General features: G+C 33.3%; 2 protein-coding genes and 1 long non-coding RNA gene across 3 annotated transcripts in view; 1 reads left to right on the forward strand and 2 right to left on the reverse strand.

Annotated features, from left to right (window-relative positions):
• The window catches only part of LOC146998207 (uncharacterized), a 6,913-nt gene extending 3,994 nt beyond the window's left edge, over positions 1–2,919 (forward strand). Inside the window, exons 2-3 of the long non-coding RNA XR_015040035.1 lie at positions 2,449–2,548; positions 2,699–2,919. This is a non-coding gene — a long non-coding RNA (uncharacterized LOC146998207). The remainder of the gene's footprint in view (positions 1–2,448; positions 2,549–2,698) is intronic.
• A 55,704-nt stretch (positions 2,920–58,623) lies between these two features.
• Positions 58,624–108,242, reverse strand: LOC118204401 (immunoglobulin domain-containing protein oig-4-like). Its single transcript, XM_085813636.1, has 4 exons — positions 107,954–108,242; positions 77,645–77,847; positions 64,051–64,200; positions 58,624–62,901 (listed from the first exon to the last, which is right to left on the reverse strand). The coding sequence occupies exons 2-4, from the start codon at positions 77,810–77,812 to the stop codon at positions 62,743–62,745; spliced, it is 477 nt and encodes a 158-aa protein (XP_085669762.1). The 5' UTR covers positions 77,813–77,847; positions 107,954–108,242; the 3' UTR covers positions 58,624–62,742.
• On the reverse strand, positions 101,257–102,453 carry LOC118204400 (zinc finger BED domain-containing protein 4-like). The gene has a single exon (XM_035376727.2). The coding sequence runs from the start codon at positions 102,451–102,453 to the stop codon at positions 101,257–101,259; it is 1,197 nt and encodes a 398-aa protein (XP_035232618.2).
• Positions 108,243–122,472: the final 14,230 nt, after the last annotated feature.

Genomic DNA, 122,472 nt, shown 5'->3' on the forward strand with positions numbered 1-122,472 from the left:
AAATAAAATATATACTGTGCAGCATCTTTTTGAAATTTGTCCGTGTCAGGATTTTTGCTTTTATAGATGCCCTTAAGTATTGTGTCTCATTGTGTAGTCACTTGTATCATGGCAATTGCTTAGATAAATTGCTGTGCAAACATATACATAAAGTGCATTCATTTCTTAATAGACAAAATGATTGTATGTTTAATCCCTCAGAGATTTATCTTAAATTGAATCAGAAATTCAATGGAAATATGAAAGCAATAAATGTGTATTCTGTTAATCATTACATTCCACAAAGTATTGAACAGAGTAAATCCATGTGAAAAGTTTGTAGAAGAATTACTGCGATTAATAAGACAACCAAAAGTCCAAAATGTCATGTTAAAGTGAGTTCATATAACATTAAATTCATTAGTTTCAGAATGTAGGGGAATTTTAAACTCGAATGAAAATTCAAGAGCAGTTTCAAGTGCATCATGTCCAATTTCACCAAATCAAAAACTTAACCCACAATTGTTTAAAACTTCTAAAAAAAGAAAATTACAGAAACATCAGCAGAACAAGAATCGAAGATTTTAATGATAGTGCAGATGACCCAGAAATAAATGAATGTGTGGAAAAGAAAATTAAATTTAAAGCCATAGCATTTGATTTAAATAACATTGATCAATATCTGTGTGATTTAACCAGAATTGATCAAAATACTCGTAAATCTATAATTGATGCTTTTTTGTTTAAAATACAGTCAAAAGTCGTTAATCCGGACCCGTCAGGACTTCGGCGATTCCGGATTATCGATTTTTCCGGATTATAGATCATCAGTTTAAATCTCGTAAGATGGCATGAAGAAATTCTAAAATTAAAAATATGAAACCGTAATTTATGAAATAAAGAACAATTATGATCTAAAGGGTATCAATATTTACAAAAAAAAAAAGCTTAATATTTATTTGTTTACTTTATTAAACATTTCTTTCAATGTAAGTTGTTTAAGTTGCTTCGTTTTATGTGATAATACTTTCTCTTTAATTCTATAAACAGACATAATTTCTTGTTCAGTTACAAAGTTCCGCTGTTCAAGTCCCGTTAATTGCTGGGCCGAGAACACCGACTAACTTGTCAATCAAAATTTTTTCGTTTTCACTAACCTCTCTGTCATATTCTTCATGTCTTTATCCATTTATTGCAGCAATTCCATTTTTTGTTTGTTGGACATCGAAACATACTTTCGTTTTGTAGATCCTTTGGAAGTTCCAGCATTGGAAATTCTATTTGACATAATCGAAAGTTCAAGTTTACTTTTATAAAATTGCTCTTACAGTCTGCAAAAAATAATAAGCGGGATCCAATTCGAAGATTATGGAACAACGCAATCATTAACATTAACTGAAATAGATAATTAGATAATTTTAGCTTACACCGTCCGTTATACATTAAACGCGCAGGCGAAAACGTATTCTGCACTTGCGCACACGCATATGCGCAGTAGTCAAGGTCTTACGCGCACACGTAAAACGCCTGTGCGCATGTGCCAATGCGGCGCATGCGCAGAAAGTTTTTAGCTTTGAGGTCCGGATTATAGATCATTCCGGATTATGGGTGTCCGAATTAACGACTTTTGACTGTATTAAACAGTTATGAAAATTTTGCCTTTCTTAAGTCTAATTTACAAATACCTAAAGCAAATTCCTGTATTAAAGATCTGTTATTAACAAGATTAAAATCAGCAAAATTATTTTTTATCCCTGCAAATTTAAATTGTCATTGGATATTAATAATAGAAAATTTTCCAGATATGGTATTTGAATTTTATGATCCACAAAATAAATCATGTGTGCAAGAGTATCAAATTTTAATTCATACATGGTGTAAGGTTTTAGCTAAAATATTTGCTACTAGCACTAAATGGAAAATAATTTATCCTTTGCATATTTTTCAAACTGATAATATGAGCTGTGGTGTTTTAGTATGTTACTATGCTTATCAGAGGATTAAAAATCAAAGTTTAAATATGCCAGTTAATATAACTGAATTCCGGAAAATGATATACGAGCATATAATTTTAAGTGATTGATATATTTAAAGAAATTAAAAATAAGAAATGTTTTTCAGGACAGCATTCCATTCCTTTGGTAATGCTTGAAAAATATATAGTGGACAAATATTTTGCAGTTCATCTGCTGCCATACAATTTCTATAATTTTTTTTTTTTTTTTTTTTTTTTTTTAAGTTTGCTTTATTTTGTAATGTTATATGGCTAATAAACAAATAAAAATGCTTATGTTTGTATGTAAGTTGGTAGTATAATAATAGTATAAAAGAAAATTGTTAAAGTAGGCAACAATGAGCTCTTTTGGCCAGGGTGATACCCCCAATTGTGGATAATAGAGAATAGTTCATTTTATGTTAACAATGCATTCTCGGGGACCTACATGCCAAAATTTTCTCTTTTTTTTAAAGAGGAATCAGAAAATTTGTACTTTATCCCATTGACTGTGAAGGATTTCCTCAGGAATGATTGGTGGGTCTGTACCAATTTTCATGGCCAATAGGGTAATATGTAAGTACTGAAAATTTTTCTGTTCATAATTAATCTCATAACATATCTGATCATTTTTAATATTTCACGTTTATGTTTGCAAAATGAATGGTGCATTGTTTTCAGTGATCTCGAGTTTCACAATTGAATTTAGTCTTCTTTATTTTTCAGTAAACGATGGATATCTGGTATGTATAAAGAGTCAAGAGCAAGCTCTGCCAGCAGAATTTTCTGAAACTGAAACTAGTACTCGTAAATTTTGAAATAATATGGTTGAATAATAATATTTATACTCTATTCAAGGAATTTTATCTAATATGTCTTTATTTTCAGAAATAAAAGATGAATAAAAGCTATGTAAAATAATTATGTATTCTGAATAAAGTCTGGGAAAAAATTCTCCATTTTTGAATTATTTTTTACTGAAAATTGCTCCACATATTATGAATTAGTCATCTGTGAAGCATAATATAATATAAGTATTGTTTCTTACAAGACATGAATAATACATTATCCCTTCTTAAATAAAACATATTTTCATTCTTTATTTCATCATCCATGATATCAGTTGATTTTCATTAAGATTAAAAAACATTTTAGTCACTTAAAAATGTGGACACTTTTGTTTCCTCGTTAATAAGAGTACTTGCATATTTGTAAGTTTCAGTACGCAAAGCCATATACAAATTAAACTTTCACACATTCCAATAACAGAAAAGGTCCTGCTCCCAATAATTAGATATTTTAATTTTCAACATTCAGAAACAAAGAAGTACGAGTGAACTTGCTGCTAATCAAAAAGATGAATATACTGGTCTTGTAATAGTTATGGAAAATGAGTGCTGAAGTTACAGCCCATTTTTTTAATTTTTAACTATTGCAAAATAAGGAGGCATAAAAATTTATGTGTCAGGCAAAGGGCTTGCGGTCTTTCACACAGAAGAGTTTAGCCAGATTTATCTAAAGCATTCAGGGAATTAAATATCTTGTAATTTTAATTCTAGAATAAGTCTTATCATTACTTAATAGTTAGGTAATGCCTATTATTATTTCCTGTCATTACAGAAGTACTTGCTGAAATTTCTTTGTTTATCATTTGCATCGATGGTTTTAAAGAATTGAATTTTTTGCAGAACTCCAATATCCATAAATTGTTTGACACATTAAAAATAAGAGAATATTTGCTCTAAGCATATACATAAAATCCAGATTTGATTTAAACATTCATAACTAAAGAACAAACACTGCTTTTACAAAAGGCCATGTTTTCTCCCATTTTGCATCAGTTACAATTATTTTCATGCACATGAGTATATTTTGAAGTGTTAAATTAATTAATTATCATTTCTATTCTTGGATGCTATATGTCTGAGAAAATAAAACTTAATGAATGCTAATCTGTATCCAAAATCTGATATCTAATTATTAATCTACTAAACCAAAATAATGAGGTTTTATAGTGCATGAATTGGGCAAAAGTGTGCAGTTAAATTCGAACTTGTAATACTCTGTAGCAACCATTTAAAGTACGTAGAAATGCAAAGTAACTCTTCTTTGAGTTACTTTGCATTTCTACATGCACGTTTCCTAATGTTTTCATTAAATGTAAAACAACACATTCATAAATCTCTTAAATTATTTGTATCATAGTATACAGTCAAAAGTCGTTAATCCGGACTCGACGGGACTTCGGTTATTCCGGATTATCGATTTTTCCGGATTATAGATCATCAGTTTAAATCGCGTAAGATGGCATGCAGAAATTATAAAATTAAAAATATGAAACCGTAATTTATGAAATAAAGAACAATTATGATCTAAAGGGTATCAAAATTTACAAAAAAAAAAAAAAGCTTAATATTTATTTGTTTACTTTATTAAACATTTCTTTCAATTTAAGTTGCTTCGTTTTATGTGATAATACTTTCTCTTTAATTCTATAAACAGACATAATTTTTTGTTCAGTTACAAAGTTCCGCTGTTCAAGGCCCGTTAATTGCTGTGCCGAGAATACCGACTAACTTGTCAATCGAAATTTTTTTCGTTTTCACTAACCTCTCTGTCACATTCTTCATGTCTTTATCCATTTTTTGCAGCAATTCCACTTTTTGTTTGATGGGCATCGAAACATACTTCGGTGCCCATCAAACAAAACGATCGTTTGGGAGCTACAGAATCTAAAATTCTATTTGACATAATCGAAAGTTCAAGTTTACTTTTATAGTATTGATCTTACAGTCTGCAAAAAATAATAAGCCGGATCCAATTCGAAAATTAAGAAACAACGCAATCATCAACATTAACTGATTTAGATAATTAGATAATTTTAGCTTATACCGTCCGTTATACATAAAACGCGCACGCAAAAACGTATTCTGCGCTTGCGCACACGCAAATGCGCAGTCGTAAGAGGTCTTACTCGCACGCGTAAACGCCTATGCGCATGTGTCAACGCGGCGCATGCGCAGAAAGTTTTTAGCTTTGATTTCCGGATTATAGATCATTCCGAATTATGGGTGTCCGGATTAACGACTTTTGACTGTATTAGGAATGATTCTTGGAATTTAAGTGTTAATTATTTCATCAATGTTGAACTGTGCTGTTTTTATCTAACAGTGTGAATAAATGTGACTGATTATAACAGTAACTAATATTGTGATATGCAAAATAGGGGTGTAAAAGGCCTACAAACAACAAGCAATTCTAAAAATTGGGTCTAGTTAAGCACTGTTACTGATTAAAAAATCAGTGTCAGAAGTATATGGAATAAAATCTGCATTTTTAGAAAATGAGAGGCTTCATAAATGAATACGTAAGGAACCAAAAAAATATTTTTTAGAAACGAGATACTGTTCTGTATTGGTGTGTATGATTTATACTGAGAAACATGACATAAAAATTTAGATTATTTCAGATAGGATTTCACCAGAATATTTTGTGTTATGGTATATCATTTGTGTATGTGGAAGTGATCTGTTCAAGATATAACTTTGTATTTTCATGCCAAAGATTACACCTACGAAACATGAAACATATCCTATGAACTTTGCAAGGTATGAACGAAACATAAAAATAAGAATTGGTTTTATTGGTGCAAATTTAAATGCAGTATACAGTATCAAATATATACCAAACATTTTCCAGATTATCTAAACTGATAAGTAAAGACAAGAATACATCCAAGTACAGTTTTAAAATACTACTAGTACATATAAAATAAAATTGTTGTGAACTGTTGAAAAAAACTACAGAAAAATTTTAGGTACTTTTCCGTTTTGCCGGCGCAAGCGATAAAGTCGCCAATAATGGTACAACCGATGCCAAACGGAATATTCTCGCTGGTAACCTTTTACGCCTCATTCAAATAGTTCAGTTTTATGTCTAAGGCCATTTTCGGCAATTAAATCAATTAGGATGCAATCACAGCGCTTACCCGAAGCCGAAAATATAGAAAAGGTAAAGTCAAGGGTTAAATTCATCAATTCTAATGAGAATGCACTAGCGAAGTAAAGCACTGCAGTTTTACATAATTTCTGAGTAAGCTATTCCTACGAATTGAAGTATCTCTTGCATTTAAACTTGTGTTCCAAATTAAGATTTAACTTGAAATTCATGTAGATAATTACTGAGAGCATTATATTTTTGTAGAGTAGTATACGTGAGATGAGATCGCTTGGGGTCCCGTGATATGAACAGGCGAAACAGGATGTTGAACCATGAAAGCATAGTAAATTCTTAAATTAATGTCTTTTTATAAATTTATTGTCTTTATTTATTGGCTTTTTATAAAATTTTAAGCGATAATAAAATGTTTATGCCTTCAAAAAAAAAAAAAAAAAAAAAAAAAAAGAATTCTTAGGACTAACCTTTTTTTCAATATTTTTTGTGTGTATAATGTACGTTGTCGCCAATAAAGTCTGCTTGGCGACATTTGCGCCGGCAAAACGGAAAAGTACCAAATTTTAGATTTTGCTATGTTAAACCACGTTGCTTTTGCAGCGGCAGCGCCAAACAGGCGATACGGACTTAAAAACTGTACAGAAAAGCGCCAATTGGCGAAACAGTAAACCCGTTTGGCAAACCTACAGGCTGACGGGGAGAGAAGAATTTTCCCCGGCAGTCAAGTGGAACTACTTCAACAAATGTGTGCGTCTCTGTTTCGCCGAGATATGTGAACTTGTGTACTCGCATCTGTACTGTGCTCTGAATTTCTTAAGCCGTTATAATGTACCCGGCAACTGTTACTTTTCCTTATTAAATTTGATTATTAATTGTAACATGTCTATCTTAACTAAGATTTCGGCTTTCCTAGTTAATGTTAGGGATATTTTCGTATGCACGTGTTACTCACACGTACATCATTGGTGACCCTGTCCCTCGCTCCTTCTGTTTCGATCCCTAATGACTATCTGTCTCAATCTTTGTTAAGAAACTAAAAATATGCCTTATTTTGATGCCAATGCTCTTCCTTATGACTGATAAAGGCTCCACCCTATTTATTTCCTCCTCATTTTATCGTACGGATTACACGTGGTTTATCACACTTAAGGAGGATTTACAGGTATGTGGTCAAATTTTTTTAATTATCTGTGATTGGTCTTAATTATGTTTTTGTGATATGTTTTGCTCTAAAATTATAGTTTTAATTTAATTATTGATTGTTTAAAATTGATCTTTGGGTAATATTTGTGCTCATACTTTTATTGAGATATTGAATGTCTTCATTATTTTATTCTAAATTGATACTGTTTTGATAAGGTATAGTGCAAAACATTAAGTTTACGATTTACGATATATTTATAATTGGCAACCATGCCAGGATCGGAAGGCCAAACCAACGAGGAATCGAATATGGCGGTTCAGGAGCCACAAATCTCACACGTGGCAGTTAAAGTTCCCCCTTTATGGAAAACGAATGTTAAACTTTGGTTTATTCAAGTTGAAAGTAACTTTAGCTTTTAGCGAAGATTAGTAGCGATAGTACAAAATACAACCACGTGGTTTCTTCGATAGACCCTGAAACTCTTTCCGCAGTATCAGATATTTTATTTAATCCCCCAGCGACGGCCAAATATGATGCCCTTAAAGCTAGGTTAATAGTAGAATTCTCATATTCGGAAAGCGAGCAAATACGCAGACTTATTTCTGAATTGCATTTAGGGGACGACAAACCATCTCACTTATTGAGAAAAATGAGAGAATTAGGTGGAAACTGTATAACTGACGAATTTTTAAAATCATTATGGCTGCAAAGGTTACCTTCCGAGGTGCATGCCATTTTATCAATAAGTTCGGAATCCTTAGACAATTTAGCAAAAATGGCTGATAAGATAGCTGAAGTGCGCACGCCAACGAACAACAGCGTGTTCGCGGTCCAGGCAGCTTCGGCGAGTTCCCCCAGAAACCCTAACGATTCTGGTGCCCCCCTCGAGGAGCTTAAGGCCTTAAGGAGTGAAATCTCTGCCCTAAGTAAACAAGTCGAGCGACTCTCCCGCGGAAAAACGAGGAATAATTTCCCCCGAGATCAACATAACAAAGCACGTAGTTTTTCGCGTGGGCATTCCCGAGAGCGTGTGAACAATTATTGTTATTTTCATTCGCGATTCGGTAATAATGCACGAAAATGTCGAGCACCTTGTTCCTTTTCTCAGAACACTACGCCCAGGAAAACTAGTAGTAGCGGCTGTCGATCGAAATTCATCGGCAGTCGCGCATTCATGTCGTTTACATGTTTACGATAACAGATTAAATTTAAACTTTTTGATTGATTCGGGCTCGGATGTTTCATGTGTGACACCGACTTCTAAGTTTAAGAAAATGCATCCTGATTCGCTTCAATTATTTGCCGCGAATAATTCCAGAATTTCTACGTATGGAACAAAATTGTTAACTGTGAATTTAGGACTTAGACGAAACTTTTCTTGGAAGTTTTTAATCGCCGATGTACCAGTGCCTATAATAGGAGCCGACTTTTTAAGGCATTTTGATCTTTTAATCGATTTAAAACGAGGTAGGCTTATCGATAATACTACGAAATTAACTCGTATTGGTTCTCTTTCCGATTCTAAAAATTATTTTTCGGTAAAGTTAATATCTGGTGATTCACCATATCACAGAATCTTGAAAGACTTTCCGGAAGTACTGAAGTTAAAATCCGATTCGGGTAGAGTAAAGCATAGTACGGTTCATTACATCGAAACAAACGGTCCTCCTGTGCACAGTAAACCGCGTAGGTTAAGCCCTAAGTTATACGAAGCAGTAAAAAAAGAATTTCAATTTATGATAGATCAAGGTATTTGTAGACCATCAAAATCAGCATGGTCATCACCTCTTCATGTTGTTTCTAAAAGTTCGGGCGACATACGGCCAGTAGGAGACTACCGAAAACTAAACGCGTGCACCGAACCCGACATATACCCTATCCCGCATTTACAAGACTTTAATAATACGCTTAGCGGAAAGACAATTTTTTCAAAAATTGATATCGTTCGGGCATATCATCATATACCAGTCCATCCAGATCATATACCGAAAACTGCAGTTTGCACCCCATTTGGTCTTTTCGAATTTCCGTTTTTAAATTTCGGACTGTGCGGAACAGCTCAAACCTTTCAAAGGTTTATGAACGAAATCCTTGGAGATCTAGAATTCGCCTACGTCTACTTAGATGATATTTTGATATTTAGTGATACGGAAGATGAGCATAAATCTCACCTACGTACTGTTTTTGAAAGATTAACTTCATATGGATTGACAATTAACGCTTCGAAATGTGTTTTCGGCGTTCCGGAAATATCTTTTTTAGGCCATATAATCAATAAAGATGGTACCAAGCCTCTGACGAACAAAGTGGAACCGATACTTAACTACCCACTTCCTAAAACGGTAAAAGATTTGCAGAGATTTTTAGGATTTTAAAATTTTTACCGTCGATTTTTACCCAACGTAGCCCAGAATCAAATACATTTAACTTCGTATTTAAAAGGGGCTAAGAAAAATGATAAGACAATCCTGAATTTGTCTGAGGAAGCGCGGAGTGAATTTCAAAAGTGCAAACAGCTAATCGCTAATGCTGTTCTTTTGGCACACCCGAAGAAAGATGCCCAGTTGGTTTTACAGGTTGATGCGTCAGACTTCGCGATCGGTGGAACGCTATCACAAATAGTTGATAGAAATTTACAGCCTCTCGCATTTTTCTCACGAAAGCTTTCGCAGGCGGAAAGGAACTATAGTGTGTATGATCGAGAGCTATTGGCAGCTTATGCTGCTATTAGGCATTTTAAGCATATGTTGGAAGCACGGAACTTTTCTTTAATCACCGATCACAAACCGCTCACGTATGCATTCCGACAGCGTTTGGATAAGTGTTCACCTCGTCAGGCTAGGCAGTTAGACTTTATCTCACAATTCACCACTGAAATTCGCCATATAAAAGGTTCGGAGAATATCGCTGCTGACGTACTTTCGCGTATAGAAGCAATAAGCATGCCTAACCCTATCGACTATGAGGAAATCGCTAAAATGCAAGAAATCGACCCAGAATTGCAAACATTGCTTAAAGAATCAAAAGTTCTACATCTCAAAAAAGTTACCTTACCGAATTGTAGCTTACCGATATATTGCGATGTGTCAACAGGTAACGCCCGTCCTTACATTCCTCCGGCATTCCGTGAGAAAGTTTTTGCCACCTTGCACAATTTGTCTCACCCCGGCATTCGCGCATCAACAAAGTTAGTATGTTCACGGTTTGTTTGGTCTTCCATCCGCAAAGATTGCGCGAAATGGGCACGGCAGTGCATTCCGTGCCAGAAAGCAAAAGTAAGCAGGCATACTAGAACCCCGTTAATGAAGTTTCCAGACCAATCACAGAGGTTTGATCACGTCCACCTTGACCTTGTTGGTCCCCTACCTCCTTCTCAAAATAATTATTACTGTCTAACTATGATAGATAGATTTACTAGATGGCCCGAAGCAGTACCCATACCAGACATAACAGCACGCACAGTAGCACAGGCTTTCTATGACCACTGGATTATTCGATTTGGTTGTCCGACTGTTATTACTACCGACCAAGGGCGACAGTTTGAAAGCGGCTTATTTCGAGCCCTTTCCCAATTATTGGGAATCAAGAGGATCAGAACGTCTCCGTACCACCCACAGGCGAATGGACTGATCGAGGAATTCCACCGTCCTTTGAAAGCTGCCTTAAAAGCGCACGATACCAGTAACTGGGTGGCTGCCCTTCCAACGCTGCTGATGGGTTTCCGCGCCGCTCTCAAAGAGGACATAGGAGCAACCACTTCTGAACTGGTGTATGGAAAGACTATCCGTCTCCCAGGAGAATTTTTCAATCCGACACCTCCGGATGCGTCCCCCACACAGTTTGTGGAGGATTTAAAATCTCAATTTGCCAGTGTCCGCCCGACCACGACTTCTAGCCACGGCCAGCGAACATGTTTCATTCATCCACGCCTTCACAAGTCCACATATGTGTTTGTTCGACACGACGGAGTTAGAAAACCACTTCAAACTCCTTATGATGGACCATTTAAGGTGCTAGAAAGACGAGATAAAACGTTTGATCTCGAAATAAAAGGGACTAAGCAAACGATCTCCATAGATAGACTGAAACCCGCTTTTGTAACCATGGACTCTTCTCAAGTTGCTTCCAAGAGTGTGAAAAAAACTTCGGACATTTGTATCACCCGTTCTGGACGATTAATCCGACCCCCGCATCGGTATGTCACATTTTGTTGACACTGCGGAGGGAGTATGCAGCGGCAGCGCCAAACAGGCGATACGGACTTAAAAACTGTACAGAAAAGCGCCAATTGGCGAAACAGTAAACCCGTTTGGCAAACCTACAGGCTGACGGGGAGAGAAGAATTTTCCCCGGCAGTCAAGTGGAACTACTTCAACAAATGCGTGCGTCTCTGTTTCGCCGAGATATGTGAACTTGTGTACTCGCATCTGTACTGTGCTCTGAATTTCTTAAGCCGTTATAATGTACCCGGCAACTGTTACTTTTCCTTATTAAATTTGATTATTAATTGTAACATGTCTATCTTAACTAAGATTTCGGCTTTCCTAGTTAATGTTAGGGATATTTTCGTGTTACTCACACGTACATCACTTTGTTTATGGAAGTATAAAAATTAAACGTGGCTTCTTCACAAACTTAATATATCTATAAAAAAGATTTTGTACTTTTCAAAAACGTTATCATAGGTTCAATGCCATATAAGCTATTTAAAGTTGTGTTCTATTATACATACAGCCAAACCGATGTGATTAGGGAACCTAGAAACATTTGTATAGACTGGAATATAACTATTATATTCTCTGTATTCATAAAAATGCTGCAGTTAATAACATCACTGTTATCTTTAATAAAATTCTGAAGTAATTTAGATAATAATTAATAAAGTTTCATATGTGCAGAGGGGTATTTCTAGATCTATTCATGCATAAGAATAGTTGTGTTACTTTTTGGACGCGAAATCCAAAGGTAGGAGTGAGGAATGGATGCATTTAGTACCAAGAATGATAGTTACTAAGCACTGGATGATCAGATTTCCAAAACATTTTTAAATCAAAGAGAACTTTTTTAACTTAGGTGGAGTGATTGGTAAAAGCAAACCACATAGTCTGAATAGATGTTCCAAATCTTCAGGTAATGTGAGGCTGTTTCCCTGAGAAAGATATCCCTCCGACTAAGCAGATAGCCCATACATAATTTATAACATTCGATCAAAAAAGTTAAAGCTTGGTTGTCACTTGTTAACAGATTCACTAGTACAGAGTAGTGTACTAAATTTAGATAGCATTTTTAATAATAATTATATTGAAGAACATAGATGCCTGCCAATGCTGTTGATCGCCAGAAACCTACAAGTAAAGATCACTGATATGTGATATTGCAGTAAATTTACATACTTTCTTAAATAAAATCCAAGAATACTTGTACCCATGAAGATAAATTTTATAAGAGATCCTTCTCTGGTGAGATTTTAGCTATTAAGAATAGGACTATGAAACAAATTTATGAATGTGTTATTGCTCCTATTATAATGTATGGTGTTGGAGCTTGGGGTTCTAGGGCAGCGGAGTTGCTGAGACCAAGGAACAAATTGAATTCTATCCAGAGAGGCTGGCTGCTGGCAATCACAAGACGTTTTAGAACTGCTCCTACGGAAATTGCTAATATACTTGCGGGCATTCCGCCCATCTCGTTGTCCTATGACTTTTATTATAAAAAGTTTTTATTGAGATCAAATAAGATTGACTTTTATACATATACAGATGATATTGTTTTTAACACTGCTTTTTATATTTTTAATTGTCATCTTTTACATCCAAGGGAAAGAAGATCAATTACTTTTAATAGATACATTCCTGTATTTAATGATATTGATGTCTATACGGATGGCTCGGTGTTGGAGGGAAAAATTGGCTTAGCATTTGTAGTGTTCTATCGTGGACTGGAGATTAAACATGCAAAGTTTAAATTAGAAAAATATAATTCGGTGTATCAAGCCGAACTGATTGCTATACAAAAAGCCTTAGAGTGGCTTGTAAGAAATCTGAATGAATCACATATAATTACAATACATTCTGATTGTATGTCAGTTCTTCAAGCACTCTCTGACCCCGAACAGCAAAATTTAAATATTCAAATTATTAAAAATTTGGTGATACAATTGGAGGTATGGCATCAATTGAATTTTAATTGGGTTAAAGCCCATACTGGTTGTTTGGGCAATGAGAGGGCGGATGTCTAAGGTATTTCTCCCACTCGCCCAGCGTGCCTTCGTGGTGTAGTGGTTCTGCACACTGAGCCGGTATTCCAGAGGTCCGTGGTTCGATTCCCGGCGAAGGTGGTTGCTAATTTTTCATCTCTCTGGCTTCCAAAAAATCCTAATGTCTCTATAGTCTTAGCAAAAGAGGCAACAATGAGTAATGATATTGAAACTGTCGATGTACAAGCCTCCAGGAGAAGATGCATTAACATTATGAAGTGTGACATTGTAGATAAACGGCGGACTCAATGGGAAAACTGTGCTTAAAATAATATGTTCATGAAGATTTTTGTTCCTAAAGAAAATATGAATATTAACAAAGACATTGACTTGAATCAGTTACTTACAGGTCATGGGAGATTTCCCTTTTATCTGAAAAGATTCCATGTTCAAGATAATGATTTATGTAAAGTATGTACAAAAGTAGGAGACAATGTCCACTTTATTACAGAATGTTAAGTTAACCAGATGCATTGATGGAGCGAACATAGATTTTATGAAAAATGGTTTACTTAAGGCAAGAGGAATAGCGCATAAGATTATGAAGATTATTAACAACAATAAAGAAGCTATTACCAGTGTGTGATTCGTGTGTTGTATAGTTGTGTGGTGATTTTTGTACTGGCGTAGCCCGTATAGGGTCATAAGGCAAACTTTGTTTTGCAAGGTGTACCGGGCTGCGCCCTAACATAACATAACCCATTAAGATCACTACTGACCTATGAATTGGCAGCCAGTGGAGATGACCGCCTAACTAGCTTACCAGTGTAAGACAGTGGAAAAAAGACTGAACAGATTTTAAAACTAAACTAAAGAATAGCAGTGCCCATCAAAACTATTGATGGTTATTGGCAGTCAGCCAAAAGGTTACTGGTGTCGGAGACTGCAGATAATTTAATAGGCTATGTGTTATGACATAACATAACACTCAGAAAATTTTGGAAAGAGTTAATGACTTAAAACAACAAAGTATCAGTTTTTATGAGAAACAGCCAGTCCTTCGAGAAATTTTTGTTTAAAAATTGGAAGGTCTCTGCAAACAACAATGAACAGATCTTAGAGAACTCCAAGTCATATACTTTTTTCTTTGTCACAAAAATATTGACATCAAGTGATTCCTCTTAAAAAAAGCAGAACATATAGCTCTGAACAGAAGTACATTATCGGTATTGATCTCCTTTTCTAGAAAACCATTGTGATTAGAAAAGGTATTATCATTTTCTTCTAACTAATGATTAAGGCTGCAGTATGCTATCCTCCCCCAGAAGTTTGCGTAGGTGATTCGCAATTCTGGCTTTTCTAAGTTTTGCTTTTCGGATTTCTCTATGCCAAACATTAAATGCCCTGCTACAACCTCTATTACAAAGAGTAAGAAGGGAAACTAATAAAAGACTCAGTCAACGAATGCTTCAGCATGGAATTGCCAATATTCTCGGACTAGGGTTTGTCATAAGTCTTAACTAAACTTCTCTTTCTATGGTTCTGTTATGATTTTAGATATGTATCTAGGAAGTCTGTCTGATGACGTAGGAATACAGATTTGTGGTTTCTGAACGCCTGGACAACAGATCAGTAACGGTCTCCACAGTATCATCTATTTTTACACACCTTACTTTTTCATTCGTAAGAAAAGCTAGAGATGGAAGTCCGACACGCATATTCCTTTAAAAGACGCAAATATTGGGAAATATTCAGTATTAAATGCAGAGTCGTATCTAGGGTTTTCAGCGCCCAGGGACAACTGAAGATTTCGCGCCCCCTACTGCTTGCCAAGGATGGAAAACATTTAATTCTAAAATGTCGTAACATCAGTTTGGTGCCCCTTGGATTCTGCGCCCGGGGACAGATGGCCCCCTTGCCCCCCTCTAGCTACGCCCCTGATTAAATGGGTGGTTCTAGATTCTAAATGTATAAAGTGATAGATGTAATGGCGTACATATTACCAGATCAGTGCTGTGAAGTAGCCTTTTAATACCTTTTAAGTTCGTAGACATGAGTTTGCTATCTATCGTTAAGGAGGCATACGCAGTGACATACTTAGTTGCTCTGTTTACATATTTAAGTTTTTATCCTTACTTCCTTAAAGAGGATTCTCGTCATTAAAATCATCGGTTAGAACGAATGATGCAGATAAGTGCTATCTTAAGCGTTTTCGGTTGATATTATCTATGAGTCCATTAGAAGGCAGATAAAATCGATACTAGATATATAATATCACTCTGTACAGGTTGAAGACAGTAGTGAGCCAAACACATAGATGTTCCAGATGGAAAGAGTTTTCCGTCGGACATCGAAATGCACAATGGCAGTCAGCCTGTCCAGTTCTGCAAGAATTGATAAGTAGTGTACCCGTGGAGCCCGCCTCAGCAACAATACAGAATATAGTAAATTAAAAAATTCGGGAATTTAAAATGAATAAAATCCATTTATTTTCCAAATAGTTCTTATACGTCAGTAGTACCGTCTTCGCGAGATGTCAGAAGACAGAGAGGGACGGTGAGGATGTCAAAAGGATCTGGAGAACTATCTCATCTCGGGGAGTCGAGTAAAAAGATGTTTCTACATCTTGACACTCGAGAATAAAATACGATCTGTGTGTGGAAACTGAACCACTATGAAATGGAAAGCAAAGGCGATGAACAATGAGAGAAAGGGAGTAGGCGAAGAGGTAGTTAGGATACGTGTAAAACGGTACAAAATTCTTAGACTGGTCCGTTCTACCTTTTGAAAAGCGACTTGCTGTGTCACAAATTCACGTGATGCTGATGCAGTTCAACTACCTGAGCAGTTTAGGATAGATAAATACAGATTTCGGAAGCTTTTTGTAGGTCTTATAAGATAGTCCATGAGAATCACATGCAAAACCACATTAAAACTTCCATCTTGGATGATTGGTCAGAAATGACTTCTAGCTTCTAAAACTTAAATTATGGCTGATTCTAAATTGTTATGGACTAATTTGACTCTTTTGTGAAAACAAGAGGCATAAAGTGATAATATCAGATGAAACATGTTACTAAGAATTTCACTAAAACAGAGGGCTGGAAATTCGGATGAAGCGACAAAGGTGCTCAGTTCTTTCCACCTGCACTTTGGAGGTTTCCTGAGACTTTTACATGCTGAATGATTATAACTACTGAATACTGGTAGTATCACCCAAGTTCGAACCCATGCGAACGCTGGTTGCATGATAGGTTTTCACAGTTTTTACATCTGCAGCATGAATTTGATCCAGTTTTCATTAGAAAGTCCTCATTTCCCCTCAGCAGATAGGACTAGCATGCTTTCCCGTATTCAAATAAGCTATCCTATTCGTCAGGAGGTCTGTCATGTCTTTTACATTATATAGATGGATCAGTGAATGCTCATGAATATTTCTGAATACATACATGTATTTTTCTGTAAGTACATGGCCGGACAGACATTTTTATAAGATTACATTTCTGTGGTAGGTAAATAAATATTAATTGTTGCAAATTTCTATAAATATTTAAAATCATTTTATTCTTATATAGATAATTTCTTACGTGCAGTTGTAGATATTTCAATTCTGAGTTCGAAAATATTTAAACTGTAAAAATAGCTTAAATAATACGTTAAGTATGAACAACTACGCTCCTAACGCGTCTTGCTGCTGACTTGCTTGCTTGCTTTTGAAGCCCTAAGACCAATTTTTTTACAGAACTCGTGCTGCACCATATACACTGGTCATCAAAATTAAAGGGTAATGAGGAAAAAATATGCTCACTAAGTTAATGTTGCAACCAATGCCCGATGCTATAATTATTTACATTAATTAACAGTGGCGTACCTAGGGTGGGGCAAGGGGGACATCCGTTCCCGGGCGCAGCATCCAGGGAGCGGCACATTGATGATAAACATTTCAGAATGAAATGTTCTCCATTCTTGGAACACAGAAAGGGGCGCAAAATCTTTAGGTGTCCCCGAGCGATGAAAACCTTAGCTACGCCTCTGTTAATTAAATACATTTGGACACAAAATTGCACTTCCGCGCATACGTCAGCGCCAGAAATATGCAAATTCGGTGACTGACAATGGGGTGCGCAATGGATGCCTGTTGGAATTCCGGTCTGTTGTAAAGTTTAAATTGAATATGGTTTCTGAGACCGATCAGTATTCAGTAGTTATGGCTCAAAGCATCATTTAAGTGAAGGTCAAAAGTGGCGAATAATTGGTGTAATCGAGAGAAGTCAGTATGGAGGTCGAAAAAGATTTGAATCTGGAGCTGCTTTTTAAGCAATGAATCGGTTGACAGACAGCCTTGGTCAACGGCGACCAAGAGTAACAAGTGCATCAGAAGAGCGTTTTATATCCTTGTTGGCGCGAAGAAACTGCAAGGGATTTGGTTTTAGAACTTCATGCAGCCATAGGAACTCGAATTAGCCGTTCTGCTGCTGCACGAAGGCTTAAGGAGGTTGGACTGTATGGAAGAAAACCAATGGTTTGTGTCCCATTCACTCCCTCTTCCAGAGGGGGCCTGTTTAAACTGGTACCGTCGTCATGTTCAGTGAAGCCAAAACGACTGATCCCGAGTATTGTTTACTGAGAAGTCCAGACATAGTCTAAGCAGTGATTGTAGATGTGTGTTGATCTGGAAAGAGAAAGGAACACACAACTTCCCTTCTCTTGTCCGTGAAATATACCGTTTCCGCGGTTTAATGCTTTGGGGAGGAATTACGACCAGTCGCCGCATTGGAATCTTTCAAGCATATCTTTCAATGAGGTTCTGTAACCGCTCGGAGATATGTTGACGAGCTACTGGAACCCCAAGTTAGACTGTTTAGGAGTGCTATTGGCCCAGAAGTTTTGCTAATGGGTGAAAATTTTTGGCCTCGTCGAGTATATGTGGTGTAAGAATACTTGTAAACAAAAGATATCACTCAAATGTATTGACCACTTTACTCACCCGACTTGAGCATGTGTGGGATGCCTTAGCACGCCGAATTCGTTCGCGGACCTTCCAAGAGCTGACAAGTCCACTTTTAGATCACTGGCGTGCAATTCTACAAGACTAAAATCTATGAAATCAAGATGTCAGATATGCAAACTTGCCCTAGGTGACCATACACCATATTAAAGAAAAATATTTTCTGCAAGAGGGGCTTAATTTTCCTATCAATTTGGTTTTAATTTAAATATTTTGCGAATAATCAACTGCCAAATATTGTAATTTATGTTAACTAATGATTTTGTACAAATTTCTATTAATAATTTTTCATTAAGTATCAGCTACTTTTATTTCTGTCATTATCCTTAAATTTTGATGACAGTGTAAATGCGGCTCTGAAAGACGGGACGAATTAGTTGTTAATCAGCTGTAAGACTTTGAGGTTAGCGTTTTATAGTTCATTCATGCAGTGGCGTAGCTAGGGTGGGGCAAGGGAGGACATCCGTCCCCGGGCGCAGCATCCAGGGGGCGCCAAATTGATGATACACATTTCAGAATGAAATGTTTTCCATTCTTGGAATACAGAAAGGGGCGCAAAATCTTAAGGTGTCCCTGGACGCTTAAAACCTTAGCTACGCCTCTGGATTCATGAGTGATTTGGGAATATGTAATATTTCTTATGCACTAAGGGGGATAGCTTAATGTCCACATTCTCCTTCAGCTATTTAATTTCTTGCTGCTCATCTGAAGTTACTGTTTAAAGAGACAACCATATGTATTCATATGTATATGACAAATGAGATTCTCATATGTATTATGGCATATGAGACAGATGAGTATTGCCATATGTATATGACAAAGATCAGTTTCTTACAGTTGTTTATAGACCAGAAGACTGGCCTGACAAGTAGTTAAAGCCACAAACACTTGTAATTTTCCCTGAGGTTTATTCTGGTAGCTGGAAGAAACTGCTTGCATGCATTTCTGTAGATTTTATCTTGTGTAATGATGTATCAGCTAGTTTTTCTTAGAAAAATCTTCACAAAGCCATTCTGCTTGATAAACAAATAATAGTATATTTTGTCTAAAAATATACTATTATTTGTTTATTAAAATAATTTGTTTATTAAAAATTGTTTCTACTAAAAAAAAAAAAAAAAAAAAAAAAAAAACTAGACTAATCAGTTCTTTGTTTTCGGACCCAGAAGTAAAAGCTGGGATCATAGTGTTTCCTACATACAACATGAATATGAGACAGTTTCTTTTAGAAATTCCTCCACGAAAGCATCCCTTCATATCTTCATTTAAGCAGATAGCTGTAATGTAATTTGCTATATTCGAACAAATAAAACAAACAATTTAATGACTTCTGTTTCTACAGCATCTAGTCCCTCCCAATAGTTAGAATTTGCTGAATATTTTTTCATGATGCATTCAACAGTGTCTCTAGTTTCCTTGCAAAGGTCATTTCAAAAATAAACATGGCGCATAGTACCTTTCAGCAATTCGCAGAAAACCATTTAGTTTTTTTTTTTTTTTTTTCATATTAATGATGAATTTTGAGATTTTTAGCACATTTTATGCATTAATCTGAATGAAGCAGGTGGATAGATAATTTATTATGACAAATTATATAAAAGATATGCCTTTATGAGAAATTTTTTAAAGACAGTTAGCCTAAATTTCTATAGGAATAAATGCAGCTTTTTTGAAGTTGAGTAATTTGTATTTTTATGGGAAAGCCATGAAAACCATGTGTTTCTAATCTATTTATCTACTAGTTATTGAAATGTGTACAGTTGGTTGAATACAAAATGAAGAGCAAAATATTAATGTAATTTATTGTATACAGTCAAAAGTCGTTAATACGGACTCGTCGGGACTTTGGAGATTCCGGATTATCGATTTTTCCGGATTATAGATCATCAGTTTAAATCTGGTAAGATGGCATACAGAAATTATAAAATTAAAAATATGAAACCGTAATTTATGAAATAAAGAACAAATATGATCTAAAGGGTATCAAAATTTACAAAAAGAAAAAGCTTAATATTTATTTGTTTACTTTATTTAACATTTCTTTCAATGCAAGTTGTTTGAGTTGCTTCGTTTCATGTGATAATACTTTCTCTTTAATTCTATTACACAGACATAATTTCTTGTTTAGTTACAAAGTTCCGCTGTTCAAGTCCTATAATTGCTGTGTCGAGAATACCGACTAATTTGTCAATCGAAATTTTTTCGTTTTCAATAACCTCTCTGTCACTTTCTTCACTATCGGAAGCGAATTATAATGACGAGGAACTTGATTTAAATCATATCAAAGACGGAGTACATCGAGATGAAGTACTACATTTAGTAAGGAATTATAAGCCAAATAAAATAAAAACATCTGCCCTGAAGATAAGGTTAGTGCTGACTGATCAACTTCCAATTCATTACGCGCCGCGTCGTTTCCCTCCCCCTGTAGAGCAGCGTGAAATTGATAAACATATTTTGGAATGATTAGATAATCAAAGGATATGCCTTTATCCATTTTTTGCAGCAATTCCACTTTCTGTTTAATGGACTTCGAAACATACGTTCGCTTTGTAGATCCTTTACGTATTAGTAAATATATATTGAAAATTCTATTTGACATAATCGAAAGTTCAAGCTTACTTTTATAAAATTGCTCTAACATTCTGCAAAAAATAAGCCGGATCCAATTCGAAGATTAAGGAACAACGCAATCTGCAACATTAATTGAATTAGATAATTTTAGCTTAGCTTATACCATCCGTTATACATTAAACGCGCATGCGTAAACGTATTATGCGCATGCGCACACGCATATTCGCAGCCGTAAAGGTATTACGCGTCAACGCGGCGCATGCGCAAAAAGTTTGTATCTTTGAGGTCCGGATTATAGATCATTCCGGATTATGGGTGTCCGAATTAACGACTTTTGACTGTACCAGACATATACAAAATGTTATAGCTATTTCACAATAAAAAGGAATGGAAAAATTTATTTGAATAAACATTTTAATTTTAAAAATGCATAAGCCAGGCTATTTTCCATATAAACGTTTATACTATGGTATTGAGCAACTAATTGAACTGGGAGACAAGAGTTCATATCTACTTTGTAATATACTTCTGTCACCAGTCTATTGATTGAACAATAAGTAAGTGACAATCAAAATCATCCATTATCAGTCAATGATGTGTGCTAATTTAAGTTTGTATTTATATGAAGCGACACCTGCTTGATTTATACTCACTAGAAATGTTCTTTCATGTGAAATTAAATATCAAATTACGGAAGTTTATGAAGTTGACCTGTTAAAAAATCAAAAATGAGACAGTGACATGGAAAGTTCTTGGGCGAAAAAGATGACATGCATGATGAAGAATGTCCTGGAAAGACATCTATTATTTTGAATGAATTATAACATAGAATAGATAAAGTTGAAATTTGTGACTAGCATTACACCATTCATGAATTCCATACACTATTCTCATATGTGTTATATGAGAATAGTGATATGAACATTATGTGTTATATGAGAATCATGAATTCCATACACTATTCTCATATATCCATTATGCATGATATCATTGCCTGTCATCTGCTTTAGTGAAAAAGTGCGTGCTAAGTAATAACAATACAGTCAAAAGTCGTTAATTCGGACACCCATAATCCGGAATGATCTATAATCCGGACCTCAAAGCTAAAAACTTTCTGCGTATGCGCCGCTTTGGCACATGCGCACAGGCGTTTTACGCGTGCACGTAGGACCTTGACTACTGCGCATATGCGTGTGCGCAAGTGCAGAATACGTTTTCGCCTGCGCGTTTAAAGTATAACGGACGGTGTAAGCTAAAATTATCTAATTATCTATTTCAGTTAATGTTAATGATTGCGTTGTTCCTTAATCTTCGAATTAGATCCCGCTTATTATTTTTTGCAAACTGTAAGAGCAATTTTATAAAAGTAAACTTGAACTTTCGATTATGTCAAATAGAATTTCCGATGCTGGAACTTGCAAAGGATCTACAAAACGAAAGTATGTTTCGATGTCCAAGAAACAAAAAGTGGAATTGCTGCAAAAAATGGATAAAGACATGAAGAATGTGACAGAGAGGTTAGTAAAAACGAAAAAATTTCAATTGACAAGTTAGTCGGTATTCTCGGCACAGCAATTAACGGGCCTTGAACAGCGGAACTTTGTAACTGAACAAAAAATGATGTCTGTTTAAAGAATTAAACAGAAAGTATTATCACATAAAACGAAGCAACTTAAACAACTTACATTAAAAGAAATGTTTAATAAAGTAAACAAATAAATATTAAGCTTTTTTTTTGTAAATTTTGATACCCTTTAGATCATAATTGTTCTTTATTTCATAAATTACGGTTTCAAATTTTTATTTTATAATTTCTGCATGCCATCTTACGCGATTTAAACTGATGATCTATAATCCGGAAAAATCGATAATCCGGAATAACCGAGGTCCCGACGAGTCCGGATTAACGATTTTTGACTGTATACTATGATACAAATAATTTAAGAATCGTTAGGGTTTCTGGGGGAACTCGCCGAAGCTGCCTGGACCGCGAACACGCTGTTGTTCGTTGGCGTGCGCACTTCAGCTATCTTATCAGCCATTTTTGCTAAATTGTCTAAGGATTCCGAACTTATTGATAAAATGGCATGCACCTCGGAAGGTAACCTTTGCAGCCATAATGATTTTAAAAATTCGTCAGTTATACAGTTTCCACCTAATTCTCTCATTTTTCTCAATAAGTGAAATGGTTTGTCGTCCCCTAAATGCAATTCAGAAATAAGTCTGCGTATTTGCTCGCTTTCCGAATATGAGAATTCTACTATTAACCTAGCTTTAAGGGCATCATATTTGGCCGTCGCTGGGGGATTAAATAAAATATCTGATACTGCGGAAAGAGTTTCAGGGTCTATCGAAGAAACCACGTGGTTGTATTTTGTACTATCGCTACTAATCTTCGCTAAAAGCTAAAGTTACTTTCAACTTGAATAAACCAAAGTTTAACATTCGTTTTCCATAAAGGGGGAACTTTAACTGCCACGTGTGAGATTTGTGGCTCCTGAACCGCCATATTCGATTCCTCGTTGGTTTGGCCTTCCGATCCTGGCATGGTTGCCAATTATAAATATATCGTAAATCGTAAACTTAATGTTTTGCACTATACCTTATCAAAACAGTATCAATTTAGAATAAAATAATGAAGACATTCAATATCTCAATAAAAGTATGAGCACAAATATTACCCAAAGATCAATTTTAAACAATCAATAATTAAATTAAAACTATAATTTTAGAGCAAAACATATCACAAAAACATAATTAAAACCAATTACAGATAATTAAAAAAATTTGACCACATACCTGTAAATCCTCCTTAAGTGTGATAAACCACGTGTAATCCGTACGATAAAATGAGGAGGAAATAAATAGGGTGGAGCCTTTATCAGTCATAAGGAAGAGCATTGGCATCAAAATAAGGCATATTTTTAGTTTCTTAACAAAGATTGAGACAGATAGTCATTAGGGATCGAAACAGAAGGAGCGAGGGACAGGGTCACCAATGATGTACGTGTGAGTAACACGTGCATACGAAAATATCCCTAACATTAACTAGGAAAGCCGAAATCTTAGTTAAGATAGACATGTTACAATTAATAATCAAATTTAATAAGGAAAAGTAACAGTTGCCGGGTACATTATAACGGCTTAAGAAATTCAGAGCACAGTACAGATGCGAGTACACAAGTTCACATATCTCGGCGAAACAGAGACGCACACATTTGTTGAAGTAGTTCCACTTGACTGCCGGGGAAAATTCTTCTCTCCCCGTCAGCCTGTAGGTTTTCCAAACGGGTTTACTGTTTCGCCAATTGGCGCTTTTCTGTACAGTTTTTAAGTCCGTATCGCCTGTTTGGCGCTGCCGCTGCAAAAGCAACGTGGTTTAACATAGCAAAATCTAAAATTTTTCTGTAGTTTTTTTCAACAGTTCACAACAATTTTATTTTGTATGTACTAGTAGTATTTTAAAAGTGTACTTGGATGTATTCTTGTCTTTACTTATCAGTTTAGATAATCTGGAAAATGTTTGGTATATATTTGATACTGTATACTGCATTTAAATTTGCACCAATAAAACCAATTCTTATTTTTATGTTTCGTTCATACCTTGCAAAGTTCATAGGATATGTTTCATGTTTCGTAGGTGTAATCTTTGGCATGAAAATACAAAGTTATATCTTGAACAGATCACTTCCACATACGCAAATGATATACCATAACACAAAATATTCTGGTGAAATCCTATCTGAAATAATCTAAATTTTTATGTCATGTTTCTCAGTATAAATCATACACACCAATACAGAACAGTATCTCGTTTCTAAAAAATATTTTTTTTGGTTCCTTACGTAATCATTTATGAAGCCTCTCATTTTCTAAAAATGCAGATTTTATTCCATATACTTCTGACACTGATTTTTTAATCAGTAACAGTGCTTAACTAGACCCAATTTTTAGAATTGCTTGTTGTTTGTAGGCCTTTTACACCCCTATTTTGCATATCACAATATTAGTTACTGTTATAATCAGTCACATTTATTCACACTGTTAGATAAAAACAGCACAGTTCAACATTGATGAAATAATTAACACTTAAATTCCAAGAATCATTCCTAATACAGTCAAAAGTCGTTAATCCGGACACCCATAATTCGGAATGATCTATAATCCGGACCTCAAAGCTAAAAACTTTCTGCGCATGCGCCGCGTTGACACATGCGCATAGGCGTTTACGCGTGCGAGTAAGACCTCTTACGACTGCACATTTGCGTGTGCGCAAGCGCAGAATACGTTTTTGCGTGCGCGTTTCATGTATAACGGACGGTATAAGCTAAAATTATCTAATTATCTAAATCAGTTAATGTTGATGATTGCGTTGTTCCTTAATTTTCGAATTGGATCCGGCTTATTATTTTTCGCAGACTGTAAGATCAATACTATAAAAGTAAACTTGAACTTTCGATTATGTCAAATAGAATTTTAGATTCTGTAGCTCCCAAACGATCGTTTTGTTTGATGGGCACCGAAGTATGTTTCGATGCCCATCAAACAAAAAGTGGAATTGCTGCAAAAAATGGATAAAGACATGAAGAATGTGACAGAGAGGTTAGTGAAAACGAAAAAAATTTCGATTGACAAGTTAGTCGGTATTCTCGGCACAGCAATTACCGGGCCTTGAACAGCGGAACTTTGTAACTGAAGAAGAAATTATGTCTGTTTATAGAATTAAAGAGAAAGTATTATCACATAAAACGAAGCAACTTAAACAACTTACATTGAAAGAAATGTTTAATAAAGTAAACAAATAAATATTAAGCTTTTTTTTTTTTTTTTTTTTTTGTAAATTTTGATACCCTTTAGATCATAATTGTTCTTTATTTCATATTTTTAATTTTAGAATTTCTGCATGCCATCTTACGAGATTTAAACTGATGATCTATAATCCGGAATCGCCGAAGTCCCGACGAGTCCGGATTAACGACTTTTGACTGTATATGCTTACGAAAGAATATACCAAATATAAAGTGTGTGTGGGGGGGGAACCTTTCATTTAGAGCTGCACTGATATTGGCACAATAAGCAAATAAAGATGCTTATTTACTTTCTTATATCATGACTGAGTAAAAAAATCGAGTTGTCTGTTACACTCAAATGCAAACAAGGATGTGTAGCACGTTAGATCAAAGAATAACTTATGGCATGGCATCATGCACACTATTAATCAAGCCAAAGTGCAGCTAAGCAGATGACCACTGCATTGTGGTACAATAATTGCTCCACTTCTGCTCGTGAAACATTGAATACACTGAGCAGATCCTTTTGAAATTACAAGAAATGCTTCTTGGCTGACAGCATGAACTTAAGGCTAAATTCATAACAGCTACTTCAGAAATTGTGATTACAGGTTTGGGAGATTTTTGGATTTTTTCATGTATTCATGAATAAATATTTTTATGGTTCACTTTTACATGCTTGGATACTGAGCTGTCATTTTTTGAAATTAATTAACTAAACCATAATTTTTCATCTTTAGGTATCTGATATATAAAATTTTAGTAAATAAAATTAAAAAAAAAAAAAAAAAAAAAAAAAAAAAAAAACACCCTAATATTATTATAGATTTGTTTAATGGATAAAGTCATGAACAGGTTTAAGAAATAATTATGTCTATACTTCTCATAGTATATAAAAAAGATAAAAATCTATTAATCAGACCTTAATATAGAAAATGCATAATTTTTGTAAACTCACCAAAGGTTCTTCACTAGTTGTTAAACAAATAAAATCTGTTCATAATTTTAATTCAAAATTCAGAAAGAAAATGAAATTTTGTGTGGTTTCTGCATATATGTGATTCATGCATATTAATGATTCTAACTAAAATTTAACAAAATCCTCCATTAAGAATAATAATGAGGAACTTTATCTCTTACAAGAATCTCAAAGATATATTTTACTATTTTATTACATAAGTGTTACTTTATAACAGCTGCACATTTAAACAACCCCCATGTTCTCAACAATTTTAGTACAGAAATTATCTTTAAAGTAAGAACCCCGAAATTAATCTCTAAGAATTCTTAAGAGCTAGAAAATAAAGATACAGCTTTGCTGTTTATTGCATTATTATCTGTAATGATTCCTATGACAAAAAAACCTATCCTCTCGAGTCCTATGATAACCTGTTCTATAAATGAATGCAGAGCACTTGCAGTTAATGTATGCACTGGAAGCATGTGAACAATATCTTTATATGATGATAATATACTTGAAATCATGAATGCATGCACACTTGAAGCAGCTCCTGAATTGTTATAAGCCATTCCCGTTAAATTACCCCCTTTATAATCAAAATAAGATTTTACATGAATTTCATCTATTAGTAAAACTACCTTTTTATCACTTTCATTTAAAAATCTAAATTTCTGTTTTGTGTACAATAAGAAATTACAATCCATTTGTTCTTGTTTAGGATCAACATTGTGCTTTAAATTAATATTACGAATGGTATTTGGATGTGGAAGTAAAATGTATCCACTTTGTCTCAAAAATTTGTACAACTGAGGTGATATATAGAAACATATAGAGGCAAAAATTAGTATATCTGGATTATACCTTTTCGAAGTTTGGAGAAGAATTGAGATTTGTTCAATTATAAATTTAATAACATTTTCTTTTTCATTATCAATGCAGTTAATATCAGAGAGTGTATTTAATGCAGCAAGGAGTTTTAATCTTATGACTTCATCTTCATTACTGCTAGCATGTTTAATTTCACTTAAGACTTCATTTAGCATATTTATGTTAGTAATTTTCATGGGAAATTTTAATTTACCAATACTTTTCAAAGAAGCATTATTAGAAAATGCTTGTACCAACATTTCATGATTGATCTTTATGGAATATCGTATTTGAGGTACAGGTTCATCTTGAATATTAAAAATCAAGACATAATCTTCAATATTCAAAAATTTCCAGAAATCCGAAAGCTGTAGCATATTTTTCTTATTGCATAAATCGTTCAAACTTAGTAGTTCTCTGTCTTCATCATATTTTTGCTTTTCCTTCATGCTTCTTTGAATAGCGGCAGCAAGATTTTTATTTTCTAGCTCTATCTTTTTTGTCACAGGATCTTTACGGATTGCTTTCGAAGTAGTGAAATATGATGGGCAATTAATCATAATCGATGGCACTGCACCTTTTACTAATCTCGGAACCTTCAAGCATACTGATATATCTTTCCCAGTTTTTTCATCGAAAGCCCTTGCCTCACGTATGATGTCAGCTGGCTGAAAATGGAGCTCGCATACCTACATATCCTGAAAGTGAAACAAGTGAAACACATTTAAGAAGAATTCTTTTTAAACACGTCATTATACAGTGAATCATTTCATTCAAACTAATATCATTTCATTCAAACAGCTCTTTAAGGGGACACAGTATTAAACAATATCGTCAAACTATCGAATTTTTTTATAGGCTAAACTGTAACTTTTTAAAATACATATGGAAAATCTCAAAACTGCACCTTCAATAGTTATTTTTGAAAAATTATTTAAATTAATAAGATTTCCTTTTTTTCTATTTTCTTCTAATCATGACAACAAAATGTTTCATTAAATCTTGTAACAGAAGCATAGAGTATTCCAAGCACAGTTTTGTTTACATTTTCAAGGAATACACAAAAAAACGCTATTTAAAGCAAAAATATTAATATAAAAAACGTAATAACAAATTTATAAAAATGAAATTTTTTTAAAAATAGTTCTATGTTTTATAAACAACTGGTTTAACGATATTTTTTTCCAAGTTTTTTTATAATCTTTTTTAGATATAATGTTAATTACAATTTTCGTAATAAACTTGAACATGTGACAAAAAAAAAGAGTTGAAAGGGTAATGTGTTCCCTTAAAATATTTATAAGCACACGAATTTGAATTTTTAAATGAAAAGCATTATTACTTTCATATCTCTAAAACTTACAATGACAAGTGGTTTTAAAATGAAAGTCGAGATAAAATAGATATTACAAATGCTATTTTAAGTTCCAGATTTTGTATATTTTCCCGATTATTGCTTTATATTAAGCACTGAATTTTCTACTGATTATTTAATCTTCAGTATATGAAGTAAAATTTATTATACAGTAAATAATACTATAGTATTATGAACTTAATTACCCATTAAAATATTCACATGCAATTTATGAAGCAACATGCATTTATTAAAAAAATTATAGAATTCACTTTAAGACAAATTGCAAGAAACAAAAGCTTATTATACTGCTTATTTACATTGGCAATGATTTATTGTATACTTTTATATTTTACACTAGTTATTGTTTACTATTATATTTAACACTAGTTTTTCATTTGAAATGATTTTGGGTTTAAAAACATATTAAACATATTAAATATTTAATTTACTTAATTTTTCTTTGAATATCAATGAAATCATAAGAATAAAAGCTCACCCTGCTATTTTTAGTTGGAATGAAGTCCTTTCGCTTTATCGCACGGATCCACTTTTCTTTCAGATCGGCATCATTAGGAAAAGCGAAAATGTGCACTTTAGGTCCAGATTTGTAATTGCCGTTACATCGCGGCACTGAGCACATGTAAGGCATTATGTTGTTTCTGGAACCACTCAATTGCCAAAAACCTCAAATTTAATATATCCAGTTGCAGAAAAAATCCGGAATGCAGTTAATATCTCAAGATTTTAGGTCAAGAATTTCAGTTCAACCTCTTCTTTCGAAGCAATGGCGACTGACAACCTTTGAGCCAGCGTTGCCCTCACCCCACGAAGGGGTGCACTCTTCACCCAAAGAAGGGATGCATTCTCTGGAATGACGTCACACGCTCAACGTCACTGAGCTGTAGGGCCTTGTTTCTCGAAGGCCACGCTACAAACCAGGGATAAATAGAAGGGCTAGGTCATTCCTTTGTTCGACTCCTCGCCGACGCGAGTCTCATAGAGGGGGGGGGGGGGGGAACCGGAAGTAATCTGACGTATCTCTGTTGCACCTGCTCTGATTTCGCGCCTTTAAAACTGTAGTTTCATTCATTTGCGAGACGATTTTCTGGAGATCGCATATCCGAAATTAATGTTAATCATATATATTTGTTTTCTAATAATGCAAATATTTAAAATAATTTGTGTATATATATATATATATATATATAGTTTTAGTCAGTTTTCCTTTTAAATTCTATATTTAAAGCATCCTTTATGTAATATGGCTTCTTGTGCTGTAGCAACGTGCAGTAACACTTATAGAAATACGAAAGGAAGATATATTGTATTTCATGCTTTCCCAAAGGATAATTTGCTTTTGACGAAAGAATGGATACATAAATGTCGAAGACAAGATTCTATTAATGTGAAAAACGCAAGAATTTGCAGAGAACATTTTCTGTGCAGTGATTATGAATATGACATGAGAAATCGTTTGCTTGGATTGCCGCAAAAGAAACTGTTGAAATGCAATGCTGTGCTGAAAGTAAATTTATCGTGTGCAGTAAACGAAATAACACAAAGAAATCTGAGACATTTGAAAAGAAAACTAATGCTTTTGAAAGACTACACGAATTAAGCCCAAAGAAAATTTATTTTGAGGCCGAGAACGAAATTGAAGCTGACAATAATAAATCAAATGTGAATGATTTTGAAATAAAACTCACAAGTGACAATGCCCTATGTGACAATATCCCTGAGTGCCGTGTAAAGATAAACAAGTGTAAAGATAAACAAGAATGTATTGATAATTTGAAGAACAAAATAATATCCTTAGAAAATTGTAATAAAATATTGAAAAATAGAGAAAAGAAAAATTTTAGAATGTTTGCTCAGCAACAAAGAAGGTGGACGACATCTAGAAAGAAATTTGTATCGGAAATTCAGAAATTAAAATCCCAAACAGCGAAATTTAGGAAAAAACAGAACAGATCGGAGAATTTGGAAAAACGTCTAAAGCATATTTTTACAAAGACGCAGATTAACGCATTGCTAGAAAAGAAGGAAAAAATCCGGTGGACTAGTGAAGATATTTCACATTGCATTGTCATAAGAGCTCTGTCATCTAAAAGCTACGATTTTTGGAAAGAAAAAATGGGAATTCCTTTACCTAGCACTAGCACATTAAAGAGATGGTGCGCTAAATTTTCATGTAGTCCAGGAATTCAGAGTGATGTTCTTGCTATAATGAAGGAAAGATGCCAATATTTGAATTCTGTAGAAAAAATATGCGTTCTCAGTTTCGACGAAATGCATAGATTCTAAACTCTGCTATGACTCTAAACTGGACCAAAATCGGTCCTTTACAAAAAGTGCAGTTTGTTTTAATCAGAGGTCTCATTTCGCAGTGGAAACAACCAATATTTTTTTGATTTTAACACTCCAATGAAGAAAGAACTTCTTTTTTCACTCATAAGACATATTCAATCATCTAGAGTAGAAGTGAAAGCAATAGTGTCTGATTTAAGAGGATCTACTACTTTGTGGAAAGAGTTACAGATTTCGATTAATAATTCTCATTTTCCAAATCCAGTATTCCAAACGAAAAAAATATGGGTTTTTGCAGATTTAGCGCACTGCCTCAAATTACTGAGTGTTGGTGTATTTAATTATGACAAAGCACACTATGGCTATCTGCCTAAGGGGAGGGATGCCTTCGTGGAGGACTTTCTAAGGGAAACTGGCTCGTATTCACGTTACACATGGGGAAAACCACGAAAACGCCCATGCAGCCAGCCCGTTCGCGGGATTCGAACCTCGGACTGAACTACCAGTGTTCAGCGACTTTACCGCTCGGCCTCTGCTGGGTTCAAATTACTGAGAAACCACTTTTTACATAAAGGATTTGTTTTAGAAGATGGAACTGTTTTAAATGTTTATATTATTAAAGAGAATTAAATTGTGTCACAAACTAAAACCAAATTATTTAATGGTCAAGGGAAACGAGAGACAAAAAGTAAGTATATATAATATGTTTTGATTTGAAATATTTCTAGATTGCATTTTAGAAGTTAATAGCGTAAAGCATATTTCAAATGAGAACTAATTCTGTTAAGTTATTGTTACAGTTATTTTTATTGTATCCTCCGTTATTATTGATTCGATTTTGTGCTAGCTTAGCATTCTAGATAAAATATTTATAAAGTAAAATATTAAAGTAACTGGCATAAGAAGACCTGCCCCCTTAACCCCCACTTTTGAAAAATTAAATAATTATTTTAGGTACTATGAATAAAATTGTTTTGTCTAAATTAAGATAACAATCTTACATGTATTTATTTAAATGAAATATTGATGTAAGCCTAAGTTACAAAATTATTTAAAAAAAATATATGTTATTATAATGAATCGGGAGAAAAATATGCTAATGTAAAATTTACAATTAGGCTGAAACTCAAACTTAGATTGCAGTAGTACAGTTCTCTTAGTTAACATGCAGATAAAGAAATGATTAGAAACAAACAGGCTTTTAAAGAAAAAAAAAATCCCTGCAAATAAAAAAAGGAACTTTATGCTAAGAGTAGCGCATTTTATCTATTATTTTAAAATTGAGTAAGTACTATTAAATTTTTTAATGTTCAGTGTAAAATGCATACTGCAGTAACATTGTCTTTTCCAAATTATAGCTATCTTTCACACGCAGCTCATTTTAAATGCTTATTCTTCAAATTTAAAACGCTAATTTCTATGTTGTCAATTGCATCTCCGCGCTCACTGCCATCATTGCTACGTCATCACCCCTCACTGCCTGTTTCAGGGGGAAACGCTCTATGAGCTAGCCCTTCTCTTTAGTCCTGCTACAAACGCTGACGGTTTACGGAAGTTAGCGGGTCTCACGTGACTGGTGGCAACAATACGTCACAAACTATTTGTCTGGGTTACTATAATTGGCTGTTTTCCACTTTTTTATGTGAATTTCGAGTAGTTTAGTTTATAGAAAATCCTTAATACCGTGATGTAAACAAACACCGATGGCAAAAAATTATTTGGTAACTACATCCATTACGTATTGATAAATGTTTCTACATGATTACATATAACTGCATTAATAACCAAATAAAACAAACTTAGATTACAAATGCGTTGTGTAATGGAGCATGTAACTAAAACTTCAGAATTGTAGAATCCGGAAGATTTTTTTTTTCCGAGTTAGAAGTATAACAAAATACGAGCAGTGTTCTAATAAATTTTTAAATCTTCATATTCTTTAATATTACTGCTGTTTTTGATAACATGATCATAACATAACTGATAATTAATTATACTGCTGTTTTTGATAACATTAACAACTTTCGTTGGTGTTAAAATAAAATCTAGTAATTCTGCTGAATACTGCTTTTCATGAAAGCACGAGAATATTTTAATGGGATTATTAAAGTATCTGTAATAAAGAAAAAAAAAGTAGGTTAGGAATAAACAGTAAGTAAAAGGAAGATTACTAATAATATATATTAACAATTGTATATATGTGTAATTTTGTGAATTGTGAAATAATGATATTTGTTCATTTTATAATTTAATAAATAAAAATTGTGAAAAAATTATATTTGTTCATTTTATAATTTAATAAATATTATGAAAAAGCTACGTACTTTTTAAAAAATCATTTGCACTTGTTTTTCATTATTGCATTTAAGTTTTATTCATTATTTGAATCAATATATATAAGAATATAAGAGAATCGTATACATTTTAGAAGTAAAATATTATACGCAGTATGAATGGAGATATGTTACTGTAAGATCCTAAAGTCTGGTAAATCCTAGGTTTTACCAGTAAAACCTAGCTTTTACCAAAGTAGCTTGTTAAAAGCTCGAAGTATGCTTTAATATGATTCCACTTCAGCCTTTGAGGTAAAACCGAGGAGTTACCAATGCCTTCTGGTAAAATCCTGAAACGAGGGATTTAAATCAACCTTGAATAAGCCTCCGCACACAAATTCCGTCATGACACATTTCTGTTCCTGCCTCTCCTTATTTGCACCATTCGCAGTCTAACTTGGACATAATTTTTACAAGTGTAAGCAGCTACGATCTAAAAAAGAAGAAGTTTGGGCGCAAGTGCAGAATCGCCTACTTATCGATGTGCACATGGACAAAGTCAAGGGAGTGCGTAGTGCGAAGTTTGTGTAATTCTCTGATTTTAAGCAAAAATAGGTCGTTGTGTACATGGACACTGAGTTTGTGCAATTCTTAGACTTGTTATTTTCAAGTTGGCGATTTTGAGAAATGCGCTAAGCAGGGGTGATTCTGCACTTTCCCTGAAGTTTGTTTCCATTTTTACATACTTTGCTTTTTTTATTTTGCTGATGGGAAATGAGTGATGTTATGCGGAAAAAGATTATGACATTTTGTCTGAATTTGTAAAAAATAAGCCTGATAACTGTTTTTATTTAACAAGTGAGAAATGTGTAATGGAGAAACAAACAGTTCATTACAGAAGGTTGAAACGCTGTCGTATTCTAAGTGGAGGAAAGGACAAACTTATAATATCACTATTTGCAAAAATCCTATATTATGTTACAACTGATGAAGTCTTCAACACAGCACTCATATTGCAATTAGCCATGGTGAAAGAACTTGCATGATTAAAGAACTGAATCGTAAGTACAAGAATGTAACAGTAGAACCTATCTTCACATATTTAAGACTATGCGAACCATGTCAGAAGAAACAAAAAACTGTGAAAGAGGGGATTGTAATTAAATCATTTGTGCATAGTGAAATGAATTCTCGATGCCAAGTCAACCTAATAGATATGCAGTCCAATACTGATCATGATATGAAATTCATTTGAGTGCATCAAGATCATCTTACACAATTTGTCCTACTCCGAAGTTTACACAGTAAAAGAATTGTTGAAGTAGCATATCACTTTCTGGATATTTTCATAGCTTTTGGAGCCCTGAACATTCTTCATTCTGATAACAGGAGGGAATTTTGCAACCAAATCAAATCATAAACAGTTTATGTGAAATGTGGAGTGATATAAATATAGCTCACTGAAAACCGAGACACAGTCAGTCACAAAGTTCTGTTGAACGGGTGAACCAAGATGTTGAGAACATGTTGGAAACAAATAAGATAGGAAATTGGTCAGAAGGATTAAAATTTGTTCAAAAATATAAAACAAAGCATATCAGGAGGGATTCAAATGTTCATCTTATTGAAGCTATCCTGTGATGTCCTGCAAAGTTGTCCTATGAAGCTAGGACTTGCTAGCTCAGTTTTGCCACATAATTTGATTAGTAACATGACCACTGAACAGGATTTAGAAAAATGTTATAAGTATGTATTACTAATGAATGCGTGGTTAATACAGAAAATGGGAAAACTAATCTCGAATCAACAGTTGATTTAGAATCGCAAGATAATAATAATGCATATGAAAAATAATCAGGCATAACAATGGAAGCAGATACTGAAGTTTGAATTGAAATGAAAGAACCAGATATATGCTCTGACACAACGGGTGCAATTATCAAGAAAACTCAAAATGTGAAAGTGTTTCGAGAGACAGTTAAGGAAGGACTTCAGAACCAGGCAAAGAAGATGAAGACTGTGTCTACTAAAAACTTTCCGAAACCTACATTTGGACAAATACTTTTGGAAAAATGTTAAAATAAAAGTACCTGATATTGATAGATCAAAAATGGATCCAAAATCAATAATAGCCATTATTAGAGATATTTAAGATGATAAGTTTTTATGTTTTTGATAGTAAGTTCGGTAAATTAAAATCGTTGTAAACAGGAAAGCAGTTTATTTTTTGTAAAGAAAAATTTTTTGAACATTGAAGTTGGTGTAGAAGAAGTAAGTGTATGTGAAATAGTTAAAAAAAAAATTTCTTTAGTTGGGGGACAAGGACTTAGAAAATGCAGCTGTTAAAAAAAGTGTACTACGAACATCTGTTTGTGCAAATCAGCTGATCTACTTTGTAAATCCAAATGCCGTAACAATCAAACTTGTTGTAACAGGTAATAAAATGTATTAAGGTAGTAGTACTAAAGAAAAACATGCTACAGTTTTCTTATTTTTTTAGTTACGTGCTTATTTAACTCTACCTTATATGTTGTGGTATTTCAATTCCTAGGTTTTTAATCTTTTTTTTTTTTTTTCCTCGTTTTCAATCTTAGAACTTTGTATTTATCAAGTAATAAAACAGAAGCTGCTTACAGTATCATCTGTATTCAGGCTTACAGTACTAGATATTAAGATCCTTCAAGATTCAGTGTTATTCAAGTTTGGCATGTTTGATAGTGAATACAAGTAAAATATGTTACAAATAAGAAATATTTGAATTTCAGTTATTATAGTTGATACTCAAGTCATAAAAATGTTATTTATTCCTTGTTAGTTGAAATCATATTTTAGGATATTATGAGTTAAATTTTGTAAACTATATACTTAAAAAGAAAAACCTTTGAAAATTTGTCCTTAGGTGATAAAACAATATTAAAATATAGCATATAAGCATAAAATTAGAATTCAATAGCCAAGCCAGGATTTAAATTACTAAAGTTTAAAATGCTAAATTTAAATTACTAAAGTTAAAAATAGTGTGAAGACAGTCTCATGTTATTTCGAGCTTCCCAAGTAGAGAATTCTTTGTTAGAGCAGGACAAAGAAGGAAGTGATCACTATCCATAAAGCCAGAATGGCAGAGATAATCAAGACTATTAAAAATTCCAGTCTTACTCATATGGACAGCCCAACAATGATATTCCACTGCTAATCAAAACACAACTATTGTATCTTCACAAGGGCACCAGTCTAGTAAATCATCAAAATCCTTGAGTTTTTCCCTCAGTGTAAATTAAACAAAACCCTGCTGAATTTTAAGCTTCATGGCTCAAAGTTTATCTGAGACATCTATGAAAGTCTAAGAATGTTGTTGAAACTTGAGTTGGAAATTTGTATCTCATGAGACATGCACAGTTGTCCAGTTCAGTATGAAAGTAACTCTTAGGGTTGTTTTTTTCAATGCCAGTCAAGGGGAAGAATCTGATTTTGCATTTGTTCCAATTTGTTCTTTAAATCCTCAAAGGCAGTTATTAATTGAGTGCTGGAATATTTCATTACAGTAAGTAGGTTTGTAAGTCGTAAATAAAGTGAAAGTCGCATATCCCCACCTTACTCCTGTTGTTTAATTACATTGAAACAATTATTTATCCTTAACGTTAGTTACTCCACCCATTAATTCCAAGACCAATTCCTATTTAAGACAATTACCATGTAGTTAAAAGTTTAGAAACAATTATTTCAATGATAATTCCTCCAATCCATTAATTCCAAGACAAATTTCTATTTAAGACAATTCCCATTTAGTTAAAAGTTTAGTATTGAGGCACATGGATGTTATTATATTAAACTCCAAGTCAAAAGGCTTGTGACACAATACAAAAGTTATACAGGCAGGCATGTTATTTAATTGGCACCAAGTACTCAAGTCTTCATGACATCATTTAATTAACTATTTCTGTGTACCTTTTTTGAGGATGGAAGACCATATCACCAAATTTTCAGGATACATCAATACATTTACATCCCTAGCTTCTAACATAAATATAAGATTGTTGACATGTATATTACAAAGGAACAGCTGAACATAGTATCCTAGGGAAGACGGGACTGAAGTTGCTTGTGATGAGATATGAGTAAAGTGTAATGCAATATGTTGTGTTATTCATAACACAGTGCATTTATTATAAGACAGATCATTTAAAAAAATCATTATTTGAGTTTTGCATTTCTATTTTTTTATTTTATTTTCTATTACTTGATTCTCCCTTTAAAACAACTGTAATAATAGAGATACAAGACTGAAATAATGATTTTTTTTCTTACCTGCTTTAAAGTGAACACACTGTATGTCAGTGTTAGACTAATATCAAATTATATGGAACTAGAAGCATATCTTCTGTCCTTCATTTCTTTCCAAATTCAGTACCAAGCATCATTTCATCATGTGGTGGAATATGCGAATTAAACTGTTGGTCATACAGGTATAATTCCACTGTGCTAATGCTGCAGCCATCCAAATTTTGATAGGGAACACCCCTGGGGATACATCTGAGTGTCTTCCATTTCTCGTTCCCTGCTACCAAACCACTCAAGAGGACTTTTGGCTCACTAGTCTTTTTAAATGGCCGCATATCACACACATACTATTACACTAACAAACATCCATGCACTCTCTGGAATTTGAACCCAGGCCCAAAGTAGTATACTTTTAATGAAAACATAATTATAAGGTGGCAGATGAAATTTTGGTAGTTTGAATTTATTTGACATTTCCTATGTTATTAATTTTATGTGTTCAATTGTTATTATTTTCACTTCTATGTGCGGTTTTTATTGTTTCTTTTTTGTGCCGAAGAATTCAATGAGTTCATAGTACAACATCAGTAGTGATGCAATAACTTTTTTTTTTTTTTTTCTCACAGTTTACATAAATATAACTTTAGAATGTTTGTAAATAATGCTTTTATATTCAATTATCTGGATTTAGTATTTAAAGTAACAATACTTTTCCATTATGTGCCTGCCACCCTTTTTGACACCTGTGAAAGAGAAGCTAAACACATGTTGAGACCTAATGGTAGCATTATTGGTGGACTGTGTGTATGAACAAGAATAATTAAATACCCACATACTATTACAATAATACCTATAAGATGTGTGGCAGATGCATAATGGAAAAGTACTAAAGTAACTTCAATTAAGAAGAAGAGCTATCAAAAGCTCAACATTTGCTGGGAAATTTGTGAAAAGTATGTAATATTGAGAGAAAAATTGTGAGATTTTGCATAAATAACTAAAATAAAATAAATTGATATAGTTCAAGAAAAATAACTGAAAAGGCTGGAGGTAAAAATCCTGAGTTCATGACAGTTACTTCTGACTATGATCCTAGTATAAAGTGACCACATTTTCATTGAGACAAACTGGGACAAATGGAATGAAATGAAAATTGTAATTTAGTTATGAAAGCAGACCAATAATTCAAAAAATATATTTTATTATATACATTCATATACTTTTCTATAAATATACAAAAATATATTTATTATTAACTATTGATAACTATAAAATATTTGCAAAAAACAATAATTTGAATATTATATTTTTTAATTAATTTAAAATTTTATTTAAAAAAATTATGATTTTCATTCACAGTTATATTTTTTATCTGAGTGAATACTTTGCAATAGATTCGGATCATTTATTGAAATGTCGTGAAATTTCTCACATGAATTGGTCAAATTATATTTTATCCTTAATACAGATTTTAGAGTTTTAATGTTCAACTGCATTTTTTCAATTGTCCATATTTTATTGATACTAGAAAACACATGTTCTGTTGCTGCATTTGTTTCTGAAAGAGCGCGTGTTCTAAAGTTTTCAAAATATTTTCATAAGGAATATTATTCTGTTCAAAATGAAGGAATAACTCCGTCCATTTTTTATCTGTTTCCGCATTTGCAGACAACCAACATTTCATTTTTTCTTCAGTAACATATCTTTTTACCAATGACACCTCATCAAAAAGACCATTTTCGCAAATATTATTTTTCAGAAAATGGTTACTACTATATTAAAAAGATTTTTCCACATATTCCCATAAAATCTCCTTTTTTAATGTCACCCAATTCTTTTATATTCAATTTCTACGCTTTCACAAAAATCCTTCAAACTTTCAACACGTGCAGTATATATATAAAAATATGAATAAATTTTTGCAATAATATTTTCAAGATCCACTGGAAGTAATTCAGATGCTGTTTGAATAGTATTGTGTAGAATGTGTGCTGGACAAGCTACTCTAATAATTTTGTGGTTCAAATGTTCGTTAAGTTCGTAAAAACGTTATTGATGCTTCTTCTAGCTCTTCCACCAAAATTTGCATTAGTGTTATCCTCACAATAGGCAATGATTTTATAGTTCAAATTATTATTTTTTAAAATAGTACTTATTGAATCAAAAATTATTTCTGAAGTTTCACCCGGCAGTGAAATAAAATCTAATATTCTGATTTTAATTTCTGTTTCTAGATCAAAAAGTTTAACAATTGTGGAAAATAATTTTAAATCTTTGTGGTTGGAAGCATCATAATATATGGATATAAATGTGCATTTAAAATCTAATTGTTTCTGCAATTGTGAAAAGAATATAGTGAAAAAATATTACAAATAATTGCTTCAGTTTTTGTCGTTGCATCTGCAAATTATTTTTTGTTGTACAATGTTTTGATCATTTACGATGTACAATCAATTGATCTGAAACTTTGATTGTGATTTATAGTGTGGAAAGCAAATAGCCCTTCAGCTAATGCTAGCTGTTCCTCCATTAACAATAGATATTCCTTGACGAGACGTAACGACAATGATCGAACATCACCGAGTAAATCTAACTCGTTACATCACCTATTTTAGTGTACTCTGCATACATTTTATGTGTTTTTTTATTTATGTATTTTTATTTCTTTATATTTACTATAATAATTAATAAATAATAGGTAATATATTTTAACAGTACATTTAAAATAAGAAATGCAGATGTTTTCTAAAAAAGCGGGACATTTTTAAAAATCTCTGGGGCACGGGACAGTCCTCCAAAAAGCAGGACTGTCCCGCCAAAATCAGGACGTGTTATCCTAGTAATTTTGACATTAGTAATAATGAGAGCAATAATTGAATTGCTTTAGCATTTTTCTCTTCATAAAAGAAATTGAGTAATGTACTTCAACATTGATGTGATAAGATAGAATCCTTCTGTAAGTGATGGCAAAGAACTGAAAGATCTGCTAGAGAAAGGAGATAATTATTTTATTTTAGAAAATATTCACCAAATCATTGCATCAGGAACTTGAACAATGGAGATCATAATTAATTAATCATAGTGAAGAAAAAAAAAAAGATTAATCATAGTGCATTTTGCTTCTGTTTTAGCTGTTTTTCAGTAATAAAAAATCACTCTCTTATGATGGATATAAGGACTTGGAGCATTTACATCTGCCTTTGAAATGAAATAAAAGATGTCTAAAAACCACCTGAAACCTCATGAGAGCTGGCACTAGAATCTGTTCGGTCACACCAGATGACATTATTTAGAAATAGGGGCCCACCAGCGGCCAAGCGGTAAAGTCGCCGAACACTGGTAGTTCGGTCCGAGGTTCGAATCCTGCAAACGGGCTGGCTGCATGGCCGTTTTCGTGGTTTTACCCATGTGTAACGTGTATCAGTTTCCCTTAGAAAGTCCTCCACAAAGGCATCCCTCCCCTTAGGCAGATAGCCCTCAAGGCTTTGCCATAGTTAAATAACCTAACCTAACATTTAGAAATAGTTGAGATTACAACAAGTGGAAAAAAAATCTAGTGTTGATAAGGCCTAATCGTGAATCCCATAAGAAATGATTCACTTGTAATCTAAAATAAGAGACAGTAGTTTCGATGCAATAAAATTATTAAATGTAGGCTTTAGTGTACAAAAGCATAGCAAAACATGTAATGGCCACTTCCCAAAGTTCAGCTGAACTTTTATATCCAAATTGTTACTGAAAATATCTAAAAGACTACTTTAAATTATTTCAGAAAAAAACATTAAAGTAAGTTGGTTTATTTCATTTCTGGGACTAAATAAAAGAAAATAATTTATGCAGAAAAGCATTAAAATATAAGGATTTATTTTGTTTCTGGGAAGATAAAACAGAAGAAAAGTTATGCAGTCAGGAATGCTAAGTAATGCGACATATTTTTAGATAATAGTCATTAAATGATATAAGCAAAATACATTATAAGGTTTCTTAATGTGGAGGAAGGTATGTTCCATGTATAAAAATTTCTGAAAATTTCACATATGAAAATATATTCTGAAAATTCAATTTAAACTGAATATTTATATTAACAAACATTTATCAGAAGCAAATATTCTTGTCCCAAACATGTGTGCTCAAAGTCATGACAATAGATACCACATGAAAGGAATACATTTAGGAGTTCCATAAATAATGCATTAGGGATTTGAAGCACAGAGCTGATTTTTATATTATCTCTTTACATTCTCTGAATCATAAGAACTGATTGAATTAAAAATAATGCCTCAACGTTTTCTGGTGAAAGGTCTAGAAATTATGTGTTTTTATAATTATAAATATCAATACATATTTTTGAGGTTACACTGAGGAATTTTTAAAACATATATTGCAGTGCTGACTCTAACTAAGTAGAGCATTACGTAGATATTTTTTTGCCTTAAGCAGAGGCATACCCCTATGTTTATTGAAATTAATGATATTTATACACTTTCATATTCATTGAAGATAAATATTTCGAATCACAACATTCTAACACTTATAATATGTTCAATCATAGCTTTATATATTCAGAAAAATTATGCTACGAATAATGATCTATATTTATAAACTGAGAAATGTTTAAAAAATAGCAAATATCAAAGAAACAGAATAGATAGCAATGTAAAAAATGCTGTACTAATTATGTAATTTTATATACAGTCAAAAGTCGTTAATTCGGGCACCCATAATCCGGAATGATCTATAATCCGGACCTCAAATCTACAAACTTTTTTGCGTTGTTCCTTAATGCGTCGCTTTGACGCATGCGCGTAAGACCTTTACGGCTGCGAATATGCGTGTGCGCATGCGCATAATACGTTTACGCAAGCGCGTTTAATGTATAACGGACGGTATAAGCTAAGCTGAAATTATCTAATTCAGGTAATGTTCCAGATTGCGTTGTTCCTTAATCTTCGAATTGGATCCGGCTTATTATTTTTTGCAGACTGTTACAGCAATTTTATAAAAGTAAGCTTGAACTTTCGATTATGTCAAATAGAATTTCCGATATATATTTACTAATATGTAAAGGATCTACAAAGCGAAAGTATGTTTCGAAGTCCATTAAACCAAAAGTGGAATTGTTGCAAAAAATGGATAAAGGCATATCCTTTGATTATCTAATCATTCCGAAATATGTTTATCAATTTCACGCTGCTCTGCGGGGGAAGGGAAACGACACGGCGCGCAATGAATTGGAAGTTGATCTGTCAGCACTATCCTTATCTTCAGGGCAGATGTTTTTATTTTATTTGGCTTATAATTCCTTACTAAATGTAGTATTTCATCTCGATCTCCGTCTTTGATATGATTTCAATCAAATTCCTCCTCATTATAATTCGCTTCCGATAGTGAAGAAAGTGACACAGAGGTTATTGAAAACGAAAAAATTTCGATTGACAAATTAGTCGGTATTCTCGACACAGCAATTATAGGACTTGAACAGCGGAACTTTGTAACTGAAGAAGAAATTATGTCTGTTTATAGAATTAAAGAGAAAGTATTATCACATAAAACAAAGCAACTTAAACAACTTACATTGAAAGAAATGTTTAATAAAAAAAACAAATAAATATTAAGCTTTTTTTTTTTTTTTTTTTTTTTTTTTGTAAATTTTGATATCCTTTAGATCATAATTGTTCTTTATTTCATAAATTACGGTTTCATATTTTTAATTTTATAACTTCTGCATGCCATCTTACCAGATATAAACTGATGATCTATAATCCGGAAAAATCGATAATCCGGAATCGCCGAAGTCCCGACGAGTCCGGATTAACGACTTTTGACTGTATATAATTTAATTCTCCTTACCTTTATAGAACAAAATCATCAATATTTTTTCCAGAAGGAATTTGATAGCTTAATTCATATCCTATACAAAGAATAGATGAAGATGTTTCATAATTTTTTATTATTTTAAGATTATAGAAGCTTCTCTTACCATCAGCAACAGTAACTGGGAATATTAGCCTTTTTTCAGCTTCAAATTTCATTATGATTGAACTAGGCTGTAATTAGAGAATTATCTTCAAAAGATTTAAAGCAGTCTTACTGTTCAAATAACTGGTTTTTAAAGCTAGAAAGTTGTGATGAAATTTTTATTTGTATATCATTTAGGTATTTAAATGCTAAATTATAAGCTTCTTCATTTGGATAGCTTTTAATTTTATTAATGTTAATTTTTCACTGATTAGAAAATGAAAGTCAAAAGATAACTCGTTAAATTTACACATCTCAGTTTTTTTTTTTTTTTTTTTGTTTTGTTTTTTTGTTGTTGTAAGATTAAAACGTATATTACTTCTTTCATTTCTACTACGAGAATTCCCCCCCCCTACAAAATTAGTTCTTTTATCAATTTATTACATTTTCACCTTCTCTTCAGATTAGGTTACTTATATTTAAAGCTAAATATCAAATTTCTAAAAAATGTTTTCAGAAATAATTTTATGTCTTCATTCTAATCAATGACAATCCCTCTTTTTTATATTTATATAAATAATTCAATTCAGTTGTAGATTGTCAGGATTTCTTTGGTATGGGAGATGTGAAAAATTAGCAATGCCTTCGCCGGGACTCGAACCTAGACCTCTCGAATACGCACCGAGTGTACTACCATTACACCATGAAAGCATGCAGAAAGGAGGGGGGAAAATATCTTAGGGAACCCAATCGCCAAATCCTGATGGCGAAGAATCATCATCCACCATCTTTTAGGTCGGGGCCACTGTAGAGTCATTAGGTTATTTTCGAGCAAGAGGATATGGGAAATGAGAAATACCCTCGTAATTTCGAATACGAAACGGGTGTGCTAACAGTTACATCACGAAGGCATGCTGAAAGGAGGGAGAATAACAAAGCAAAATAAAGGAAATTTTCTCCTGGGAAATTCGAAATAAAATTTAGAATGCAAAAGTGGGCTATTGTGGTAATAATTGGCAATTAAGGAAGCATTTTTAGATTTGAATATAAGCTACCAGATAATAAATAAAGGTACAACAGTGTAATTAAAAACTAAATAGTAGAGTAAAGCAGAAGAATTATTGCTGATTCCATGGACAGATCCCGACTTTTTAAGGGGAATCATAATAACATACATATATATTGGGTTTTAACGAAACTTTCCCGCCACCTCAAATATCGTCTTCGCAAACATAATACGCTGGCGTGTTTAATCATACTTTGTCAAATGGTTTTTGGCATTTGAAAAAAAGAGATTTATTTTAGAACACTCATAGAGATATTAGATATTTTTTGGAAGCAGAACAAGGGAAAAATTAGCAACATCTTGGCCGGGAATCGAACCACAGACCTCTAGAATACTCGCCGAGTGTGCTGACCACTACACTACGAAGGCAGGAGAAATTCTTTATATACTCTCCCTTTTAAAGGGCGTCTGGGGTTTTAGGGGACCCAATCGCCAAATCCTGGGTGTGGAGAATCATCATCAACCACCCTTTTAGTTCGGGCGCCACTGTAGAGACATTAGGTATGTTTTGGGAGTAGGAGAAGTTAAAAATGAGCAACACCTTCGCCGGTAATCGAACCACGGACCTCTGGAATACGCGCCCAGCGTGCTGACGACTACACTGCCAAGGCATGCTAATAAGGCGGGAGAACTAGCTTATACACTGTGTTGTGAAATTTGTAAAAAATTATCGTTACTATTAAGTACAAGGTGTCTGAAATAGAACTATCACGCTACCAGATTAGAACCATCATTTACTACCAATTCTGTTTCAAAAAATCAGCTACAAAATGTCACCAAATCATGTGCTACAGCTTTAGGTACTAATGTCATAACATATGACACTGTGAAGGTTTGGAACCGAAAGTTCAAAAACAAGGGCTGGGCTCAAAAGCAGAGCGCTCTGGCAGGCCTACTGACTTTGATGAGGCCCGCTTGCGAGAACTTGTAGAAGAAAATCAGTATAGAACCCATCGAGAGCTTGCTAAGGAGTTAGACGTTAGTCCCATATCCATTAGCCGCGCTATACCGCGCATAAACTTGACGTATAAGTTCAATCGCTGGGTGCCACATGAACTGTCTTAAAAAGATAAGGATATACGTTTTCGGGCCTGCACTAATCTGCTCGAATATCAACGCAAGGACAAAATTCTGGACCGGATCGTCACTTGTGATGAAAAGTGGATTTACTTCAATAACACAGGCCGAAAAGAGAGTTGTTCTGTGGCCTGTGAGCCCGTTGGCAGCGTAGCAAAGCGCAATTTGACTAACAAAAAGATACCTTCCAGAATACGTTGGCTCATGCGAGCAGTGTGTGGTCGGGGGATAGAGGGCATTGGCCACTCCCTGAAGGTACAAAAGTGTCAGCAGCCGCAGCACATGATCCACGTATCATTGGGCCGTCATAGTGCCTTGAATACGAACTAGAGGTGACCTGGAATCGTAAGCAGTTGGCCCCCAAACCATGATGTCGCGCAGAGGAGCGTTCCACAATTGCTGCCGGGATTGAACCTGTCTCCACATCGACGCCACACTCGGAGACTATCATTGGAGAAACATAAGCTAATCTCATCCTGAGAACACGACCTATGTGCCATTCCGTCGTCCACATCGCTCGAGCACGGCACTATTGCAGACGTTGGAGTGTATGATGTGGGGTCAATTGCAGTTTCTTAGCGGACGCCACGAATGCAGGCCACTAGTTACCAATCGACGGCAAATAGCTCTGGTCAATATTGGAGCATGCAGGGTGTCTTGAACATGCTGCAGAAAGGAGGTAGAAATGACTTGCGAGTGCGCCACCTCCTGTCGTCGAATGCGTCGGTCCATATGTGCTGACGTCACTCTGGCTGCACCGGCACCCGTCGAACTTGGCACATTTTCTTGTTCCAACCATCGTTGCCACAGCTGGTACACTGTGGACGCATCAAGGTGTGTGTCAGCTGAGCGTATGGACCAACCTGCCTTTCTCAGTCCGATCACCATGCCCCTCTTAAATTCTGCTGTAACTGCCTCCGTTGACGGCCTGGCATTCTCTGCTATTAGACGCGTCCTCTAAGATAAGTACACATTTTGTACGATGATTTCCCTAGCAGAAATAACGGCACTAAAGTTGAACATTCTGCAGGTTCCTTCCCTTATATCTTTTTCAACGTGCGTTGGAGAGCTGCACATCTCACATCATTCGCATAATTCGGTGAGGTGCGTCTACCCTGAAATTTGCGTAATTTTTAGGCCTGTCCTGCTTGGTGTTGCATTTTCCAATGTTGGGTAGTGTATTTTCTCTCATATCCTTGTTTTAAACAGTGCAGAATTTTTGTACCGTTAGATAGGACGAAAAATAATATTCCAAATTAAGAGTTTTTGGAACTTCTAAAGTAATTTACCAAATTTGTACTTTAAAAAAAAAATCATTCAGTTTTTTTTTATGGCGTTATTCTTGATTGTGACGAATTTATGATTCGAAATATTTGATCCTTTGTTTTTAGCAACGTACAGTCTCAAGTGATGGGCATTTTATTTGCACACAAATGTAGATTTCAGCAGGTAAATTAGGTACTAATTATGTTAACAGATGTGGGCTTGGAAGAGTTTGCCGCGTTTTAAAATATTTTGAATTTTTGGAGAGAGATTATGTTGCAATAAGACATTTTTAATCATCAAAGCGTTCCCTCAAAGCTATCGGCAAATAATGTTTACTTCTTAAATTTTATTTGAAATAAAACAGAGCCTGGTATATAACACAATTCGAAAAGGAAGAATTTCCATATTAAAAATTAAAGGGCCTGAAATAAAAATAGAATTTTTATCTTATACAAACATACACATATACAAAGTGATTAAAAAATATCAGCCAAAAATAAAAGGCAGATAGAGGGGATGAAATAAAGAGATTTTGTAATGGAATATGTGCGCTTAGACGGGATACAGGCCGTTGTTGAGCAGTAAGTAAAAGCGTTTAGCTGGCGAAAATCATCGTTACTCTTGCAGATTTGGAGCGGCATGCATCCCTAAAAAAACACGAAATTCGGCGGTAAAGCTCAGAACCAAGGATACTGCCTTGCGGGATACTGGATCTTATAGGTCTTGGAGTTGCCTTTTCATTTCCTTGTGCAACGAAGAATGTACAGTTTTGCAAAAAAGAGAAGATCAGAAGAATAAGTTCTCTAGGATCTAGTTTGATAAGCTTGAAGATGAGCCTCTCACGGCAGAGGCGGTCAAATGCTTTTGCCACATCCAGCATAAGGAGCGCAACACTTATTGTGAAATGCAGATCCGACGAATTCAACAATTCTCACGAGTTGGCAAGTCATGCTAAGATTTTTTCTGAAGCCTTATTGATCGTTAGGTAAAAGATGAAAATATGGCTCGATTCTTGTAAGTATAATTCGTTCCTAAATTTTTCCTAGGCTGGATAACAGACTGATAGGTCGATATCCGTCAGGTTTGGTGAGAAGAAAGGTCTTTGCTTGATAACAACGATCAGGAAAATAATTTAGTGTGAAACAGGCGTTATGGATGCTGGCAAATTTACTGATAATATTACTGGGCAAGTTACGAAGCATTTTGTTGGTATCTTATAATGTCGTGAAAGAAAGGAGTGGCACTTAAAAACAAAGGCCATAAATTATTGATGGGTAATTTCTTTTCATCCCCCAAACTTTTTTTAAAATTTATTAAATGAAAATAAAACAAATGCATATTGAACTATTATTCTGTATAGGAAGCATATCCAAAATGATATAAGGGAAAAATTATCTGAATAGAGGAGAAACGAACAGTGCGTTTCACAAATGGGATGACAACACTACGCTGGAAAAATAAGCTTGACATTTTCATGTTGATTCATATGCATAATCTAGTGGTTATACACTGACTACCAATAAGTATTTGGACACCTATGCAAATGATGATATCTGCGGTCCTAAGGTACGTCACGGACTCCGCTGGTATATATCGTGTAGGAAACAGCATCGGCTTTAGTCGCGGCAAGTTCCTCGCAGTTCGGAGCTCTCTGATTTCGAGAAAGGTATAATTATCGGGTATCACAAATGTGGCCGATCCTTAAGGGACATATCTAATGATCTGAAGTACCCAAAATCGACAGTGGCCTATGTGATTAAGAAGTGCAAGGTGTGCGATGATTGTCGGAATGTGCCCCGAGTCGGCAGACCAAAGAAACTGAAAGATAGAAACCGACGAGTGCTGTCCAGAGAAATTCGGAAGAACCACACCCAACCAATGTCCCACATCCGCGAGGAGTTTCTACAGGTATGCGGGAGTATTGTTTCAATGAATACCATCCGTAAGGAAGCACATTTGCTTGGTTTTCATGGTCGTGATGCTGCCCATAAGCCTTTGATCACAAAGTCCAACCGCGCTGTTCGGTTAATGTGGTGCAAAGCACATCAAAATTGGACCGTAGATCAGTGGAAACGGGTTCTTTGGAGAGACGAATCAAGGTTCACCCTTTACCGTTCGGATGGCAGGGTCTGGGTCTGGCGTCTACCTGGAGAACGTCTCCTGCCAGAATGCATTGTGCCAACAGTCAAGTTCGGCGGAGGTGGAATTATGGTCTGGGGGTGTTTCTCCTGGTATGGGCTGGGACCCTTAGTCCCCATTCATGGTAAGCTCAACTCCGATGCCTACTGCACTATTTTGGATGATAATGTGCTTCCTACGTTGTGGCAGTTTTACGGGTTGGACCCGTGTTACTTTCAGGACGACAATGCCAGTTGTCATGTTTCGACGTTAACCAAGGCTTGGTATGGTGCCAATGGAGTTCATCGAATGGACTGGCCTGCCAAGAGTCCAGACCTGAACCCTATCGAAAACCTTTGGGACGAGTTGCATCGCCGAATTCAGGGGTGCAATACCCGTGCAAATTTGGCGAAGGAACTTCTATGTCTTCTCCAAGCCGAGTGGAAGAATATACCACTAGCTGTCATACAAAGACTTGTGAAAAGTATGCCCTGGAGGGTCCACGCTGTAATTACCTCTCGTGGAGGCTCTACCAATCATGAGCATAAATGGCAACTCTTCCAATTGAAGTGAGAGACTCCCATTTTTTAACTGTATTTCTGGTGATGCAATTTACTACATATTTCTAATGATTTTATACAATTTGGCTTAACCCTTTGATCATGGGTACAAAGTTCATACAAATGGAGAACTAAATTAAAAAATAATCATAAATTATAAATGGAATCATGAATTGATGGAGAAATACTGGTTTCCACATTAATGTATTAATTAATTGTAATATTTGGTGGATATTTTATTATTTATCCTAGAAATACAATTTACCTCATTAAAATTGTTAGTTTTTTTCTCTGATTACCTACTTTTAAACAAAAACAAAAAACCAGAATTGTTTCATCAGTGATGGTCTGTTTCTTTCTGCAAAGTAAATATCTGAAAATGTGATACTTCATTTCTGTAAGGGGGCATTCATGCCGTGGTTTAAACACCATAATTGTCATAGTCACAAGCTTCATTCACTTTTTTCAGACAAGTCTAAGCCATACCAATTAGGGAAAGTAAATTTGCACAAGTATGAATGTGTGTACAGGTCTTCAGCTTATTTTCTCAACTGAGATTTGTTGGCTGTTATATAATTTTGAACGTTTAGACAAAATCTTTATTCATAATGTAACATAGTAACATAGTGTTGGCTTTAAACTTTTTCTCACATGTATGCACTGTGTCTATTATTATAGTTATTCATAAAGATAAAATTCAGTGAACAAACAACAAATACTTTATTATTTTAGAATTGTGCATAAATGGCTAGCAATTGGTTTCACTTATGGTTATATTTAATCTCGTTGCTTTCATTATTACCATTACTTTTTTAATGATCATGACCATTACTTTTTTAATGATCATGACCATTACTTTTTTAATGATCAGCATTTGGTGATGAATTGTAGAAATTACTAACACTAGGGCATCCTAATTAAACAACTGCTCTGAATTTTTTAAAAATACATATTATTAATATTGCCATAAAATGTATATTTTTTTGTAAATTATGATCGAAATTTTAAAATTCTAGATAGTGAAAGTTAAAATTTATTATGATTAATTAATATATTTACTTCAATCTTTGAAATATATATGTTTTAGTAGCAAGGAAAATATGTTCTAATATTACATAAGTTCCATGGTGAAAGTTCTAGAAAGTTTTAATAAGGTTTCTCCAGCAAGTTTCTCTCTGGGTTCAGAAAAATAAATAAATAAATAAAAGTCTACATTATCTGTTGCTTCACGAGTTAACATCTGAGTTATCTGATCACTCGTCATCTGATTCATCTAGGTTATTAGCATACCAAGGTTTCAGTTGACTTACGTGGCTGCTGTATAAAACCTGCCATGTTTTTTTCCCTTCAGTTGTGCATATCATTTCTTTCTGTGCATATCATTGGGGAGGACTTCTGTCACAATTAATGGTCTGTATTTGGCGGTTTCAGTAATCATGGAATAACCACTATTTCATCTGGTTCAAAAGTCACAGTTCAGTACTTTTTTGCTATAGTACTCCTTCATCTTGAGTTATTTCCTTTAGATGACATTATGAATTTCTTCTTTTGGATTAATCCATACATCTGCACTTTCTTCAGCAACCTATCATAGAATTTCATCATCAAGTTTTGGAGAATAGCCATGTAGAATTTCAAAAGTTGTTTTATCCATAGTTTTTGTTGACAGTGTTATTCAAATTTCTTTTATTTGTAAATCCTAATCTTTATGGCTTGAATCACTCATGCTTGTTGTAATTATGGATTTGATAGTTCTATTAGGCCTTTCTATCTTCGTGTTAGCCTTGGGATATTGGATAGCCTTTAATGTGTGATTTATTCCTTTTTCATGGCAGTACTGTTCGAATAGATGCAATGTACAAGGTGAAACCAAAACTTAAGGGGTGACTGATGTCATAATAATAATTGTATTATATATTTTCATATAAATATATTGTCCTTCAAAGTAGTTTCCGCCATCTACATTCATACAAGTTCTGGAACTTTTTACAATTCTGACAACATTCATACAAGTTCTGGAAACTTTTGAAAAAGTCCTCCTTTGAGACTATGTTAAGTTCCTTGGTAACAGCAACTTGAAAGTCTGGAGATGCTTGAAAATCGATGTCCCTTTAGCGCCAATTTCAGTCATGGAAAGAGGAAAAGTTTGCTGGCGTAAGATCAGGGGAATAAGGAGGGTGAAATAACTCTGTAAGCTTTTGCTGCGCTAGGAACTGTCTAACACACATTGCAGTATGAGGGCGTGCATTATCATGCAACAGAAACCACTTGCCTGGTACAGCGAGATGGGGCCGAACACAACAAATGCGGCTTCATAACATGGCACTAAAATTCACCATTAACTGTTTGACCTTTTGATATGTATTCTTTATGGATAATTCACTGTGCATCAAAAATAATCAACATTGTCGTAACCTTTGATTTTTTGAAACAAAACATTCTTGTTTTCGGTGATGAGGCACTGCACCCCTCCATGCTTTGGCATTTTATTTGGAGATCATATGCAAAACATTGCGTTTCATCTCTTGTGACGATTGACTGTAAAAACATGTCATCTTTATCTGCTGCATTGATGAAGTAGCCACAGGAGTTCAAATACTGTGGCTTCATCAATGCAGCAGATAAAAGATGACATGTTTTTACATGGTGAAAGTTCTAGAAAGTTTACTCTATCACTGATGATTCTATCAAGGAGTTTAAATTCATCAACAAAACCTTTGAGAGCTTTTAAAACATGTGAGGTGCTGTTTTTGTTTATCACTTAAGTAATGAGGGACAAATGTCGCACAATGTTTCTGTTTACCCCAAACCTGCGTCACTATTGTTTGGACGATTTCACGAGGAAGATTCAATTTGTCCGCCATTACTCAGACGGACAAATGGTGATCTTGCAGCAATAACTTCCTAACTTTTCCATAATTTGCTGTCGTTCTGCTCGTCAATAGTCTTCCACTGCGATGCTCATCCTCTAAGCTTTCACGACCTTTATGGAAAAGTTTGAACCACTGAAATACTGTCTTGTGTGATAAAGTTTCTTCGCCATGCACACTTTAAAGCATTTCCAAGGTTTCCATAGCAGTTTTACCCATTTTAAAACAAAATTTCAGATTCGTTTTCTGCTCCATTACGCAATGCACTAACACCTTTCACATTTAAGTGACTGCATGAACAAACACGAAACAAAAAACTTTGCAAATGACCCTGAACTTCAACGTTGCATACTGAAGATCATAATGCTCATACGTCGGGCTGTTCTCATTTTCGAAAGGAGGGGTGAGTCACCTTACTTTTCGGTCTCACCTTGTATAACAGCTTACTCTATCACTGATGATTCTATCAAGGAGTTTAAATTCATCAACAAAACCTTTGAGAGCTTTTAAAACATGTGAGGATCACTTTTTTCTTTTTTTCTGGAAGCTGTCTGGTAAATCTTGTGAAATCACTAGCCGTTATCAGTAAATCTTAATTTCCTGGTCTAATTAGATATAGATACTCCTGCTGTTTAGAGCTCATATGATTTCTTTTTATAAGTGTATTATGTACAGTTTTACCTCTCTTGCAAATAATTAATTGCAACTAGCTTCAATTTTTGAACCTTAACAGTTAAAGAGGCATTTTCATTCTGAAATACTTTTCTGTTTTTTTTTTTTTTTTTTTTCCAGATTCATTCGTTATATCTTCATTTAAAAGCTTCTGTTTCATGCCTTTGCTTTGAGAGTTAATAGCTTCAGTTAAAATACTTTCTCCAACATCACTACATAAAATGGATGAAGAAAAAAATGGTTAATCTTTAAATTATGGTAACTTGGCGATTTTTTGGCGAAAATTTGGCGACCAACCCTCCTACAGCAACCTGCTAGTTTTTTTTTGGACGCCATTTTGTTTTCACGAAGTAAAGGCATGTTTTTTTTTTTACTCAACATTTTTTTCTAACAATCTGCTAGCCGAATTACGTTTATGCTAGAACTTTTATGGAACAAAAGTGCTTAATCATGACGAAGATTAGGTGCGAAATTGGGAGAAAGTGCAGAATCGCCCACTGCTTTCCTTGTTTTTAATAATTGCACATACACGGTATCATCCATGTACACGTCGACCTATTTTCACTTTAAAAAACATCCCAGATTTCCACAAAAATGGCATTGTGCAAACTCTTGACTTTATCCATGTACACTGCTAAAGTCCTAGCTAGTAACCTTTATCGCCTTACCAAAATGTCGCCAAACTACCTGTTACCATATTCCAAAGATTAGCCGAAAAATATTATATATTATTTTCGTTGTTTCATGGGCTTCTAATTTAATACCTGGATTTTCATTATTGCAAACTAACCTGATAAATGGATAAACTTTTGCTTAGCCAATAGGCAAAGTAGGCAATATATGGCAAATTTAAGAACGTTTATCCAACCAATAAATCAACTCGCTGAGCTGAATCTGGCACAGTTAACACTAGAATACCTTTTGCCATTCTATCATCATTTCTTATATCCACAACTGTTGCTCCAAGACTTTTTGTCATAACTAAATAAATAACTCCTTTCTGCAAGACAAAAAATTTATTCCCAGACTTTTCCCTATCAATTCTTTAAGAAAACATGCCAATGCTCCCATGTCAATCAGTGAAGACATAATACAAGAATGTTAATTGAGGCATTTGTTAAGTGCATATCAGTTGATACTGAAGAATTATCAAGTCAACACATTTAATGTAGTCACACACATTTAATAAGTCACACACATTTAATGTAGGTTCTTTTTTATTCTCAGTGTAATATTTCTTTGTATGTCCCTTCAATCCACATATTTTATAGGAATATGGACAATCTTTTAAAATATAACCAAAAAGATCACATCTAGGTGCACCGTAATCATTACGAATGGAAGAATTAAATAGTTTTCGATATTATCATTATACTTATACGTAAGCTAATTCTCTCTTTTGCAATATTTATGATTTCTCATCATGTGTCTGCTTTTGAATTCATTAGAACCAAATCTACTCAAATTGCGAGAATTTGTTACTTGTGGAATAATTTTAGAATCATTCCAATGTCATAACTTAGAACTGCTTTTAATTTCATGTTTGTTTTATTCCTGATCAAAAATGTTCATATTCATTTAACTTTCCAACTAATTCATTTGCGTTTATATATTTAGGCCATGAATTAATAAAATATTCCAACATAGAATTCATGACCTGTTTTTTTTTCAACTGAGCTGTGGTAATAAATTCTTTTAAAGAATTGAAATAATTTATTTTTAATACTGCTAAACATTTGTTAAAATAGTTAATTTTGAAAATGAAATTTGTCCATTTATTTTATGAATCACTAATATTTTTTTTCTGGGCTTAACTTAAAACATTTTAATAATAAATTCTTAAAAAATGTGTATTCTTTAGCGTATCCTTCAAATTTTCTGCCCATTAATTGGGGATCTCGAGGGATTAAAGTTCTAATAAATGAAAAACATAATCTTCTTTATTTAGCCCATCCATTTGGCTTGACATTCAAATTTTGTTTAAAATGAAGATATCTCCCCATCCTTTAAATCAAATGTTTATGTACAACTTTGATTTGATTCATTCGATTCATTCCTCATTTTCTGATGTGGTTATGTTATTTTCTGTTAACCCCTTTGCGCCGGGTAGCGCAAACGCGCGCTTATCGTGGAGGCCAGCAGTGTTTTACGTGAGCGTCTGTCCAGGGCTGGGAGCCTTTTTTGGTATTAAGCCTAAATCCAAGAAATTTCCGAAGTATCAACACATTGTTTAATAATGCTCTATAGAGTATTTAAATGGCTTATGCTTTATAGATATTTTTATATATACTTTAATTACCTTATTTCTTGTTTAAATGTATATTTTACACATTTTATTTTCATTACTCATTTTATGACTTTTAACATTATACATCTGAAAACTAAATATATTACTTAAAATTCTCTTTTCATATGAAAAATTTGAAAACAGGGATCTACACACAGTCCTACGTTACATTCCTTGCACTCGTAATAACTCATTTGCCGTTTTGGAGGATTTTTCCGGGAATGTGAACAAACGAAGCATCGTCGTCTCAGTTTCTTATCGGTCTCTTCCGAACAAAGTTTTGGAAAATGTCTTTCAGTTAATCTTTCAGAATCAATACCAGAATATCAGAATCAATATCTGAAATATTTTGCATCATTTCTGCTATTTCATGCTCTGTTAAACATCTTCGACGCTTCGACATTGCAACGGTAAAAACAGAAAGAATTCACGTCTAACAAGATCTAATTATTTTCTAAAAACTGAACTGCAAACCGAAATACCCAACACTTTAGCGAAAATAAAACTTCTCTACTTACAATAAACAACTATCACATGCGAATTTAAAGAGAAGTCATAAATCACGCCATTCGGAAACATTTATTTCCTTTTTTGTTTATATAATCAAAAGCACGTGTATGTGAGTCAGGCTTCTCTCATTTCGAGTAGAAGGTCTAATGTACATGTATCTGAAATCATATGGACATACAGTGCCATCTTGTGGCAGAAATTATAGTTTTTAAAACGTTCCAGGACCCTGGCACAAATACGTGACAGTCGGGGCTGAACGGGAAAATGCTCTGGCACGCCTGCATGTCGGCCGGGAAGTGAGTGTGTTCGTTGCTGGCACATAGACGTGACAGTCGGCGCAAAGGGGTTAATTGTAATCTTTTTTTTTACTAATATTTCATTTTCTTCTTCAAGTCTTTCATCAGTAATCATTTCAAAAACTTGTTTTACAAGTAGTTAATGATAATTTTTACTGTTAATAGTGATTTTTTTAGTCTTCATAATCACAATGATGACTGGTGGGACCATTTCCCCAATTTCTGCTTAAGTTCAATTAGATCATTTTTGCATCCATTGCCAAGAAAGGACACTGTTGATAATTTTAGATAGATACGTCTAATAGCTTTTACTGATATGTTTAAAAGCTCTAAAAATGGAATGAAAACAAAAATGAAGTGTTCATCTTTTTCGCTTTTACATTGGACCTTTTGGCATTCAGGTATGGTAAGTTGACATCGACATCTCACTTCTGAAATCTGTTGTCTTTAAACTTTTTCTGTGATGTATCCACTATATGTATCTTTTTAGTTATTCATCGGGATGAAATTCAACGAACAAACAACAAATACTTTATTATTTTGAAAAAGGCCCTTGAATAGGTAACACTGCCTCCCTTTTGTTGTTACATTTCATCTGTTGCATTTTAATTATTATCGCTACTTTTTTTATGATCACAGTGGTGAATTGTGGAAATTGCTAACAATATCGCTGCTTATGCCACTTGTAACTGTTAAGCCATGCTGTAAATGCTGTCTTAATGAGCATCAAACACAGGTAAAGCATGTAGTGTGTGTGAACCAGAGTACAAAGCCCTATTGAGTTGTTCTTTACGTTTCTGTGAAGTTGGTAAATGACACAGATATCATGGTTTGAGTTGTTTAACAGTTTGTGTTCTTTAATGATGGAAGAATCAATGTTCCTCAACATATTAGATTTACAATTAGTACATTATTCTTTTAAAAAATCTTTCTATATATTATTATTGTTTAGAAATTATTTTTGTTGTTGACAGAATTGTCCTGATTTTTGGGAGGGTGGAATCTTCTGGTTTTTGAGTTTGGTATATATGAGAATAAAGATTTGCATAGGTATGAGAAATTTCCCTTCTGGAATTTATTCAGAAATCTGGATTATCAACCAATGGCTGAGAGGCTAAATCTACAAAACAATGACGGTTCTTGGATTTGATTCCTGGCTGCTGAGCCAACTGCATGAGTATGCTTAGATATTTGTAACAAAAGCTTTTGCACCCATGCAAATTATACTTTAAAAAAGCTAATTTTCTTGACTTTTCAGTGGTAAGATTTTATCCTGATATGACTGTACTTTTTAATTGCATATTCAAAGTATTTTTTCACATAGAATGAAACTGTAGCAATAAATTAATGTGCAAATGATTAGTTTAGTATTCTTTTCAATTTTCTAGTATCATTAAGTTGTAATACTCTAAAATGTGCATTGTGGGTATATTTAAGTGTAGTCTGTCATTTGGGGAGGATCAAGCATAAGTAAACATTATCATCCTGATGTAAATAAATTTTAATGCCTATGGGGAAGCAAAATAATTTTTAAGTTTTTTAAATTATTGAATTTGAGTTTTTAAAATTACTTTTCTATCCACTTTATATTTGAAATTATCATGTGTTGTTGTATAGTAAAAGAAAATACACACATACTGTGAAGATTTGCATAGGTATGAGAAATTTCCCTTCTGAAAATTTATTCAGAAATCTGGTTTATCAACCAATGGTTGAGAGGCTAAAGCTAGAAAACAATGATTGTTCTTGGATTTGATTCCAGGCTGCTGAGCCAACTGCAGGAATACTTAGATATTTGTAACAAAACTATTGCACTCATGCAAATCATACTTTCAAAAAGCTTATTTTCTTGACTTTTCAGTGGTAAGATTTTATCTTGATATGACTGGACTTTACTTTTTAATTGCATATCCAAAATATTTTTTAACATAGAATGAAACAGTGGCAATGAGTTAATGCGCAAATGATTAGTTTAGTATTCTTTTCAATTTTCTATTATCATTAAGTTGTAATACTCCGAAATGTGCAGTTTCTATTCAATTGTGGATATATTTAAGTGTAGTATGTCATTTGAAGAGAATCAAGCATAAGTAAACGTTATCATCCTGATGTAAATAAATTTTAATGCCTATGGGAATGCAAAATAATTTTTAAGTTCTTTTAATTATTGACTTTAAGGCTTTCAAAAATTACTTTTCTATCCGCTTTATATCTGAAATTATCATGTTTTGTTGTATAGTGAAAGAAAATACACACATACAGTGAAGTCTACTAATTTATTTTGTGAAAATCTTACATGCATATTCTTCTACAAAGATAGCAAACTCCAATCTAATTAATTACATGAACATTTTATTTATCTTCAATTAAAAATTCCATTTTAATATAATCATAGGTTGTAATTCAATTATTTCAAAAGTTATCATTACTATTATTCAGTTTGAGTTTTTTATCACTTTTGATTTCAGCTTAAAGTATTAAAATGTTCTGTGAACTTTCTTGTATATTATATTGAATTGTTAGAAATACAATCACATAGTATACTTATATTCACTAAATAGTATATTTGTGCATTGTATCGTGGACTTGGTCAAGAGTTCAAAATTTTTTCTTTGCTCAAATTTTGTTTGATACTGTAGAATCACTTTCTCTTTTTCATTTCATTTTTATTGTTAGAAACTTTAATCCAAATTTTAATACAGGATAATTCAAAAGTTGTGCACATCATACTTTCAAAAACTGTAGATATTTCAGAATCATTATTCATGGCAAATTGTTTCAATTAAGGGCATCCCTGTACTGTTACAAGAAGTACATCATTTGCAGTTTATGCTGTTAGTTTTCAAATTTGTTTGTTTTTTGTGAGAAGGAAATAAATTTTTCCCAAGCAGAATTTTATAGCTCATAGAATCTTTCTTAGTTCTAGAGTTTGCTGTCTTCTTTTTTTCCTAGCTTGATTAACTATTTAATTGAGCACATATTAATTGGTTAACTGTTTAATTGAGCACACACTAAAATGAATGATTTAACCTAATATAGGCTACTTTAATTATGTGTTATGTACTGAGATTTATTTTGGTACTTACGTATTATCGCAACCAGGTTGGCGCGATTTGTAAGTTTGAGTAAAAAAGTATGAATAGAAAGAAAATGTACATTTATTAATTACAGATAATTTTTAATACAGTTTTTTATATTATTTTGTTTTAAAATATAAAACAGCAATTAAACCCTTCCGGTTTCGAATTTGAATAAGTTGCAGAATTATTTTTTCGGCGGAAATCTTTTGGCTATTGCTTTTAGCACTGATTGAAAACCGTCTTCGCCATTAACAGCTTGAGCTTGGCGCCATATAAATTCGATAAGGTATGAGTCAAGATGATGACGGGCTGTTCCTCTCTGTTTTTTGTTGCGCCATTTGGCTGAACCCCACATGCGCTCTACATGTTGTGTGTGAACGCCCGTGTTGGGATCCACAAAGTTATATTTGTAATTAACAGTTCCATGCAGAAATCCAGCATTTTCGAACTCACTTGTATTGTATCCTTTCCAGCAATCCGAATAAATGATGCTTCCTTCCTTGATATTTTCGCAAATTTTTTCCATGAGGGTAACGGTGCTTCTGTTAGGTACAGTAACCAAAAAAGTAATTCTGCAAAAACGTAATTAAAGTATTTCAGGGCATTCAACCTAACCAGTAAGAAAAATAAGAAAAACTACGTATAACACGTAGGGTTGCCGTAAGTAGGGTCGCCAAATTTGGCGATTTATGCGAATTTTGGCCTGGTTGCGTTAATACGTAAGTACCTTTATTTTTAATTATTATTAAATTATACATTTTATACAACAAAAATATATAAATTTTTTATTAACGTACCTTTTTTTTCCCATTTTAGTATGTCTGAGTTTTTTTAACTAATGAACATGTAACTAAGAAAATACCTTTGTGTTACTTCTCTTCAGAAGTAAAGCAGTTGGATAATCCTTTCAAAATTTTTTCTGGGTTTAAAACATATTTTGATACTATTTTTAACAAAATATTATTTTTTGTATTTTTTCCTTTTTCTAGAAATGATTTTATAATAAAAATATTGGTGATGTTAAAATTATTAATAAATTATTTTATACTATTTCATTAAGAACATGTTAAATGTTACAAAAAGTAATTTAAAACTACTTTATGTCTTATAAGAAATTTTATTTTTAATTATGAAGTATTTGTATACATAACATCAAACTATTTGAGAATTTTGAGTTTTATAAAATATTTATTTCTGTCAAATGTTAAATTTCTTCAAAAATAAATTAGAGATCAAAATTAATAACTAAAATGATAATAATTCTCGGAATGGCAGTGGAAGTTGGTGGGTTTAATTAATTTGGTAGGTGGTGCTTTCGTTTAAGCATACTTTTAGATAAATTTATTATATTTTAATGATCAATTAGTAAAATGCATCAGCTTTAAATTTAGAATGTGATGAAAGTTTTTAAATGAATTCTGTTTGTGTGTATAAGCATCCCGTCTTTCTTGAACTGTTATTCAAAATTCAGCAAAGTATTTTTTCCCCCTGAAGTCAGGCAGAATGTATATTTAACATTTTTTTTTTTTTTTTTTTTAGTTTTTTTTTTTTTTTTTTTTTTTTTTTTGCCTTAGCACGTTTTATCATTCATGACTTAGAATTTAAATATTTTTTGTGCTGCCTTGTTCTTAGTATTTTATTTGTGTATCTGTATTCAATACATAATACAGTATTTTAAGCAGATTTGCTTCGATGTTAAACTAAGCTACTTTCTGAATAATCGCAATTAAAAATTCATTAGCTTTTGTTGTCGGCCAGTAGCTGCTTGGCTTAATGATAAAGCATTTACTGTTTTGCCCTATATTTTACATCTGGGGATTGAGTGTGCTGACTTTATTAAGTTTTGCAATTTCCTTTACATGTAGCATAGACACAAATTTTCCTTAGAAAATCTCCATAAAGGCATCTTTTCCCATAGGAATATAGCCACAATTAACTCAGTCTTGGTAAAATTAATCTCTTTAAAATATTTGAAATCGGAGTATTTGATATGTTCTATATCATAACTCATTATTTTGTTTTTCTTTTTTTATTTAAAAAAAAAGTACAAAAAATATTATACAGTCAAAAGTCTTTAATCCGGACCTCAAAGCTACAAACTTTCTGCGCACGCGTATGCGCATAATATGTTTACGCATGCGCGTTTAATGCATAGCGGACGGTATAACGGTATATGCTAAGCTAAAATTATCTAATTATCTATTTCAGTTAATGTTGCAGATTGCGTTCTTCCTTAATCTTCTAGTTGGATCCAGCTTATTATTTTTTGCAGACTGTTAGAGCAATTTTATATAAGTAAGCTTGAACTTTCGATTATGTCAAAACGAATTTCGGAATCTGGAGCTGACAAAGGATCTATAAAGCGAAAGCATGTTTCGATGTCCATCAAACAAAAAGTGGATAAAGGCATATCCTTCGTTCATCTAACCATTCCGAAATCTGTTTATCAATTTCACGCAACGTCACGGCGCGCAATGAACTGGAAGTTGATTTGTCAGCACTATCCTTATCTTCAGGGCAGATGTTTTTATTTTATTCGGCTTATAATTCATTACTAAATGTAGTATTTCATCTTGATGTACTCCGTCTTTGATATGATTTAAATCAAATTCCTCGTCATTATAAATATCACGATTACACATCAAATAGTTTTCTGGTTGCAATTTTCTAATTTTGACTATGCGGAATGTATGCTTTACGCATGCGAGCGTTGAAAGAAATGTTTAATAAAGGAAACAAATAAATATTAAACTTTTTTTTTTTTTTTTGTAAATTTTGATACCCTTTAGATCATAATTGCTCTTTATTTCATAAATTAGGTTTCATATTTTTAATTTTATAATTTCTGCATGCCATCATACCAGATTTAAACTCATGATCTATAATCCGGAAAAACCGATAATCCGGAATCGCCGAAGTCCCGACGAGTCCGGATTAAAGACTTTTGACTGTATAGCATTTTAAGCACTGCATTTGCTTCTGTATATTTATCAGGAAATAAATCTTTGATTTAGATATCCAGTATTGCTAATGTGCGTTAATGATTTGCATATTAAATCATTTTTAAAAGCAAATTTTGAATTTAAATATTTTTATAACCTCAGTACATGTTATATTTATAATTATGGCTTTAAAATATAAATTTTTCATCACTTTTATTACATAATGTGTGTTATTGGTAATCATTTTTCCTGTGTGTTTTGAAAGTGCATAGAGAAAAGAGAGAGTATTTGAAATCACATTAATAGCTATCAAACTGAAAAATTCAGAAATAAATTATTGAGATTGAGGAGGTTTAGAATTATTTGCTGATGCTACCGAAGTCTGCTTTGAAACTGCGTCTGTCTACAGAGTACTTATTATTTGCTTCACAGTCATAAGTACCTGAATCCATTTGCCTCGCTGGTGTGATTTCCAGTTTGCTTTTGATCTGATTTTCACTTATGTGCCATTCAGTTATCTGGTTAAAAGACAAGAAGTACATCAGGAAAGTAATATTAAGTGGTTAAGAAATCTTGTTAAAAAAGCATTCAGATGTATATTTTAGATAACACTTATGCAATATTAAATGACATATATTTGCACTTTAGTCAATGCTAATGTAATGATGCTGATATTAGCAACAGGGGTACTTGCTTATTACTTTGGCCCTCATTTTTGAAATGCCAAGCACTTAGTTTATGTATATTTATCATAAATTTTGTGGCTGCTATTTATCTGAAGTTGCTTTTAATACGGCCACATAAACTCTGCAAAGTGAGACTCATGATGATTATGAACTATGACTTGTTGATTTTTATTCTGCCACTTAGCAGAATACCACAATTTTTCGACAATTTTTTCATGAGCAGCTGCTTTTGATCAAAAAAATTAAATTTATGGTTCATTGTAACCTGCTTTTTCAGTTGCTCTGTTTTATACGCTTGGCAATAGTTTGAATAAATCATTAATCCCTCTTGACACTTAGTCAATGATTTTTTACTGTGAGAATAGAACATGAGCGGGAAAAAATTCACTGGTTTCCTTTTATGCCAAGAAAACGGTGAATTTCACTATCTTAGTGTAGTACTGAATTCTAATAGAACCAAACTGCCAAATATCCAGTATTTTGGGTGAATTTTTTTCCTTTGTATGTACAAATTGTCTTTTATGTTAACAGTTTTTGAGCAATATACTACTCGTTTACTTGATTTTTGGATTAAATGCAGAGAATACACCTCTTTCATAAATAGGGAATAAATTATTGAGGATTAGATTAAGAAATAAATTATCATTAGGAAATAAATTATTGATTATTAAAAACCTGTAGCAGTTAATAGTTTTTTTGTTTGTAAAAGCTATGTTGTTTCATGTAATGTGATCATGTAATAAGAGGATTTAAGCATTATTACAATTTCATTGCATAATAAATTTTTAGATATTAATCCTGCCTTTTTTTTATAAATTAGTGTATTTCATTAATCTCTGCATTGTACTTAAAAAAAAAAAAAAAAAGGCTGTTTTTAATTTTAATTTCTAAATACTGTGTAATATAATATAGTTAATTATGCTGTAAAATATTTTAGATAAAAAAATATATTCTCTAAAAAGAATACAATGAATTATTTACCTGTAGGTATGGATGACTGTGAATTTCTATATCATCCTTGTACCAAGTGATTCGTGGTCGAGGATCTCCCTTAGCTTCACAGATAAATGCTATTTTGTGGCCTAAGGTGAACTCATAGTCAAAATGAGATGATTTGGTAATTCTAGCACCCTGTTTGAAGACATTAAAGCATAAGAACTTATTTATGAGCAGAGTGTTTTTATATATATCATCTCGTAGAAAAATAAAATTGAGAAAACTAATAAAAAGCCGATTAAAATTCTGTTGTAGTAAAATATGTCAGTAATTAAAAGCCAAAAATAAAATTTTCTAAAATAGGTAAAATGATACTACAGATAAAAACGGAGCAATTATTGGAGAAATAATTTGAATAGTACATAAAACTAACATTTAATAAGTTATTCTGTTTGATTTAAAGTACAAGCCAAGAACCAAACTGAATTTATGATTGAAGTAAAAAGTGGAACAGCCTTACTTAAGAGAAACTCATGTACAAATTAATACATTCTTATTTGACTTAATGAAATATCAAGAATGTAGATATTTAAATACATTGGTAATATCCATTTGAAAAGGCCAGAAATGAGTTTAATTAAACTTGCGTGTTTTCTAAATTTGAATCGGAGACAAAATGGTTGTAACAGTCAACTTCATGCAATGGAATTCAAATAGGATTGTAGTATTTAGGGGGAGATAGAGAGTTGGTGGTGTCATGTTGGACACTATTTTTAGAAGGCAGGAAAATGAATTAATGTGTGGGCTGTCATAAAATTGACAAGAGGAATTTAATGCATTATTTAAATTTGTCTTCAAAACTTTATCAAATGGAAGAAATTAATTTATATCTGGCCAATGGTCTTGATTGTACAAAGAAAAGTAAAAGTACAGGAAATCTTCACTAATAAAGGGCTACTATCTAGACTGAGAAATTTAAATTGGCTAATTTTGTTAGTAAAAGAATAGAATGCCAGAAGAAGTGATTAATTTCCATCATATACAAAAATTACAGTGATTACAAAATATACAAATCTTTAACTGATAGACATCCAACAGATTCCACCTTTTGAAGTTTTAACAATAAATTATCATAACCCTATTGCCCACCAGCGGACAAGTGGTTAAAGTCACTGATTTATCTAGCTCTCTATATATAGAGTTGAGAGAGATATATAGAGAGATAATATATATATGTGATGATACGGCAGTCATGGCACATGAATGACGAGGCTTGACCTCTAAAGTCCAGGCATTTCTGTAGCAGAGTGTTAAGGCAGCATCCAAAGAAGACACAGGATTTCACTTTTTATTGTTCCATATCTATATTTCAATTTCAGACGGAGATCAGTATTCGCTACTAAATAAGATTACTTTAAATTTATTACATCATAGAGGAAAGGAAGATGGGAGCAGCAGCATAGGTTCTAACAGCACAGGGAGAGGGAAGCTTCTGTTCGCAAAATGGCGGGCATTCGTTATTTATATACCAGTAGTTGTTATGTAATAGGTTGGAATGTTCTCGAAGGTACTGGTCTAGGGGGTAGATCCTAAATTGCGGAAAGTCAATTAGAGGTTGCCTGTTCGCATGGAGCAAAGCCATCGTATTTTTTTATATTTTACATCTCCCCCCCTCAAAACGAGAGGCCGGGCGAGCAAAGCATTAGTACATTAGTGAAGCCAGAAGTATGAGGAAAGACACGAAAAACATCCAGGACATAGTTTACAGGCTTTAACTATGTCCTATCATAAATCATGATCTTTTCTCATATAATTATAAAGTTTTTGAATTATACAATTTTACAATGATTTATAAATAAACATATAACTGAATTTTATATGGAAGAATAATAATAAATAAATTACAAGCATAAAAGTCCTGAATTTTTTTCAAAATGTCCGTTAAACAGTCCTCTTCCTCGAATGAAGATACTGGTGATGTTTCTTGATGCCAGTAAGTCAGCTTATTTTTATCTTGTGGACTAATAAGTTCACAAATATTATGCACTTTTCCCAATAAATATGATTCCATAATAATTTGTGAATAGAAGATGTTTAAAATTTTTGCGGTTAATAATTTTTTTTTATAAAACTTAGAAGATATACATTTTATGAATAATATATTATGTGCATTCATTCTTCTCATCATAGGTAATTAACAATACATTGACATATTTTAAAGTAGTTTAAAAATTCAATACAAAACATTATGATATAATATCTTAAAAAACAATTCATTATAAATTTCTAATAATGTAATATTTCATAAAACAATAACACCTTGAATAAAAACTTTGCATGTCCTCTCCAACAGATCAGTCTGACTAGCTTGCTGATGGTTGGGGGGTGCTGGGTACAAAATACAGTACAAAGTCCGTAATCCGGACGTCCATTATCCGGAATGATTTATAAATAATCTGGACTTCAAAGCCGCAAACTTTTTTTTTGTATGCTTTCTTTACGCATGTGCGTTTAATGTATAATGGATGGTATAAGCTAGGCTAAAATGATCTTCGCTGATTCTAAGGCATTTCAGTTAATGTTGCAGATTGCGCTGTTCCTTAAGCGATAATAAATGAAGATGATATAACAGAAGTTTTTCATTGCGATGACAATGCCCCAATCATTAATCAATTAATGGATGGCGAAATCTGTAATATGGTTTTAGATCCAGAAAATACCGCTTCCGATAATGAAGAAAGTGACAGAGAGGTTATTGAAAACAAAAAATTTCGATTGACAAGTTAGTCGGTATTCTTGATACAGAAATTACAGGACTTGAACAGTGGAACTTTGAAACTGAACAATAAATTATGTCTGTTTATAAAGAGAAAGTATTAGCACAAAAAATGAAGCAATTTAAACAACTTACATTGAAAGAAATATTTAATAAAGTAACAAATAAATATTAACCTTTTTTCCTTTGTAAATTTTGATACCCTTTAGATCATAATTGCTCTTTATTTCATAAATTATGGTTTCGTATTTTTAATTGTATAATTTCTGCATGCCATCTTACCAGATTTAAATTGATGATCTATAATCCGGAAAAAACCCTAATTCGGAATTGCCGAACTCCCGACTAGTCCGGATTACGGACTTTGTACTGTATCAAAAAACATTTTGGGCATTGTACATCGTATCAAAGTGTTTTTATAAAAATACAAAATCATTGGGGACATGCCAAGGAACTTAGTATGACGAAACATTGGAATTACAATTTTATACAGTCCTTGTTTTTTTAATAGTTAAAACATCATTCATTTTCTTATATTTAGGATTACAAACATTGTCTAAATTTTGATATTCTTTTATTTCTTCTAATCATAATAAATTAACTTGTAATCTTAAATGCTGACAAATAGGATTTCTAGAAAGCATGTCAGCTTCAACATTAGTAGATCCCTTTTTATACTTTATATCAAAATCATACATAGATTATTTTTAAAGACCATCTAAATAAGCGACCTGTAGGATTAAGACACAATAACACATCGAACAAATACTGATTCAGAAGTCAAACAACAAAAATCAACGTTATATTTTCAAATTTTCACAGGACTAGTTTCGATGGTTTTACCGAACCACCATCCTTAGCTGCGGAAGCGCAAATGAGATAGGTTATAATGATCAGATAAGATAAGATAAACCTTGGACAGAAAATAAGCTAGTGGCGCCATCTGTTGATGAAATCAGAACTAAAACATAATTTCTTTAAAAGCTGGATTGGAATTAGGATCATTAACTAGAACAGAAAGATTTTTTTGAATGTGAAATGCCTCTAGAAAATCCAGTTCTCCAATGGAAGATGTTTTTTGAATAATTTTGGCAGCAGAAAAATTGAAAGTGTGATTTTCAGATTAATAATGTTGAGCAACAGAAGACTTGTGTGTTTCCTTATTTCTAGCATATGCCTCATGTTCCTTGACGCAAAATTTTAAAGCTCTCTTAGTTTGGCCAATGTAAATTAAACCACAGTGGCAAGGATTCCTATAAATACCCCAGGAATTCATATCCGGAATGGGGTCCTTGAATATATAACTCTGAATTTTATTGATGGGAGAATAAACGACCCGAAAGTTAAATTTCTCCAAAATATGTGCAACTTTATAGCTAACTGATGGAAAGAACGGAATTGCAACCAAATTTTTATAAGCTCCTAAAACAAGAGTGTGCCTTTTAGTGTGTTGAGATGAGAATTTTTTAACTGCTTGATTAATAATGTTGGGTGAAAAGCCCCTGTCAACAACTACTGCTTTTAAATAATTTAGTTCTTCATCATGGGATAGTTTGGAGGAGCAAACTTGAAGAGAACGGAAAACATAGGAATAAAATGAAGCTAACTTTTTGTTTAGTCGGATAACATGATTTAATGTGTGGTGGAAGAAATCATTTTTATTACCTTCAAACAGGGTAATAGTATCGTCTACGTAGCGGAACCATACCGGGAAGTTTAAAGTTTCAAACAATTTTGTTTCATAATAGCCATAATTTCATATATGTAGATATCAGCCAGGATGGGACTGAGGAGACTTCCCATGGCTAATCCCTCAGTTCGCTTGTAATATTTATTTTGGAAAACAAAATGTGTTTGTTTCAAACAGAGTTGAGTGAGAGAAATTAGCTAATCAATTTCGATGCAAGAGAAATGAAATTCGCGAAGTCTGTATTCTAGTCATCTTAATGCACCCTCCACTGGTACATTGGTGAATAATGATTTTACATCAAAAGAAACTATGAGTAAATTTCTAGGAGAAATGTTTTTAACCTTTTTTACAAACTCTATTGAATTTTTTATGGTGTAAATGTTATTGTCTAATAGAGTTGAAAATCTAGAAACTAAATATTTAGCTAATGGATACGAGGCAGTACCTAAATTTGATACAATAGGGCGGAAAAGAATACCACTTTTATGAATTTTGGGAAGAGCATATAATCTGGCACAATTCGCAACAGATGGGATAAGCGAATGTTTATATAAATATGATTCCATAATAATTTTATGATATAATATCTTAAAAAACAATAACACCTTGAATAAAGTTGCTTGAAAGGATTTGTGAAGATTTGATCGCAGTTTTTATTTTTGACAAGTCCGAAGGTGAAGGATCTTTAGGGATCGGATTATATGGTCCTTCCTTTAAGAGTTTAGTGACACCATCGATGTAAGTGTTCTTATTCATGACGACTATTTGGCCACCTTTGTCGGCCTTTGAAATGATAATATCCGGGTTAGAATGAATTTCGCACATTCTAGCTCTTTCTATCGCAGTTAGATTTGGTTTCAAAGGTTTATTATGGAATTTTACATTATGAGCGATAAGATGTCTAATCATTTCTTTTTGTGAATCTGAAACTTTACTGAACTCGAAAGTTTTTTTCGATAGGAGCCAAAATCTTTGGAATCGAGGGTTTACAGGTTTGTGAGAAGTTAAAATTATATTTTAGAATTCTTTCTTGTTCTTTTGATAAACTAACATAAGAAATATTAACTATTGGCTTAATGTTTGCAATGGGAAGATTTTTTGAACTGCTTGAACTGGAAGACTGTAAAAGAAGTTTTTCGAATTTAACTGCAAGGGTGTTTTTATGACATTTAACTGCATTCTCCGTTCTAGACCAAGACTTTTGTTCAAGGGCAGTGAATTTTGGATATGAATTAGCGAGTTCCAGATGAAGCTTGTAGAGCTCATGTTCAATTTTGGACAATTGTTGACGTGCATCCTTTATGATGGACCGAAGTAAGGCAAGCTTGCAGTTTAACAGAATTCTTGAAACGCGACTGGAATGTTTTTGATTAGATTTCATTTGAATGAAATTGGGAATCAATTTTTTACATTTATACTTAAGTAAAAAGTCAAAATTATTTAAAAAACATCTTCCATTGGAGAACTAGAATTTCTAGAGGCATTTCACATTAAAAAAAATCTTTCTGTTCTTGTTAATGTTCCTAATTGCAATCCAGCTTTGCCTTATGCCTTTAAAGAAATTATGTTGTAGTTCTGATTTCATCAACAGATGGCGCCTATAGCTTATTTTCTGTCGAGGCTTTCTTATCTTATCTGATCATTATAACCTATCTCGTTCATTGCGCTTTTGCAGCTGAGGATGGTGGTTCGGTAAAACCATCGAAACTGGTCCTGTGAAAATTTGAAAATATAACGCTGATTTTTGTTGTTTGACTTCTGAATCAGGACCTGTAGGATTTTTTATATTTTTAAGCTAAACTAAAGCAGCATGGTCAGTATGTACAGTAAAATGATTACCATGTAAATAATAATAAAATTTATCAATTGCATCAATAATAGATAAACATTCCAGCTCAGTAATTGCATAATTTTGTTCATAAGATCTCAATTTTCTAGAATGAAAAGCAATTGGATGAAAGCTACCATCAGGATATTCTTGTTTTAAAACACCACCAACAGCTTTCTTAGAGGCGTCAACAAATACATGACAAAGATATTTAGGATTAAACAAAGTTAAAATCTAGAAGCTATTGCATCTTTTAATTTTTGAAAAGCTATTTGTCATTCATTAGTCCATTTATAGGGAGTATCCGCCTTAAGTAAATTAGTTAAAGGAGCTCTAATTTTAGCATAATTTTGAATAAATTTATGATATACATTAATACTTCCTAAAAATCTTGTAACTCTTTGACATTTTTAGGAGGTTGCAATTTCTTAATAACCTTTATATTTGCATTACTGGGCTGGTACTTACCTGCTTGAATTTCAAACCCTAAGAAATTTATTTTTTCTTTAGCAAAATTACATTTAGATTGTTTTAATTTTATATTTTCTTTTTCACATATATCAAATATTATTTTAAGATAATTTAAATGTTCCTCAAAATTTGGAGAAAATACTATAATATCATCAAAATAATTTAAAGCAAATTGAATCTGATATTTGTTTAAAATTTGTCTAAGAGCTCTTTGAAAAACAGCTGGGGAATTCTTCCAACCAAAAGGTAGTCTAGTAAACTCATAAAGTCCAAAATTTGTAGTAAATGCTAATTTTTCAGTATCTTTTTCATTTAATTTTATATGCCAAATAGCATGATGCTAAATCCAATGTAGAGAAAATTTTTGCATTTGTTAATTGATCTAATACAGCATCAGTTCTAGGAATGAGCTCAGAATCAGTTTTTATAATTTGATTAAGCTTTCTATAATGAATACACAGTCTAGTTTTGGCCTTTTTATCACGCTTATAGGCTAAAGTGACAGGCGGAGCATAAGGGCTGTAAGAAGGTTTGATGATTCTAGCATTTAACAACTCATCTATTTGCTTCTTTATTTCACTATTATCTTTAGAAGATGCTCGATATGGTCTATAGGCTGTTGGTAATTCAGAAGTTAGTACAACTCTGGGGGATTCAATCTTTATACAACCAACACCATATTTACTTTTAGCAAATATGTGGCTATAACTATTCGACAATTTTTGTAATTTACTATCAGAATTTTCACTACGTTCAAAATAATTACCAGAATTTTTAGTACTAATATCACTTTTACATACATTTTCACTATTTTCAAAATATTTACCAGGTTGTTTAGCATTGATATTATTTTGACATACAAAATTATTTTGAAAAAAACGTATCTAATTTAACATTTTTACTCACCTGCTTTCCAAACTGATAAACTTGATAATTATGAAAATTCAATTATAATTTGAACAATGAAACACAACATGAGGATAATAATGAATAGTTCAAATTAGAATTTACCACATAAAATATTATATCATTAGTGAGTTTATCTATTTTACATGATATTTTAATAACGTTTTCTACATGAATCTGACTAGATAGAGAATATAATTTGCTATTAGATGTATATTCAACTTGTTCAAATTTTGTACAAATGCCCTTGGTAAAATATTTACCTGAGATCCAGTATCTATGATACTGGGAAAATTTTGTTGTCCAATTCGGACATTAAAATAAAATCGTTTTTTCTGTTCATTTTTTGGCACTGTATTATGATAACTTATTAAGGGAACTTGTTGATAACTAAGCGGCCTGTGCGGATATTGAAAAGGCCGAGGCCTATACTGATTTGCTTGAAATGGTGGTCTAGTAGAATATCTGGGTAGGTTGCCTCGGAGCAACAAATCTGTAATTATTGCTTGCAGTTTCGATTCCATCCAGTGGTACTGAAACTGGAAAAAGTTTTCAAGCAATTTCAATCCATTCTCTGGGTGTATTTATTTTCTGGATAGTGAGCAGCATCCTCTGTGATTCCGGAAGACCTTGATTCAGGGCTTCAATCATTGTAGCATCATTTAACTTCAAACTGGATCCAAATCTTAATTTGTTATGAAAATAGAGGTCAATGTTGTTGAATTTTTCATATGTGATAGATACAAAGTCGTTAAATGTCACTGCCTCTGCACTGGAAAAGTACGTCTGAAATTTGTCTTTCACTACTTCCCAATCTTTCTCTAGACACTCGTGCAAGAAGTATGCTAGGGCTTCTCCTCTTAAGCATTCAGAAAATATAAGAGGTCTATCTTTATCCAGAATATTTTTGGCACTACATTTTTGTTCAAACAGCAGAAGGTAGTTGTCGATAGGAAAATTACTTTTTGATCCGTCAAAAATTGGAAATTGAAATTTTGCTGCGTCGATAGTAGTTATTGATTCTGTATTAGTTGACATTGTCGTTTTAGATCTTGTATTCATAATTTTAAGCACAAATAACCAGTCCAGGCATTTCTGTAGCAGAGTGTTAAGGTAGTATCCAAATAAGGCACAGGACTTCACTTTTTACTATTCCCTATTTTTATTTCAATTTCAGAAGCAGATGAATATTCGTTACTAAATAAGATTACTTTAAATTTATTGCGGCATAGATGAAAGGAAGAGGGGGGCAGCAGCTTATGTTCTAACAGCACAGGGAGAGGGAAGCTTCTGTTCGCAAAATGGTGCGCATTCATTATTTATACTAGCTGTAATAGGCTGGATTGTTCTCGAAGGTACTGGTCTAGGGGGAAGATCCTAAATTGCAGAAAGTTAATTAGAAGTTGCTTGTTCGCGTAGAGCAAAGCCGTCGTATTTTTTTAATATTTTACATACATATATATATATATATATAGAGAGAGAGAGAGAGAGAGAGAGTATGCCCAGGGATCTACACGTCTTTTATTTTCACAACCATTGGTCATAGACCTATATTTCTAGTTACAGAAATGTTTTAAAGGATGCAAAGATTCATAGTTTCTTATTTTTTAGTTAAAAATATATTTTATAGAAATTGCAAAATGTCATTTTTTATATGGTTCCTTGTCCCTATACTTATATTTTGGAACATTCTATACTGATTATAAAATGCACAATACAAAAAGTTTGTCTCCGATATGATGAAAATTGTGTGAGATATTTTCAAATTTGTTTTCCTGACATCATTTTCAACTAGCCTTGAAGTGTCAATGAATTAAATCATGCGAGACTGATTTTTTCCTCTCTCTTAAATACCATTCAGTAATATTCTTTTGTAATTTATTAGTGTGTAATATTCTTTAATTTATAGTTTTGTTACAACTGGTATTTTGAAAGAATTTTCACTCAAATAATTTGATAAGATGTCTTTTTTTTCCTTGGGGGGTGAGAAAAGAAAATATTGATAAATATTTTTCATGATTATACGCACAGAAATGTTTATCACTTAGCGTCTTAACTTGAGAAGTCTTTTTTTCCTAAACTGATAGTATTATATTGTTAATGAAGTACAAATGCAAAACTTTCCCTTTTGCAGTTTGTGTGTGGCCTCTGAATATGTTATCCAACTTTAAATATCTTTGTCAATTTTAGTCATATTGGAGTCTAACATAAATGTGAGGGACCAAGGGAATGTATAAAAATTTAGATTTTATAATTTTTGCAAAAAGTAATTTAATTATTTAAAAGATGTCATCTGAATATTTGTTTTATTTAAAGCATTTTTATAAAGAAAGTATTTGTCTACAACCAACATGTTGAAAATAAAAGCAAGATAAAAACTTTTATGGACACTATGTGTGTATATATATAAATTTCTGTTACTTGGAGATGAGATATGAAAAACCTTTTCTAATAATAAATTATATATATATATATAGGGTAATTAAAAACTAGAGGAACAAGCTTCTAGGAGATTCCATAGCAATGCACGTTCAGAAATGCAATTCTAATGAGATAAGGGGGTTGCTAGAGGCTGGTGCAAAAAAAGTGTTGACACCTACCTGGAAGATGGAAAATATCAATATATCATAATCACAAACGGGCATTTAAAGACTGCAAGCTTAAAATAAGTCATGACTTCACTGGTAATGAAGGTACTCGAAGTTTTGTAATGTGGGTACCACATGGAATCTTGGATGTTTTGAAATATGCCTGGCATCTGTCAGACATTTACAATAGCCACAAAGATGTGTCATTTCAAAGCACTGTGTGCATTTAAAAACGTTTGAGATTCTGTGCTTAATGCCTTGTTATGAAATGTCAGGAATCTTCATCAGCAGGAAAGTCGGGATTTATTTCATGGTCTTTAAATGCCAATATGTGATTCTATCGTAGAACCTCTGTGGATGGCTGTTGATTGTTTCTCTGTGACAGCCTTTAATATCCCCCCCCCCAAATCTCGTTAGGATTGCATTTCCGACTCTGCATTGCTACGGGATTCCGAGTCATTTAGGTGTTCCCTACTCCTCCTAGAAGTTTATCCCTGTAGTTTTGAATCATTCTGTGTATATGTATACACAGATGGTGTTCACACATTTTTGTAACGATTTTGATTTCCCCCTGAGTATAAATATTAATTTTAAAATATAAACGTGGTTGGCATCCAATTGGAATAAGGTTTAATTATTGTCTGCAACATTAAAAGTTTTCTTTTCTTTTAAATGTTGCTGAAAAATAAGCAGTGGATCGAAGGCTATATTTTTGTGTTATCCAAAGAGAAATACTCTTATCCAGTTATTAAAAATGATGTCAAAAGCATGGCCTTAATATTTCTACACATAAACTAAGTGTCATAATTAATATGAAAGGAAAAAACATTAAAGTTTACACCTGACTGAGAAAAAGGCAAAAAACGCATATCCAACAAAAGTACATACAACTTTTATTAAATCTAGGATTGGATAGGATTATTCAATTATGGCAAAGCACATGGGGGCTATCTGCCTAAAGGGAAGGATGCCTTCGTCGAGGACTTTCTAAGGGAAACTGGCTCGTATACACGTTGCACATGGGGAAAACCACGAAAACTCCCATGCAGCCAGCCCGTTCGCGGGATTAGAACCTCGGACCGAACTACCAGTGTTCAGTGTCTTTACCGCTCGGCCGCTGGTGGGCCCTTTATTAAATCTAGTGTCGACTCTCATGCTTTAAAGAAAATCCAGCTATTGCAAAATCTTTAAAAATTTTTGTAGGAACAGTGAACAAAATTATAAAATCGGATTTAAAGTTAATCAAAACAAACAAAAAAAAAAAAAAAAAAAAAACATGATGTTCATTGCCTATTGGCCAAAACATGTTTCTCGGTGTAAGACTATGGGCAGATTGCTGTATGAAATTATTTGGCAAGTGAAAACTGGAAATATATAGTTGCAACTTATCTTGGATATACTTATTTGATTGCAATAGAAAAGATCGATTTACGACCGAAAAAGAGGAGAAAAAGACTTCGAAAATATATTAGTTCAATTAGAAAGAATATATTAGTTCAGAGAAAACAAGGGAAATTTTTCTAAAGGTTTAATGGTTATTCCTGAATTCTCTTATAATGGAAAACTTAAAATAAGGAAAGTAGAAAAAAATATCAACATTTAATTCGGATTATTATCAAAATTATGTTTTAACACATATTTTTAAAGAAGAAATTCATCTGTTTATGCCAACAATCTTCACTGTGTTCCATCAGGATAAGGCTCCAGCCATACCTCTGAATCTACTGCAGTATTTTTTGAAAAAACGAGATATGAAAATGGAATTGGAGCTATTCCTCTTAATTGCATTCCAAGGAATTCGTCTGATGTGTTTCCTGTGGACTAATATGCAACTGAACTTTTAAAACAAGTTATTTACAGACGGCATCCCGAAACAGTGGATGGACTCTGGAAGATTGTGAAGGAGGAGTGGAATAAAATCAACCTTGATGTTTTAGGAAAAGGACTTTTGTCTTGGAAATCAAGATGTACTATCAACAAAAGGGCTTTCAGACTGAATATTTTTGAAAATAAAATTCTAAGATTTGTTTATATATAAATCTTTGCAAAATCATTACAAAAATTTGTGAACACCCTCTACGTATGCGTCTGGAAAGAGAGTTAATCATTAAACAGAAGAAAGCACAGTATAGGCATTATTTTTTAAGATATCGATCTTAGGCTTATAATTTTTGTAACAGAATCTCTTCAAATAAGATTCATATTTAAATAAAATCAACTCGAGTCTCTGGAAGATTCTGAGAAATAAAATTTAACTTTTTATATGATTGTCATAGAGTAAACATTCCGATTATTTCATTTGTACTTTAGTTTATTATAGACAAAAAGTTCCTTACCTTTGCGGATAAAATTTTAAATTTTAAATATTTGAAAGAAAATACACTGAACTGAAATTACATTTCACATTTTCATGCCCATTATCAATGCAACTTAAAAGAGTTTTTAGAAATTTTAAGAATCAACTGTTAAACAAAAGTTTTTTTTAATCATTTAGCAATTTTCTCTGTTAGCATTTAGCAAGTTATTGTGTCTTAATTTTCTCTTGGTTTAACCGTGCTCTTTATTAAATTTATTGAATAGATGTTTAAAATATTTATTAAATGCATATGTGCAAATTATGTTTTATTTATATTACAGCACTTAATAATATAATTTTTTAACTCCATTGCAAATCCTATACTGAGAAATACATGTTGAAAAAACTTTTTTCGTTTATATTTCTCGGTATATTCTTCTATTTATTGCAGTATATGCACTTCTACATCTTCAGCAAAAGAAAGTCTATTACATATTCTTTTTCTTCAGTGTCAAGTATTTCAATTTAAAAGGAAATTATATTTTTTTTAAAAAACTTCCAGTTTATATATACGTGTAATTACTTGATGTTGAAATGTGGAGTTGGAAAGTCAATTATACATAGAACATTCTTGTAAACATTATATCAAATACAAAACTTAATTTATTAATTTTTTAAACAAAAACTTAATATTGATATTTTTTAACAATTGTAAAATAAATGATCTTGTTCTTTCAAGTAGATTTCCTGCATCCCTAAATTGTGATATGAAAATAGTAGAGAAAGAGAAATTTTAAAATTAAAATATTACATTATTATGTTTGTTTTACAGTTAGCTCCCTTAAATTAATAATATGAACTCTAATGTTTTCGTTTTGTTGTTCAACATCTATTTTTTGTTTTTTTGTTTTTATAAATGAAAATTACATTGCATGCAAAACTAATTAAGCAAAGTACTTTTTGAATAACTAAAAACATTCATGGCTGTATTATGTAGTACTTATATAATGTTAGCAAGAATACTGGTTGCTTCAAAACAGATGTTAATCTGATAAAATTTTGTAAAAGGAGATAAACTACTTACATTTTCATTATCATAGTAATCTTTCCTTTTTGGATTAGTATAGAATATCATCCTGTGAGATCCAAGGCGCCTTGGTTTCGGTTTTTTTGATTTACCCTTTCTTGCGCCTATTGCACTAATCACCAGAAGCAGGATACAAACTAACAGAGTAAATGTGTTCAGCCTCATGATTGTGCATATAGACTTTTCTTTCAGTTTCCTATCTGTGGATATTAAAGCCATAAATTAATATGTACAGATTTTGAAATTTATGCATAATGAATTTTCATTCATAATATAGCTCTTGAAACAAAACATTGGCAATGAACATTTCCACTTTTGGCAATAAATGAAACTCTAGATTCTGAATTTATTATAATTCTAAATCATAATTACTAAGACTAGCCTATAGTTTATATGTCTGTAGTTTATATGTGCACATTATTTAAACCTTAGTTTTACACTGCAATTTCTGAAACTTTTTTGCCATCTAAGGAATTAGAATGGTTTTGTGAGTTAGTAATTAATGTCTTGCCCCAAAACTTGCTGAATGCGGACTGGTAGAATGCAATTTTGCAGTCTTAACTGGACTGGTAGAATGCAATTTTGCAGTCTTAACATATGCATTGTCTTAACTGCCTCCATATAATCTGTCCAATGTGAGATTTTCAATTATACATGGTATGCTGCAGAGCATTGGCCACATTGTGATAGTCCTCGTTAATGACTTGCTTGAAAGTTCATCCATTAAAGACAGGGGTGGGCAGACTTTCCCAGGGCATGGGTTACTTCTAATTTTTTCAAGGTGTTGCTGTCCACCCAGTGTCGTAGATGTAGTGAGCTAAAAAAATGTCTACAATATTTATTATAACTTAATAATAAACTTGCATAACTTAATAACTCAGTATATAATTACTAATTGCTAATCTTACACTGAATTCTAATTAGTCGTCTATGAGACGGGAATGATATGTTGTCTTAATTATATTCATCATTGAAAATGCAGATTCACACGGGTAGGTAGAGCCAAAGAACGATGTTAAATGAAATGCTACTTTTCTTAAATTAGGAGAATTTACTTCGTCCATTAGATTCCAAAAGTTATTCTTAGGTTCTGAACTACATGCTTTTAAAGGAGAAAACATTCATTTTCTTCAAGAGATAAAAGAGAATACATCATTTATATTTTCAGTTATTTCTTTCACACCAACATAGCCAAATGGGTAACACATGAATGTAACTAGTATTAGTTCTAGTTCCCTAGTGAATTCTTCAAAACGTCTCAAATTCGGAGTGAAGTTTTATTATTTCATCATATTATTTCTCTTTGTTTAATGTACACTGCGCGGGGGGTAAAAAAAAAAAAAAAAAAAAAAAAAAAAAAAAAAAAAAAAAAAAAAGGACAGTTCTATATTTCCCGTTCTACTGGGCCGATTGATGAAATTCAAACTGCGTTTTTCATGTCTCGAAAGCGCGACTTAGGATATATATTAGATTTATATAATAGCATTATTCTAACATAGGTATTTTGACACAAAATAAGACTTTTTCTGGAATGACATGCCAATATTTTTCCATATTTCGATTCTACGACTCAAATTATGCCTATATTAAATTTTGTAAAATTTGGTGCAAAATTTACAAAGAAATTAAAAATTTATCTTGGCGTATTTTGTATTTTTTTCAGTAGTTTGCGCCAAGAATAATTTACTTGGCAAACTTCTTAATTTATAGCAACCTAATTTTCCTTTTCTTTTTCTCATTTGCAGACGAGCGGAAAAAAAGTCATCATGCATACTTTAAAATATTTTTAACAAAGTGCGTAAACCACATTTTAACTTATTATCGCTAAAAAAAAAAAAAAAAAAAAAAAAAAAAAAAAGAGAGAGCCAGATTTCAAAATGTGCCAATATGTAACTTCTTTTATATCTTAGAACGTTTTGGATAAAAAACTAATTTTTTGCAGGTGTGCCTAGAAATACATCTACTTTAAGAGGATGTTAAAAATTTTCTATGTTATGATCCAAAAAGTTTTTCGAAAAATTTATAAAAAATATTTAAATATGCAAATTTTAAAAAAATCATAAAAATTGTGCAAATTATATTTTGATTAAGCCTAAATTTTGAATTATAGAAGAAGGAATCAAGTTAATGAAAAAAAAGAGATATTAATAAATATATATATATCAATTTCAATTAACACTGAGAAGCTAAAATTTTGAGAGCTAATTTCTTAAAAACTATTCGTGCGATTATTACAAAACTTGGTAGTGTGGCATAATTTGAGTTGTAGAATCGAAATATGGAAAAAAATTGGTATGTCATTTCAGAAAAGTCTGATTTTGTGTCAAAATACCTATATTAGAATAATGCTATATATAAATCTAAGGCATATCCTAAGTCGCGCTTTCGAGACATGAAACACGCAAGTTGAATTTCTTCAATTGGCCCAGTGGAACGGGAGATATAGAAATGTCCCCCTTCCCCCCCAGTGTACCTCCGTTTTTAAACAAGTCGTCAGAAATACTTTTAAAATTCTTTAATTCATTCTTCATCAACTGGGATGAAATTATCTTTAACTTGTTTTTGAAAGTATTAACAAATCTAATCAATTCTTCTATTGTTTGATTTTTTTTACCTTGCAGTTGTAAGTTCAGTTCAATAAGATGGCTTGTTATATCAACAACAAAAGCTAATTGAATCAACCAAACATCATAACTAAGTTCAACGTATGCTTTATCATTTCATTCCCCCCAAAAAATTTACCGCTTGTAGTAAAGTCCCTAAATCTTTGTAAAAATAATACTCGGACTTAACTAACGAACATCTGCATGATATAGCAATTCCCCGTAATCAGATTCGTTTTGGACCCGAAACGTTCTTCTTTGAAGATTTCTTTGGTATTCTTCTAGTTTTAGTATTTTTCCTCAAAATGAGTTCACAATTTTCATGCAAATTCCCCAAACATGACGCATATGTAGAATTTTACAACAGAGGGCCTGTTGGGGAATAATGCAATGATAAGAAAGGGAATGTGGTTAAGTCAATGTCTGTGATACACATAGCTAAATATACATTGACTATGCTGATCATTGAGGGCACTGAGACTTTATAAATTTTGTTATTGAGACATAAGTTGTCATTGAGACTTTATAAATAAGTCATTGAGACTTTATAAATTGAAAATTTCCTTGAGAATAATAGCTAGAGGAATTCATACAATTTTCCAACATTCTTTCAGATTATTGAAACACCGCTTATAGGCATTGAAACTAACCGTTTACAAAATACGTGTAACATTTGATTTAATATCCAAGATGTTTTTCAAGTCTGTCTCATCTTAAACTCTGAAATCCATCTTAAGCTCTGAAAAAAGGAAAAAGTCAGCTGCCAAAAAGTTGCTAGAATATGGTAAGTAATTTATCACAGTAATTGAATGCTTAGCAAGATATAGTTGTGGAGTTGTGCAGTATAGGGCTTAGCAATGTTGTCTTAAAAAAAAAGTTGCCCTAAATAAAAAAGTTGCATCCTAACTTGTTTTATCCTGTTTCTTAATTAATAATGCTCCTTCTTGTAAAAATAATGATTAATTGATTGATTTTTCAGGAGCAAATTAATAAGTGAATGGTGAATAAGTCCTTTTTAATAAAAAAGATGGCAATCAGCATAACCTTAAGTTCACCCCTTTGCTTCATCGTCAGTGCTTTCATTGCCTTTACTTGGAGCAGTTGTACCACTCATATATTTGTGTTTCTGATAACAGTGCGTTACCATATACTTTTCGAATCATTTTTAACACTTTGTTAGCAGATTTACATAACTTGTAGCAAAATTTAATGTTATAATGTTGTTCCTCTCAAAGCAGATTAACTGTTTGAATTTCAAAGGAAACAGAATTGATAAAAATTTTCACTAGCAAGGTTTTAGGATATTTTAGTTCTAGTTCGAAAGGATATGTTATCTGCACATACTTAAGTTCAAAAGGATATGTAATCTGCACATTATTTAATCCATGTCAATTTGGACCACAGGTCAAGTCTGCCTTCATTCGCTTGCTTTTCATGAATAATCAAAAGCTTAGTTTAAATCAGAGTTTAGTAGTATATATCAATCAAATCAATATTAATCTTAGTAGTAAAGCTTAGTTTCCAAAACGAAAAAGTTTGAATGAGGGAGAATAATTTGATAATAAATTATTTAATAAAGTAATCTCTTTAAAAAATAAGAAATACTAGAAAAATTTTACTGTTTCTCAAGCATGAAACTGAATTTCAGCGAAATTTTCTCCGCGGTTGGATCATACATCTGTGAGAAAAGTTCCAGGACAAATTTTTAAAAAAAAAATTTATTTTTGAGTTTGCAGTACTAAAAAGGAACAAATGCTGTTTTTATGTTACCTGTTATGTATTCTTGACAAGACCTAGGCCATGTTTGTTGTTCCCTTTAGAGATTTTGGGGCAAAATATCTGTAGACATTTTATCCCAGTTTCTTACATTGTTGGCAAATTCCACAAGCGGATATTTTAAAATTAATTTTATGACCAAAAATATTACGATTTGTTTACAAAAACCATTGGAACTTTGAATACGACAAAAAGGATGCATACGAAAATGGGGACATTACTTGACTGAAGGATTGCCTGAAAAATTGTTATGTAAATGGTTGGTAAAGTTTTTCACTTTCTCAAAATCTGGCGATTTTCTGCTAAGGTGATTGCGAATTACGCGTAAGTACCCGTATTTCTTTCTAATTTGTGTCGCTAATAACTGACTAACCGCTTACTGAACCTGTTCCAACAACGCAACGTGTATGTTTTAGAAATAAATACAGTGAAACTTCTTATGACAGTTTTGTCTAAAACTGCACTTTTTCCAAGGACCACATCACAGAGGACTGAAGAAGCATTTTGCTAACAGAGAGTCGTCTACTATATTTATGGTGAGATTTATTTTAGAATGCCTTTAGCATTGTCACAGTTACTTCAATCACACCCCCTTCGAAGGGTGTCTTCCTCTTTCCGCGGTTGTCAAAATCATTCCTGTTTCCGCGAAATCATCAATCCTCATTAACCCCCCTTCCCAAAGGGTTATATAATGGGGGGCCGAGGGGGACCTTGGCCTCTCTCGAAAGGTAGAAAAGCAAATTTTTTGTTAATTTAAAAAGAAAAATTTTTTAAAGAAATAATCGACAAATGTTTACGACCTCCGATCTTTGCATGAATGGAAGATAATTCTGTATTTAAAAAGAAAGAGAGAGAGAGAGAGATGTTCACACTCTGCGATGACTTTAGCAATGAACTAAAAGATTGTTTCCTAAAGTAAAAAACAATATTCTTCCAAAATTCTGCATGAAGGTGAGCTATAATAAAATCTTTCAGAATAAATATTCGTTCTAAAACGACTTCTTTGGTTTTAATTGCGCTTTTAATTCTTTCACTTACGCAAATCCAATAAACTACATTTTCCTTATTTTTGTTCTGAATTCGATACTGATAACCTTCATAAAGGGCTAAAGGTTTTTTCCTTTCAGTTCCAATAATGTCTAAAACATTCATATCGATTAATATAAGATGTGAAAATAACAGCTAATTTTGTAGCAGAACTACAAATGGAATGAAACTTAAGATTTCAAGAGGAGCCTAAACTAAGGCACGTCTTCAATCTAACGGAGACCAGGTATAAATAGAATATAAGTCTTGGCGAAGACTAACTTATTCACAAAGAAACCGCTCTTCTTATTGACTCATCATTGCATGGAGGTAGGAAAGGAATTCTTACTTCCTACCTCCATGCATCATTGACATCTCCTGAGGAGCTGTCATGATGAGTCATTAAGGTGGGAGGGGTATTGTACTCTCCGATTTCGCGGCAACAGGAAGAATTTTGAAAACCGCGGAAAGAGGAATCGCGGAAACAGAACCAATTCCTTCGAAGCCACCTTCACCCCATGTGTCTACACCTCAAGTTGCCACTGTCTCAGCACCTATGCCTGGATTCCAGAAGTAAGATGTTCCTCAGCATACACGTTCTGAACGTAGGGTCCGATTTAACTGTCGGTACTGGAGTACAGTGGCGATACTAAAGGAACTTGTTTTGGTTACTCGCCAACCGCGACAATGTCATACCGTATCGTGGTAAAACATAAAACTTTTATTTACTGTAGACAAATGTTTTGATCATGTTTCTACTAGCGATTATGTATCAAAAAATGTCATATTATTTATGGCAAAGCATATGAGGAAGATCTATTTAGGGATTGGGATGCTTTCATGGAGAACTTTTGAAGCACATGAGAAAAGTGCTCATACAGTCAGTTCCTTCGTCAGAAATCAAACGTATTGCTTAGCGATCTTCTCCACTGAGCCGCTGGTGGGACGAAACTTAACTTTTCAGCCACATATTTCACGAATTTAATACCGAGAAATCCTACAGCATCTAGCGACTTTCCCAAGGTATATCAGCAACAGCCTTCAAAATCGAAGAAGGAATATATTGTTGCGTTTTTTTCTCTGACACCAGTTGTTACGTTATTTTCTTCCTTCACGTTCGTACGGGGTTCGTGTGGATTTGGAGTGAATAACGACACTTCATGATGAAGTATCGAAACACACTTTATTTACCAATGTCAATCAGGACAGCTCCAAAACACTTTTACAGTCGTCGAAGATCTACTATAAAGACGCTGGAACAATCAGCGACACAGCCTTCACACTGCCAGGCACAAACGGTGGAGACAGCTTCACTGCAAAGTAGAGTACAGCGCCGGGCTCCGGACTCTGCTCGGTCGTTATCGGAACTGCACGTACTCTCGAGACTCTCCACGCTACAACTCGTGATGCACTCGACGACACACAGAGCACAGCTCCCGACTCTTCGGTTCAGTCGTTCTCGGAGCTCAACACACTCTCTCGACGAGGCACTAACCGCGATACACTAAGAGGCTCTTTCGATGCTCTCGACGACCCACTTGGCACTCGCTGCCCGGCTGTCAACTCGATCGACTCCGCATGGACTGACTAACTCGAGACTAACTATCTCGAACTCTACGAGGCACACTCTGACTGACTGCGGACCAGCAGGGTTTATATAGCTTTCGGCTTGTGTTCGAGAACCTTCTGGGCTGAACCGGTAAGAATTGGTTCCAGAAGGTTCTCCATCCATCCATGGCATATCGCTAATTTTGCCGCCAAATGGACGATTTCTCGCCAAATGTGGCAATCCTGCCTTCCCTTGCCATTTTATGGCAACCCTAAAACTGCTTTGCGGGGAAGCCATTTTACCACGCCTGTGCATTTCGTAACAATATTTTTTAAAGCACCTGTTGTTTAAATGTATAGACAAAATTCTAGCAATATGTAAAAGTAAACTTTTTTTTGTTATTTAATCACGGAATCAAGTATATTAATTTTTTTTTCTGCCGAATCATTCCATTCTTTTAAAAATTTCAAGTGATTGTGATTTATTATAGAGCATAAACACTCTTGATGGCTCTTCGATGAATTGGTAGTTTGAAACGGAAGCAAAATACACAAAATACAAATGTTACACAGTGCATCTTCAAAGATTTAGGACTTTTTTTTTATTAAACAAATTTCAGCAAACCTACCGAACCATAATTGATAGCATTTATTAATGTGACATATCCCCTTGTTTTTTCTTAAAATATTGCCCTTTTAGATTATTATTTGCTTTTATTCAGTGAACATCTACTATCATGAACTCTAAACTGAACAAATGATTTAATCCCAATGGCAAACAGTAATTTTATTCAGCGCGTAAGGCCAAAAAATTTTCATTCGAATAACTGTCTTCCCCCCCCCCTTGCCAGTACACTTGTCACACAACTCCATCCTTCTCTGGAAGTTTTTACCAAAGAAACGTGGCATAATTCTCAACCAGCCCCTCTTGGTCACCACATTCGATACCTTTTATACTGCATTCTGTTTCCTAAAGTTCGATTTGTTATTTTTAATAACACCGAAGAGATTCACAGAACCTTAACCAAGACTTAAACGGTATTCGAAAATATGAGTTCTACAAAGGAATCAAGCAGCTGCATGAGCATGCTAAATGCTGTGTAAAAGCTAAGAAAAGCTTTCAGATTTTATATTACGCCCAAAGGGGTGTTTTTTAACGTTTTGTATGTTACCTTTATTTATTAAATATCATGTTCTTCGCACTTAAACCATAAAATTCAATTCAATAGCACTATCACAAAATATATAAAAGAGCATATCTTTAGAATTTCCAATACATAATCTCGTACGCTGAAGACAATTTTTTTTAATACGATGTTGCCATTGCTAGCTTTGAAATTGTTGAGTTTCTTAATAAAAAAAAAACTCATAAATACTTTACAAAATATGAAATAGGTAATAAAACAAATTTCAAATTTGGGTTTCCAGATGCCCATATTCGGATGGAGACTTATGTTATTCGAAATCTGATGGCTCTAGGCCCCGTTATTTTATCATAATGCGAGAAACATACATACATTTATGAAGACTCTTCATTCTTTAATTTCTTTAAATATAATACTGGGCTCTAATATTTGGTGGTAACAGTTAAAAAAGTGATTCGTCGCTCATAGTGAATCAACGCAAAATGCTAAAATGAAATTAATAGCCCACAGGCTAACGCCCTTTGGGTTAAAAACTCAGTTCTATTGAATTTAATTGTAAACCTTTGTACAGATTCGCTCTGTATATACTAAACCAAGATCAAGGGGTTACTATTTTGTTCACTTATTTCTAGACCGAAGCGTATTTTTCTAAATTGGCATTTTTTGGGCTTCTAAGTTACAAAATGTTTTCCTTCCATGCAATATGTGGAACAAATTTGTATGATTAGCATTATTCTGTAACATATTCTTATAGAAAAATAGTTGAAGTGTGTAGAGAGACTTTCTTTAAATATTCGTGAACTTAAACAAGACAACGATTTCGCACTTTGTAACCTGATTTTAAGGAAATGGAATTGTTTGTCATCTGGAATCCTTATAAATATTGTTATTGTTAAATATTATAGTTTCATTTAGTTCGCGATCGACGTAAACAAACATTGCGCCAGTGGATGAAGAACAAGATCTTTCATTTAGCTTTGACATTACAAAAATACATTATTAAATACTGCATTAAAGTAATCATTTAAATGGTTATTTTTATTTAGACATCCTTAGCAACAGATTGCGACATTTTTTACGTTATGCTATTCGTCTCTTAAATGGAATAATTTTCTGACATGGTATAACTTCTTTGGCAAAATTGCCGACTTTGCTTCTTCTGTACAAAATCATTTTGCATTAAAAACAATATTTAATCATTATTAGCGAAGTTTTGTAACAACGTGTAGCTTGCAAATTTTTTTAATATTATTTAAACGGTAACAAATTTATTTTACTTGTTTTTCATATAATTTTACTTTCAGAAAAGAAACGGACAGAACGCCGAGGTTTTTAAAACTGAAGATGTTTTCGAGTTTTTAAGGGAAATTGCTCATAGGGCCGCCAAGAGGGAGTATTTCGTGGTTTTAGACACCCAGTTACAGGTGCCTTCCAACCTGAAAAAGTGATTAATTTGGGAAGGGGGGGATTATACAATTGCTTATGCTGCCTTAGCTTTAAAAAAAAAAGTGTAATTAAAATATAAATGAAATAAAAACTGCAATCGGGAAACCATATATTACAATCTGACGTCTCGAAAGGAATTTCGTCATAACTTTTTTTTATTTAAAAAAATTTATGTGTTTGAAACTTTTAAACCAAGCATGTTTTGGTTACTAAATTGTTTGGTTTGGCTTATTTGAGTATGGCAAAAGCACACGAGGGTTATCTGCCTAAGGGTGGGGGTGCCTTCATGGAAGACTTTTTAGAGAACTGGCTCATATTCGCATTACACAATGAGATGAAAAATGTCCATGGAATCAAACACAGTTCGGTGTTCGGTGACTTTACCGCTAGTCCACTGGTTGGTTGGCCAGTAAACCAAATTTAAAATTAATCCTCTGCAGTTTAGGATATTGGGCATAAAATTATGTCTAAAACATATTGTAGAAAATAATAGTGATAAATGTTAGATAAAGGGGGCAGGAAATTGCTGTAATATTTTTCTGTCATAAATTAATGGTACACTGCTAAAAAAAAAAAAAAAAAAAAAAAAAAAAAAAAAATGGGACAGTCCTATATTTCCCGATCTACTGGGCCGATTGACAAAATTCAAATTGCGTTCTTCATGTCTCGAAAGCGCGACTTAGGATATATATTAGATTTATATATAGCACTATTCTAACGTAGGTATTTTGACACAAAATCGGACTTTTTCTGAAATAACATACCAATTTTTTTACATATTTCGATTCTACGACTCAAACTACGCCTAAATATGAAATTTTGTAAAATTTGGAGCGAAATTTACGGAGAAATTCACAAATTTATGTTGGCACTTTTTTGTCAGTTTGCGCCAAGAATACTTTACTTGACGAACTTCTTAATATATGGCAACCTAGTTTCCTTTCCCGTGAGAGGAAAAAAAGTCACCATCGTTCCTTTTTTCCAAATAATATTCTTTATATTATATTTTAAGTAATTTTTTCTTTTTCGAATTTCATTTTAATTGTTTAAGTTGCACTTTTTTTTTTTTTTTTTTCGAATAACTGTTTTAAAAATTTCTATTTACCTATTCGAACTGCGTAAATAAAGGTGCAGCGTTTATTTATTCTTTTTTTTTCAAATAGTTTTCTTTATATATATTTTTCGTCATAGTTATTATTTTAGGTTTTTTTTTTAAATTTTTATACTTTTATTTTAATTGTTTGTGTTGCATTGTCTCTTCAGATAATTGTTTTTAAATTTTCTATTTATTCCTTCGAACTGAGCATTTTAAATATATTTATTAATATCAATTTTCCAGAATTTGATTTTATTTATTTGAACTGCGTTTCTTTCGGAAGAATACTTTGTAACCCAGACTACGATGCGTTTGAAAACTGTGTTCTATATTAAAAGAGAAAATACAGTAAAGTACAGTTTTACACGCCTTTCAATGTTCCGTTCAGAAAACATATATATAAATAAGAGAGATGTATAACTGATATTTTAACTTAGGATGACTTGCATACACTGCTTTAAACAGTTTTATCATTGTGCCCATTGCTTTACACAATTTTATCCTACATTTGGTTTCTTAAAATGTTATTCATATTTTAGTCAAATATTTTATTTTTGAAATCGCAAGAATCAAATATCATAACATTGAAAAGTTTTAAATTTAAAAAAATACGAATACTAAATTTTCCGAAAAAATTTATTTTTCTTCTCTTTTTCTTTAAGCATTCTGAAAGTATATTGAAAAGTATCCAACTTTTCGAAACATTTTGGTATTTCTGACAATCATTTTAAATAAAGTTATCGCCTTCCATTTCATAAAAACCCACAAACGGCCGAGCGGTAAAGTTGCTAAACACTGGTAGTTCACTCCGGGGTTCGAACCCCGGTAAACGGGCTGGTTGCATGGGCGTTTTCGTGGATTTTCTCATGTGTACCGCGTATGACAGCTGGTTTCCCTTAGAAAGTTCTTCACGAAGTATTTCGTCAGAGCCTTTATCAGTCTTTAGAGGCTAAACATTTTGAAGGTATGAGATGAAAGGAAAGACTGGTTTCATCAAAAAGTTTTGGTTTATTTTATTATGACAAAGCACATTACGGCTATCTGCCTAAGGGGAGGGATGCCTTCCTGGAGGACTTTTTAAGGGAAACTGGCTCGCATACACGTTACACATGGGGAAAACCACGAAAACGCCCATGCAGCCAGCCCATTCGCGGGATTCGAACCTCGGACCGAACTACCAGTGTTCGGCAACTTTACCGCTCGGCCGCTGTTTAATCAGGAGAACAAAAACACTCCTTTAGGTGATATCCACATACAGTGCTGGATAAACTCCTGAATCTTCAAATAATTTGACTGAGAAAATCATGGTATTCTCCATTTATGATACGATATGATGTTCTATAACGTAATTTAAATTTATACAACCATATAGTCTAAAACCAGTCGCTCTTCACTTTAATCTGCAATGATATCGTTTTGTCTTTTCTGTTAACGCAAGCTCAATTGATGGTATTTGCTGGTGTACACGTCCAAGTGTTTTCTCTTTGAACACCTAAATTCTTTGAAGTATCCTGAAAGTATATTCGAAAGCGTCCAACTTTTTGAACATCTTGGTATGTCTGACAGCCAAATTTCCCTGCAAATTTTTGCTTACTTTTCTCCCTAATTTTCTTCTTTCCTTCTACAGTTATTTTCAGTGCTCACACAAGAAAATTAAGATTTTTCGACTGCTAGACTTCCATACATTTTGCATTCTTGTCAATTTTTTAAAATATCAATTATATGAATTGCGTTTCAGCTAAAGACAGCTTTTCATTTTCTAGTCATTTTAGCTATAAATAAAGTTTAAAGCGAAGTCCAAAGGATAAATATTTTAATTAAAATATTTTTGCTAAATGACAAAGAAATACAACAGTCCAGCAGGGTTTATTCTGTACCACCGAGTGACCCGATTCTTATATCGGCTGAAACAATCTAAATCATATTAAAGATCATGTTTTTTTATACAATCTATAACGCGAGAGAAAAATTAACTTCTTAAAACATTCTGTCTAAGAGGATTAATATAAAAAATTATACTTATATATATATACTTTGAAAGCTGGGACTTGAACCAAACTGTCAAACTTTTAAAGTTTAATTTACATGGTGGTTATAATTAAAGTTTCAATTTGAAATGGTCATGAAAGGAAAACTACCGGACCAAATGTTATCAAACTTGGGAATCGTGTAAAGGAGGTTATGGGAATTTATTTTCAGCGGAAAAAAAAAAAAAAGAGTTCAAAAACTCACCACCAGGGGGAAAATGGTGCTGTATACAATATTGTTAAATGAAATAAGACACGAAAACATCTGTTTAAAATGCGTTTAATATTTTTCGAAACGTGTTACAAAGCATGTTCAATGTAGCGTCCAGCATTTTCCGAAAGCAAGTTAAATCAAGTTACTGCATTCTCAACAGCAGCTCTTAGCATATCAGGTTTGGTTTTGGTTTGGTTTATTAGATTACGACAAAGCACTCGAGGGCTATCTGCCTTAAGGGAGGGATGCCTTCGTGGAGGACGTTTTAAGGGAAACTGGCTCGTATACACGTTACACATAGCATATCAGGAGGAATGTTATCAGTGTATCACATTTTTCATTTCTGCCAAATTGTTTAGATTATCACCATAAACAGTGCTTTTGAGATAACCTCATAGACAAAAGTCACAGAGGTTGAGGTCTGGTGGGAAGAGGTGAAGTGTTGGCCTATAAGACGTTCATTCGTGAAATGTTGCCTAAGTAACTATGCGACACTCTTGAGGTGGTGCCCAGCCCTGCATAAAAATCGTAGTATCTAAAATGCCACGTTACTGCAGTTCATGTATCACGAAACATTTTAATATTGGCTCTAAGTGAGCTGCAATCGCAGTAGTCCAGCTGTCGACTGCTCTTCAGAAAAAAATGGTTCACTTATAAAACTAGCTGTCATTCAACAGTAAACGGTGTGAAATGACTCTTATGCAATCGAATGCAGTAGGAGAATGCAATGGAACTAGATAGACAACATGAGAGATTTCTTTGGCCCAAATCGATTAAAAGCGCTTTGAGTCAGTATCTTCATGTTTTAGTGCCGAATTCAGGCTTAAAAATTTACAAATTAGCGATCTGTAAGAAAACGATTTCCAGATTGTACGCACTTGTGAGAGTGATTTGCGATCTCACATTTTCTAATCGCTAATTCGTGGTTTTCACGGAGGAAATTCTCACCTACAGGGATGGCGCACACGACATTTATCGAATTTAACGTCTTTAAATGGTAATTTGCCTACTTCAAAGTTTCTTAAGGCTATACAACATATTAAACCCGTTTAACAAAAGGTTAAGTTAGATTCCGACCCATATTTCGTTTAACAATATTGCATACAGCGCCATTTTCCCCCTGGTGGTGAGGTTTCGAACTTCCTTTTTTTCGCGGAAAATAAATTCCCATGACCTCCTTTACACGATTTCCAAGTTTGATAACATTTGATCCAGTAGTTTTCCTTTTATGACCGTTTCAATGTGGAACTTTAATTATAACCACTCTGTATATTATTAAATTTTAATTTGAAGCTATGCGTTACATGTATACCATGCGTAAAATTTTCGCTTTTATGGAAAAATAAAAAATCGAAGCAAATATACTTAGTATAATGGACCAAAACTGAAAACATTTCCCCTCCCTCCGAAAATAAAATATTGAAATTTCGAACTTGAATTTACTGGGTTATCGAAATATTTAATTTGACTTATCTTCTAAGTCCTAGTTCCGACAACAATTCCGTCAAAAATTCCGAATTACTTAAGCTAAAGTTAAAGATTTAGTATATATTCACTGTATGTTAATAAAGTAATTAGAGTGTAATAAAAATAGATTATAGAATTTACGCTGATGTAACTTTTTGTCTGACTGCGCAACATGTAATGGAAGAGAAGGTTTGTAGAGATCTGTTTTTCACATGCCGCTAAAAGTAGATGTCATATTAATTTTGTCTCTTCAATGTCAAAAAACTTTCCTTTGAGAGGCAACTTTAGTTTTTGAGAAAGAAAAAAAATCACAAGAAGACAAATTTGAAGAACATGCAGGACGATTGTATATACATACTTATTTTCCGAACACAAGCGGTTCTCCGACTGGTTATTGAATAATGAAAAGATGCATTGTCATGCAATACAAAACATTTGGAATACGTTTTCTGGCTGAATAACGTAAGATTAAAAGTCATCTGCTTAATTCACATCCATTTACAAGTCAACTACTCGGGCAATTGCAGAATCGTTTTGATCCTGAGCTTGTAAGACAAACCTAATATCACTGGATTTAAACACTTCTTTAATCTTCCGAGAACGTTCCTTCTTTAGCTCATATTCCAAGAATATTAAGTGAATACAATTATTGCCAAAGAAATTGAATATTCATTTGCACTACGGCTTGGTAGTTTACTAACGAGTTAACAAAACTTAAATTCTGCTTTTTGTGTCTAAGAATACAACAGTATTTTAAATATTTGCAAATAAAATATTAAATTGGAGATTTAATTGGAGCCTCATCAGTTGCCTAGCATTTGAAAAAAAAAAGATTTTTAAATACTAATTGTTTGCTGCTCAGTCTAACCCAGGCTGCATGGTTGGTTTTCGTAGTTTTTTATGTTCTCTTTACAAAGATTCTCTATGAAAGCATCTTAATCAAATAGCTCCCATGTTCTTTCTATGTTCCAATAACCAACTAACCTAGTTTAAGCGCGATTTCCAAGTGAAGTTACTAGTAAAATCCGAATACTCATTAAAAATCATGTAGCTAGCCAATCGGGAGTAACATGAAAGATACGGCGCCAATAATTGAAATGTTGTTACGGTACGCTGTTTCCTAACTTAGATGGTCATTCCTTAATTAAATAGCCCACCAACGACCGAGCGGTAAAGACGCTGAACACTGGTGGTTCAGTCCGAGGTTCGAATCCCGCGAACGGGCTGGCCGCATGGACGGTTTCGTGGTTTTCCCCATGTGTAACGTGTATACGAGCCAATTTCCCTTAGAAAGTCCTCCACGAAGGCATCCCTTCCTTTAGGCAGATAGCCCTCGTGTGCTTTGCCATAATTAAATAATCCAATCCAATCCTTAATTAAATATAATTGATTTGTAAATTCTACTAGAACTGACGGTAAGAATTGAAGTGGAAATAAGTAATATGGTGTGCAATCTTGATTAATATAAAATTAAAAATATTTGCATAGAAAAATGTTTGCATTCAGACAGAAAGTTTTTTGAAATATTTGCAATTACTTTATAAGAAGGATTTATTAATAACCGTAATAATTACTTATTATATTACTGATGATTAGGATTCAGTTCTTGACAATTACATTCTAAATTAGAATTTTAAGAATATAATGAAAATACGCTACGCACAAAAATACATTTTAGGAGAAAAAATGAGTTCATTTTTTATGTTTTAAAACTTCTTAAATTCATTTAGTAAACATCGTATCCTCGTTGTTTATTGAATCCAGAATTTTGGTGTCGTTTATATAATTATTCTTACTTGTCCATAGAATCTGCTGACTTATCCAGCCATTAAGTAGCTGCAGATCATTTCTACATAACCATTGAACTTCCATTAATTCAATCTCTAGAGGGTTGTATGTTTATATCATAATTTGACTTTATGATTATTCTAAATATTATGTTTCTATAAAAATATATTGTGCTTTAAAAATATGGATAATAGTATCAGCCGCTCTTTCAGCCACTTCAAAAGCAACAGTTTGTTTAGAAATAAATTATGCTGTTAATGTCATAAAGTTCAAATAAATATTAAACGAAAATTCTCAGTTTTAGACAATTCGATTTAAACGAAGTAAAGTAGCAGACGATAAAACGCCGAAGGTAAAAATTTACTCTTACAAAAACTTACTCTTAATTTTTTTAAAAAAAGAAAAGATATGAGAGAAATTAAAAAAAAATAGTTAAAAATTTGAATAATATCATCTATAATTTAAAAAATAGCCTTTCATATAGTATTAATAAATATTTATTACGCATCATTGAGGGAAAAAATGTCATATAATTAATTCTCCGTAAAATTTTACTTGAAGTTTAAGGTTAAAAATATCTGTGGCAATTCAGTGTAACAAAAATCCATAGACCACATTTGGCGTTATTATCGCTCAAAAAAAAAAGGTGCCAAATTTCAAAACGCGAAATTATGTAAATTCGTGTATATCTTAGAAAATTTTGAATAAAAAAGTCTAATTTTTTGCAGATATGCTTAAAAATACACCTACTTTAAGATGATAGTAAAAATTTTATAGGTTATAATTCAAAATGTTTTTCGAAAAATCTATAGAAATTATTTAAAAATAGAAATTAAAAAAATAAAACGCAAAAAATGGGTAAATTTTATTTGGAATGAACCAAAATTTTGAAATGTGAGAGAAAAAATCAAAAAAGTTTAATAAAAAAAGAGATATTAATAAATATTTGCCAAATTCAATTAACATTGAGGAACTAAAATTTTGAGAGCTAATATTTTAAAAACTATTCGTACGATTTTTACAAAACTTGGTATTCTGGCATAATTTGAGTCGTAGAATCGAAATATGTAAAAAAAATTGGTATGTTATTTCAGAAAAAGTCCGATTTTGTGTTAAAATACCTATGTTAGAATAGTGCTATATATAAATCTAATATATATCCTAAGTCGCGCTTTCGAGACATGAAAATCGCAGTTTGAATTTTGTCAATCGGCCCAGTAGAACGGGAAATATAGCACTGTCCCATTTTTTTTTTTTTTTTTTTTTTTTTTTTTTTTTGAGCAGTGTACATGGAGATTTTTGCGCGCATTTAGTGAAGAGAAGAATAATTCAAAACACAACTGCGCATTTTTGTAACTGGATCGTGTACAACAAATATTTCCAACCCGTCAATTTAAACATTTCCCCCCTCTCAGGACAGGGAATTAGCGTTGTAAGAACAATAACATCTTTCTTGAAGTACAGTTCACAGTTAAGTGAACTAATTATAAGATGTTAAACTCGCTTCGGGAAATATGTGATGAAATATAGCAGCCTGAATATGTCCATTTTTTTTTTGGTTCCATGACACCATCATTCAAATAACCAGCACACATTCGCATGCCCGATTCGGAAAAGCCATTTTATATTTATGTAATAATTTAAGAGACAAACAAAATTGTTATTGTTATGTCAGCATTGGAAATTGGCCAACGAAGTAATTGTATTTAGTCACTGCTGTATCATTTTTTAGTTTGGCTGAAATGTTAATATCCTTTACTTTCATAGTTAAGAGATATAGAAAGAGCACTGCAGAAGTAGAACACACTTTTATTATTACTCCACTTAATATTGTAAATGCCCTATGTTATATAATTATAAACTTTTATTTAGTTCAACCATGATGTTTCCTATGGGTGGAGTTTTGCCCTTCCGGCAAGTTATATCGAGTTCAAATTTTGTACAAATACTGTTGGTCGGTGTCTTCCTGTTTCCGCGATTATCAAAAACGTCCCTGTTTCCGCGAAATCAACAATCTTCATTACCTCCCTTCTCAAAGGGGTTACATCATGGAGGTAGGAAAGGGAGGAGGGGCCATTCCGCGCTAGAAGTGAAGCACTGCTTTGAAGCTTGGGTCACCAGACGGGGTGTTTTTTGTTTACATTCAGAAGCTCGCTTGACAAGATTCTGATAGTATTTCGACACACGACAGTTCCATAGAAATCGAAAAAGGGACACTCTCGCATGAAAGAAACATTCATAGTGTGATGGATAATAGCAATTTGTATAGTTTACTGACATTTACGCAAAAATCACATCTTGGTTATTTTTCGATAACTAACAACAGCGATTTTGATTATGAATTTGTTTTATAAAATTCTAAGCTGTTGCACTACAAAAATATAGATTTTAAGAAAATTGCTAAAAGAGATCTGCCAAAATTTATTTTCTAGAAGATTTGAAAAGTTTGAAACTTGATGGCTAAATGTAAATATAAAATTATGTATGTTAAAATATTTGTAATTAGGCACATAGGTCAGATTAAGTTTTTATTAAATAGAGTAACGCATGCAAGGGCTATCTGCCTAAAGAGAGAGATGCCATCCTGGAGGAATTTTGAAGAAAAACTGACCTTTGAGTGGATATTAAAAATAATACTTATAATTTTCATTCAAATTATATTCATATATATTTTTTATGTAAAACTTTCGGGTGTATGCTAAATTAGTGTAAATTACTTTACACGAAAAATATAGTGAATGCACAGAAATTAAAGAGTTGCACATGCCGGAAATGATAACTAGGAAATATGTATGGGTATTTATGCATGTGCTTGCAAAAAGCATGTATCTGCCTTTGACAAAATATTTAAATATTCATTAAATTATTTATAAATGTATTTGAAATGAAGAATTTATTCACTTATAAACAACTGTGAAAGTACTGTGAAGAAATCTAATGATTAAATGTATCTAATTTATAATGATTATAAATGTTATCTAAATATATAATAACCTTAATATTGAATTGTAAACATAAATTGAAATCCTGTTGACAAATACGTTATAAAACTATTTAAGCAAGAATTGTTCGTATTGGAAAGCAATCTGTTAAAAGGTATTGTAAAGCAAATGCTATGAGATGCGCACTTAAGAACGTAATAAAGAGTTTTGGAATATGTATTGTTGAAATAAAGGGTAAAAAAAAAAAAAAAAAAAAAAAAATCTGATAAGTATAATTAAAAGAATTATTCCCTCTACATTTTATAATAACTCAGTTACAAGTTTTAAATAATACTTAAAAAAATTACTATTTAATACCTATTTAATTATTAGGAATTAGCGAAATACTTTTTAAAATGAACCGAATAGAGCATTAATTATAAATTGACTTACATTTTTCGATTTAAAAGAAGCCAAAAAATCATGTCATATTTAAGAAAGTATTTTAGGAAGAAGCTCTATAAATAGAAAAGAAATAATGCATAATTTTAATATTAATAATACAATAAACTTTGATCTTAATTTTTGTACCTTAACCTAATAAAATCGAATTACCTTAATTTTTTTTCTAATGTAATTAACGAAAACTTGTGAAAATATTTCATTCAAATTAAACCATTCTGAGAAAACTGTCCTGTGAAAAGTATAGCATTTAATTCCGTTCAGAATGAAATGTTGTTTAAAAATATGGGTTTTTCACATACTTAGGACTCTGAAGTGTTGTAGAAAAAAAATATATATACATTTATATGTATATTTACGACGTAATTACAAAATATTTACCCCCGAACGCGTCAAATCCCATAGAACTCAATGGTAAATGACCCAATGTTTTGGTCACCACGTAGGGATCGCCGGTGCTTCAGAGCAGGGTACGGAGAAACTTGTTTAGGGCGACTCCATCTTACTTCCTACCTCCATGGGTTACATAGTGGGGAGCCGAGTGGACCTTGGCCTCTCCCGAAATGCAGAAAAGCAAAAAAAAAAAAAAAAAAAATTTAGATTTATAAAAAAAGAATTTTTAAAACAAATAATCGAAAAATATTTACGATCTCAGATCTTTGCATGAATGAAGCTAATACTGTATTTAAAAGAAGAGAGAGATGTTCAAACTCTGCGATGATTTTTTTTGGCAATGAACTAAAAGATCATTTTTTAATTAAAAAAGAACATTCTTCCAAAATTCTGCATAGAAGTGAGTTATAATAAAATCTTTCAGAATTCGTTGTAAATAGTGATGGGCAACTTCGGTACTTTCTTGTACCCGGTACGAGAGTAACGGGTACAGACAAGTACCCGGTACAAAATACCCGTTACTCAAGTAACCGTTACTTTGAAAAGTACCGAAAACCGATTTCAAGTACCGAGTACCCAAGTAACGATTTGGAGTACCGAAGTAACGAAATACCGGAGTAACGGTTTGCTGTACCGGAGTACCCTAGTAACGGTTTGCTGTACCGGAGTACCCTAGTAACGATTTGGAGTACCGAAGTGCCCTAGTAACGATTTGGAGTACCGAAGTGCCCTAGTAACGATTTGGAGTACCGAAATACGCAGCTAGCGATTTTGCGCACTGAAGGAACTCTGCCACGTCACCACGTGTTTGATTTTATCTGTACGGAGTAAGATTTTGAATATCAGAAAACATGTCAACTACGGAAGTGTCTGAGAAGCAGGAGAGCGTGGCGGGTTGTTTCTGGTGTTGAGTTTGTGTAGATTGTTTTAGATGGCCAGTGGGTGTTGGGAGGATTGGCGCAGGAAGTGGATGGATGGAAACATTTTCGCTTTCGGTTGTGTCTTGGGTGCAGGTGCAGTGCAGCAAAATCGATGGGTGCTCTATCAGTTTCGTGAAAGAGGTCGTCCATAAATGATGTCATGCTTGGAGGGGGATTAGTGAAATTGTGACAGTTTGTGACAAGACGGGGGAGTCATATTTTGATTAAAATAAAAATGTTTAAAATCAGCAGCTTGAATTTTGAAGTTATTTTAAAATTACCAAAATTTGAAGGTATTTCCTTAATTGGGGCAAAAGTAACTTTCATGTGATTTTTTTTTTTTTTTTTTTTTTTTTTACTTACATTCCTTTCTTTCTAAAAAAAAGGGCATTCAGAGTAGGTTTTGAGAATAGGGTAGCGGCAGAAATTGTAATTTTATTGCTATTGTGTATTAATTATGTTTTTGCTGTAAATTTTTCTCTTATTTCATACAAAATAAGTGCACGAATCATTATTATTGTTATATTTACAGATGTCATTAAAACATATAGTTTAAATTTAAAAATAAAGTCTGAAATATGATCTATAATGTGGTGCTACGTTTTTGAACTGCAAGTATAAGTTTACGTAATATTGCGTGACATGTGACAAAGGGGGAGGGGGTATGTTGAAGTGTGATACTTTGTGACAAAGAGGGGGAGGGGGTCCAAAATGTTGCAGAAAAGTGTGACATCATTTATGGACAACCACAAATGAGCATGGTTGCGTACTTGAAAAACGTCGGAAGATTTTCTTTGTATGATATTGAAGGAAGGGAGAGTACACTATGTTTTTTTCGGCTGTGTTGTGTTGTTGGAGGGAAACAAAGGGGAAAATAGAAATTTCGATGCAGCTTTATACTATGAGTAAAAATGTCGCAATAAATTTAAAATAGAAAATTAACTATAACTAGCTGTGTAGCAACCCGATAGGATGCAGTTTCCTAAGTAAATATCAGAAATTTAATGATCAATCTGTTTTAACATGATATTTTTTATTTATACGGATAAATAACATACCACAGAAGTCGTTTAATACCTACAATTCGGTAGTAAAGGGCATAGGGGTGAGTAGGGTCTAGACATTAAAATAATCACAAACCTTTATCCCTCTTATAGATAAGATAATGACCTTCAGTACCGCTGCGAAATAAAACTTATTCAAGCTACCAAATTTTAAAAAAAGATAATTCTCTTATTCTCTAATCTCCCCTATATATATTAAAAATTCTGAATAAAAAAGTAAGATAATTTAAACATTAAATATAACATAAATGACCTTGTGTGTTTAATTGTACAATACTGGCATAAAATAAAATTTACACAAATATTCATATACACATGGTTGAAGAGCTTTTCCACAAAAAAGTTTATACTGTTCTTTTTTAAATTACATTTAAGTTTATTTTGAGTTAAATTTGTACTTTTGGAGATTTGGCACCGTACAATAAACAACAAAATGATTAGACATATTTTTAAATATAAAAAATATGATTTTAAAAAATGCATAAACATATATATTTGATTTAAACATTTTGAATTACCAAAAGCACTAGAAAATGAGGTATGTTTTGAAAAGTGAGATAATGTAATATATTTGGATGTACTACAGTAATAAGTAAATTTCAGCAAAATGGTTAAAATATTTTTAAAAACACACAATATGATTTTAAAAGGTACATTCAATATAACAATTTTGAATTGAAGATTATCAAAAAACACTAGAAAATAAGATAGCAAAGGGTTTAAAACTGTGAGAGCGCAATACCTGGATGCAGTAACTGCTGTAAACACAAAAATGCAACAGAATGGTAAAAAATATTTTTAAAACTCAAATTACAGCCAAAGCGCATTGGCTGACATAAGAATTTTGAGTGAAAGATTATTAAAAACACTAGGAAATAAGGCAGCATGTCTTTAAAACTACGAGAACGTAATATCTGGATGCTGTAACAGCAAAAAGCAACAAAAATATTTGTAAAATCGCATTATATGAATTCAATAAGTACATTCGATATAAAAATTTAAATTAAAGATGATTTAAACGCTAGAAAATAAGATAGCATGCTTTCAACTATATGAGAACTTAACATATGTGAGTACAGCTAAGTAAATAATAGAACTGTAGAACTTTATATTATATTAATGATCTAAATACAATTTCAAAATAATATTTTTTTTAAGAAATTGACATTTCAATGAAGTAATATTTCATTTAATTAAAACAAATAAAACTTTGATAGGCTGTGCAAAACGTTATAAAAGTATCAAATTTTTTAACTTTATGGAAATTTTAGGCATTTAATTCCTTCTATTTATTTTTATAAAGATCACTTAAAATATATAACAAAAAATTAAGCATAAAAAAATTGACTCCCAGAAACAGTTTTGAAAACATTTTAAGCTGAACTTAGGTCGGAATTTTAAGAAGGTCAACAAATGATTAAATATTATAATTATAATGTAAGAAAATTAGTTATTTCAACTTTTGTCCACTCAAACGGTTTCGCCGATCATTCAGTTTTAATCCAGCTTTAGAGAACACCCTTTCGCATGGCACTGAAGTAGCCACAAGGCCTAATTTTTTTCGTGATAATTCAAATTACTAAATACATTTTTATTCTTTTCCCACCACTCCAGTGGATCAGATTTCCTGGAAAGAATGGGCTCTTGCAGGTATCTTTTCACTTCTGCCGCAGCTTTGTCGATCGCCGCGTCTGCTGCGGGCGCTGATGAAGTTCAAGAGTCTTTAACTTTACTCTCAAACTCGAACCAAACCGATGATTCGTCTATCTCTTCATCATCCTCTTCCACATCCTCAACAAGATTATGGGTAGTTTGTGCAACTACCGATAACTCGCAGATAATATCACTTTCGATTTTTTTGGCGACATCACATTTGAGCGCCAAATTTTTTATTCGGGGGTCAAAATAAGCGGCTTGAGCAATGTCTTCTCTTGAATCGATAGTTGTAAATCTATTACCCAATTCACGTTGTAGTACTAATACCACATTTTGTACTTGTTCATTAACACTTTTACTAAGCAGATTTTCACAGATTTTTTGAAGTCCGCCGATTAACACAGGCGCCATAGATGCTGACAAGTATTTTTCCGAACTCAACTCGCAAGTCACCTTTTCAAAAGGTTTCAAAACGTCACAAAGATGTTGGACACTTTCACATTCTGGCACATCAAGAGCCTCTGGGGGGTCGTTCATCGAACCCATTGTAGAACGAATAGCGTCTTTCAGTTCAAGGAAACGTTTTACCATATAAAAAGTGCTGTTCCAACGAGTCTTCACATCTAAGATGACTTTTAAGTCTTTTCTCTCCTCGCTAGAGCACAGATATTTTCGCAAATTTTTTGCAGCGATATTACTTCTCCTGTAAACTATCACAATATCCCTAATTTTCGTTAGAAGGTCGTTAACCTCGTTTAGAGAATTTGTAACAGCCAAATTGAGAGAGTGTGCAATGCATCCTAAATGTTTTAACTTTAGTTTGCTGTTGACAGCGTTAATCATATTTTTCGCATTGTCAGTCACTATTAAAGACACTTTTTCTATCGGAAAATATGGTTGGCAAATGTGTATGATATTTTCTGCAATATTTTTGGCTGAATGACGTTCATCAAAAATTGAGCAGTCAATCAGTACCGTTTTCCTTTGCATGTGTTCGTCAATAAAATGGCCTGTCACGGCCATGTAACTTTCAGCCTTTTGGTTGCTCCAACAGTCTACAGTCAAACAGATATTCTGTACAGCACTAAGAACGTTTTTTAAACTCTTCTTTTTTTCTTCATAAGCAGCAGGAAACAAGGATTTAGAAACCGTTTTCCGTGAAGGTAAAGAATAGGTTGGATTCAAAGCCTTTAAGTATTCTTGGAATCCCTCATTTTCTACGATACTCATTGGTTGTAAATCCTTATATACCATTTTGAATAGTGCGAGATCGATTACTTTTTTTTATGTACATCCATCGTATTTCTCTGGTCAAACTATTATGCTGGACTGGGATTTTTGTGAAAATACACCAACAAAATCGCAAGCACTGTTGTCTACCGTAAGTTGTGTAGTCTGCTGGGATGTGCATGGTTGCCCACCATCTGCAGGGCTAGTGACGACAGAACGGGCTGGAGCGGCATCAATATCATCAGCATCTTGATTCGGCAAAGCGCGTTTCTCGTGCAGATTTACACAAGGATGCTTCCTTTGCAAATGTTTTTTTTTTAAATTTCCTGTTGAACTACCTTTGATGGATAAAAGGTCTTTACAAATGTCACACATAACTTTTTCGTCTTCATTAGTATAGGAAAAGTGCTGCCAAACCAAGCTGAATTTCCTTTTCTTACTAGACATTTTGTAATTCGATTTTTTTTTCTGAGGCGTAAGAAACTGATAGAGACTAAGCAATTCTATAACGTACCGATACTCACCAGTACGAGACAAGAATGAATCTTATGGGAAAAGTGACGAAGTTGGGAGATGGTCATCAACATCGTCAGATAAGCATAACAAAAATTCTATTAACGACTTCCGCTGTTCACTCCAGCTGCAAATTCTAAAATCAGCACTACGCTGTGAAAAGGGTAAGTGCAATATCGCGTAATGATTCTATTAATCAGGCATGAAAGAGCAAAAAAATTCAAAGGAAAAAAGGGAGGGACATGTATGTTTACATGAACATGTCCGGATAATTTCCGGTGTTCCATTCAATAGTTCCCCCCCCTCAAATAAGCTCCAGAGGGAGTAAAAAAAAAAAGGAAGATTCGGACTGCCAGGTCAAAGTTCACCTCTCTTCCTATTGGAGGAGCGTCGTCACGTCCTGGGGGGTAAAGCAGGCGTTGACAATCCTGCGTTAGACACGTGACCTGGGTTTAGTTTTTGGCGAGATGAAAATCTGTTTTTAGAAGGGGGAAGAATTATCATAAGTGGGTCAGTTATCTTTGTTCTTTCATTAGAGTAGTTTTAAATTGCGTCTGTATTTTATGTTGATTGGCTTAGTGATCCACTAGATGCTGTGACATTTTCTGAAGTAGGTACAGCGGGATAAAAAAAAGGATCATATGATTTACGTTGCCCTATTAAGCAAGCAAACGAAAAATATTTTTCATGATTTATGCTAAAAATATGTTGAGGAAAAGGAAGTAATCTAGTTGGTAGTTGATTCCATTCACCAATCCAACAACAGCAACTTACCAAATCAATCATTTCAGATCCACGCAGTTTTTCTCCTACAAACGATGAAAAATTAAAACATGCACAATTCGGATTGCAAATCATCTAGCGCTCCCCTCCCTTTAACTCCTGACTATACCGTCTCCAATCACAAGCGAGCAATGCCGGCGACAGTGACTCCAACTGCTACTATTTCCCCCCCCCCACACACACACATACACAACGAACGGCCTATCCAAAAATTTCCACTATTTCACACTCGTCCTCCCGCGCACACATAGGCAATTAATTTTTCTACTTCAAACTCTAGTCTCCGTGACGAACGGAACGGAAGTTTCCCCCTTTCACGTTTGCCATTCCATGCCCTATTTCAAGGTCATTCATGGACGCAAGGAGCGCATATCGCCATTTCGCAAATACAACCAGATACTACTGTCCTCGTACCAAAACCGAAGTGAGCTGAACCCTCATCGATCCTCCAGTAACGAATACCGAAATACCGAGAAGAGACGCATATTTTCCTTACAAAGTAGCGAATACCGAAAAGCACCCGTTTCGGTACAGAAGTAACGAATACCGAAAAGTACCCGTTTCGGTACAGAAGTAACGAATACCGAAAAGTACCGATTTCGGTACTGAAGTAACGGGTTCTTGGATGTACCGATTTTCAGTACCCGTTACATCTAAGTACCCGTTACAAAATACCCGGTTCGGTAGTACCGACTCATCACTAGTTGTAAAACGAGGTTCTAAAATGTCGTTCGTTCTTTTAAAGCGACTTCTGCTTTGGTTTTAATTGCACCTTTGCAGCTTTTAATTCTTTCATTTATGCAAATGTAATAAACTACATTTTCCTTATTTCTATTCTGAATTCAATACTGATAACCTTTATAAAGGGCTAAAGATTTTTTTCCATTTAGTTTCAGTAATGTCTAAAAACATCCATATTGATTAATATAAGATAAGAAAATAAAAGCTAATATTGTAGCAGAATTATAAATAGAATGAAATTAAAGATTTCGAGAGGAGCCTAAGCTTAACGAAGACTAACTTACTCACAAAGAATCTGCCCAGCTCTTCTTAATGCCTTATCGTGACATCCCCTGAAGAGCTGTGGGGTGTGGGGGGGAAGACTGTACTCACCGATTTCGCGGGAACAGGAAAAATTCTGAAAAACGCGGAAAGAGGAATTGCGGAAACAGAAGTAATTCCTTTTGGTCGACAACATTGCAATAAAATGAATTCCCCCCCCCCAAAAATCGATTTAGATTTAATTTATTGTTTAAATGAGTTTTCGCACATATCTACATTTAACGAATGCGACCCGGAATTTTACTGTTCGCTCCATCGAATGCTGCGGGGGGAATCAGTAAAACTTCTATGAAGATTGTAATTAATTTCTGAATTGATGACGAATTTTTTAGAATTGCTCAATTTTTTAGACTATTTGGCGTTAATGTTTTTAAAATTTCAAAATTTAAAAATGTGTTGGCTATATACAAGGTAACCAAAAAAGGTTCTTGCCGTTTTGGCGTAGTCAGAAAGAATAAGTCATAAAACAAATAATAATCACCGCTAATTCTCAAAGTAATCACCATCCGCATCCAGTGCATTTTGCCAACGAGTGGCTAGCTGTGCGATGCCATCGCGGTAAAACTCAGGAGTCTTGGATACAAAGAAACCCGTAAGGGCCTTTTCGAGGTCTGATCGGTTGTTGAAGCATTTCCCACGAAGATGGTTGTCCAGGGAATGGATAAGGTGATAGTCTGTTGGCGCAAGGTCGGGAGAGTATGGTGGATGGGGTAGTGTCTCCCAGCCAAGTCGCTGGCTTGTGTCCCTGACCACCCGAGCCACATGCGGCCTTGCATTGTCATGGAGAAGTACCATGACATGATGCATAAAGAGTCAGCATTGGTACCGATTGACCAATGCTGGCCTGATGCACACGTTCCAACTGCTTCCAGTACGGGTCTGCCGTGATGGTTTAACCCGATGGCAGGAGCTCATAGTGCACTACATGGCGACTAATCCCCCAGTTTCAGAGCATGATCTTGCGTGGGTAGAGAGAAGGTCTTGCAGTGTGAGGCACAGGATCCCGTGATGACAGCCAATGCCTGGAACACCTGGGTGTGTCATACTGGGCCCACTTTTCATAGCTGGTGAGTACTGGATCGAATATGGATGCATTGTGGTGCCGAGTAAGCAATGACAAACAGGCAGCACACGCTGTTGCTTGTTTGCATCGGACAGTACCCACTTGCTCAGCTTGCATGCCTTTCCTATGCGGTGCAAATGGAGTCTGATCTTTTCATCAGATACCTGGAAGTGTGCAGCAAGCTCACCACATGTTTGGCTACTGTCACTCTCTATGGCTGCTCTCAGGTCCTCATCGACCAGTGCTTGTGGCCGACCGCTGCGTGGTGCATCACTAAGAGACATATTCCTGACTTGAACTTCTAATTTCCATGACCGTTCACTATTAGTGTAAGAACTGCTCAGAAATGGTTTAAAAAATTTAAAGTTGGAAAAAGCAGCATTGATGATGAACCCCGTTTCAGGACGTTTTGAACTGTTAGAACCGAATCAAATGTTTCATTCAGAAGTTTACAGTGAAGAACTTTGCCTTCTAAACTCAAAATTGATCAAAAAACGCCTACTATTGGTGACTATCGAGAAAGTGTTGTTTCATCATGAGAACGCTAGACCGCATACGGCTTGAACAACACTGCAAAAAGTGAGTGAATTTTAATTGGTACCTTTTCCCACATCATGCTTACACCCCAGATATTGCCCCAAGTGATTTTCACTTGTTTCGCGCCTTACAAAATTTTTTACAGAGAAAAAAATTAAATTCTAAACAGGATGTACACAATGAACTTTCAAGTTTTTTTGCATCAAAACCAGAGTCTTTCTATAGCAATGGCATAAAAAAGCTGCCTGTAAGATGGCGAGACATTGTAGATAATGGAGGAAAATATATAATTGATTAAAATGTTAAATTGCGTTTTTTATATTATTTAAAAATTTACCAAAAACTGTGCACGAATTTATGGACTGACCCAATAGATTACATCTAATTTCCGAAACTGAATAATCAAAGCGATTTCTTCGATCTCTGATTGACGGTAATTTTCTTATAATTTATTTTATTTATTTGAATAATGACTAAAAATTTCTTCATTGATAACGTGTAATCAAGACTAAAAATAAAATATAATAATTTTTTTTCCTACAATAAGCATTTATTTAAAATGGGTATGATAATTAATTCACTAAAAGAAAAAAAAAATGTTCTATAGTTTAATGAAATAAAAGAGTTTAATAAGATATTAAGTAATTATAATGAGAGAATTCATCTACAAATTTATATCCCGGATAATAAAAGCGTAGAGCGCCTAACGAAATCTATTAATTTAATTGACAAAAATTTAATTTTTCATGAGGGCTCTCGCGCTTTTATTATTAGCGATATAAATAATTCTGTAAAAAAATATTATTTAATTTAGCTTTCCCAATAAACTGTATGGTAAATAATTTTTCTCCTTTTAATGTGTTAATTATCACAACCATTTTAAATAAAAGTTTATTGATATTTCATTCACATTCCGCTGTTAACATTAACAAATCTTTTATGCATAGACATTCAACACTTGACCCAAGAAGCTTTAATGTAGTCATTTATCACATAAAATCCTTTTTCCATACATTATCTATTACGTTTTTAATGAAAACTTGTTTGGTCGTCTGTTTAACTGATATTTTTATTCTGATATTATTTGCAAATTCCATCTTTTTATGCAGTGCTAAGTGAACAATAATTCCTTGCATTATGTTCTTTTTAAATATTTTTACAATGCAGTATCTGTTAATGAGGAAATCCTAAATTCTTTAACAGTCGTTGAATATATATGCAGTTCATTTTCTCGCTGATGTTCTTATTTGCAATATAAATCTTAATTTTAACAAATTTTTCTAGGATAGTCTTCCGAAGAATTTTCTCCATTTCTCGAGAAACTGCGGGATTTCTCGAGCAATGACAAATCAGAAACTTTTTATTATTTTTTTCGAGAGCAAAAATGCGAAATTGCAGAATTTCACGAGAACTGAGAAATTGAAATTTTTATTTTATGTTTTCGGCATAAAAAAAACAACGTTCAAAATACTTTTCTTAATTAACATTAACTTACGCTGTTTTCTTATTAAGCATCAGTTATTTTAAAGGGAATTTAATTTAGAGAATAAGTTTAGCATCACTTACCTAATTGGAAGAGTGCGAGCTATTGAGGCTTGAAGTTACTTTAAGAAATAATTGGAAGCTGGTTGCGACAATTAGGACTTACGTCCACTTATTAAAAAAATTAACTTTTTAGCGCTTGTAAAATGTTGTGGATACTATTCCTGTGGCTCTTGAAGCTCTTTTGAGCTATTGATCTTCCTCTCCCGGAGAAGGATTAATTTGCTTCGCATGGCCGCAGCTGCTGCAGCGTTTGTGATGGAGGAAAACTATTGATTTCACGGCGGAATGTTCTTTTGCCGGTTGTCTGATTCAAGTCGGAATCCACTTCTCCCTGGGGAGATAAGGCTTAAAGAGATGCAGACGCCGGGGGATGGGACGAACTTCAAACTTGTTGAGATGCTGTTGTGCTAGACGGGATAAAACGGGGAGGGGGCATTAATACAAAAGGGATTATCGCAAACTATCGAAATGAAAGTGCACCTCATTTCCGTTTTAATTGTGCATGCAGACGTAATTTTCAAACAAGGAGTACTTTTCTTTTATACTGTAGTAAACTCCCGATTAGCCAGGTTAGTATCGGAGAGGAGGGATGTCTAAGGTTAATTCTAAGGCAGCTCAAAAAACGCGAAAAAATTGAGTAACCCATATTATAATTAACAGAAAAATGTTATTAATAATTTACATGTATTTTCAAGCAGTTTAATCTGAAAATTAGTACACTATGTATTATCAATATTCAAAGTTATATCTCTGTCCCCACACCATTTTAAGGTTGCACATGTTTTTTGTTTACATTACTCTTGTAATAGGGTGGTTACAATTAAAGTGATCTTATTCAGACCTCTATAGAACCTGTTCTACTTATTGAATTTTGATGAAATTTGGTATATATGTGTAATGATTTTAAAATGCGTAGATGAAAACAGTGGAACTTTTAACAGCTTACGATGCTGCGTAGATGACCGAGAACACCGTAATGGCTGAGTGGAAAACATGATGACGCAATTTTGCACAACGTATCTTGAAAAATCACACTCTTTATTTTTTTAACGCATATCAAATAATCCTTTTTTCAGACAAGATGTGTCCTAGTTATATTTGAATACAGTAAGTTGCATTCTGAAGTACGACATTATCTTCAGCAAGTAAACAGCAGCAGCATTGATGAAAAGCGTCTTGCCAGCAGTAGAGCTTACGCGAAAAGGGGAAGAGTTATAGTACTTTCAGAGGAAGAAATTGGGAGTGGGAAAGCTTCAGTTCAGAGTTTTGGTTTACAATTAATTTGATTGGACAAGAGGTATCTGCATTAAAACGTTACTTAAGATAGAAAAATCTGGAACCTGTGAGAAGAAATGAATTTAGGGGCAAATCACCAAATTTAGAATGTTAATTTTGAGGTCGTCAATTATTTTTTTAAAACAGCTATCATATTTTGTTATATCTTACATATATATTATATGGACCATGGGGAAACGATTTCTGCAATAAAAAAATAGTTCGTCATGGGCCCTTTTCGCAATTCCTTTAAACGACGATATTCACACAGTGCAGCTAAGCTGTCGCTGCCGTTCTGATAAATCAGCTTTGCTAGTAAGTTTGATCTTTCTTCTGTAAGCGCATGATTAACGATAACAAAGGCACGCAGAATGATTTTCTGGCTCTGACTACCTCTTTATTGGTTTGACGAATTTGCATAAGGAATTTTTGAAAATTGCCATCTGGTGGTCAAATTTCAACTTTTTTGCAGAAATCTTTTCCGCATAGTCCATATAACGTATATACCAGGTTTCATCAAAATCCGATAAGTAGAACGGGTTCTACAGAGGTCAGAATAGGGTCACTTTAGTTATAACCGTCCTGTATTTCAGTAGGAGTTACTGGGAAATAGATCAGTTGCTCCACACTTCATTTATTTTTATAACTCAGGAATTTACTTTTAACGGACGATTTAAGAAAATTTATTTATTCGGTATTTTTTTGCAATTAAAGTTATGTATATTCGTCGACCATTTCGGCAGACAAAACTGTCGCCAAACAGTGCCAACCTATTGGCAGCTATGATTGAGTTTCGCTTTGGTTTTGTGTAACTGCTATTAACTCTTGATAGGTCAGTTTTGTTTTTGTGGAGAAGGATATAAATTAACTGCTATTTCATTGTTTTTCCCTTACATTTTGGGAAAAGTAATTAAAATTTCTACCTTCTACCGAACAGCAAGGTATGGAATATTTTCAAAGTATCGTAATCCTGCCGTCGTACTCAAAGCATCGGAAGACTTTTCTTTCTTTTCTCAAGTGGCAGGACAGGCGGCCCGTTTAAGAAAGGTACTTGTCAGCTTGTTGAAGTCCTGCCGACGACTTTAAGTATTTTTTATCGCGTTAGGTCATGTTCCCCAAAGTCTGGAAGAATTGCGAAAGATTTCGGCTATCAGATTTGAACAAAAATATCCATTTTGAGCGTTCCCTTATCCATTTGGACTATTTTTTTTGCGTAACGTCTATACTTACGGACAGAGTAAAGAACTCTTTATTCCAAAACGGATTGTACATGGATTCAAAACGGATTTAAAATGGATTTTTTTTCATGACGTCTGTATGTACGTATACCCTGCTAGACACACAAAAAAAAGGGACTAATCTTCTCTCGTTCTACTGAGCCGATTGACGAAATTTAACTTGCATTTCTCATGCCTCAAAAGCACGGCTTGGAATATATACTATATTTATATATAGCAGTGTTCTAACCTAGAAATTTTAACACGAAATCGGACTCTTTCTGAAATGACATACCTATTTTTTCCATATTTCGATTCGACGACTCAAATTAAGCAGAAGTATTAAAATATGTAAAATTTAATTAAAACTTATCGAGAAATTGAAAAATTTATCTTGGCGCTCGTTTTTTAGTCTGCTTCAAGATAATTCACTTGGGAAAATTCCTATTTAGGGTAACCTATTTTCCTTTCCCTGTCATTCTGCATGAGTGGAAGAAAACGTACTGCTTTTATTCTTTCAAATTATTGTAACAAAGCGCGTATACGACGTTACTATCGTTTATAAAAATATGCCAAATTTCAGAACGCGTTAGTATATAAATTCATGTATATCCTTGTGGCTTGTGTGTATTCATGTCTATCTCATGATGTGGCCTAGGCCGTCACCATCGAGATAGATAAGGCCTGCGCGCTGAGTTAATACGTCACTGCTAGGGGACCGGTCTTTGCGCAGTTTAGCTTCCTTGCTAAGCACCCGTTTTTCTAAACCTATTCTATGAAATTGGTATCTCATACTATAAAATCAGACTAAAACAAAATTGCAAGCGGCAATATAATGTTTTACAAAGCTTATACGAATATGAAATATTTTAATTTTCTTTTGTCGGTATTTATTTTCAAAACAAAATTATTTGAGAATGGTGTGGTGCTTTTAAAAGCAAATGATTTCTTTGAAGGAAAAATTGGTTTTAAAATTCAAGTAGCAAAAATTTTTACTTTGATTTTTCTGTACTGTCTTTGTGTCTCTCGTTGATTCTCACCACCGCATCAAATTTTTTGTTTCATTCACTACTTTAACAAAATGTTTGCCAGTGGGAACACATATTATCTCTCATTCTATAATTTTTGCATATTTTTATTTATATCTATCATATTAATGTAGCAGGATTATAAAACATCAAACGAATGCAAGAGACTACTTAATATTTAGACTAACATTTAAATGCCTTATATCAGTGAAAAAAATTTTCTGAATGTAATAAATTACTAAATAGTCTATTCTTAAAATTATTTCTTACTTACATATTGTATGTTAATCTGTATTACAGTTAATGTTTTTTTCTTAATGCTACATAATTATTCGACAGAATCTGTAGTTAAATTGAGATAATGTTTATTACATAGCTCTGAAGACTATCAATATTAAAATTCCAAATAAAACAGGAAAAAAGTGTTTTAAATAAACTTGTACACAATTTTTTTGAAAATATTTTTGAAATATACGAAATACTTAAAAAATTTTTAGAAACTGAAATTTCTTGGAAATATTTACATTATACCTATTTAACTATAAGCGTTACCTATGTTCTGAAAATATCTTTTCTATTAATATCCACATGAAAAGAAAATATAAATCCTAACATCATGTTCAAAACTTTTCTGTATAATGTAAGCAATTTTTTTAACTTACCTTACATAAGCTTTTGGTGGTGCCACGTACTCAAATTAAAGATTGTAATTTAAAAGATAATTAGAAAAAAATTGTTTTTAAAATTGCATTGAATTGAAATACAATGAAAACAAGTATGTCTACATGTGAATTCAACTACTACTGCTATACTACTTATACTACTGCTTCTTCAATAACTGTACATTTTTAAAATTTCAGTTTGCAGTTTCGCAATTTAATTACCTTAATATGAATCTTACATACATTACTTTAGAAACTTTTCTATCATTCTCAGAAAGATTTATATTGCATAACAAATTTTAAACAAACTGATTGCATGATAATTACATATATAAAAGTGAACAGAAGCTATATTAGCTAAGCATATGCATTTAAGTTTCATCATGGTAAAATGATATTTAATGATTTGCAAAAAATATTGATATTTAAATTTAAGAACACAGTACTCTGTCAAGAATCAAACTTACTGTGCATTTGATATTCTACATATTATGTAATGAAATAAGTGTTATGCTTTTAACCCCTTACGACAGTTATTTCATATAAAACTAGTTTCCAATTAAAATAAATAATCATAAATTTTGCTGACAATTTTTATATTACTATTGTTAGTAATTATCACAAGGTATGATGCTTCAGATATCAAAAGTAAACATAAATTCATTTCTTAAATCATACTGAATAAAAAATTACAACTTATAAAAGCCAACAGAAAGTTTACTAATAAATATGCAATAAAATAACTGATATTTTTTAAATGCAATGGAATGTTTTCTAAAATATACCTTATTTTAGATATTTGCTTTCTGTAGTGTTTCTAGTTTTCGTTTTAAACAGGGTTTTCTATAGTTATCTTCTTCTTCTTTTTTTTTTTTTTTTTTTTTTTTTTTTTTTTTTTACAACAGTAATAAAATGTTTACGCACACCCACAAAATTTGTTTCACACAATATTCAGCAGTATGACCTAACTCGCATATATCAATTGAATTAAATAATTCTAGCCTATTTATGATAGAAAATGCAAGAGTCAGTGCAAAATTTTGTTGATTTTGAACTTTTAAAAATTCACCTTCGTATTTCTCAGAGCCTGACCTCTCAGACCTCTGAGGTTCTCTTAACCGTGACGTCACAAGGCAATTTCGATTCAGAGCGCAGGCCTTATCTATCTCGATGGTGACGCCTAGGCAGTATTGAGGCTGTTGCGTGCCAAGTTTTAATTGGACACAATTTTTCCTTTCAGATTTATCAAAGTTCATTATTTACTTTTCGGGAATGATATTTAACTTTAGTTTTAGTTTGAAAACTTGTACATTCATAAATGTCACTCATGCTACTTCAGTGTTCACTGGCCAAATGCAAATTCAAATTGCCCGCTGTCCAAATGCGCTACATGAAACATGGCTCAGAGTCCAGAATTGTTTTTAATCAAAATAAAAATTTTTATTAACAAAATAGAAAATGCTTTGAATAAGTTAAAAATTTTTATTAATAAAATAGAAAGTGCTTTGAATAAATTAAAAATTTTGCTTACTAAGTATTTTAAAAACATACATGAACAGTAATAATAATAATTGCAAAAGAAAAAAATTTAAATTTATGTTTATTTTCTATCTGAGATCTAAAGTTTGATACTTGCAAAACATTTTTGCTGGTTATACTTTGTTATTCAAATATACTGATAGGTAAATATAAAATTTTTAGACTGATATTTATTTAAAACTGTTCTAAAATGTTTAATTAATCATTAAAGGACTTACTTTAATTTGAGCTAAGCAAATTACGAAAACTTTTTAAGTTTTCAGAAAATATTTTTCAAGTGGTACAGAACTTGAGAATAAATAATGATGATTAAATCTCTTTATGTTTTAATTTTCTTCGATGCATAACTAAAAATACATAAGTTTGTATGTGAATAAATTTCTTTTATTTCTTACTACCACCTGACAATTCATAGTGGTTTTGATAAAATTGTAGCCTCGGAGAGAAATAATTAGTTATTATCTTAATCATGGCTTGTAGATCCTCATTGGCCGATCTTTTTCTTTTTTTCCATATTAATTTTCAACTATGGAAAAAAAAGGTGTTCACGTATAAGTATATTTCCGAATAAAGTGATTTGTTTTTAATGCAAAAATTCTTAACTGAGCATGTTATTTTTTGACAAGATATAAAATCTCTATCTTCAAGTCTTTGAATAAAATTCATATCATACTCTACATTAATGCACTTATAGATTTTTTGGTGCATTATTCATGCATGTTTCTTGAAATCTTTGCTATAAGAAGTACACAATTGGTTTGAGACCACTGTGTTACATGATCTGTTAAAAATCTTTTACAGTTATTTGAAATTGTTGCATCTTCTGCTAATCGTACTTATTATTATTTTGCCTCTAATCGCAAATCTAAATGACAAATAGTTGACTGAATTTTTTAATCTATTATCTTACTGTCTTATTTGAGAATTTCTCAAAAAATTTTTGTTACTTGAGTTTGTAACATAAGTTGTGATTTTATCTTCTGAATACTGTTCATGGTATTGCCATTCTTTTTAATATAGGATGGTCATTGTATTGCCATTCTTTTTAATATAGGATCACAATGAGCATGGCAGTTCCTCGTGTTGTTTTTTTCTTTACTGTATGCGTGACTATGGAATTAATTTTAATTATGTGTATGCAATTAATCAGAACTCCAGTAATCTGGATTTCTTGTTCTAGTTTGGAGTCTTTTTTAATTTAAGCACAACATTAATTTATTTAGGTAATAAAAAAAATAAAACAGCATAATATGTATAAGTTGTTAAATTAATTCTCATAAATATGTGTGACATGTTTTGTGGCTTACAATAAAATTTAAATAATGTATGTAATTAAAATACATAAAAATATTAGCAATATGTGTATATGTTTACTGACTTGAATAAAAAATATTTTATTCTAAGCGGGTAAGCACATGCATATTTAATATAATTTACTTGAGTAATATGTCATTGCATATGAGCAACATATCACCCCAACATATGATTTTCGAAATATAAGTTTTCAATTGTATGTCATTACAGATCATTTAGCAAATATGTAGCTTATAAATATTAATAGCAAAGCAATTATATATTCTACATAGGTAATAATGGCTTAAAGAGGGCATGAAGTTAAGCAATTGCCGGGTTGATGAACATAGGATGTTAAAAAGTTTTCTAGCAGTATTCAGTATCATCATTCAACTTTAATTCCAGCAATTTGAGGAATCTGAAAAAATTCACAACCAGAATGACAAACATGCTCAAACTGTCCAAGTCCTATTCTTTATGTTTTATTCCATGAGTCATTACGTAACCATAACATTGTTTTTGCTAAAAGTAGACTAAACAGACTTGGTCAGCATTCAAAATACTTTCAGCTAAATATCAAATTTATCCTTCTTGTGTAGTTAAGTCCCACCAGAAGCTTAGTGAGTTAAGGTCGCTGTATATTGATAGTTCGACATGGGGTAAAACCCAGGTGACTGTGATGTATATTTAAAATAACTACAACTATAACTGTAACTGTAAATAACTATAACTTTAACTTTAATGGCGCTCATGCTATGCGATTCGGTCGCCGCTTTTTCAGATGGCCCAGGTAGACACAGCCATAGCTTTGCACTTTGTAATCGATTACGAAGTCTCGATACTTTGTTTACATTTTATGCGGAATTGTGGTAAGGTTGTATGTGGAAAATCTTACGGAATTGATAAGGGCCGCTCTTCATATTTAATTTTTTTTTCTTGCTGTATACGAGAGTGGACGCAATACGAATAAATCTCTGTGCTACAGTCAATTATTTCCATTATTCGAATTAATTCATCGTGAGGACTTTAAAAGTCTTAATAAACAGAAACTTACTCATATTGCTGATACAAAAGTATTGATATGCTGTGTTCAGTTCTCTTAATAAAAAACAGCAATTGTGCATGTAATGACAGTAAAAAATAGTGAAATGTCTATATATGTCTGTATTGTTGCCTAAGTAGTAATAATGCATGATCATAAAATAAATATTAGAATCTACTGAAGTATTAAATACATATGTTAGAACACAAGAAAAGAATCTAAATTTTTATTTAGTCATTTGTATTTTTTTTTTTTTTTTAATTATGTTCACATAGTTCTATTTTAAGTTTCCTCCAAACAGCAGAGATGCGTGTCCTAAATTTTGTACTGAAAAACACAAAATTATGTTCAAAGAAAAGAAATTCGTACATTCTGCATTGCCTACGATTGCTAATTAAAAAAATCCACATCGAAAAATTATATTGGGGGTGGGAGACACCACTTCATTTGACATTTGATGTTTTATATCAATAAAAATCCCATGGTTTTAAAAACTGAGTCTAATTTTAATCCCTCTTCTTTGTTAGCTTTTAAGGAAATTTGCTTCTTATTTGCATTTTGGTCTCTCTCTGTCAATAGTGGTATTAAGGATTTGGTTTTTATCATTTAACCAAACTCTCAGTTTCTTCTGTTGCTTCTCTTTCCTTACACTCAGTGTGCATGCTGTGAAGTTCCTTTTCCTGATGAAAGACGAAGAACGGAAGTGACTTACCCCGGAAAAACCGGTCGAGGCAGGCTGGTGGGGGGAAGAAAGACTGGACGGAGAGGGTACTGGGAGTTGGACCGGCGAGCATGCCGTGTGAGAACATAGAGAAAAGAAATATGTTTTAATTTTTTTTTGCGCGCCTTGTATATATATATTGTATATAGTTTATTTTACAGTGTACTCGTTGTATGGTGTATCCATAGTGCAGTTTGTGTAATAAATTAGTGAAGAAAATGTCAAAGCGGACAAGTGTTATTTTCCCACTATGGTAAGCTTACACAGAAGAACCCACCTCGTGTTTGAACGAGCGCGAGGCATGACAAATGGCGCAGAGCTACAGGATAGTGGGAAAAATGAAATCACTAAAAATACGAAGGAAGTAAGATCGTAAAAGGTGATATTATTAATTGAAATGTTCGTGCAGTGTTGAAACAGTGGCTGGTAAAAGTGATCATCCGTATTACCGTGGTGATATTATTAATTGAAATGTTCGTGCAGTGTTGAAACAGTGGATGGTAAAAGTGATCATCAGTATTACCGTGGTGATATTATTAATTGAAATGTTCGTGCAGTGTTGAAACAGTGGCTGGTAAAAGTGATCATCCGTATTACCGTGGTGATATTATTAATTGAAATGTTCGTGCAGTGTTGAAACAGTGGATGGTAAAAGTGATCATCAGTATTACCGTGGTGATATTATTAAGTGAAGTGTTATGCAGCGCGATGAGGAAATTGTACAGAATTGAGCACAACTCGTCATTTTCTACTATCGGGATCAAAGGTAAGTCCCTCTTAATTTCTTGGGAAGCACAATATATAAATGAAGAGAGCTCCCTCCCTATAATTACTATAGTAACGGAGACAATTAAAATTGTGTTAATGTCGGTTAATAACATGATGAGAATGCCAGGCGTTAAAGCCAGTAGACACTTAGAAAGTATATTTTATATGCAAATAAGGAATTATGATTAATTTTGTTATTAAGGAGATAATGTATGCTAAATGAATGTTAAAATAATTCAAAAATATGTCAGCAGTAATTTCGAAACATTTAATGGTGTGCTCATGTTACTAATTAAGGTAGAAATTATCTATTTTTGTTGTTGCCGTGTTTTGGCAAAATGTTTTAGTCATTAAAGTTAATAGGTTGATTAAAAATTAATTAGTTTAATGATTTGAGAACAATAAGTAAATGTTTGTTTCATTTCCAGAATATGTAAGGTATTACGGCGTAAGGCCAAAGTATTCAGAACTATTTTTTTGTACTAATTCAAAAGCTAATATAATTTTTGGTATTTATGTGTTAACAATATATGGTGAAATATATGTTAATAGAAATATATGTTAATAGTAATATGAGAAAGGTATTCATGATTGTGTTCACTAATGATAATGTTTGCTAAATGAATAATGGTAGTATTCAGTAGTAGTGAAATATGTATGTTTGCCTGTAAAATTAAGTGTTATTTATGTGTTGTATGGGTAAAGCTGTGAAAAGAAATACCAGAAGTTAATATGGGTCCTAAAAGGAGAAATAGGGTGTCAGAAGAATCTGATGAAATTATTAAGAACATGCAGGCTCAAATTAAGTTAAAGGAAATGGAGCTGCAGCTAGAAAAGTGTAAGTTAGAGGCAGATGCGGCTAAAGACCGATTAAAAGAGATGGAATTTCGGGAAAGACAATTAGAGAGAGAACACGAGATAAAAATTAAAGAATTAGAAATTCAGAGTAGAAAAATAGATAAAGGAGGAAATAAATCGGGTTCAGAGGATGAAGGTGTTTCAGATGCTGAGAGCAAGGGAAATGATTTCTTGAAACATTTAAAAATAATGAAAGGAGTTATGATTGACCCGCCATCTAAAGCTGAGGAATGGCCGTTCTTTTTCCATCATGCGGAAATGATGTTTAATCTCTATAAAATTCCTGAAGAACATAAGGGGAAAATTATTTTGCAGAGTTTAAAAACTAAAGTTAAAAGTTTGATTTCAACTCTGGGTGAAAGGGATTTGGATAATTATATTAAGATTAAAGATACAGTATTAAAAGAATTCCAGATTACCCCATCGCAACATAAAAAGAATTTAGAAAAATGTGTAAAAAGATATGAGGAAACGTATACTCAGCACATAGCGAGGGTTGAGGCAGCACTTGATTTCTACTTAGAATCCAGAAAAGTTAAGACTTTTGATAAATTAAGAGAACTATTGATTGTCGATCAAGTAAAAGATCAATTACCCGCAAATGTTAAGGCGCATATACTGTTAAAAGAGGTAGAAAACTGGTTTTCTCCGTCAGAGCTTGCAAATGATTTGGATAATTACGTTGCAGCAATGCCTAGAAATTACAATACGAGTGCTCAGGAAGTAAATAAAGTGGGACCAAAACAGGAACCGATAAGACAAGGGGAAAAATTAGGACGACCAAATAAGAGTAAGGGGAATTTCAGTTCTGATTACAGGGTTGATAAGGAGAAGTACAAAGGGGTAAAAACTTTAGAACCTCAAGGAATGATGCAGGCAAATAAGAAAGTTCTAAAATGTTTTCAGTGTCAGGGTGAAGGACACATAAAGCGTTTTTGTCCAGCGATAAACCTGATAACGAAACCCAAGAGAGGAAGCGAAAAAGAGGATACGGATGAGGTGTAATCAAAGGGATTAAATAAAATATGCGAAGGGTTGAAGTTAGCTAACTATGCAGAAGAAATTCCGTTAACTAGGACAAGTGGGGAATTACCTAGGATAGAACTACAGATAGGCAACGCTAGATTCAAAGGAGTGATTGATAACGGAGCAGAAGTTACTGTAATCCGGAAATCGGTAGTTCCACAGAAATATTTGGAGTCTGGAGGGAAGATATGGTTACAACCCGCCGTGGGACGCCAGGTAGAAGCCCAATTAGTTACAGTACCTATCAGTATCTGGTCAGAAGAAGAGGAGGTACAGCCTTATGTAAACGTTCATGCAGCAGTAGTGCATAATTTGACCGAGGAAGCGCTGGTGACACCTCGAGATTTTAGACTTCTCAGGGAACAAGGAAATATTTATTAGGGAGAAGATAAGAAAGAAAAACTAGTATTGGGAGTTGGTCAGGTATCGAGTAACTTGGACGGAAAGGAATCGACAGAAAAAGCCAGTCACGAGGTCGAAGGTGAAGCGGAAATAGCTCGTACTACACCGTTGGTAAGGAGTAAAGATGAGGGGGAAGTAGAAGTGGGAGGCAGTGAGCAAATGTCAGCTGATAACCCACCCTTATCGCAAACTCAACGTTTTAGACAGGAGCAAGCGGAATGTATTTCGCTGAAAAGCGCGTTCATGGATGCACGTAATAACAAGAATGGGTATTGGCTGGAGTCAGGAATTTTGTACCATACGGGAAGTGTCAATGGGCAGCGATGTAGTCAGTTAGTTGTTCCTCAAAGCCGCAGGAAAGAAATTGTGAAGTTGGCTCACGAAAGCTTACAAGGGGGGCACTTCGCAGCAAAGAAGACGGCGGAAAGGATTAAAATGTCGTTTTGGTGGGAAGGATTGTCAAAGGAGGTGCGGAAGTGGTGCGAAGCTTGCAAGGAATGCCAGCTACGAAGGAAAGTTAAAGTGAAGGATAGGGCTCCAATTACAGCAGTAGGGAGGCCAGAACTTCCATTTCAAGTGGTTAATGCGGACGTTTTAGGGCCGATTGAGCCGAAATCTTCAAGAGGGCACCAGTATGTGTTATGTGTTGTTGATCAACATAGCAGATGGCCGGAGGCAATTCCACTAAAGGCGATAACATCGAAAGCTACATGTGACGCTTTCATTGATATTTTCATGCGAACAGGAGTTCCGAGAATGATAGCCATGGATAACGGAACGAACTTTAAGGCTAAGCTAACACAAGAATTTTTTAACTAGGTTAGGGGCCTCGCCAAAATTTTCTACGCCAGGGTATCCGCAGTCAAACGGGCTAGTGGAAAGATGGATAGAAACAATGAAGTCAATGTTGCATCACGCGATAAATACTCAAGGAAGAAACTGGGATAAGCAGTTACCATATTTGTTATGGGCTTATAGGGAGATACCGAATTCAACTACCGGAGTCTCACCATTTTTGCTGATGTATGGTCGGGTGCCAGTGGGGCCACTGGCGATACTTAAATCAAGTTGGGTAGATGAGACGGTATTACCACAAGGAGTTGGGGAATCAGTTACTGAATATTTAATTTCTCTTCGAAATAGGGTACAGGAGGCAGAGAAATTCGCTAAAGAAAATTCGGAAGCTAAACAACAGAAATATGTTCATCATCATAATTTGAGGTCTAAGGAAAATGAATTCGAGATAGGAGATGAGGTAGTAGTACTGATACCAACGTCAACAAATAAACTTTGCTCGAAATGGACAGGACCTGGAGAAATAGTTGCGAAAAAGTCTCCACATTCATATTTGGTAAAATTGCCAGATGAATCGGTTAGACATTTGCATCAAAATAAGTTACGGAAATATATACAGCCTATAAATGCAGTAGGGATAATCTATGAGGCTGACACAGAATTTGGGGAGGTGCAGCACGCGCCTATTCAAAGAAACCCTAAAGTAGACAAACTTTTAGAGAGGATCTGTGTTTCTGAGGAATGGAAACATTTAGATAGGTCACAAAGGAATCAGTTGAGCAGATTAATCAAATCTTTCCATGTAGTGTTTGACGGGGAGATTAAATGTGCGAAGGTAGGATCCCACAGTATCAGGTTAAAAACGGGAGTTGAAAGAAAGCAACCTCATGTTTATAAGGTACCTGAGGCGTTGAAGCCACAGGTGGAAAAGCAAATTGCTGATTTGTTAGAAAGAGGTTTAATTGAACCTGCCACAGCAGAGATTGCTTATCCTATTGTGTGTGTAGCGAAACGGGACGGAAGCGTACGTTTATGTTGTGATTATCGAGGGCTTAATGCGGAAAGTCAGATTGTCCCATTTCCTATGCAAAACGCAGAAGAGCTTCGATATAAGGCAGGGGCAGCACGTTATTTGTCTACGCTAGATATTCTTAAGGGGTATTGGGAAATCCCTATGGAGAAGGAAAGTAGACATCTGACGAGTTTTGTTTCTCCGAAGGGTCAGTATCAGTGGAAAGTGATGCCGTTCGGTTTGTCAGGTGCTGCCGCAACTTTCCAAAGAGTTATGAATCAAGCTCTTAGACCACATAGTGATTATGCTGAAAGTTTCATCGATGATATAATTGTCTATTCGTCAACGTGGGAAGAACATCTTAAACATTTAAGAGCCGTACTCAGTACTTTACAGACATTGAACTTTACGGCTAATTTAGAGAAATGCTCTTTTCGCAAGTCGGAGGTAAAGTATTTAGGTCACATAGTAGGCAGACATGGCCCAGATCCAGAGAAATTGCAGGTCATTAAAAATTTGAAGCCACCTAGAACCAAAAAGGCATTAAGATCAGTTTTGGGGTTATATAATTACTATCGAGAGTATGTTCCGAATTATGCAAAAGTAGCTAGGCCGTTAACTGATCTCACGAGAAAATCTATACCTAATGATATACCTTGGGGGTCTGAAGCCGAGAAGGCATTCAAAGAATTAAAGGATGCTTTGTGCACGGCATCGTCTTTATATACGCCGGATATACGGAAACCTTTTGAAATTAACACAGACGCCTCACTAATAGGTATTGGAGCGTGTTTACTTCAACGAGATGAGTATGGGAAAGCTAGACCGATAACATTTGCTAGCCAGAAATTAACTAGCGCTCAGTCTAAATGGAGCACTATAGAAAGAGAGGCGTATGCAAT

This window comes from Stegodyphus dumicola, chromosome 3 (assembly GCF_044657685.1).
Source record: "Stegodyphus dumicola isolate Sdum_Otavi_A_Nest chromosome 3, ASM4465768v1".
Lineage (NCBI taxonomy): Eukaryota > Metazoa > Arthropoda > Arachnida > Araneae > Eresidae > Stegodyphus > Stegodyphus dumicola.

What these genes read in the sequence shown, in the direction of transcription:
- LOC118204400 (XM_035376727.2), bottom strand. Translation starts at nt 102,453, where the DNA reads ATGGTATATAAGGATTTACAACCAATGAGTATCGTAGAAAATGAGGGA.
- LOC118204401 (XM_085813636.1), bottom strand. Translation starts at nt 77,812, where the DNA reads ATGAGGCTGAACACATTTACTCTGTTAGTTTGTATCCTGCTTCTGGTG. An exon ending in ATTACTATGATAATGAAAAT is followed by an intron (nt 64,201 to 77,644) that starts GTAAGTAGTTTA and finishes GTCTTCAAACAG; the next exon opens with GGTGCTAGAATTACCAAATC. An exon ending in ACAGTCATCCATACCTACAG is followed by an intron (nt 62,902 to 64,050) that starts GTAAATAATTCA and finishes TCTTTTAACCAG; the next exon opens with ATAACTGAATGGCACATAAG.